Below are 121,896 nucleotides of genomic sequence, written 5' to 3'. Positions count from 1 at the left end.
CTGGTGAAAAATTTCAGGAGCTCTTTTTCAGGCGTGTTTTATGAGGTGGCAGGATACAGAGGAACACGTCTGATCACACCCTGCTCTCCCAGGCTCTGGTGTTTGGATTGGGGTGGGAAATGGGAGCCCTGGAGCCGTGTGGATGCTGCTGTTCCAGCTGTAAATCTCCCAGTGCTTGTCTCCATCCGATTGCTCTCATAATTCACACCCACAGCTGAACTGTCAGCACTTGGCTCCCTTCAGTGAGGAAGCTAAAATGGGGTTTATTGTTCCGTTTCTGAGGGTGAAGGGTCTGAGATGATGGTAAAAACCAGGTCGTGACAGGTTCCTTCTCACAGGAGGACATCAGATCCTGCAGTTTTTTATTGCAGAGATATATAAAGGAAGATATATAATAACTTATTATTATAGAAGGAAAATACAAACCTCAAGGTGCAAACCTCAATCCTTTTTTCCAGAAAATCATCTTTGTTTTCCAGAAGAGCTCCTGATTCAGGTAGGCATTAAACCATCCACTGTGGCCGCAGTGGGGGATGAGGGGGACGTGGCTCTGCCCAGCACCTCCTGTTTGCTCCCTGGCCAGACAAGAATGAACACTGGGAGTTATGAGGGATGAGGGACAAACGACTTGCCCACAGAGGAAAGGGAGGAGAAAGAACAGTATGAGTTCTTTGCTCACCCCCACTGTGTCGATCACTTATTAAATTACATCCATTGTGTGATCTGAAAGAGCTCCTCCTTTTATCTCGACAGCCATCAGGATGGAAACAATAATAAAACTCTGCTGACAGGTGCCACAAAGGCGACTTTGTTTTCAGAGCCCCTCTTCAGTTTCTGCTGGATTAGAGAGCAAACAAACCTGAGGAAGTTCTCGCTGGGCCAGTGCAGAGAGAGGAGGAGTGTGGTAAATGCTGGGGTTGGTTTTGGCTAACTGCTGGAGGACAAAAGGGGAGACTTAATAGCAGGTACTGGGTCTGCTCAGCCTGCAGGAGCCAGGAGCTGAGGCAGGGAGGGTGACTCAGAGGCTCGGTCTGTTCCAGCAGTGCTGCTCCAAGCTCCTGCGATTTATGAGGATTCAGACAAACCTCACCAGGGCAGGTCAGAGGCGATCACGGCACCGCCCCATCTCACCCCAGCGCTGCAGTGTCCCAATACAAAATGCAGTTTTGTGGATATTTTTGGGAGTGAAGAGGCTTTCGGAGGGCTGTGTGGGGGTCCTGTTTTGCTCACACTGACAAAGTGCCCATCGCTGCCAGTCAGGAGGTGAGTCAAGAGAGCAGAACAAGGTTCACCACGACTGACACCAGCTCTGCAAACACTCTCTGCACCTGTGCAGCATCACAGGGTGGTTTATCACAGTTTCTGACTCGGTACAAGACATTTTATAATGAGATTAGCAGGTGGCTCTATAAGAGCAAAGCCTCCCACCCGGCACCATGGAATTAATCCATAAAAAATAAAGGCAGGTTCTCTCCTTGGCAGCTTATAAGTATTCCAGGCACTGCAGTGTCACAGGCTTTATGACAGCTTTGAGCTTAAGGAATTAAAAAAAATTAAAAACATATATTCAGTAATTTAATTCTAATTAATTCATTATCCAAGAATCTCCTTTGGATTGCAGCTCATAGCCACAATATTTCTTTGGATTTCTTCCAGACTTTTTTCCCCCAAGCTTTGCTGCTTTATTTGTGGGTGGGTAAGGAGTGCATAGATACATTTGTGCTCCTTGGGTTGTATATTAAATATTCTTTAATATTTATATTCTATATAATAGTCTAATATTCTATACTATCCTAAAGTTCACCAATTTAATCCTGTATCATCCAGGAACAGCCTTTCATTAAGCAAGTTTCAGGATTTTATTGCTTTCCTGCTCATGGAATTTTTTTTAAAAGAGCATTAAAAAGTTCTCTCTCCTCTCTAGCACTGCCCTGGAGAACTGACCTTCCCACTGGGAGCAATCTTTCAGCAAGGAAACATTTGGGCACATCTTTTGTGCCCTTCAGGTTGGTTCTGCTGAGTGCACCTGCGGGGTCTCGGGGCAGGAACAGGCTGCCACAGGTAACCTCAGGCTGGCACTGTCTGCCAACATCTGTGTGAGTGGTTCATTTATTTAGGAGTCTATAAACATTAATTTATTCATTTTTTATTTAATTTATTTTTTTTAATTTATTAATTTATTTTAGGAGTGTATAAATGCTGCTCCCAGGAGCTCTCTGAGAGTCCCCTGGGTACTTTTAGCCCTCTCCTCTCACAGGGGCAAAGCTGATGGATGGAAGCACTGGAGAGCTTTATAATCCTGGAAACACTGCCCAGCAAGCCAATTCCCTACGCTGTGATGGAAAAGTTTATTGTCTGCACCAGGGCTGGACGGTGGAAAAGTGCCTTTTGGAGGGAGTGGGGTGGGTTTGTTTTATTGTTTTGGTTTTTTTTAATGCATTTATACGTCATACGTGGAGTGACGTGTGTGAGTCAGGAGGGAAATGATCCAGCTCTGCCCTGGAGCTGCTGCCAAATAAATGAGCAAGGTGGCAGTGTGGGGCTGCTCACCTGGGTGCCCGATGGTGCCAGGGAGGGGAGAAGGTGCGTGGGGCTCTTTAGCTCTGCTGTTCTGCTTTGCTGACTGCTGCCTCTCTTGTCTTGCGTGAGATGGAGTTAAAATACTCAGTTCGTTAAGAAAAAAAAAAAAAAAAAAAAAAAAAAAAAAAAAAAAAGAGCCTTCCCAGGGAGCTGATCTGGCTTTAGCAGGAGAGGAGCCCAGGAAAGCGGAGTGCAAGAAAACTCCTTTTTTGAGAACACTTTTGCCCTCTTTTTTTCTAATAGTCCTGGGTACATTCCTGCTGCTTTCTCATGTCTGGGGCTGGGGCTCTGGCCGGCTCAGAGGAGGGAGGGCAGTGTTAAATACCTGAATTCAGGCGTGGTCCCTCCCTTGCCCATATCCAGGTGTGCAGGTGGCCTCGGAGTCACCTCCTGGTTGATTTTAGTGGGGATGCAGTGGGAGAGGGGATCATCAGGCTGGATTGTCACCCTGTGCCCCTCCATAGCCACACATCAGCCAAGTGCCTGGGCCATCCTGTCGCTGTTCCTGGGTGAGGAGAGGAGATTTCCCCAGCGGGAGACAGACAATACCTCACGCTCCAAACAAAACCTGCCAGAAAACAATCTGCCTGATCCTAAATGGCAGCTAAAATGAGCCATAGGAATTATTCCCAGAGCTCCGTCTTCCCTAAATATCTGATCTCTGCCAGTATCAAAGGGGCTTCCAACCAAAGCACTGTGCCTCTGACAGCAATAAAAGACAGGCACCCACGGATAACTCTTCCCAATGGTTGTACAGCCAGGTAATCAATATATCACAACAGACACGTTGCTTTTTATTTGCTGTTTACACACCACTCAGGATCCTTGGATGTGGTGTTGACACCAGCACAAGGATACAGAAGCTGGGGGATCGATAGGAAACACTTCTTCAGGTGTATTGATTACCCAGAAAGGGATGGCCATAAATTTTTGTGTGTTCCCACTTGGTCTCTGAGCCTGTTAAAAGAAAAGAAATGACCTGCTTTCCCTCTTTATTTCTCTCTCCTGAGAGGTGGAAAAAACCCCCAAAAACAGCATGACAAGAGCTTGGGGATGCTGGGTCTCTTTTTACTTTTTAGAGAGTGGGCAAAATCTAATATATTTCTTTTTTCACCTCTTGTCCTCTTCTCCCATCTTGGGAGCAGAGGAAACAAGGATGACAGCTAAAAGGGAAAGAATGCCAAAACAGGAAAAAATCCCAAAACCCAACCCTGAAAAGACAACTCCTGACATCCTTCTATTAATCTAATGAGAATTTGGTTTAGCACTGAATTACTGAAAAAAGGAATTGGATTACTTTTCATTGGTATGGAGAGTGGGAGCCGTGTTCCCCAGGCTCTGTAGTGCCGGGATTTAACCTCATTCCTGCCAACACTGGAGACCTTCCCTTGGCACAACTTTTCCCACTCAAAATGCTGGCTGTGCTCAGCATCTTTTGGGATTCAGTGGGCAGGAAGGCCACCCCTCAAGGACACCCATCTCTGCTTCTCTCCTGAGTTACTGTAGGAGCTGGAATTGTCTCCATCAGCAGGACCCTCTCGTGTTTTGGGGAAGCTCCGTGAGAAGTGAAGGACGTGAGCAAAACGAGTGGAATATTCCAGCTTGATACCTGGAATTAAATGTAGTTATTGTAGCCAGTGTTGGGAGGCATGGGGATGGGGCTGGTGCTGGAAAAAATAACAGCCTGTAAGAAGTTAGTGAGCTCCAGGGCATCATCTCCTGGGAAGTGCAGATCCCTGAGCCGCAGGGAGCCACATCAGTCACTGCAGGATGATGGAAGGTCATCCCCTCCTCCAAATCCACCAAAACTAACCAAACAAAAAACTGGAGCTCAGACACAAAATACGCCTGCAAGTTCATGAGTTCATTTATGCCTGAAATTCTCTGTGTTCCCAGGCATTCCCTGGAATCATCTTTGCAGAGGGCAAATTTCCTTCTGGTAGCTTGGAAGACACACTTGGGAAAAAAGATTTCAAAATAATGTCATCATCAGTGCTGCCAGGGGTTTTTTTGCCTTTGTTTTGCTGGGTGTTCTTGAAGAACAGCCTTTTGCTGTAATGTTGTTTTATGGGTGCTTTTTTTTTGCTTTTTTTGCCTTTTTTTTCAAGTGATTTATGAACATCTCTGTCACCATTTCACCCCTTCTGAAAAAGCTTTGTTTTTGTGAAGAGGCTGCAGCATGTCAGAAGAAAGTGCAAATACCCACTTCAAGGCTCTAACAAGTTCTGTGCCACTAAGAGCCTTTGATTCCTGCATTTAATTATGTCAGATTGGATTAGAATAATCCCATCCCTCCTTGTTTCTCCAACTCAGTTTTCCATACTTATCTTGCACTTAATTAAAAGTGCCTCCTTCACTGCTGGGCTGGTAGGGAAATGATGGCTGGCACATGGGGGAGCTTTGCACTTGAGATCTTATTTTTAACCTGTCGCAATCTGCACCTATAGACATATATTTATCCCACTTTTCATTCTTGCCTTGCCTAAAGAAATACTCATCTCAAGTCCAAAAAAATGAAAGGTTACTTTGTGCATTTGCTGTTAAGCATTTGCAAGATATTGAGAGGAGTGAGGAGAGGAGAAGTTGAATACCATGCTAATTTCTAGCTAAATTTGGCTAAACTTTAGTTAATGTCTTGGCAGAGCTTTCCCCACCTCCCCTTTTTCTTTTAATAGTAGTGTTTGGATTGGACGATCTTAAAGGTCTCTTCCAATCCTAAGGATTCTCTGATTCCTTGATTTTATTGTAGCACTCAATGATTTTGGGATTTTTTTACCCACCAACAAGAAATGCTGCCAGGAGACCAAGCAAAGCAAACGTGCTTTTGGCATTATGTATGTGATTATTAAATTTTGAGTTGGCAGCTGCTTTGAGGCACAATGCCTGATTTTGAGGTCTGTGTCACTCATCTGCAACTTTTCTGGTACCTTTCAGCTCCAGCAGTTGAGAAAATTTGTTAGAATTTTCCAAGCACCTGCTCTTATTCCCAGCCCTAATCGCCTTAATTCAGCTTTGCTCCATTCAACAGAGCAAGTTTTCCTGTGTGGTCGGTGACTCCAGACCCTTGAGTCATCCTGGCTCTTTGGCATCAGCCAAAGGATTTTTGGGCATTATGCTTCTTATTCCTGAAGCGGCGATTTGGGATTTTTTGAGATTAACGCGGCTTTTTCCTTTGATCCCTCTTTTCACTTCAATCCCTATTTCCTTCTTCCTGCGGTGCTGGAAGTGCAGATCTGGGCAGAAACCTCCTGTGCCCTGGCTGTGCCCATGGCCATGTGCCTCGACTTCCCAGAGGCTCCTCCTAGGTTTTCCAGAGGCTCCTCCTAGGTTTTCCAGGGGCTCCTCCCAAGCATTTCCAGCCCACTGGTGGTGCTGGCTGGAATCTTTGCTCTGGCGGATAAAGGGAAAGTGGTTAAACTCTGTCACCGTAATAGGATTAGGCTTCTAAACCCTGAATGATTCCAGCTCCAGAGCAGCATTTGGAGATCAGATTTGGATTCCCACGGCTTTGGATTATTTTGGGAAGCTGGGGAGCGAGGGTGAGATTCACCGCGCTAATTGCGGCGAGGCGCGCACGGCGTGGGCCCCGTGCCCAGAAAGGGGGGGGCTTTGGCTCTCCAAAAAAAACACCCCTCTGTGAGCTGTCTGTGAGGTGGGTCAGCACCTCCAGGGTTGCCCCTGTCCATGGGAGATGGTGTGGTGGAGCCCAGGAGCTCCCACAGCAGTGGGAATTCCCAGTGAAGCCGTGCCAGGCTGGTTTGGCATCGAGCAGCTGAAAGCACTTCCAGAGCTCCTCCAGCATTTGGTAACAGCGTGTGTTTAAACCTGGTCATTGCTCCTGTGCTGCAGACCCTGCAGAAGTACCCCTTGAGGTGGGATATGTCATCCCTGTGCACTGAATTCCCTTGGATGAGGACTCACTCTTGGAGCTGCTGCTCCTACTCTCACTTGCTAAAATCATACATTGCAGTCGCCTCCTAAATTAGACACAAGCTTAACCCTCTGACAGAGTTCATGAAACCTGTGTGCTGGGAGGAGAGACTGGAATATGCTTTTTAATTTGGGAAATGCCAGAGTGTCAGGTCACTCAGCTGGATTCTGCCTGGCAATTCATAGGATCACGGATGGGTTTGGCCTGGAAGGGACCCTAAGGAGCATCTCACGGGCTGGGTTTTCCTGAGGTGGTTTGCTAGGAACCCTGACTTTCTTTTCCATAGCCAAAATTCTGTCTCAAAGAAGTGCTTTCTCCTTCAGGGATGTGTTCCTCATTTCCTATTCCCTGTTTTCAGCAATTTCTCCCTGCCTTTCTGGTCTCCTCTCCATCCACACATCTCTGAGTGCAGTGAAGGTTCTCAGCAGTGCAGCAGAGGTGGTGGCTGGGCCAGACTGGATCTCCAACTTTCCCCTCAGGTATCAGGAGACACTTTCCTGCAGTGCCCAGCCTTTGCTTTATGGGAAAACCCTCTGTAGTCTCAACATAAGGAACTGCAGAGTTTTCCTCTGCCCCTTTATTACACAGGAGGATGGCTGTCTGCCCCACAATTCAGCTCTTCCATTGGAAAAACAACAAAGCTGCAGAGGAATAAGTTATTGAGGCCATTAATCAACAGGTGGCAAATGGAAAAAGGCAGCCAAAATGAAAGGTAATTATCTGTGGGCAAAATAGAGTCGTTTTAAATGGGCACTAAGCTCTGTAATTGAAGGTGCAAGAGTGCAAAACTTAACACTGGAAGGAAACCAGAAAATGGATGTACTTAAGGTTGGGCACTTATGAAAGTAGTTCTATCGCACATTACCAAATTTTATAATGTCTTCATTGTGTCACTGTTAAGTGTCCAGAATTATTATTCTTTAATGTGTAAAATAAAAATGTGTTTAATGTGCCAGTATTAAATAGGTCCGTGGCAAAGTCAAGTCTGCGAGGAATATTTCTACTTGAGCACTCAGTATTTTGTCAAGTAATGTTTTATGAAAAAAACCCACACAGAGTGGGCTGCTGGTAAGTGCTTCACTTCCCTTCCCTCAGAGCTCAATTCTCCAGGGTGGTCTTTGTGAAGACACAAAATGAGTTTCTCATTTACAAAGGACTGTGGCTGGAAATAGCATGGGCAGGTCCATGTGCAAGTGTGTCAGCACCTGGCTGTGGAGGGAAAGGTGAGGAACTGTCCAGCCTGTGCCTTTCTGAGTTTCTGAGAGCTGGACTTTTCACACTGCCAGAGCTGTAAAAGCAGTGAAGTCTTTGTGGAAATTTTTTAAACGCAGCTGAGGTTTCCAAGAGGACACACAGTTCTCTTCCTTAGGGATTTCCCTACAAACAAGCATCCTAATTTACAATATTTTCCTGATTCCTGCCTCTGTTCCAAGCCCACTCAGGGACTCACCCTGCACAATTCATTCACCTCATTGCCTGATTAGTGGTTGGCTCCATTCCGTGAGCGTGCCAAGCCTTAAGTAAAAGCACTTGGGGTTTATGAAAATATGGAGCTATTTTGGAAAAAAACGGATCTGCAGCACTACTGGAACGGTGATTTAGGATCCACACTAAAACCTTCAGCTGCCAAGCAGGCTCCTGTGATAATAAAAATCCTCTGTTCTACAGATGTTTTGCACACCAGAGCCAAAATGCTGTCATGGGATGTCACCAGCATAAAACACGTCTGTCAAAATTTTATGTCCCGGCTTGTCCCACGTGGGAGGGGAAGAAAAATTGCTTGTCATGAGATGGGCCTCAGAAAGAATGTGATAACGTGGTCTGTGTTAAAGCCCTGACACAACACCTTCCCACAGCAATCCAGGCAAGCTTCCAAATGTTTCTTCTTCTGCCACTTTTCTAACATGGAGGGAAATAAAAGGGGTGGCTTCCTGAGTGTGTGTCTGACCTTTGGAGAAATGAGTTTTCGTGTTGTGCTGAGGTGCTTGTCCACTCTGATTGTCCTGGCTGCTCTGGATTGCCTCCCTGGACCTTCCTAAGCTTTCATCCCGAGGTATCTGATCATATCTTTTAAGAAGATTGAAGGGAATTAAGTCTCCAGGCTCAACTCTCCTTTTCCAAGCAGCTGACAATTTTTTAGTGCGTTCTGTGTGGCAGTTACTGGAAATAGCTGAAGTCTGCAGAGGGTGAGCCAGGATCCATAAAAATGTTCTTCCTACTTAGGATGACAATTTATAATTTAACTGCAGCTCCCAGCCTAATGATGGCAGATTTACAGGCTGTGCCATCCAGCTCTGCTGTGCTTTATGACCAAGGAGCTTCCCTGCATGGATTCTGGGCATTGGAACAGTGGGAAAACGGTGGGAATAATGCAGGAAAACCACATCAAAGAGATCCTGAGCACACTCCTAGAACACCTTGACTTAATTAAGTGGCATAACTTAAAAGTGATTGAAGCGTGTATGGTCTAGGTATGATCTAGGAAATGAAAGGTGAGGCTTCCTTGGGAGATCTGCAGTTTTCCTATCTGGAAGCAGGGAGCAGAAGTTACCAAGGAAGAAATTCAGTTGGGATTGAAATTTGCAGGTGGGTGAATAGATGAGGGTGATGAGAAGTAGCCCCAAAGAGTGTGGGTGACAAGGAGAGCACAAAGGGGAAGCAGACTACAGCACTTCCTTGTAGAAAGAGAGAAAACCCAAAATCTAAGACAGGAAACTTTCTTCTAAAATAAGAAGGTATCCAAAAGGTGATTTTGTGCCCTTTTTTTTTAAAATCAGATTGCTTATGAAATTTTAAACGCTTCACGTTGCAGAACAATTTCTCTTTGCTTACTTCGTGTGATTACACAAAGCTCTGCAGGAGGATGTGCTGCAGCTACAATGTCATTAAATAACATTTTCTGTTGGTGGGTTTATTCTCTCCTTCACCAGAATATTTAATTGTCACCGATGCTGATGGGAACTATGTGCCTTTGGAGGGAGTGCAGATTTAATATGGAGATGATCCCTCAGCCAAAGCAAACACAGTGAAACACACACACACACAGAGAATTAAAGAAAAACTGTAAATAGCTATCTGCCTCAGAACAAGTTCTGTAAAAACTCAACCCCTCAAACATCCAGCTCTCCCTTCCAGCTCAGCTCCTCCTCTGAAGGGAGTCTAAATTACCCAACAGGGGATGTGTGTTACAGATAAGTTCTGCAAGACAGCAGAACATCCACCAGACTCTGAGAAGCAGAAAGTACAAAGTCAGTTCAATGGCATGCAATTATCTCCCAAATTATAAACCACACTTCTCAACCCCCACAGCATTTTATGGAATTGCAACTTGGATTGAGAAATCCCATTCCACCTGCTGCTGACCTTCCCCTGTCTGAAAATAACCTCTGAGAAACCCCCCGGATGACTCTGTAACTACAGCCCATAAAACCCAGATGACCTTCTGCCACAGAGACAGATTTGTGTATTAATGTGTCACTTTCCCCTTCCCAAAGAAACAGGAGCTCTATAAAACTGGCCCGTGCCTGGTCAGAGGGAGCTGCAGCAGGACAAACACCTTTGCAAACCCAAAGTGGCAGGTATGGGTTCATTGGGATGTTTTGAATGTTCTTCTCCCCACCCAGCAGCTGCAGCTGACCGAAATGCAAATATCAATCTGGTTTCCTGGGAAGTCTTTAATTGCTCATCAGTGGAAATAGGAGTATAAATTATATGCAGAGTTCATTTCTGCCATTCTGTAAATCAGTTTCTGACTGGGGTTTGGATATTTACAGGCCTGACAAAGAGCTCCTCTCTCCTCTCCTCTTGGTAGAAAAAGCTCTTTACACAAACAGATCACCTCACAAGTTTGTTGGGTGCTTTCAGCTTTCCAGCTTCCAGGAGGGAATAGTCTGATTAATGAATTTTGTTGAAGTAGTAAATTTTTGAACGAACTCTGCTTATTGTTTTATTAAATAAGATTGAGGCAGGAAACTTGCCAGGGCCTGGAAAGCCTGATGGAAAGCCAGTTGATTTTTAGGGCTTACAAGTATAGGGGCCTACAAGTTTGTTTTGTTTGCTTGCTTTTGGTTTTTTTTTACCAGACTTAGACTCCTAAAATACTTTGAAAATTTTAGCTACCTTTGAAAATTTTGTCTACAAGCACCAGGCAGACCCAGAAGAAAAAGCCAAAACTTGTGGTGAGATATCTGTAATGTAATTTCTAATTTGCTCAATGACAGAAGCTCTTGGCAGGTGGAATTTGCTGTTCTGGAAGGTTTGTAGAAAGAATCCTTGACTCTGATATGATTTAACCTCATTCTGACACAGATCAGTAAAACAAATGAATATTTTATAATAAAAAATAGAAGCACTATGAGATATTAGAGAGGGAAAAAAATCTGTCTTGTACTTCTGAGTGCACATTTTGAGGGATTTGCAATAGCTGGAATCAGGGGCTTTTAAGATTCCCCAAACAGAGCAGAAGGAAATTATTTTTAATCAGGGCAGGACTTGCTTGGGGCTGCTGCATGTGCCTCTCCTGCGGGCTGCAGGGAGTCAGACTTTGGCAGGGCAGGGCCCAGAAATGTGAGTAACAAACACTGGAGGGTCAGACTTGCCTTAATCCTCGTGTCCTGCCTGGGAGGAGGAGGAGAAGGAGGAGGTCAGTGGCACTGCCAGGAAATCCCACATTTTTGGGGCTGCTGTGCTGAGGGTGGGTGGAAACCTTGGGGAGAGGCTGAGGCAAGAGGAGCTGGGAAGGTGCACGATGTGAAATGCATGGCAGGGGTTGTTGAAGAGCAGATTTTGCCTCAGGAATTGTGAAAGAAGGTTTAAGGAAAGCAGCAAAGCTCTGTCTGTAATACACCATCAGAAGTGTTTATTCTGCGGCAGTGAGAAGAACTGATAATCAGGTGTGTGCACATCAATTATTGAAAACAATTCCAGCAAATACAGCCCTTTACCTCCCTCATCCCCACCCCCCCCACCCCCCAAACAAAAATACTTTGAGTAATCAAAATTTATTTTGATTCCTTCTGCTTCAACACCAAGTATTTGTTCAACTGGGTTTGCTGTTGTCATGTAGGAGGGGAAAGAAAAATTTTTAAAAAAAGAGCTTGGGCAAGACAGTGAAGTTTTTCCTCAGCTCTATCAACAGGATGTCCTTTGTTCTGAAATACTGCAGAAATCATAGTAAGTCTTATAAAAGTTGTCTAGTCACTGGAGCACTGAACACTTCAGAATCTGTCTCTCTTGCAAATATTATTTCATTTTGGCAGCTTTTCTAGATAGGAGAGTGATGGAGGAATCGAGTCCATGGGCAGGTCCACACCTTTGCAGTCACACTAAAAGGATGAACTGGAAGCACAAAAAGAAATAAAGACAGTGTAAGCAGTGTTGCCTGACAGGGAAAGTCCTGCCCCATGAAGGCAGAGTTATGTAAAAGAAAACCCCAGACTTAGCCTCATTGAAGTCCAATAAAAGCAGCCAAGTGGTCACTGCTGATTTACGTACCTGTGCTGTACCTGTTTGACCCAGGTGTCACACACTCATATTCCTGTTAGAAACATCAATTTTAAGCCCATAATAGACATAATTTGTCATTGATGGGAACTAAATGAATGGCTGATGGCTCCTTTTTGGGTGGCCCAGCAGAGGGGAAATGAGCACCTCACGCCCCATCTGTTCTCAGCCCATTCTTCAGGGGATGAAACATCCCCCATCTCCCTGGCTCAAAATGGGGAGGGAAAGGAGGAAAAACTCAGCGCCTGCTTTTGTATTCAGGGCACATCCCCACTGCCTTATTATCACATCAGAGAGTCTGGACCCATCATCCCTTTCATTACACAACCGTTTCCTCCCCCAAGAATTTCTAATTCCGCCATTTTAATTTATTTTTGGGGACACTTGGCAGCCTGCTCCCCTATCAGAGAGGAAATTTGGTTTATTAGACAACATCTCGGAGCAGTTAATCCCACAACTTCATTTTAGACCTTGAGAGGTCAATGCATAATTTAGAGGGGTTTGGATTCCGTTCTGATTGCTTCTCGCTCAAAGACAACCTCAATTATACGAGCTCAGCTTTCTGGGGGCCAAAGCCCTGCTTTAATCATCACATCTGCTGCCACGGACCCTGACTCCTGTGTCTGGCCCACAGGATCACATCCTCAGCCTGCCCAGGCTCCTGGAATTTCCAGAGGAATGGGAGAAAACTGCAGCTGCAGCCCCCCTGCAGCAGTGTGCGAAACTCTAAATTACAGTGAAGGACAGCAATCCTGTGGCTTACAAACAGGAGAGAAGGACCAGCACAATCTTTCCCAGCCACAGTCCTCTTGCCATGAATAATTGTTTCATTTTCGCTGCCTTTGTTTTGCTGGGCTGTAAGAATCCCAACATTATGTGGGCAACGACATAAAAAGGCATAAAAGCAAAGGAGATCTTTTCCAGACAGTTCACAAAGGCTCCTCTGTCCCTCGGTGGTCCAGAGAAATGCTGTGCTGATGGCTCCTGTTACAAGGGGAGGGCATGAATCTTGGAAATACTGTTATTTCATCTTTATGACACATAAAGAAGTCAATTCAAATGTCAGTTTTCAATGGAACACGAGATCTCTTGGAAATGTGAGGCCCATTCAAACTTAAAAAAAATAACAGTGAGGTATAAAAATATCCGGTGTATTTTCAGGACATGGTGCCATTACAGAGCTGAAAGCTGGAGAGACAGACTTCTTTCTAAACAAAAAGAAGAGCAAGAAATAATTTTCTGGATTCTACAGTGTTTGTTTCATTTCCTTGAAAAGCCCCTGAAACCTATGTCATGTTTATTTAGCTTTTAATCAGGAGTTAGGCAGTCCTCTTTTAATTAAAGCTGAGCTGATTCAAGCGCTTTTTAACAGCTGTAATTCTATCAGAGAGTCCACCTAGATATTCTTCTCTGACCAAGCCTTACTTATCCAAAGCTCTCATTGCTCCAGTCACCTGGAGTGTTATCAGTGCTCTAAGATAAGGGAGTGTGAGTTTGTGTGGTACATACAAATACGTGTATTTCCCACTTCCAGATTTGAGGAATGACCTCCGCACAGGACAAGGAGGGAGTTTCTGCCCAGCCTTGCTGACCTTGCTCCTACAGATCTGAGAACCAAGCACAGGTCATGTCATATTTTTGGTAAATATATTTATTTACCTTTCATTTCCCTGTGGCCACAGAAAGCAGCTATTTAAAGCTAAGTGTGTGCCTGATCTAGAGATACACTACATGCAGATATGTATGTCACACAGGTATATGTGATATACAATGGCTGTGTTTGTCCTTTCAACTCCATAAAAGCCTATAGAAAGAGTTTGTGCTTCAGCAGACTGTAGTTTGTGTCCAAAACATTAAAAAGAAAAAAAAAAGGCCAATAAAGTTATTTTTCTGCAACAGCTTGCAGATGGAGACCCTAAATGACTCACCCAGTGTCTGAAGGTTTCAGAGCAACATCGCTGCTTTGCAGAAAGAGACTGTCAACATTAGGCTGCTGGCAGCGCACTGCTTGGAATTCAAAAGGATCTGAACACAAACGTGGGGAAAAGCCCAGCGGGTGACCAACCTCCCAGTCCAGCGAGAGCCGTTCCCATCCTCTGCCCGTGTCTTGACAGGCTGCGGTGTGTCCGTGCGGGGTCCATCCATCCTACACACATCCCTGGTCCTCCTGCATCCCGGGAACGCCGCGCCTTTTCCTGGCGACTGCTCCTGCCCGGGCACAGCCACAGCCGTCGGGTTCGCCTTGGAGGGAGTCTTTATTCCTTCTCTTGTGGTCTGTCGGGTTGTTTTTGGCTGGAAGAGCGGGGTCCGTGAGGTGCTGTCCTGCCGATGCCGAGTGAGCCGGAGGGGCGGGGGGTCTGCGGGGGCAGGAACGGGGCTGGCCGGGGCCCCGGCGGTGCTACCGGACCTTCTGCAGCTCCTGCCGCAGCCAGGAGGGCAGCGGCTGCCCCAGCCTGTGCAGCAGCTTGGACAGCTCCACGTTGTGCTCCCGGTAGTAGCTGGACAGGAACGCTCGGGACTGAGAGGGAGGAAAAGCAAAGCGAGGTGGGGTTAAAGGAAAGCCGCCCCACAGGGGGAAGCCAGCGCCCTCTCTTTCAAAGCTCCGGTTTCCGACTTTTAGAAACATCAACCCAGTGAAAATGTAGCAAAGAATTTAAAAAATCAATTTAAAAATCAGTATGTTTATTAAGGGCCAATATTAAAACCACTCCCATAAGTTTCTGGAGAGCCCTCACCTCTTGGTCCATTGGTGGGTATTTCCGACCTTTGCTTTTCCCCAGGCACTTTGTTTTCCCTCCTTCCAATAACTGGCACCAGAAGCCTTTCTGTGGGTCGAACCTGTAGAGGATCATTTTTTTTAAAAGACCTTGCTGCAGAAACACTTTCTGGCTACTGAGACACCAGTGTTAGCCCACAGTTATTGCTGCACACATCTCTCTAGATGACTGGAATTCTGAGGACGGAGTGGGAAACAGCTTTCCTCTCCTGTGTAAACTCTGGGGATTCATTTTGTCCCACAGATTTGCCTTGGAAGTGCCTAAAGGCAGGAAGTTTTTCATGCACTGGCTAATTTTTGTTCTGCTGGTCCAGCACACAGGGTGAAGGGCTGATCTGCGGGTCTCCTAAGGAAGCACTGGCTGGGGGCTGATGATTTCACCTGCCTGAGAAGTTGCCGCTCCCTATCTCTGCATCTAAATACCATTTTCGTTCCTGAGATGGCATTGTAGCATAAACACTGTCTTAGCAGCCTTATCTGAAACGTGCGATTTGATTGTGATGCCTGAAATGCAGAGATAGAAGAGGTCTAGATTAAGGCTTGCAAAGACGTGCTTGCCGAGGAACCAACAGCACGTGGCATTAAGTTTGGGATTTATTGCTGTGGGACTTGCAGCAGGCATAAAACATCCAGAGGCTGCACATTCCTGCTACTCAGCAGATGTTTGAGAAGGATGAAGGATAATTGGCCGGGACTCAGAGTTAATTAGGGACACACCACCTTCCTGCCCCTGCTCTGTCCCTACGACACGGATGCACCTGCAATTTGCTGCTCCACGGAAGGGAGCGGATTTCAGAAGAAGGGTGAACCTTCTGCATGGGTTTTTTCTTGCCCAGCCTATTAATGCAGGCCTGACCTTTGTTTCCTAAATTGTCTGTGTAGCTGTATCAATTAAAAACAAATAAATCATTGATTAAATGGGTATATTGATGATAGATTCATTTCTGCTTTGTCCTTTCCCATCTGCTCCTTGCATGCTGAAGTGCTTTAGCTGCCTTGCATTAATTTCCCAAGAGGAGCAGCCAATATCATGTGCTGGGTAAAAGGGAAACTGCAAAACTATGCCCCAAACAATATTTCTGCCTCAGAAGGAGCTTATTGAACATTCTGAAAAGGATGTGCAAATTTGGGCAGGGGAAAAGAGGGTGAGAGAATTTGGGCTGAATTCAACCCTCTGCGTTCAGAAATCACAGAACTCTCAGGGCTTCTGTGAATGTAATTGGGCACAGTGGAAGTATTTATTTAAAAATAGTGATAGCCCTAAGGCTAAAGCTACAGGGGAGCATTTTAGAGCTGTCAGCAGTAATCTTTGGAGGCCTGGTTTTCTTCCCTTCCCTGCAGAGTCAGCCTGGGGGGAAGGCAGGGTTTTGGGAAGGCAGTACCTGATGCCAGAGGCAGGGAATGCCTGCGAAGGCAGAGCCAAGCAATGCCACCATGGGGATCTTTCTCTTATTCCCTGACAGAATGTAGCAGCTCTCCAAGGGGGAACATTTTCCTAAGCACACTCCTCTCATCCTGTGTTTTCCTTGAGCCCTGCCTCTGTCCCCTCTTCTCCCTTCCCATGGCTCTGGATAGTGGCCTCCCTTCTGCCTGGGTTGATTTTACTCTCCTGCAAGACTTTCACATAATTACTCAGGGCGACAGAGTTGTTGCTCAGTGCTGTTCACAGGACTGGGTCCTTAGGCTGCTTCCTGGCACCTTTAAGAAGTGTGGTGTCCAGTTATTAGACAGCAATGACTAGGAACAATCCTATGCAATCTTCTCCCTTTTGACAAGCCCTAGCAGAAAGCAGCTATGTACATTAAAGCATTTTCCCCTTCTCTCCCAAGTCCATGCAGGCGTGTGTGCTTCCACAGCACATTTGCATTCTTGATGCCTCTGAACAGGGAGTGCAAAATTTTATGGATCTGTTTACAATCCATTTTCCTGTCCAAACCAGAATGAGAGGCCAAATTTCTTCATGCTGCGCGACTCCATTGACTTTAATTTAGTTCCAGAAAGGAAGATGTATGTCTGTGGGTGTGGATTTTAAAATCCCAGCAGAAGGCACTGCAGATGTGCAGTTGTGGATTGTTCAAACATCAATAGCTCAGCTCTGTGATCAGAATCCTCCTCCCCTCCATCCGCTTTGGAAACCAGTGACTTAAAAAAAATTGTGCTCTGAAATCCAAAATTCTTCCTCTAGAAAAAGGTTTTGGCAGAGCAACTTTCTTAAGCACTGAAGTTTTACTTTGAACCTGTGATATAAATAAGTTGAAGCCTCCCAGGAGAGGAAACATGAAATGGTAACTGTAAGCTGAGAGGAGCAGTGTGGGGCAGCTGGAAAGCCCATGGTTGTGTTTCCCTCAGGACCAGCCTGCAGGGAAGGTGAAGCAGAAGATTTTCAGCTTCCCCCTCCATGTGCTGGCTCCTGCTCTCTGCTTGCACAGGGACTTGGAAAAGCCTCCACTGCAGTGCCAGGATTCCCAGCCCACGGATATCCCAGGGCTGGGGCTGTAAGGAGATGATGCTCCTCACACAGATAGGCTCAGGTCAAAAGCTTCTTACAATTTTCTGCTGGACTAAGAGGGGAGAGGGGAATTCAGCCCACTCCCACCCCTGCAGGAGTCTCAGCCACACATGGAAATCCAGAGAGGAAAATAGGATTGGGGAACAAGTGCTTCTAACCCAACCTCTTCCATCAAGCTCCGGTCAGAATGGTGAAATATACTTCTGCCAAACTTTCCACACCTGACACTCCAGGATTCAGCTCCTGGAGACTGATAGAAGACAATCTCAAGCTTTTCAAAGTTATCATTGTCCTGATATGTTGTTTGTTCACAGTTAATAATCAAGAGATCCTGGTGGGAGGGGATGTACCCTGGGATCCCACAGGGCAGATAAGAAAGGGAATACACTCACGTTAGGGCTTCAGAGTAATTGTAATGAGGAGACACTCCCAGAAACTTCTGCACTTCATCCATCACAGTAGCAGGGTCACTTCTCAGCTGCTGTCCATCAATAATGAGCAACTGCAGGGGTAAATATGGCACTTATTTGGAAACAGGACTAAGCTTAACAAAATCATGGCATTATTTCACTTCTGTGACAACCTGGATTTAAATTAGCACGTGACTTTGTACATTGCTGAAAACATTCATACGGATAAACTCCTTTTTAGGTTTACTTTTTACTTTATTGAGTTGAATTTGCATAGGAGGGCACCTTGTAACTCTGTGTGGGCACCTTGTTCAAATGCAGGAGTTAAACCTCCCAAGCCAAACCTGAGTCTCAGAGAATTCTGACAAGAAGAGATAAGGACAAGATGTAAAATATTGTTGAGGTTTATGATGTGTCTGTCGGAAATCCTGAGGAGAGAAGGCAGCAGCTCCAGGTGAGGGCAGAGGAGGAGCCCAGGGAACAGGGCATGGGATGCTCAGCACCCTTTGCCTCCTCAGAGTTTGTCAGGACATCCCTGTCTCCTTTGGAGAAGTTGGGATGAGGTGGGCGAGGAGGAGACATGGCCTGTTTGCTCCCAGGGCAATACTGCCCTTGCTGCCAGCTCAGCAGCTCTGGGCAGGACTCCTTTTCCATTTATGAAAGAATAGAAAGGCCAGAGATGAAAGAAGGAAGTAAATGACTGAGATTTTCTCCTTCTCCTGGAAATGAGACTGACCTGCTTCTCCTCTTTGTAGCACAGCTGAGGCTGTATAAAAAGAAAAGTGAGGACTACAAGAAGGCAGACCTTCTAGTTCTTATTGTTGGGTTTTTTCCCCCAGGTCCCTGACAAGGTAGGCAACATTTAGCTCTGCCTCCTTGCAGCAAAATTCTGTCCCACCCAGAGCAGTCTCTGGGGATCCTTGTTCATTTGCTCACTCTTGATGATGCCTTGAGTTTGAGCTTTTGTGTTTTTCAGATTCTGTGCTGCCTAGGGGTGTAACTCTGAGCCTCATATTGTTAGTCAGCTCTTCACAGAGCAGGCAGACAAAACAAATCCTTTTCCAGCTTGAGACCAAGGGCAACTGCTACAACTTTCAGGCCTAAAAGTATAAACAACGGTGAACTGAAGAGAGAAAACAAGAAGGATGAGACTTCATAACCTGAAGCTGTAGTTGGACAATTAACCCCAATATGCAAATGGACCAAAACTTGTAAAAGTGTGAGACCTCGTGATCATTTGTCCATTTTGTGACCATTTTGGGTCCAGGGCCAGGCTCTTGTCCTGCCCAAGGTGTATCCTTTAAGGCCTTTTAATAAATACCTACTTTATTCTCTTAGCTCTGTCCAGTCTCTGTTCCAGGTCAGCCTTCTCAAGGCATCAATGAAGCAGCCTTTTCCAGCTTTGTCTTCCAATAGGTACAGATATGAACTGACATCTGATCATATCCTTGGATAGAGTGCCCATGCATGTACTTTGCAGTACTAAAAAGTTTGCTTTAGGTTATTTTATTATTATTACCTCAACAATGGAAATACTCTTTAGATCTATGCGTTTAGGTAAGTTTTTCATGGCAAAGGTTATAAAAGACAATTCAATAAAATATCTGAAGGAAGAGAGGGCAAAAGAAGGAATCTATGCTTCAGCCCTGAGAAAGGCCAATTCCATATCATGATCAGATAAATATGACGCTTTCTACGACAGGGAAATGAGTGGGAAGCAGGATGGAATTTCTCTTATAGAAAAAGCTCCGGCATTTTCTAAATGCATTTGCCAGACCTTCCCACAATGTCTCCCGTTGCAGCTGCAGCTCTCTGGGGCGGGTGAGACTGGGTGGGGCGGGTGTCGCCCTTACCTGGGAGGCGGGGAAGTGCGCCAGCCACCTGTGGATGTGCAGCGCGTACCAGCCGGGCGCCAGGCAGCGCTTCTGCAGCGCCCGCAGCTCCGGCGGCGCCCGGGGGCCGCCCGTGATCACCTCGTAGAAATTGAACCTCAGGGCGGCGGGATCCTCGTGGGAGCGCTGGTGCTGCGGGACACACGAAAAGGCGTTTCACAGGGATGCTGCAGATGAAGGCTGGAATCCTGCGGGAGATGCCGGGAGGGCTGTGCCGCCTCTGCCAGGCGGGAGAGGGATGGGGGCCAAGGAGGCCGGATGGGGACAGCATTCAGTCAACGCTCCCCTGGGGAGTCACTGTTTTGCTGCTTTGCCTTGGCAGCTGTAAAGGTGCCAAGGAAATGTTACACGGGTGCAAACTGCAGCCCCTGGCTGTGCCTTATTCCCTGCAATGATGTATTTCATGCTTATTCCAACATTATTAATCTGAGTCTATTTTAACACTGCATTAAGTGTTTCCTCTATGTGTATGCCTGTGCCGGATTTCACGAGCATGCTTATACATTTCTCTAAAAATAGAGTTGTTTAAAGGTGCAGATTTTGTTACAGAAGGGTGTGGGCTCAGTAAATGGCGAGGAAGAGCATCCTGGGGTTTCCTGGGGAAAACAACAGGCTTGCTTTTGTTTCCAAGGAGAGAAAAAAGCCAGTGTCTCCAGATACAGCTCTTTTTAACTCCTTGGAAACTTCAGGAGACACTGGGTCCATTTGTGCAGTGCTGCACACTGCTGAGCTTACACACTGGGGGAAGGGATGTGGGGCCACATTCTCAGCATCAAGACCACTGATTCCCTGGCTGGGCCAGGCTCCTTTTCCCTGGGTATCTCCCTGGGTGAGGAGCACTGTTCTCCCTCTCTGCCCTGTCAGCTGTAATTGAGATGAAACTGTTTGTTCCCAGCCGCTGGCAGCTCCGTGCTGGGGAGTTTCATCATTTCTGACACCAGTGTCACAGGTGCCAACTGCAAAAGCTGGCATCCAGCATCCTCCTGCTTCCACACGGTGCCAGTGCTGTGCAGTGACTCCTGTGTCATGCTCAAGGACACAGATTCCCACTGGTGCTGGCCACCATCCCCTGCCACCATCCCCACTGTGCATTCTCTGAGGAGAAGGATTCCGTACCTGGTACCAGGAATACGCGCGGTCGGACGGGTCGATGAGGATGGTGATGATCTTGGCCTTGGGGATGAGGGAAGCAGCTCTCCTGGGAGCTTCCTCAGAATGGAAATAGTTGGCACTTTTCTCAAAGAGGAGGTCGGTGGTGGTGTTGGAAGGAGTGGGGAAGAAATCCATGTACCTGGGAGAGGAAGACACTTGTCAGAATTAGCGGTAACACAAAAGGGTCGGGGCCTTGTGCTTCCCATTTCATGGTGGGTGAGAAGGTGAATTTTCAGACATAATTCTCAAGAAGCAAAATTGAATTTCTCAGCTCAGCCCAGACTGGAATAATGGGAATGCATCTTGGCTCTTAGGTGGTGCTGGTAATAGCTAAAGCCCTCATGAAGCCTGGTAATTGGGTTTTTCCTGTGATGGATGGGATTTTTGCTAATAATTTCAGCGTCAAAGGGATATCTTTCACCAGTTTGGAGTGAGTTCAGTTTTAGCTGCAGAAAAAAAATAGGAAAAGCTTCAAAATGTCAACATTGAATGTCAACATTTAAATGTCAAACTGTTTAATTTTAACATTGTTGAAGTACTTCATTTTGGAACTGACATATCTTTGCTTTTGGACGCTTTCAGAATGCACGATTTGAATTTTGGCTTTGAATAGTCTTTTCCATTTCAAATTGATTGGATGGATTCTCGTGAAGAGATAAATGGAACCTCACTTCATGAAAAGCCACTTTGGAAGGAACAGGGTGTAAGTCAGTGCAGCTACAGCTATGACAAGACAGAGATGTTATTCAGCATGAAGACAGAACTCATGACAGAGCTGCCTCTTGCATTCATTTGTGTGAAAACTCAGAGAATTCTAACTGTTATATCTAAACAAAATTAGGGGCTTGATTAAATGTCCCATCATTACCAATTAGATTCTCTTTCTATCTGATCATTCCAAGCATAACAAATTATTCCAGTAATTAAGGTGATGTCACATCCACTCCTGGAACTTTTCCACTGTGATTTTCCATGTATTAAGAATGAACACCTCGTTTTTGTCATTCCTCTTACCAGTCAACTCCCTTGTGGTAGTTGTTGCCATTGAAGAACTGAACTTCCTCAAAAGTTTTTGGACTGGGGAGATTGCTGATAATGGAAGGATGCATCAGAAGGAATAAATAAAGGGCTGTTGTTCCTGTGACAACAAAAAGAGATGCCATTAGGAAATATAAAAAAAAAAAAACAACAAAGCACCTTTGACTTTGTAACAACTTTTTAAAAGCTCTGCTTGTGCTTCTTACCTGTTTTCTGGGGTCCTATCACCAGGAATTTGGGCAGGTGGTTGCAAGTTTTGTCTCTGGACCAAATATCCCTGTGTCGTTTATCGTCACACGGGTTCTGAAGGAGAAAAGGTGGTTGTGGACATCGCACTGGGGGATCCAAAATCTCTGCAGGGTCTCAATGTTAGGCACTAATGCCAGAGCCCTGTGCTGAGTAGCAAAATCCCACAGTGTGTGTACAATGGTTTTGAATGACTTGAGAACTAGGTTCAGTCATTAGCAGAAAAGAAAAAGAAGGGAACAACAAGACTGAAACATTGATTTAATCACGTTTCCATTTGAGGTTAAAATGGAAACCTCTGAATAGCCTGGAGGCATTACTTTTTGAGCTGTCAGAATGGTTTCAGATGCATGGGGCTTAGTGCCAATTTTAATTTACGTGAGAATGCAAAAGGGAAGGACAAAATAGAAAAGTGGGATATTATTCATCTCCTTATCTTTCTACTACCTACGAATGCAAAATAAAAAGCTGTGAACAAAAGGCCCTGCAGAAGAGGCTGGGACTGGCTGCTCTTCAAAGCAGTTCTCATACAGATGCTGCTTTGGCATAGTGTTGACTGGTAACAGAGGATACACTTTGCTGGTGAATAAAATTAACAAAATATGATGGGGAAAATCATCGACTGATGGCAATTGCTGCAGCCCAGTGGAAATATTATAGATTTATAATAAACTTGTAGCTGGGTCAAAAACAATAGGGGAAATTTTCTGCTCCTTTTTGCCAGTGTAAGCCCTGAATAACTGCACAGCTTTCCTTGGTGGATTTATGCCTGCATAACCAAAAGCATGGGGTGGCTCATGGTATTCCAGTTAAGAGAAGAGGCAGGCATGTGTAACCATTAAATTACAGAGTTGAGATCACATTCCCATGCTTTAAAAAAGCTTTTTAGAGGAAGAGGTGCCTGTCCCAACGAGTGGATTGCAGCTGGAGGAGGAAGAGGAGGTGACTTTACCTGCCAGAGAGGGTCTGTCTGCTCGGGGAAGAGTTCGAAGTACTTCTGGGCCAGCTGCATGGGGGGCAGGGTCTGCAGCCTCAGGTTTGTGGAGCTCTTGACAAAGCTGGCAAGGTTGGCAAAGGTGTACAGGCCCAGGCGGTCGTTCCCATAGTTGGACAGGTGGGTCATGAAAATGCTGATCTGGGGGCAAGAGGAGCCTTTCAGGCATGGCACACCAAAAATCCAACGTGCTGCCTCCCCCCAGGGCTGCCTGGTTTGCTGGAAATGCATGGCTTTAAGTAGGGGAATTAATTCTGACACAGAAACACTCCCAGGCTTTGAGAATGATGGTATCTCAGCTAAGTATCTCTGTTTTTTTTTTTTTGTTTTTTTTTTTTTTTTCTTCTTAAAGCTGATAGAAGTTCTGTCTCTTTTTATCAGCTTTTACGCAGCCACTGTCTTGTAGATCTCATGACTTATTTCAGAAGGATAAAGAGAGTTTATAAGAATAATGTGACAAATGAATCTCCCAGCATTTTTTTTTTCCACGAGGTGATTAAACTCAGTTTTGTGGCTGGTTTACCTGTAGAATGTCATCATTTACTTTCATGGAGATGGCACCACTGAATGTTGTCACTTGGCTGTTTTAGTCAGTGCATTGGCCTGAGACAGGATGGACTGACAGATTTGATTACAGCTGCAGGTAGATTTGGGGACTGAAGCACTTCATTCTGAAGAAAATAGCAACCAACAGTGAGGACACCAGATTCCCAGGTAAAGGGTTTGCTTTGCAGAGATAGTTGTGTCCAAGTGAGCCTCACTTTGGGTGATTAGGAATGGGGAGGAGTTTATAAAGTCATGTGCAGGGAGTGTGGAAGAGGTTTCAGGAAAGCACATGCATCTTCCTCCTTTGAAAGCTGCTATAGGAGTCATATTTAAGTCAGTGACTTTTGATTTTTTTAATTCAAAATTAATTGGATTAATGCTGGAGGGCTGCTGGATGTGGTTGGAGCGGTGCCTTGCCCAACCCAGACATGGGGGATGGTGTTTAGGCAGTGCTCCTTTAGAGCCTGGAGTGTGGGTCAGGTATGCTGGAGATCTGCTGTAAAATCTGCTCTAAAATACCTCTGTGTGTGTCTCAGGAAGGCTTTTAGCAGTCAACTACCTGAAGAGAAAGCTTTCCTTCCAGTAGGATCCTGCTCTGTTGTCCAGGGCTTGTCCCTAGCACATCAAGGGGATAAGAAGCCACCAGCTTCCCACTCTCCCCCTCTTGCTGTGCCAGGGTGGTGCTCCTTTAACCATCAGCTCCCAGTGTTTGAAAAGGTGTCCATTAGTTTGTTAAATTATTAACAAGGCTTTTAGTACTCCTCCAAGGGGGGGACAGATGGAGCTTAAGAGAAAGTGTCCCTCATGGCCCTTGCACCATGGGTTTGCATTCTGCACACTTTATGACACAGAAGGTAATTTAATCTTCATTTTTATTCTGCTCTGGGCCTCAGCTAAGCAGAGATTGGAAACTGCACCAGTTGTTTTTTTCTGTGGATTGCTTTGGTGGATTCCAGTGCCTGTGTGTTTTATGACCCCAAGTATTTGACGTAAACAGAGTGAATCTTAAAATTACCCTGAACTTGGTGCTCTATGTACTACTCCAGAAACTTACGAGAGGTAATAAATGATCCTCTCCTCACCAAATAAACCCCCAGCCAACACAAACAGATCCTTGCTAGTTCAACTCCTGTAAATGTGAAAAGCTCTTCCTGCAAACTGTTTTAAACTGATGAAAAGGAAAACACAGGTAGGAAACGTTGATGGAGAATATCACCTCCTCTCTGGGGGGTTTGTTTGATGAGTGCTAAAAGATCTGCCAATGACATTTAATAGTAGTGCAGCAAATGAAGTATGCAAGTAAATCTGTGTGCTCTTTGTGCTTTGTTTACACTTGAAAATGGATGAGATTGTTTTTAATGTTAAAATGTACTTGCAGGAGATGAGTATTAGCTTATTCTAGGAGTTTCATTAGGCTGCAAACCAATTTAAAAGATCCAATTAATCACTCTTCATGGAGTCAAAATATCTTGGACATCTCTCTTGACTTCTTCTGCTCTGTTGGCCTTTTTGGAAGTGAAAAACCCCCAGACATGACGCATTATTCATGAGATTAAAGTGGGATTTAATTCTTTGCCACCTCCCTCCAAATCACTGGGCATGAAAGGTGATGGATTTGAACTGTTCATGTTTAGAGCATGGATGGTATCAGACTGTTTGTAAGCTAATGGCAGGATCCTCACACCATTTCACTCTGTGGTTTTTGCTTCTAGGGCTATTTCACATCACTTACATCTAGAATTTAGATCTACAGTGTTTTCTCTAATGGAATGTTTGTATATGCAGCCTTGTGTTATATAGAAAATTAAATGTACAGTAATAGTAGAGAGAAACAAAGGGCATTTTTTAAAAAACTGGAATATAAACCAGTGCCTTGAAACTGCTTTCTGTACTCAGAGTCCGTGCACTTGCTCTGGATGCACAGCCCTATTAATGCAGAATAAAGAGCTTTTTTCCTTCTTTAATTACCAAACTTTGCACAGCTTTAGCTAAAAGCACTTGTTTTTGGACAAAGATTAGCCACCTGCTCCTGGAGGGCCCAGCTGAAGTGTAACACAACCTCAAGGATGGGAATCCCATCTTGGGATATCTGAGACTCTCCCTATTCATCGATTGAGCACTTGCAATGAGAAAATCCATTAGTGAACTTAGGTATAAATGTGTTCCACCTCATCCTCTCAGCCATTCCATAATTAAATAGGATCAATGTTCCCTTTTAGGTCCTTTTTTCCTCCTGCTGCTGGTTTGGCCCTGGCCCACTGCTGGAAAGCCCAGGAGCCAGAGATGGGTGTCGTGGGAATTCCGCTGTTCTGAGAGGAAATTGATGCTTACTGTCTTTAGTGGCTTCTTTTCCTTGCCTTTTCGCCTCTTAATAAGATTATCCAGAAGAGAGGAATTAATACAAGGGGTGGTGTTCTGGCAGGAATGTGCATTTACTGCTGGGCTCCTCTCCCACTGAAATGAATTCTGCTCCTCTTTGCTTTTCCATCAGAATCGCCGAGCGCAGAGTCCCAGAATGGGAGCTGGATGGAGTCCCTTGGATTTGTGGCTGTGCAAATGGGATGGCAGGGCTGGGGAACTCGGACCTGCCAGCTTTCCATGTGCTAATCCCCGGCAGCTCTGTGCCAGGCTGGCCACGGCACTGCCTCGTTCGGTCTGGAGCGGCTCATCCCTCTCCCAGCCCAGCAGCAGCATCATCCAGCTCTGGATTCCAGGCTCGTCCCTCCTGAGCCAGAGCCCCGTTCCTTGATAATGAATCCCATAATGCAGCTGTTTGTGTGGCTAGGAGGAAGCTGAGAGGGAGATTTTTGTGTTGACAAAGCACTAATTTTAATAGTGACAAATGGTTTCTCTAGAATTCAGCACTAGTCATATTCATGGCCCTTCTGCTGCTGAGGCAAAAATCATTTATATGCCTGAAAATCTTTTTTTTAAAAAAACAAACTTTTACTCTCTTTCCACTCTGCACATCTGTTTATACTTTAATGTTCTTGACAGGATAATCAAATATTTTCCAAATATAATGTCTCTAAAGGAAGCAACAAAGTCCCTGTGTGGACAGAAACATTTTTGTGTCTGACTGAAGGGGAAACAAAACCATTGAATGGCATTTTATTTCCCGTGCCCATCTCCATTACTGTGTCTGCTTTCCACCTCGAGTGCTCCCAGGATGGGAGTGGAAGCTGCTGTCCATCAGTGGTGGGAAGTGGCCTGAGGACAGCTGTACAAATGCTGTAAAGCCTCTATGTTGTTTTAAAATTCCCTGTTGGAAGAGCAGAATTGTTTCTCATTTACCCAGGAACGCTTTCTACTTTTCCATTGTTTAGTTGGCAGGATTAAATGAATTCCTTAGTATTGACAGAACAATCCTGTGCCTTGTTCTTTTCCTTCTGAGAATACAGTTGCTAGGTTTGATATTCTATTTTTTTTTCCTATTATCTCTCCAAGTTTTGCTTCTAAAATAAAAGCTAACACAGCCACTGTTCCCCAGGTCATACACACACCCCACAGGTGCGTGGGGTCTTAGATGAAGAAAACTGGTTGGGAGGTTCTAATCCATTAGTTATATATATATATATATATTTATTTATATTTATATTTATATTTATATTCTTTTTCTCAAAGCCTGCAATGAGAAAAAAATTGGCGGTTTTTTAGGTTTTTTTACTCTTAGCACATGAGTTCAGAGGCTGTGCAAAAATAACTGCTGCTTTTGATGAATTTGTGCAATTGGTGCATGGCTGCGTGAGGGTGGAAAATGCGAATGGATGTTTTATGGCTGTTCATTTGTCACACTTGTGTAAGTGATCAGCATCACAGCTAATTGTGGCCAGAGCTGAATGAGTTCTGCCTGAATGCGCTGCTGCCACTCACATCTGTGGGCCCCAGAAGCTTTTGCAGAAGTTTACAGCAATTCAGTCCTCTTGTTATTTCCATTTTCTAGTGAAATTCATGATACAGGCATTTGTTTTCTTGCCATCTGTGTTTTCTCATTGAAAAGACTTCCTTAGACTAAAAACTCTCTCTAAAAAAAATAAATTAAAAATCTATTCAGTTCAGGCTTAAGAATAAACCTGAGTTCACATGGAGGAAATAAAGCAGATTGCAATGGTTTTTGGGTTCTGTTGGCTTGGGTCAGGCTGAACACGATGCAGAGCTACAGAGGACAAGGGACATCCAGGCAAAAAGAAGCCCAAATCGTGATGAGTTTGGATAAGTGCCCATAAATGACAGTTTGTCTGCCATTTCTCCTTAGAGACGTGGTAAATTAAGATCTGCTTCTAATTGGGATGAATTATGTCTTTAATCCTTGACAGGACACTCTGTAATCTCCAGGTAGAGGAAGGAAATGCAATCCTGGCATTCCCTGTGGAAATGGCTGCCCAGGATCCTGCAGAGCCCACCAAGCTACAGAACAAGTGTAAATCATTCTGTTTATTCTGAGCACTCCTATAAACACTAAGCAAGAGTTTTCACCAGGATATTTTCTTTTGAACTGCAAAGAAATGCCTGGCAAGTCAATATAGGTTGGAGATGCAGGAAATTCATCATTCGTTTTTATAACAGTTCTACTGTCATGTTGCTATCTTAGCAGTTTTCTGACTGCTCTGGGTTATAGAGTGTTCATAAATGATGATTAATTAATCCAGTTTGGTGGCCTAGTCTGAGCAAACAAACCTCAGAGTTAATTTAATTCTCCACTCTTGGTTTCAGAGAAAAAAAAAGCAGCATTTTCAGTTCACTAAAGGATATAATATTCTCAAATCAGCCACTTTCCAATTAATTTTGAATGGCGAACACAGCGAGGAAACTTTGTTCTTGTCCATTTGCTTCAATTAAGGATTCATTTTCAATAATCAGAGAGCTCTGAGTCAGCTTGTTTTCACCTGAAAGGCTTACTCTTGACACTTGAATAAATTATTGCCTGGTGTGTGCATGAAGGTAACAGATTCTTCCCCTCTTTCCCCAGTACCCCCCTTGTTGACACACAGTCGTTTACTGCTATTTCTGCCATCACCCAACTTGCTGGGAAGGAATTCTGGTGAAATATCAAAATGTGTGGGGTGGAGTAGCAGCTCTCCAAAAGCAGGAAAATGTCATGAAAGAAGGAAAGGAGATGTGCAATCCTTGAAATGTTTTCCTCATGCTCTTGGCTTTCAAGCTAATTAGTTTCTAAATATGCTGCTGAAGGCTTGAATTTCCATGGGATAATATTTCCCTGTAGTAGCTCTGTGCAGCCATGTGGGATGAGGGGGAAAAATAATGATTTACCAAGGGGGGAAAAAGATTCAAAAACGTGAGGAAGGTCAGGGTTGATTTAGTGTGTTTCTGACGATTGAGATAAGTTCTGATGTAACCTGTTAACACAACTCCCTTTTAATTTGGTAGAATGAACCTTTCCTTCTTGTCAGGATGGAGAGGGACCTGTCTGTCCCTGTGGGCTGCACCCTGATAACTGCAGCTTCACAGATACTGAGGTTTTTTAGTGGGGAGGTTGCTTGCCTGCTTCTTCCTGTCCCCAAAATGTGCTGTGCTCAGTTCACAGGGCCCTCAGCACAACTGTGCTGTGAATTACTTTTGGATTGCAGCACATTTCCTACCATGCCCAAGGTTATTTTTTTATTCTTTCTATAGCTGTGCCCAGAGAAACAAAGCAAATAAAAAGAAAAATATTATCATCGCTCAAGATGTTCCATAATAACATTCCCAAATCTCTTGTGGAAGGTATAAATTAACCCCTCTCTGCATTTACTTTTAATATTCCGAAGCAATAACGTGTGATTCTCCTCTGTCTCTGTGATGAGAAGAGAGCAAGGAACAAGAACAAAATCTTCCAAGTGTGGCACATGCGGGACGTGGAGGATGTAGATCTAACAGGCTGGAAATGAGCAATAACCCTTTAGTCACGGTGAGAGTTTAAAAATGGAAATGCCTTTAAGTGGCCTTCAGAATTAAAAGCGTCCCATGCCACTTGCCAGAGAGTTAGAATAATAATGTACATTATTATGGGCTGCCTGTAGCTTCTGCTGAAGGGAGTTCAAAGTTACCTTTCAATCACAGCTCTGATTTCGCTCTTGACAACCAAATTCCCACAAAAAAAAAAAAAAAAAAGCTAATCTCTCCTGAAATTCATCTGCCACGTTTCACCTCTGGTTAAAGCTTCTTAGGGGTGTTTGATTGAAGTGGGAAGAGAAGCCTGAAGAAGTGTTTAACTTCTCCCTTTTTTCTGCTGCTTTTCCATTTTTAACCTGATCTGTCAGCTGCAAATACGTGATACTTTGGTGGGCTGGTGGGCCAAATGTTGTGCCTGACTCTAAATCCTAATGTGCAGAGGCAGGTGTACATCTAGAGTAGGGAGGGTTATATTTATATAAAAATATGGAGAAAAATTACTTCTGCCCGTTTTTATGGTGGAACTATGGAAAGGAATCAGTGGGAGATGGAATAAAACCACCCTGTGAGAGGAAGGGGAAAGGAAGAGTCAGGCCAGGCAAACTCCTGTGTAACAAGGAGAGAAAGGAAGGGTGGTGCAGGAAAGGAGTGGTAGGATTCTGGGTTATCCAAAAGCTTTTCAAGGTGAACAGGTAATGGGAAAACGTGCATCACACTGGTAAATAAATCCAACCCACTTCCTGCTCAACCAGGCTAGTCATTGGATGTTGCTCCTTCTCCTCCAAGCCCCATGCACTGATTTTTGCTGTTCTGCTCAACTGAGGTGCCTTTTGTGCTGTCACTTGCTGGCTTAATAAAAAGCTCTCTGGTTTAAAGAGGTGTTTTTTTCAGGAGAAATTACTCTCTTCCCTGTTGTTTGTAGAGGTAATAATATTTAGGGCTTTATTTATTAGCTTATCTTGGCTGTTAAATGTTTATGACTTGTTTATGGCCTGTGGAGCAGGGGAGGAAAGGAGAGGAGCTATCAAACAGATAGTGGGAGACCTTGTGGATGCTGAAGAGGTGATAAATAGAACAGTTTGTAAAAGCATTAAACATGTCATGGCTTTTCCCAGGAGACTGAATGAAGGGCATTGGTCACAGAACCCACCTGGTCTTGTGCCTGACATTCGGATATTGAGAATCCTCCTGAAAATTTCAACTCCAATGGAGTTCTCTAACTTTTCCTGTGAGAAACTTTTTTTTTTTTCCTACTGAAAGGATTTCAGTTTTGGGCCCTGTATGTTACAAATAGGTTGCTTTTAATTCTGAATTTTCATGGCTTACATTTGGAAGCCAAGCAAGGAACTTGCTCTGTTCATCCCATTTGCTCTCTCCACCTCCTGCTCCGTGTTTGGTCATGCTGGGAGCCTTGGAAAATACCTTGGCACACACAGCTTCCGCACCAAACTCCCTTTCCAAAGAAAGAGCAGGCTGGTTTTACTGCTGGTTAACTTGTCTTTCTCTATGGAGTGTGGCAAAGCCAGAGGTGCCTGGAGAGTTGATGGGAAGATGTTTAAAAGGAAAGAATGTGGCACGGCACTGGTGAAGTAGACAATGAGGAAGAGAGATTTTAGGAACCTCTTCTGTGAGAAGAAAAGTTATTCTAGAGTCCAGTTAAGCTAAGCAAATAGTGAGAGGTAGGATTTTTAAAAGGCTGAAAATAAGTGAAATGTTGAACTCCTTGAAATGCCATAAGTTGTTTTTTTTTCTCATCTTATATAACCCAATGAAGCAAATGTTAAAAAAATATCTTTGAAAGCACCTCAAAGCACTGCAAAAAGTTGTAAAGAATTGAGAAGGTTTAGGAAGAGAAAGCATGACATGATGCTGTTCAAAATGGTTTTAAACAGGAAATAAATTTTTACAAGTTTCAGGCTGACTCTGCCTCTGCTGCTGGAGCTGTGGAATGCTGCACACCTGCAGAATACCTAAATATTTTTTCACAATGCTGTTCAGAACCAGAGAATTTCCTAACATATTTACCTAGCTGGGTAGTGTTATATTCCTATTAAGGACATGGTGTTTTTTCTTGTTTAATGCTTTTTGGTATTGCATTGTTGGCTTTGAAGATATGTCATGTGTAGAAATGTACTTCTTTGAGTAATAACATGTTTTCTTGGCTTACGATCTAACTACACTTAATAGAGATACTTATGCTGTCACAAGAATATTAGTCTTGTTTTATTTTGCTATCAAAATCAGATTGGGCACAAAACCAGTTTTGTAAAGCTTTTCTGCATTTTGGTTGGTTGAAGTTTTAGATGTCGTTTTTCTCCTCTTCCCTTCTTTCTAGTGAGTGTGGTGAGTTTGCTGCTCTCTTTTCACTGCTGCTGTGCAAGTGCTGATGCTACAGCTTTTGGGAGGTATGTCCTAATTAAGATTTAGCAACTAACTGGGTTTTGATGTTTGTCAAACTACATAGTAAATAACATCAAAGATAAAAATAACTTAACTCTGATTGAACAGCCAGCTTTGGTCTGGCAAGGGAGATAAGAAACTTTTAACTGAAATTTTTTTCTTCCTTGTATCAAATAGTAAAGCAAAAGTCCAAGAAGATAATATTTCCTTTTCTGCCCCAGACTGTATTTGTATTTCTTATTTGTACATACATCTGAAGCTCCCTGTTAGTGCCCCAAGCCTTCAAATGAAGGAAACCCTTCAGAGGGGAGCTGATTGATACCTTTGAAAGAGTATCACTATTTGGGTTTATTTCAAGCCCAGTCTGTTTGCTGAACCTTCTCCACTAAGTTTAATGAGCTTTGCTTTGAAGTGTTTATGCAAAGAGTAAGTACCCCAAACTGCAGACTTGAGCAGCCTGCTGCCTTAGCTGGATCCTGGAAAGGTCTGCCTGGGATTCTTGTAACCCTCATTAAAACTCAAAGGAAGATGGTTTGATTTCTGTCTGTCTTGGTGGAATTTATCCCTCCTCTGCCTACTACTAAATCATCTCTGCCAGACATGACTCATCTTTAGGATTCATAAATTAGAAAGTGCAAATATCTCTCTGAGCCACAGAGTATTCAGTAGAAGCCATTTAAAAAAAAAAAGTCCATCAGAAGATCGCCTCGACAATCTCTCTGCAAACTTTATTCCAATGCAGTGTCCCTTGGGCACTTTCGAATTTAACCATCTGTGTGGTATTGCTTCATGGAAGCACAAACATTTTTGGTATTTGAGCTTAACATGCTCTTGTAATACATTTGCTGAAATTGCTAGCCATGACCTGAGGAAGGGACAGAGTTTATAGAAAGTACTTGAAAAACTGTTTAATCAAAAGTTGATCATTGCAGGTTTTTTTTCACATGCCACCATCAATATCTACAGCACTCTCAAGTTATTGGGACATAGATTGGCTGAGGAATTTGGGTTGTTCTAAGCATTGCTCGTGGGGTAAGGAGCTCTAAATGCTCTGCTGCAGGCTACTGCACTGCCCAAATCTGAGAAAACCTTCACATGAGTGAGAAATGCACAGGTATTCATCCAAGCATGACAAAGCTCAGCGTGAATTCCCAGCTACACTTAAGGAAAGGATGGGAAGAAAAGCCAGCCTGAGGTAACTGCAAGTAATGGGGAGTCAGGATAAAGAAGAGGGATCTGTTTTATTCTCAAATGAGGCATCATGTGTATGGGATAGAAAAATTCCTGATAGAAATGTCCTGTTTCTTTAAGACCCCCAAATCTGACTTGGACACCACCTTACCCAGCCAAAATGTTCTCTCATAAACATCTAACTGTATAATACCAAAAAATCTATATTCAGGTGTCTAAATAAAAAGTGACCTGGATTTGAGAGTCAGCTCCACCTGAAGCTTCTTTAGCTCTGCAGAGGAGCCAATGAGTACTGCAGATGAAACTCACTGAAAATGAGGCCACCTGGCAAGACAAGGGACATTCATCTTGTGCCTGGTGCAGCTTATTTGGGTGGGAAGGGAAGGAGGGAGGACAATGTCAAGAAAAAATAATTGATATATGGGGGATTTGGGCTCTTTCCCTTCCTCCTTGCACTTCTAGGCTCCTCTCTTAAATGGCACCAGGCAGTTTTTTAGCAGCTCAAAACCTATTTTTAGGAGCCAGTGGTGGAGGAATGATATCAGGCCTGAGCCCTGGGGTTTCCATTGAGCTGTATGAGGAATGCCTGAGGAGCCAAGCTCATGTAAAAAGGGAAAAATTGAACAAGATGAGTTTTTTTCTACCCTCATGGGTTAGTTTCAGCCTCAGACAAGTCTCTCAGAGGGACCTGGCTTCAGGCTGGGAAACAATAAGGAGCTGGAATTAATGCATTTCCCAGGAAATCGTTGCATGTACAGTTGTAGCTGGAAACTGGCAGAAGACATTTTTCTCCTTTCTTCTAAAACCGCTTGTTTCCTCTGAGCAAGTGCTCCTGGTTTTTATTTCCTGACCTGATCTCCTTCCCTTCCTCCCTGTTAGTCAGCACACCCCAAAAATAGCAAAACGAGGTACCTACGGGATTCAGGAGAATGGTGAGGAAGAGTTCACCTCCTCGGATACTCTTGTCCAGCTCCTGAGGACCGCCAGGATATTCCTTGTAAAAAATAGTGTGAGTAAAAAGGCCACAGGTCTGTCGAGGGAGTACCTGGGAACAAAAGAACAGCAGCTTATAGGTATTGCAGCAGTGGCATAATCAACCTGGGGAAGGACTTTTGTTTCCCTTAATTCAATATTTTATATTTTTGAACTCAGTTAGAACAACAACCAAAACCTACGTTTAGTAGAGCATTTGGGTACATGTGTAAAAACACTGCTGATTTTGAGTCAATTCCAGTATTAATTGGACTCGGCAGGAATTTGGTTTCAAGACACTCCCTCTACCTTGTTTAGGGGATCACAATTTTGATTGGGTATGCACAGACAATAGTCAAATTACCTCATGGGGCTTTAAACCATCCCTTGGAATATTTGTCTGTTCACTTTAGCACACCCCATCTAGAGGTTTGCAGCTGGCTGGTAGGACAGGCCAAAGGACTTGAGAAGTTTTCCTGTCCTCTGTGCACTTTTCACTTTTTCTCTCCCCTCCTGCACAGGCTGTAAGAGTCAGGCAGGTGTCCCAGCCCTGGCTCTGGGAATTGCAGGAGCAGAGCTGCAACTTCAGCCTTGCAGAAGCGCTGGAGGAGATTACTTACACCTGTTCATCTTCCCAGGTGATGGGTTTCTAATCCTTTCATGCATAAAGATGAAGCAGAGCTGGGAACAGAGGTCTTAGGCAGCTTAATGATTTCACAGAGCCTAGCCATGGCTTGGTTGGTAGCTGATGGGACCACGAGCACATTTACTTTCTGAGGAATACTGAGTCCATGTGAGTTGGCTTTCTCCCTCTTTTAAACTCCCTAACAAACGCCTCCTTTTGTCACCTTTACACCTGCTCCAGCCCGGGGAATTGTACAGACACCAGGAATCTCGAGGCTCCATCCAATAACCCCAGCCCCCTTTTTGTCACCCCTGCGGTATTGCTATGAACATGGAAATGCAGTGTACCATGATGCCATTGTGGATGAAGCCCCGTCTGTACCGTGCAGGCTTCAGGTGCGGGTACTCTTCCGTGCTGGTGACGCGGATGTGCCACACCTTCTTCCAGGCCTCGTAGAGCTGCAGGTGCACTGGGTACACGCCCGAGTGGTGCGGGGCCACCGCGTAGCCCAGCCCCGTGGGGATGCCGTGCTCCTGCAGCCCACCACAGGAGGGACACAGTTAGGGACACACACAGGAAAAAAAACCTTCTCCAAGGAATTATTCAAAGCTTTTGTTCTGCACAAATGGTGTTGGAGAAGCTGCTCTGCGCCTGGACGGACTTGTACCTATGGTACGCAAGCTGGAAATGAGGGAGAGGCATAGCCTTGGTTTTCTGAAATTCTTTTCCCAAGGAATTTTCTGTAAACAGGAGAAATGTTTTTGCAAACCCTACCTGTATTATTCATTGCTTTCCCTAGGAGAGACTTCTTGATGTCCCTCTGGTCTGACCAATGTGGTTGAAGAGGTTTGTCTTTGTGTCACCAATTGAATTGGTGAAACATTCATACAGGAAATACCATTCCTGTGTAAAATAGTATAAAAGGGAGACATATTCAAAAAATAACAGTCGTTTTCAGCCTTCTGAATCTCAGAGTCTATGTTGTTGTGGTGTGAAACAGTGTCAGAGAGGTGGAGGGAACTGGAATTACAGTTCAATATGACAGTGAGAAGTAATCCTCCTGGATTATGTTTCATTGCTGCTGCATGGAATAGATTTGCCTCCTGTTCCTTTACATGTTACATGTATTTTAATATGCATCCTACCTGCTTGGTTCTTTTCCAAGGTAATCTAGTAAACCAAGGCTGCTTATTTACCAAGCTAGTAAACAGATGGGAAAAAAAATGTTGCAGTGACGTACGTGAGATTTTGTTCCCTAGTTCTGGCATTCCTTCCTAGTTTAATTAAATAAATATTCCACATATCTTCTGAACCTCCTTATTTTTTCCCATGGTATTAAGGTGGTAGCAAAAAATAGCTTGGACCACTTTTACATTTTATAAATATATTTTATACTTAGCTCCATTCCTATATGGAAATATGTGCATCTTTATGAATATAGTCTATAAATTATCTTGAAAATATCTTCTTCCAAAGACACAAATTCATCTTGCTCCCAGAAGGAGACTGGACACATCAGCTCTTTTCTACTCCTTTAAAACTGATGTCCAGGTGGAAATGGCTGAAATATGAGATGATTATTTTATGGGTGTTTTTGTCCTTCCTCTTGCCCACGTTATCCATTGATTACTTTAATTCCAGGAACAGCAGGTTCTGCTGGGCGTCCTCAAGTACTTAACAAAGAAAGGGTTTTGATTTATTGGCAAAAATTAAGTTAAATCGTAACTTAGGGAACACTCATTCCTACATCACATAATGCAACCACTTAAAATTATCCATTCCTTATAGTAAAGACCTCAGGTTACTGACTGATCTTGTAAAAGAGAAACCCAAACTCTCTATTTTGTAATTTACTGAGAACAAAATGTAATTTCAGTTTATTAATGTTTTACCTACTTGAGAGGCATGAGTCAGTTTAAGGGTGGAATGAGGGATAGCTCCATAATGAGAGATGGTAAATCACCCTGCTCTCTATTTTTGGTTGGTTTGGGTTTTTTTTTTTTGCCATGGACATGTCAAGAGGAAAAAGCTGTATCAAAAGATTTCTTTAAAGCTGGCCATTTATTACCCTGCCTGAGAGGTCTGTATGCTCAGACCTGAATATCCTGTTAACCTGAATATCCTGTCTCAGCTGGAGTGTACAAACCTTCACCAAATGTGGGGTGGGCAGTACACACAGACATATATGCAAGGCAAATGTTGATAATGGGGTTGCTAATGAGCACTGCTCTGGATGACCTGTCCCAGAGATGGGATCTGGATGAATATAAGTAAGATCCAGTTTATCTCCTGACTCTTTGATGTGGGGATCACCATGGCAACGGAACGCTGAGATGGTGATCTGCCATTCACAAATAAAATGAGGCAGCTTTTCAGGAGTTCTCAACACAGAAAACAAATCAGTCTATGAATAAAACCTGCCCACTATATAGTTCATCACACAAATACATCAGGCACCCAGATATCCAATATGGAGTTAGGAAGAAACAACGATCAAATGATTTTATTTTCTTTGGGCAGTTCTATTTGCAGTTTAGCTGGGAATATTAAATACTGGGTGTCCCCTTTTAGTGATTTTCTCTTTTGTTTTTCTTCTTTTCCTCTCATTTTGTAATTAAACTTATTTTGGGAGTGAAAGCTTACTTTGGGAGTGTTAAAGGAGGAGTATACTATTGTGTCAAGATATGAGAAATACCTGCACTGAGCCTTTTTTTCTTATATATTCTAAGGAATAATTTCCTGATTTTTTACATTCAAAATGTACATAGGTTTGTTTTTTTTTTCATTTCAAAACTTGTGCTTGTTTGTTTATTTTGGAATATAAGTATGATTTGCCATTGTCAAAGAAAATAAGAGGGCAAACTTTTAATTTAATATGTTTTGTCTACTGTAGATCTTTTCACACAGTCAATTAAGATGCAGGTGAGAAGGTTTTTATTAGATGAAAAAGCTAAATACAACCTCAGCTAAGTTTGCCCAACCTTCTGGCTTTGTCTGATAGCAGGTGATGCAGCAAATGAGTATTTCAGAAGAAAATAAGGTGAGGACAAGAATAAATCTCATCCTGCAGGATGATGTTATCCTATATTTACAGCCCATTCTTAGAGGCACTCTCCAGTGGGGATCTCTCCTTCCCCACATTAAGTATAGATATTAATAATGAGACAAATTAAGCTCTTTTCATCACATGTAGATGCTCTGCCTTGGCTATGTGGTCACTGGGCCCTCATATTGTTGGTATTTAATTGGTGTATTAAGAGCTGATGGTGTATTTGTGGTTTGAGCAGCTCAAGAGTTCCAGGCAGAGGAAGTGCTAATGTGCATCTGCAGATGGTTGCAAGCAGGAGGTGGGAGCCAAGGAGTGTTACTAGACAGGTTCTCAATTGATTTGTTTAGCTTTACATCTTCCTTACTTCTTCCTATCAGCCCACAGCTGCCTTGTACAGCCAGTGACAGTTCTTGCCTTGTCTCCTCTGTGCTTTGGGCTCTGTACTCACAAATGAGCACAGAAGATAATCACTGAGCAAACAAACCAAGGGATGAAATAAAGAGCTACAGGCTTTGGATTCCACTTGTTTTTGTCAGATAAGGATGTACAAAGGGGGAGAAGGAATATCTTGTTATTGATGGCAGGGAAAAGTTGGTTTGCTTTATTTTTGGAATATATGCTATCAGAGACTTCTGCTTAAGCAATTTTTTACCTCTCTATGTATCCGTTGCATTGCCTATAAACTAGGAGAATAATACTTGAAGAATTTTCAGTTTGTAAAATTTAATCCAAGGTTTTGTTCATTAATGTCTTTAAAAGATGTTTTGGGGTCCTCTGACAGAGAAAGAAACCCAAACCACAGAACAAGATCAACTCAAACTCAACTGATAATCAAAATAATTGTAATTTCCCATTTCCTTAGGCAGGCTCTGGAACACACCATCCATATTTACATAAATAGGATGACACTGGGATAGCAAAGCTTTGGGTATCCTGTGACTTACTTTACCACAGTTAAAATCCCTGTCTCTTGCTCGTCTGAGGCTGAGGATCTCATTTATGCTTGATGAGAGATTTGGCAGTGAGGACTTTGGGAATGGGGCCATGGATGGTGCAGCTGTGGGGCCCATCACTCAGGGATAAGGATTTGGCCAGGCATCCAACATCCCCTGCTGCCTGCCAGATCCAGAGCAATGAGACAATGACATTTATGCAAGATGTGAGGAAGTTTCTTCCTCTCACTATGTAGGCAGTGGAAATGATAAATATCTCAGTGACACAGAGAACAGTTTGGAGGGTGAAGGGAATCTCCTGGTCCACAAGCAATGTACGTCAAAGGGAATCCTTGAAGGCAGATGCACAGAGGTGTCCATATCTGCTCTGAAATCAAGGCAGTTAGATACCTAATTAGCAATTAGTCCTGTGTGTACAGAGCTGTTCAGATACCTGATTTCTATCTGTGTGTTGTGACAGAGCTGTTGGAAGCAGGCTGCAATTGTAAGCTCCCATTTTATAGAGCCTTGTTAGGAGGTGTGGATAAAGCCATGTGAAACAGAGCCAGGGCTTTTATCTACCAGCCAGAAGAGCCAAAAGGTCCTAATAAACAGAACTTTTATGTGTCATTTGGGATCTTCAGCAACCTTGAGTATTGTTCTTAGATATAATGATGTGCTCTCCCTTTCTGAACATCCTGTTACCTCCTCAGTCATGTTTAAAAAAAAGTGAACAAAGAAATAGCACATTAGGTGAAGAATTAATGTGATCACACTTCCCAATAATTACTGCAGCTTTCCTTGCAGAAGCTGACACAAAGTGTCACTTCTACGTGCAGCCAAAACAGGAGGTGGGGAGATATAGTCAAAAAATGAGAAATGCAAGAGAAAATGGCACCAGCACCAAGCTGTGTTCTCTTGAGTATAATATTAAATAAAGATAGTGGACAACAAACAAAATACGTGTAGCACCAAACACATTTTCTATGTGTTGTTCCAGATGTCTGATTTAAATTTGGATCCACATTGTGAAATCAAAGAATAACAGAAAGAGGTTTGCTTTAACTCGGCAGGCTTAGAGAAGTGCAGCTTCAGAATGGGGAGTTTCTTTCTCAAATAAGACATGATGCTGAGGATGAGAGAGCCAGGGAGGAATCCAACCCACTCTGAAGTCATGGCTGGGACCTCTCTGATAGCTATCAGGAAGGCTGTCATATTGGGAAGATAAATTTCTCTCACAGGAGAGAATTTCAGAGGAAGCCTTTTGAAAAGAAATGTTCTCATAAGTAAATCGTACAGCTCATATAGATTCAAGGTCAAGGGGTTGATACAACCCCTGTCCAAATGTTAGCAGGAAATAAAAGTGTAATAACAGCAGCTTTTCACTGACATCAGCTCCTTATTTATAGGCACCCTAAGGAGTCTCTACCCTTCAGGACATGGGCTTTATCGTTCTGGAGTTGAAGTTATAAACAGATTCCATTACCAGTTCTGTTTTCGGGCTGTGCTGTAGATTTTGCTCCCAAAGGTGGCTTGACCTGGATGACTTCATGCTTCCTGAAAATACTGGGCGAATTTCCCCATAGGTTTAAAGATGAAGGGACTGTCTATTTTTGAGATATGGGTTGTTTAAAGAATTACTCTTGCATTTAAAATCTCAGCTCTGTTTGGGTCTCTGGGCCAGGCTACACAAAAAAGGCACAAACAGGCTATGCCAGGAATGAGGCTGACAGGGAAGCAGAACTGGAGAAAGGAAAAGAAGTCATACTGCCAACCAGGAGATGGGAAGGGAGGAAAGTCTGGCATAATGAGTAAACAGTTAAGCCCTTTTAAATTAATTTTCTTTAAAGGTTGTTAGGAAAACATTTCTATAAACAAGGGAATAAATAACTTCCAACTGCTTGTTCAGGCATTTGCCTCTGCCTTTTTCCTGATGTGCCTTGGCTGGTGTGAGGGATGGGAGGAGGAAGGGGCTGGGAAGGACTGGGATTGCTGTTCCCAAAGCAGCTGAGAAAGCCCCACTGTGTCCCTCTGCTCCTGTGAGTGGCTCTGGCATTTCTGTGCCTCACCAAAGACCACACAGTGTCTTTCCCAAGTCTTTGTTGTGTGCAATAAGCCAACAGAATTGTCCTGAAAAGGCTGTAAATAGTACAAGCACTGTCAGGTCTGGGCAAGGGGGAGGATGGAAGTTCAGAGCACAAATGAGGAAGAGAGAAGCACCATGATCTATCAATATTAACAAGAGATTAGCCACATAAACAGCATTTTTCAAGCAGGTCATTAAAAAAAGGCACAGTGAAATCCAGCAGTTTCACTTGTTGGCTCTGTCAGCATCAAGATTTCTCCCAAACCATACACCAGGTTTAGGGCTCACTGCAGCTTCCTCCCTGCCTTACTGAGGATGTTTGCAGCAGACTTTAGGAAGCTGATAATCTGTGTACAAGCTGCTGCCTAAAGCTCAGAAGGTTTTAGATACCTAAAGCTAGTGTCTGCTGTGTTTTCACTGATTCTGATCCCTATGGTCCTGCCAGGATACTTGGGGCAGGGCTGCTCCCTCCCCAGAGAGACTGTGTCCATGGGAAAGGCTGAGACAAAACTCAGTTTGAGTCACAAACAGGCTGGGTTTGGGATGAGTTTCTTACCTCACTGCCTCTGTTTGCATACCTGAGTAAATACATAGGTATTGCATATTTATGTATTTATATTTATGGCATATAAGCATAAAACCAGTGTGGAAAGCATGGTCATGGTTGTGAAGGCATCCTAGTAAATCTCTTGGGAGCTCTTACTCACTATTGCAAACTCCTTGTTGAGGATCATCTGCTCCACCAGAGAGGACTCGTTATGGAAGAGGTGAGGCTGCATGTGACTCCACATGTGAGGAAACCACCAGAACTCATCCACTGATCTCAGCAGCAGGTCATCACCCTCATCCTCCTCCTCAGTCCCTGAAGAGGGGAGAAAGGGACAAAAAAGATACTAGAAAAGCAAAGAAGGCACATAATTGGTTTTTAAACACAGAAGAGTTTGCCAAAACCCCTGTTGTCCTTGGCCTATCTCACTGTGTTACCATTACATTTATAAACTATAGGAATATTAAATATAAAGAGTAGGACCTCTTTTTTTTTTATTTTTTAACATGTACGATCTTATAAACCACCCCCTCCCCATTTTCTCTATTTGTTATTTTTGATGCCACACTATCTTTTCATCCCTGTAACCCAGCAGCTTGGATTTATTGTGACCAAACAATGTCAGGAATATTAATGCTGTTTTCCAGGTCTTTTGAAAGCGGGACAAATAATGATGTTCGGTCACTATTAAGGAAAACGTTCAGTATATATCAGTTATTTTCCATTTTGTCCTGATAGTGATGTCACTGTTAAATACAAAATACTCTCCATAAAGACAATATATGAATAAAAATGAAATCTTATCAATTCTTCCCCTCTATCCTCCTTATAACGATCACTTTATTAGCTTTGGTTAATTGAAATCTGATAATTTCTGGTAAAGTGTGAAACAAGCTTTAAAATATAATCAGGTGCAAAGCACGAAGCTGTAATGGCAAAAGGCTTCCAAATATTTCTTAGGGTTCAGTATTCAATTTTGGCCAGGTTTAATCTCGAAGTAAACCCAATAAAAACTCCTGTGTTAGTGAAGGGTATCTGCTTCAGGCAGAAGTGAGGATCTGTGGCTGTAACAAAGAGAACCTTCCATTTGAGAAAGGACACAATGGTGCTCTCACCATCCGCAGGCAGGTCTGCCCTGCTTTTCCAGCCTGGAAAGGCAAAGTGACATTCCGAGAGCTTCACCCTCAAACTACCCAACAATATTAGTTTTTTAGCAGGTTTCCTTCATGTTCTTTGCCATTTGAATACTTTTATTTCACTTCAGTCTAAGGAATAATTGCCAAAATCAGTCTCCTGGTGCAAACACAGGAATCCTGTCTTCCTGCAGGCCCTTTAATGTTTTGCAAAACACACTGGAAGTAAATGCTCCACGGATGTCACTGTTTACTTGGCAGGAACATCCAGAGATGCCTGTTCAGTGTCTGCACTTCAGCTCTTGGCTTTTATTTTTCATTTCTGTGGTGGTTTTTGAAGAATGCCACTACACAGGGAGAGCAGTACTTTGAAACTTTCTCCCAGAGCCCAGAGTCACTGCATCCCTTTGCTCCCCTCTTTGCAGCACTCTGCAAGTTCTAAGGAAGCTGCTCCTGCTGATGGGAGTGCTGCTGGAAACAACCTTGGTTACTAGGGAATTCTAGACTGAAAAGAAAGGCCTGGTGCCTGCTCCCTCTGTGCCCTGCATTTTTGGAGTGACTGCTGGCTTGTTTTTTTTGGATGTGTGTTTCACCTACAGTCACTCAGGCATGGGCAAGGGAAGAAACTTAACACAGGCTTTCAAAATGGGGACAGAGCAGGGAGAAAACTGAGGTTTTGAGGCAACTGAGGATGCCTTTGATAAGCCAAAGTTATGGATGAAGAGGAAAAAAAGTGGCTATTTGAAATACATAAAGAGTTACAATCAAAGTAGATTTAGGTCAAAGTATAATTTAGTGCCTTTATTAACTTTTGAAGTAGAGTGTGGTTCTTGAAATAAATCCTACTTTTCCCCATTAATTTCTTTGTATGTTTAGATATACACCTAATAAAACTTTGTTTGTTTTGCTGTAACAAAATCCGAGCAAGATGTGAAGCATAATGCTTTCCATTTTAAAGAAGAATAACCCCATCCTGTAATGCCAGAGGTGAGGCAGAAAGGTTGGAAGTTTAACCTTAGGGGTGGCATTGCTCATGAGGTTAAATTTTCTTGCAAACCTTAGAAAAGAATGTTGTTTGATTTAAATAATTCTTAGTTAGTGTTATTTCCAAAAAAAAAAACCTCATTCAAAGTTTGAATGGAGCGTTTGGTGGGTGCTTATGTTTAAATATTTCTGCCCAACCCCTTATTCAGAGTATTGGAGGCTAAACAAGAGATCTTGAGGTTCTAATTTCTCGTACAATCAGCATCCTTTCTGTAACTTTCTTCATTTAAATGTGAAATGTGAAAAATGCATAAAACCTATGAACAGGATGAGCATGTGTCTGCTTTGAATGTAGTTTACACAGGTAGTAATTCAAAGTTTGTGCAAATTATTTAACCCCATATTTTAAAACTATAACTGTACTTAGAGATGTCTTTGGAGTTCAAAACTGAAGCAGAGTTGGAAGCTTCTACCAATAATCTTGTACATCTTCAAGGCAAATCCTAAGAATGACTTAATTTCAATTGCTGCAGCATGAACACGTGAGAAGTGTCTGTTAAAGCTGCAGAACTAACAGGGTCTGCTCTTTGGTTTTGTTAGTGGTGTTAATATGGTGCAGAGTTTACCTGCCTGATGTACTGCAATATCTGATTTGTCAGCAGCATCTTTCCATGAAAGTGTGTAACAGTTTAATCTGCCAACACATCCTCACACTCATCTCCCTCCTGTAGTTTTAAAATGATCCAAGCTTTGGTAAAGAGAACACAGTGGAAGGAAGTCAGTAAGGCAAGGCAGCTGTGGTGCACTAATAGAACATGTTGAGTATCTGATGGTAAAAGCCTCTGTGGGTCAGCAAGCCACATGTACAGTAATTAAAAAACACCTTTCCATGCTTTATTTATAATGAGTCAATAAAGGGTATATTGCGTGGAGAATACACTGAAACCTTTCCAGTCAGCTGAGATGACAAAGGGCCATCCCCACCCTCCATTAAAGACTTGGCTGCATCCAGGCTCCTTCATGGAGCCAAGGACATGCTGCTGCTTAGGAAGAGGTTCTGTGCTATTCTGCAGAGCCTTGAGAGCCTTAGGAAGATGGGCACACTCCTCTTTTCTCTTTTTACAGCAGCAGCAACAACTCTGAAATTGGTCAGCATTGTGTCAGAAAACCTGTGACAACGTGGAGGGTTTTGGGATGAAGGAAGGAAGGAGAAATAGTAGCAGGTCAGGAAGTGGGGTTTTCACAAAGGTGCATAGTCTCTGCCAGACACTGCCCACTATGTCACAGTATTAATTAAGTAAAACCATCTCCTCCTCCATCTCTGCCCCCCATGGATCACCATTCTCCCCAGTGGACACAGATGATTGATACTAGCTCTGCTCTGGAGATGGGCACACCTGAGCAGGCTCCTGCTTTAGAGCAGCTCAGAGCCTTGGGCTGCTTTGTTGGGTTCGCTCCATTGTACGTGTGTCCAGTTAATCACCAGAGGAACAACTGCACTGGCGAGTCAGCAGGAAGTGAGGAGAATGCTAGAGTTCTGTCTCCAGAGCTGCTCTCTGACCACAGCTCTGCCATTGCCTTGTTACATGACTCCAAGCAAGTAATTCCATCTCTGTCTGCCTCTCATTTTTCCCAGGCTCTCCAGCCTGTATCTTCAGTCCATGAGGTTTTCTGAGCAGCAGTCTCACAATGGGAAAACAGCCTGGACATAGTGACAGTGATAAAAATACATAATTTTGCCTTCTCTCTACTCATCTCTCACCTCCCTTCTCCCAGGGTGACCTGCCTTACTCCACAGCTGCCTCAGGGTCTAGGAAAGCAGGGGCTGCATCATTCCTAAATGCTTTTAAACTCATCCTCCCATCCTCTTGCTGCCTTCTCCCATGCTCCAGGTAACTTTCCCTGGCACCACTCAGTGAGTGTGGCTGAATGGGCTGACAGCTGAGCATTTTGGAGCTGGTCTCCAGAAGTGGGAAAAGGGTTATGGGATTTGGAAAGAAGGGACAGGAGGTTCTCCCTTGCAGGGAGTCTCTTCTTGCCTCAGCAGTACTAGGGAGCAGCACAGCTCAGTGGCACCAGAGGGAAGTCTGAGTGGAGGTGCAGCAAAGGGGAAGGCAAAAGAAAAGGAAAAGAAAAAAAATTTAAAAAGAGGGTATTGTGCTGTGGAGAAATGGAGCAAAAATGAGAAAGGAGTCACAAGGATGAGGAGATGTGGAAGTGCCTCGTCTTCCACAGAAGCACAGTGCAAGTGTGCAGCTTGTTTCTGCACTGAGTGTGGAAAGGGCAGGGTTTCAATACAAATTTCTTTTCATAATGTTTTCCTTTTATCATCCCTCCTGATTTGCAGATCACTGAGACAGATTACCTTCACAGGTACAACAAAATCTGGTGCATCCCCTTGAAACGCTTCTGCCTCCTCAGAGGTTCTGAGACATGATTTTCCCAATCTTTGATATTACATCATACCTATGACACTGGGAAAACCTTACTCTGTCTTCTGCGCTGGCCTGTCTCCTGTGGAATTAGAGAGATCTCTGCAACTGCTTTACCTCCTTTGTTACCCTAAGATTTACCACCACACATCTTTCAGGAAAACACCAAGGGCATCCTTGTGTACCTGAGCAGCTCATCCATAGTGTGGCTTTACCCTTTGTTCCACTGACATTATGGAACATTTCCCAGTGAGTCACTGGGTTATTTAGAAAAAGGAATGTTTACAGCTAGATTTAAATTTCTGTCACCTATTTAACTGCAGCTACCTGAGAGCATGAAGTTCCTTCTTACCTGTGTGGTAAAATTTTCCTGAAAATCCAAGGTTGAAGGTAAAATTTGCAACCTGAGTGCGCAGTAAATTTTGAGTCTCTAGTAAAGCCTGGAATAAATAAGAAATTAACAGGGATTTAGAAAAATTAATATTATTTTAGGCTCTTTTTTAAAAAATAAAACTATTACAGAGAGCTTTATTTGTTCCATGAGAGTTTGATAGGCTAGAAAAGGCAGTGAGAGTGCCTAAGAATCCAAAAAGGGTGATGGTTCTGTGCCAAGATTCGGATCCAGCTACTCAAGAGGCAGCAATATACTGGATCACTGGGTCACCCATGCTCTGGGTTATTAGTGAAGCTTGATAAAATGTGCTCAAAACCCCAAATCAAATTAGGAATGCTACTCATCATCCAGGCATGAAGGTGTTGGGATTTACTTACCTGCAGGACTGTTTTGGGCTATGCCTGAATAGCAAATTCAGGCTTAAGTGTGAATGAGCAAAGCTTCAGGTTTGAGCTATAGTAGAAGCAGTGTCCATGTCGTAAGTACATTTTTAATTTAATTAATTTTTATTTTTATTCTCTCCTCCAAGCTAAGATAAGCCCACTGGAATGAAATGGAAGGAAAGGGTGCTGCTTATAGAAGAAACAGGTAGTCTTGGCCACTTGTCCAGTTTTTGGTTTGGATATATTTCTAACTACTAGGGAAAGAGAGAAGTTGGTTAAGCCTGTGTGAGCTTTACTTTCTGTTTACAACTGGTAGTTAGCTCTGCACTGTTCCTACAGCTGGTGCTTGTGCACTGATCTGCTTTGGATCCCCAGCCCAGGGAATCTGGGTGTGCTGCATGTGAGATGGGGAGTGCATTTATCTCCCTGTTTGCCTTGCCAATGCTGAATAGGTTAAAAACTATGTTTTCATCAATTTGCTGTGTCTCCATTATGTGGCTCTTGAGAACCTTTCCTATTATCTATTAATAACACTTCTATTGATTGGACCTTCATGTTCTTGCAGAGTTCAAAGATAAAATGATTGCAGTAGCTTACACACACCCTCCAGCCCAGCTAATGTTGTCCTTCATTTGAAAAAAATATGTTCTGTATGGTCATAATATCAGGAAAATAGTTTTATGGTCTAATTTAAGCAGCAACCAGTGCTTGGGACCAGAAACCAAAAGTATCTTCAGTGCAGGATAAACAATGAAACCAGAGGTTGAAGCAGCTGAGGAGTGTGAGTGTAATAGAAGAGACTTCCAGGCAGGGTGCACCTGCTTTGTTATTTGAAATAGAAACATACATTAGGTGGCAAGGAAGATGTAAAACAGAGATAGCGTTTATCAGCTATGACAGTCACCAAGCAAATTCCTCTCCTTGCTAAAGGAAATAAAGTAATCTTGTGACAGTAAATCCTGTGCTTTAGCATTAAATATTAAAGTAGCTGCATGGTTTCCAGCCTATCTTGCCAGACATTTAGTGAGTTGATTATTTCAATCCTGTGACAATTTCATATGTGGGACTATATTTACATAATATATAACATTTATGTTCACATTTTAGTGAACATTTACTAAAATGTAAAACCTCAGAGATGAGCACCACTGTTAGCTGAGACACTGAGGAAAATCCCCAGCTGGTAAAAACTGGCACTAAATTGACACCATTAAAGTCAGAAGCATAGAATCTGAGTCATTATATTTTAGAACATAATTTTCCAAGCTATCTAGAGCATTTTAGATATGTTGGGAAAGACTGATGGGCTGAGCAAAATCAATTTAATTTTCCTTTGAGGGAAGAACATCTTGAGAAATTATCATCACTTAACACATAGTACAAGAAGGGGCACGCAACAAACATAATTTCATCACCTGGGCTCTTCTCTCCTGCTCCCCTCATATCTCAGTAAGATGACAGCGCTGCAGGATAGGCAGGAGCCTTCCAGCCCAGTAAGGTCTCATTAAAAACACAGAGCGAGGATTAAGATGTAAATCCTGGAACCTGCAGTGTGTCAAGAATTTTCCTCTGTCCAAAGGGCAAATCTGTCACTCAAACTGGATTTGGCTTGGTCCTAAAGACTTTTTTTTTTTTTTTGCCATTTCAATTTCCATAAATGCATATTAATTTATATAATATGCAGCTGAATTTTGTTGTCATGACCTCCCCTCTTTTTAACACTAAGAAGATAACGTCAGCTAAGCCAGTCCAAACTTATTTTGTCATTGCTTGTGTGTTTGGGGGAAGGGCAGTAATGTCTTCCACCACCTTAATATGAAAAAAAAATTTAGGTGATTAGGGTCTGCCTTCCCTATCTTCAGTGAAAGTGTGGAGAGGCTGCACATCCCTGGCGCCCAGTGCCAGAAACTTCCCTGGGATCTGCACAGGCTCCATCTGAGCCAGGAGGTATTTATTTGATTTGATTCTGGAGGTTCTGCAACATGGAGAAGGGCCATTGAATTTTAACAGCTGGAAAGCTCTTCCCTTTCCAAGGTCGGGTGCCACACAGCTATTCCCACTCTGTCTGCTGTCCCTGGCCCCATGGGTATCCCCCTTTCCCTGGGGGCTCAGTGGTCCCCACCCCAGCCGTGTCCTCATTGCATGCCTGTGGAAATACAACCAGCATTCCCTGTTGAACCCACATGTGGATATTTTTGGAAAGTTAAATAGATCATGCTTAATAATTATCACTTTGCAAGGAAAAGAACCATGGAGCACACTGCACACAGACAAACAGGCACGTCTCCATGCCAGACTAAGCAAAGACAGGGGCTTTTTTAAAGGTAATCTAAGCTGTTCTTTCAGACACAAACCCTTAATTGCCTGGAATCTCTTAAAACTCACGGATTTAGTTTTATTAATTGAATCTTTGCTATGTCAGTGAAGCTTCTCTCTGACACCCACAAGATACAATTTCTTCATTATATTGCATTCAGCAGCCTTTTACATTAATCCATATAATTACCTTTTGTAGATTTGAAGTTGCCGTGTCTTTATCCTTCATAATTGGTGCATCTATTAGGAAGAAGTTGATATTTTCCTGCTATGTCCTTGTTAATTATAACTCTATCCTTCATTTACATAATAAACTTTTTGGGGCGATTTCTGCAGGAACATTTCATGCCTAATAGGAAGCAATTTGCTTTCCTTCATTAAGTACATTAAAACTTCATGCCCCAGACATCATTGATTGTAAACATTTGATTCTGCTCAAATTTAATGCACCAAGGCATTTTGCTCTGCCATATTAGGTTTATTTATGTGCTGTGTTCTGGATTGTTAGCTGCTAATGAGACTTTGGCTCTTATTGCTCTAAGGCCTGAACAGTAACCTCATTTTAATGAGTTCATTATTTGCTGCCTTCTGAGTGGAAGACAACAAATTTTCCTTTTAATTAAAGGTCAAAACACCTCTGGCTGAGGGAAGTGTGGAGGTTATCAAATCCTTAGAGAAGGCAAATTAATGACTTTTCCTGATTTTGATGCCAAGCATGGGCTGGCCAGGCTGAGGTAGAAGGTGCCTCTCTGGGGAGCAAAACTCCAGATCTAAGTTAAGTGATAACAATGCTAAAATGTGGTACTGGATTTCTGAAGACATTGTTAAGGCAGAACGGAACCTGAAAGTCAACCAAAGTAATTAAAGAGGCTTTCCTCCTCACCCAGAGGTCTGTGTGGATCAATAGTGCTGCTGAAGCATGAGCCCTTCCTTGCACAAGCAGTGGTGTTTGGGGTGAGATGTCAGATGGATTGAGCCAACACGATGGAATCTCCTATTTCTGACTGGGGAAAGTGAGGCTAATATTGGGGGTCAGTACTGGGGCTATTTGTGGGGATATAGATGTATATGCAGCTGGGGGGTTGTGTGTATGTGCAAGTGCACAGACAGGGACCAGAGATCCCTGAAACTTCAGTTAAACCATAAAAGGATTCATTACGGGAATTGATGCACAGATCCTCGTCCTTTTTCTAGTATTCCATTAACCAAGATTGTTCCATGTGCCTTTCATTCTGCTCCCACAGCAGGTAACAGCATCAGGGACATGAGGGTTTCTTGGGAAAGAAAGGACCAGTGTCTGTGAGATCAGCTGGTGAAAACTTAAAATCTAGTTTTGGAGGAAAATCCTAAGAGTTGCTGAAACATAGATATTGTTTAGCTTGAAAACTGCAGCTGTCAGAATATCTTCATGACACCTCTAAACATTATTTCTGCAAAACAGAACCAAACTCCCGACACTTGGAGGTGCCTCAGGGACATTCCCAGAAACTGAGAGCATCAGGAAAAGCTCAGGAGGGACAAAAGATTTGCAGGACTTAACCTTTCCCCAGTGTGGAGCAGAAAACCTGGCATTTCATTAGGGCTCCTGTTCCTACATGTGACCTTCCAGAGGCAATGCAGTGAGTGGGAATTTTGGGGAACAGCAAAACCTCCAGATGTTGGAGATCCCTGTGTCTGTGGCAGCATCTGTGTGGTCATGGTGCTCAGGGTGCCCTGCCTCTGGGGCATTCCACAAGGGAGAGCTGCCCAAGGAAACACCATCCCAAGTTACTACAGAGCCTGGTGGTGAGGATACACAACGTGTAGGGCAGGTGAGAAAGTTCTTCACTCAGTCTGGAAAGAGACCAGGGGAAGGAGGGGAAGTTAGATATCCCTGCTCTGCAGTGTATCTGTAATTTGCTGTCATCTTGAGTTATGTTACTTGCACAGACTTGTTTGAGGAAGTGCTTCTGGCACGGGAGGATGTGCCAGTGCCTGGTGTCCCAGGGCTGCAGGGCCAAGGTTACACTGTCCCATCACCGCCTGAGGGATATGACTGAGAACCTGGTCAAAAATGGCCTCACTTGCCATGACTCAAAATCATTATTCATTTGGGAGCAGACCCTAGTGCTGGATAATGACTCCACTGCAGGTTTCTGCTCTTTCAGGTGTGTGTATATAAAATATGGATATGCTCACTATATAGACAATACTTTTTATTTATATATACTGTAGATAGAAAATATGTGCAAACATTTGCACATATATATAACTTTGACATTACCTCTGCTTTGAGCTAGGGCTTAGATTAGACGACCTCCAGAAACTCCTTCCAACCAAAATTGTTTTTCACTACCAGTTTTCACAGGCTCCTGTGGCACGTACTTGTTATTAATACCAAGAAGTCTTTTAATGCATTTATTCACTTTTGTCCCTAACATCTGTCCTTAATGCTTGTGCAGCTACACAGCCCTGACGTTCATTCCCAAGCTGTTCTGTGCAGCAATTTGCTGGTGGTCTGTAGAAAGTTGGAGGACTACCATATAATAGTTTTACTCTAAATTTTCTGCTGAAAATTTTTGGAAGGAAAAAGCAAAAAGCAAAGGGTACTTGCAGCAATGTTTCTTTGCACTGCAAGCAGCTGCTGTCAGGATGTGGTTTTTTTGATTGCCTCTCCCCATTCTTGCTCCCTCCCTGAAATCTATGCTAGGATAAAAAAAATCTGACTAAGCCTGCTGGAGTGTTAGCAATTTTCAAAGCCGGTGGAATTGGAATTGATAGGAATACCACAAAGCAGTTAAAATCATAGTAATGACTGTAAGGAAGGTGTGAAATAACTAGCCACTGCTATTTTCTGACAGGAAAGCTGTCAGTAAAAATGTGATGTCTAGCCTGACATTACTGATGGGGTCACTGCAACACAGGGATTCCAAGTTCCTTATTTTCAGCTCTCAGATTGGAGCATAAATTTCTGTCATAAGGGGGACAATCAACTCAGCTGTATCTGCACTTGTTAAAACTCAGCTTAGTGAGGAATTTATAAGCCCAGTGAAGCCGAGTTGATGGTTTCTGTGTGGTGAGGATTTTAGCCTACTTCCCACGCTTATGGCAGATAATAGCAGAGTGTAGGAATTAGGAAGAGTCCACATTGACTTACTGGCTAGAGTTTGAAAGCAATTTAGGGGTTGGAGTTAGTAAAATCTTTAATGGGATCTTGAAATCACTCATCGTATACCCTATGCCAAACCTGACTGGAATAGCAGGGACCGGATCAGAGGGAGGCTGCCAAACCTCAGACCCGGAGATACTTTTCACCCAATCCTTCCTACAGATGATGCCATTCCCAGTGCTGGGTGCAGAGCTCTGGGCACAGCCAGGGAGTTGAGAGGGTTTTGGCCCTGCCTTCCCGAGGGGTGGGGCTGCATTTCCTGGTGCCTTTGTTTCTGTGAAGCATCGTGCTAATCCATAGTGCCATATAAATAATTAACAGGGAGCTCTCGGCTGGGGCTGAGCACAGCCAGCTCTCCCTGCAGATCCATTCTTTACTGTAGAGCTATTACTTGAGTCTGTTCAGCACTTCCCTGGAGCTGGTTACCTTTGTGGGAGGTCTGACAGGATAGGTGGAATTCTTTGAGGCAAGAAAATGGTGATGACGTGCACTTATTTGTGCAGTATGTTTACTGCAAACAGAAAAAAATATTTTTCCTTCTTGAATGGAATATCGAATTTATATATTATCTATAATTTATATTCAGCCCTACTTTTGCTGCTGTTTTGTAACTCTGTGCTAAAGACAGAAAACTGCCAGGAGCCTACCTGCATTTAATTTGACCAGGAGGAGTGCATCTGTCCCAGGAGAGGTTCAGCCTGTTTCAGCTGAAGAAGATGAATGGGGTGATACTGCACCAAACTTGCTACTCTCTCCTGACTAAGTGGTGAATAACATCCCTGAGAACCCAGGAGGTGGCTTTTGAGTTAGTATTAGAAGAGGGATGATGCCAGTGTGACACAGATACCCCAGCAGTGAGAGCATCTTGACCAACTGCACAAGTGTGGGTGCACAGATACATAAAAATATCCATGGCAATTATCCATTCTCTCTTCTTGGAAAAGGAAATTCCTGGCCTTGTTAGAGCATCTAGCAGCAGAAAGTTCAAATGAAGAGCAAGGGGACAGTCTAAGAGGGCAAAAAGTATGAATAGAAAATCGAGAGCATGAATAAAGAGCAGGGTTTATTTTAAGCGGCGCCACACAGATGAGTTCAGCAATTGCTCCCCATTCTGGGGAAAATCAAAGGCATTGGGCCTGGCTGGGAGCATCCAGGGGAGCTGTGGGAGCAGGGAATGGCTGCAGTGCTTTCCTGCCAGCAGTGATAGGTGCTCTGTGTCAGCCTCACCCACTGAGAAGATTTACAGCCTATTTGGGAAAGCACTGAGGGTCTCCAGTATCAATCACTCCTGATCCTGAAGGGTTTTCTAGTAATACTAACCAAATCTGCTGACAAGTCCTGGAAGGGGAAAAGCCAGCATGTGCCCAAGCTGAGAACAGGGGGCAATTCCCTGCTGGCACAAGCCTGGGGCTGAACAGGATCCCTCCCTGCAGGGTCATGCAGCAGGGACAGGAGCTGCTGGCACTTTGAGTGGAGCACTGAAGGTGCTTGGAGATTATTTCTTATCACTTCTGACTTTTCAGAAGCTTAAGCATTTTCAGCAAAAGAAATCTCTCGAAGAAAGGCTCTTCAGGCAGGGGAATCAGGGGAAGGCAATCTGCCAGTGGAAGATCATTTGGATCACTGGTCCAGTTGTTGAAACAACATGATGGGGAATGCTTGTTCTAATTTCAGTGGCTCTGCTCCCTACGGCTGCAGTTCAGCCTGGGCAGCTGAACAACAGCCCCATGAAATAAAGAAGAGATGCTCTATTTCCCCACATCTGCATGAGGCAGGTGGGGTTTGTCTGTCCCCAATTCCACTGCAGAGCTAACAAGAAAGAGGCCCAAAAGGCAGGGACAGGACCCTCATGTCAACTCTGATCAATCACAAAAGTAATCTCTGAAATAAGTATTGAACAGCAAAACCATCTTGAGGCTTTACAGGGGGGGACCACATCAAGGTCTAAAATAATTTGTTAGTAAAAAATGCATGTTGAGCCATAGTGGTCCTGTTGCAGGAAACTCTGCTGGTGTCCCTCACTGTGCTGCATGTCACCCACATAACACCCAGACTGGTCATTAGTTAGCTCAGGTCATGTTTAGGCTATGCAAAAAAAAAAAAAAAAAAAAAAAAAAAAAAGGATCAAAGTCTCCCTCTCTTTGGCACAATACAAAGATAGGCTAAAAGACAAGTAACACGAACAACTGCATTTTGGTTGGGTTTGTATATCCTTTCTTTTTCTTGTGCCTTGGTGCTTCAGACATGCTTCCTTATGCAAAAACAACAACAACAACAACAACAACAACAACAACAACACAAACAAAAAAAACCAAACAAAAAACCAAAAAACAAACAAACAAAACAAACAAACAAAAAAACCCAAACAAAAAACCCAAACAAACAAAACCAAAACAAACAAACAAACAAAAAAAACCAAACAAAAAACCCAAACAAACAAAACCAAAACAAACAAACAAACAAAAAACCACCAAAAAAACCACAAAACAAACCCAAAAAACCTCCACAACCTGTTACAGGTGGGTACTCAGTTGCTATAAATTATTTAAAGGCTAGACTAATGGCAGCTACCTTATTTATCTTCTTTAATTTATAGACCTGGATCTACTAAGGTTTAATCAGAGTGGTTTTCTGTTCCTTTGCTGCCCTTGGAAATCATTCACTTGGATAACTTGTCACAAAAATAAAACTTCCTTCAAGTTCTCATCATGTACATTTATCTCAAGATTCTGAACACCTACCAGCAATCTCAAATTCCTGCTTTAAATTTACTGCTTTAAACCTAACTGATGTATATGCTTTGTCGTGGGGAAGTAAGGTTGGTTTTTTTTTCAGCACACATTCCATCATGAAGGAGAGATTGGAGCAGGTGATATATCCTGGACTGAGGTCTGTCCTTCAGGATTCAGACTGGGTGTGTGGCACCATGATGGATCTGTCTTGTGTCTTTAAGATGTGCCTCCATATGTTTGGGTTTTTTTCCCCTATGAGAGTCTGCCCATTGTCCACCCTCTCCATAAAAATCAGAAACCAGGCAAGTCTGGAGGACTGTTTTCCCAGTTATTGTGAAACCTTCACTTTGCAAAAAATCTTGATGAGTAAGGGTGTGCTTTAAAAACCACTAGGATTAAGTGTTGCTGTTTAATATTTTTGAGATGTTTGATACTTATCTGGCAGAGCTTAACTGCTTTGACCCTTTTTCCTTCTTTGTGATGCTGTCTTCCATTCTCCAGGGAGCTCGCTTCAGTGTTTTGATAACTAGAATTGGATGTTTTGGTGGAATGAAAAGGGAATTTCAAGGCAAATGTTCTTGCTTTACACTGCATCTTTTTCACCAGAGATCAGAGTGCCTCTGCCACCCCCTGCTCCTTCAGTTTCAGAGCAGAGGGAGCTAAAACCTTTATTGTCCTCCAGGACAGGTTTTAAAATCCCTCCATCCCAGAAAATCCTCCTGCTTACCACTGCTTTATCATCCTTCCCAGCATGAAGACAGCATAGTGAGCTGTCCAGAGGAGGCTGGAAGATCCAAAGCAAAATGGCAATGCCCATCTTACATTTCTACTCAGTTCTCTTGAATAGAAACATGAAAGGCCAGTATGTTGTCCAACAAAATCAGTTCAGATCACCAACTGAAGCTGGCATATTTGAAATCAACAGTATCAGAAGTTCCAGTAGATAACTTTTTTCATAAAACGAGGTAATTTCAGGTAAAATTGAGAACAAATCTCTTTAACAGTCACAGGAAATGTTTCAGGTTGAAAAGTATCACCATACCTTTCCCAAAAGTGGGAAAATTACAGAACTGAAGTACTGCTCTTCCTCAGATCACTCTGGAATAGAGACTGGCAAAAAACCCCAAGAAATTCAAGTGGTCCAATGTGATTGTGGAAAAGTGATGAAATCTTTCAGTCCTTTCAGTAACTTCCTAGGAAGGAAACTTCTGACAACAGGAAGTCTTTCTAACATGGCTTTTCCAGCTCAGCCTTGTGTAAGTGCCCACAGCAGGTCCCAAGCTCCCTGAGCAGACCCTAGAGGGATGGTGTGTCTTCCAAGAGTGATGCTGGCTGATGACAACAATAATCCAGTGGAAAAGCAGTGTTTGTGATCCTTTCCTAAGTCTCTTAACAGCTGAAACTCTTGGCTTTTCCCTGTTCTCACACATAAGAGAACACTGGTACTGAACCCTTGTGGTGAACAGGTCTCTAGCACTTGGGAGCAGGGCAGAGAGCTGATCTCACCAGCACATCCAGGACCTGCATTGCACTGTCTTAAAAAAATAAAAGCAGCACAGAAAGGTTGGGGGGGAAAGGTTCAGTTTTTGCTTAAAACAGATTCCTATTTCAGAGTCATTCACGTGCATTTTGGTGGCAGCCAGAAAAAGGCATTACTGAGGCAGTTAACTTTTAAATCTAGTTGCTTTTGATCTTAATCATTAAAGGCAGTACTTTTATCTCTAAATATTCCCATTGAAAACTGTAGCTACTTGCAGTGTAAAGTATAAATTCATGTAACACAGGATCATTAAACTGGGAAAAATATGTTCAGCAAACTATCAAGCTTTTAATTATAGTTGTTACATTAAATTTCCACTCATTTCTGAAGTGAGAGATTCTATTACTCTCACAGCTAAAGGGTAATGCCATAATTTTATTTTATATGGGAATAGCTGTTTAAAAATCACAAATACTGAATTGCTGTGACAGGCTCTGCTTGGGTAATGCTCTGCTAGCCAAGCAGGACTCTTTGACAAGGTGTACCAAACCCAAATCCTGGAAATACTTTGCAGCTGTAAGATGAGAGAGCTAAAAGCTGGGTGCTATTTTTCCATTGTGGAAAACCTTCCTTATTCCTCAAGCTCTTCTTTGGTCTGTGTCTTCCCCCTTCTTTGCCCCCTCTCTCCTCTGCTGGGGTTCAGCACACCCCCTTGGGTTATGCCACCAGTGAAATTAATACTTTAATATTAATTTAATTCATAAATACGGCACATTTCTGTCTGTGGAATATCAGCTGGCTTTGAGCAGGTTAAGAGCAGAAGCCTTTTAGAAGGCTGGTTTTAACCATGCTGCAGTGGGCTCTTTCCAGGCACAGGTTTCCTGCCCAAAATTCCCTCTGGTCTTTAACACTCACCTTGAAATATTTACAGCAGGGATGGGTAGCTTTTAGTTCCTGATAATATACTGGCAGCCTATTCCCAGGTTCAGCAGAAATAACAGTGAGAGCATAAGGGAAACCGTATTCCCTTTCCTAATAACAAATACAGCAGAATTACACTTTATAATACCACAGACATATTTGTTTATGATGCACATAAATCTTGGGATATGTTACTAGGAAGACACATGCAGAGCTTTTTTATTAAAGAATCCACATTCTGCAGCTGAACTTTATTTTTTTAAAATGTAATGCATTATTGTTAATATTGCTATTATTGTTAACCATGCAGAGCATAGCCTCAGCAGTTCACACTTCTGCCTGGAACTCCTAAATTAAAATTATTATATGGTATTTAATCTCTATTAACAATAGACTCCTATAGATTAATGCTTATTTATGCATGTATATTCAATTAATTCCCAAACATTTGCGCTAATTTGCTGAAAACCCTCCAGTAAACATTATTAGAAAGGAGGTCTTCAGTCTTGTAGCCCTCAGGGATTAAATGTTACTGGAAAATGGACAAAGCACTTTGATCTTCACCCCCTGGATCTCTCTCTCCCTTGTCCTGCTTTTCACCAGGTACAACCTGCTGCCCACGTGCTTTGCCCTCTTAAAACAATTGGGTTGCCACCAAAGAAGCATTTGTGCTATCAAGAATCAGTGACAACTTTAAGACCCAATATTTCATGAGGTTTGGGCAGGGCAGGCAAATACAGTCTCCTGTGAAGAATGTGAATTCCATCAGTTTTTATACCATTTTTTACTTGAATGGCTGATGTTTTGGGATGAAAAACACAGAGGTCCTAAAGCCCATGGCTTTAATTCAGTCTGATTCAATCCAGGCAGTTCAAGTGTAATATTGAGACAATTTTTAGGAATTGCTTCAGTGTTGGTATTTTAGATTTAACATGTAATGTAAAAGCTGCATTAATAATTCTGGCTTTTACGTGAAATGAAGAGGTAGTAAAAACCTGAAACATCCATTTCCTGGGATATTCTTGCATTAAAGAAGGCTCTCAGCAAAGTGTGAATTACTTGCATTTTTTAATTTCTGGAAGATCAGCAATTCCAAAGCTACATTTAATTATTATCTTTGGAATTTATTTTTTTTTAATATTCTGCGGACTGTCCCCTTTTCCTTTAGCCTGCCAGAGCAGATGAGCTGGCAGAACACAATTTTGTTTGAATCATATTCCAGTGAAGCATTCTGTGTTTCATAAATCAACATTTTGCCACAGGAAGCTGTTTCACTGGAGCAATCCAAGTTGATCAAGTAACAGGAATATAAACTTCATTTTCCTCTGCCTTGCCACTTTGCCATTTTGGAAGGATTTTCCACCCATTTAGTATAAGGATAAATGGCTGAACAAGTAGGATGGAAGGAAAATTAAAATCCTAACCTCTAACTCATTGGATTTTTTTCCCATACCTTGGTCAGAAAGTATTGGGAAGGTGGTATTATTTTTAACAGATTTAGTTTGTGTTTTTTTAAAAACCAAAGGCTAAAATGCCAATTAAATTATTACATCAATTTAAAAAATTAAACTTTGAGATAAGAGATTCAGCCTTTTCTAACCAGAAGTGTTAAAAATAGCAGAGATATGTCATGTGCTAGAGAAGCTGAGCATGTGCCACACCACAGATCCCACTTGTGTTTGGGTGCAGTCTGAATGAAAAATGTGAACAGCAGACTAAGAGAGTGCTGGCAATTAGCAGCAAGAACAAAAACACGGAAAAAGAGTAAGGCTTACAAACATTTAGAGAAATTGTCATGGCTTGGTAAAGGATATTTAAAATTTGTGCTTCTGAAGGAGAAAAAAATTACTTAATCTGTGGCTTTATTTCCTAAAGAAGGCAAACTCTGGGCTCTGAAAGGGGAAACTTTAGTTTCTCACAGAAGCTGTCAGGCTGGAACAACACCAGGCTGCCTTCTCTGTCAGCCTCAACTGAGAGCAAATACAGGAACTTCTTATTGCAGCTCCCCTCATCAATGATAAATGCTGCAGCTTGGGATCAGAACACTCCAGTGCAGGCAATGTGTTGCAGTAAATCAAATCCCACTGCCCAGAAAGCCCCAGGGTGTTTTAATTAATACACTGGTTTGCAGGAAATTGTTGTGAGTTTATCTTTTAATTTTCTTGTAAATTTTGAAAATTAAATTCTCAATGGAATTAAATAAAAATGGGTTTGTTTTGTTTTCTCTCTGACATTTCTGGACAAAAATTCTCAACTTTTATAAGATATTATCTATAAGATGCTGTGACTATTTAAGTTATAAGTTAATGTATTTAGCATTAGAAATTTTGCTGACACAAAATGACATATTTCCATTACTAAATAGTCTTCTATTAGAATTTCCCATGAAGCAAATAAATTCTTTAGTACTTTGTTTTCTTTTTCTGCCTGGATGGAAAGAAGATGGGTCAGGAGATGTAGAACATGGGGAATAAAAGCAGTAATTGAGGGGATCTCTCACCATATTCATAGAAAAGACACCGACCCTAAGATTTAATTTGTGTGAGGATATGTATATAGAGCTGTAGGAGTGGATGGATAGATGGATATGTCTAAGGATTTGAACCCTGACATACTCAAATATTTGGTTTTTACCAAATGACCACTGCAATGTGACAGAGATGTGGACAGAAAATGCCCAGTTAATTATTGCTAAATAATTTAAGTCTCAAATTTCTCCTCTTCTCTTGGACATTTTCTCTGTTTCTCACCTCTTTGTCCATCCCTCCCTGTACCCACCCTTTTCCTGAGCACTGCCACTTGCACATCATTTGAATAATGCCAACAGTGCTAAATTGAGCTTTTGCTCTAAGTGTTCCTCCTGCTCCCATTTGGATGACAAAGGCATATTTAAAGTCACTTAAGTAACGCTGCTCCTGAAGGAGCTGCATTATAGATGGGTTCCTGGAAATGTGTTTATTGCTGCTTCAAGTGCTTTTAAGGCAATAATTATGACTGCTCTTGCATTCTGCACTGCCTGGCCCTTCTACAAGGCTACTCCATCATTTCAGAGTGTTGTTTTCTGTCCAGGAAGCAACTGTTAGTGCTCCTTTTTAACTAATATACATTGTTTTAAAGCTCAGGTTAATGCAGATCTCTTGAGGGGTTGATATAAAGCAGATGTGGGTTTTTGGCTCCTATGGATTCCCTAAGTGAAGCTAAATTAAATAGAGTCCCACGTGTATCCTGGAAATATACTCTAGCTTGATACAACCTATGACTTCAGAATTATTTTGGAGAAAGGATTCAAGGAATAAGTACAAATCCAGGAAATCAGTGCAAGTGTAGAAGAGGAATGTGTCCCAAGTCAGCGGTGCTTGGTACAGGATGTGAGCACTGAAAATGTTAAATGAAATGGAAAACATGCCATTTCTAGATTTTCAAATGTATTGTGACTTTTTTTTCAAAATTAAGTTCTCCTGAGTTCTTAGAGATGGAAGGAAGGATGATTTCTCTCTCTTTTTTTTTTTTTTTTTTTTTTTTTTTTTTTTTTTTTTTTTTTCTTTCCCTTTTAATAATTAATTTGTTGCTTTGTGGGATATTATACTTTTTTCCTTGGGGAAAAAACGCCAAACATCTGAGATAATTCTGTGGTGCTTGTATGAAAAATACCAAATTGAACTCCCTGGAGTCATGTAACCCTAGAGAGCAAAAACCAGTGTGTTCTCTGGGACAGAAGAATACCAAGGGAGTTTTCAAACATTCAGGAAAATCGTTGTTTAATAAATTCAAGAGGTAGAAAATTTGAGCCACCAGAATCTGTTTTCTGCCAAGACTGTATAAAACACTGTCAAGACCACCTAACCTTGAGTGGGAGGCTGGCAGATGAGAGAACCCCAAGTCTATTATAATTCAGGGAGGGTACTGGGATAGACAGTCAAACCATCAGGCTACCAAGGAGAAGGATACAGGTTCTGCTGGTGGCAAGGGAATTGTGGTTTTTAACTACATTGGTACTGGAATTCTGAATGAAAGAACAGATGCCACTGAAACAAAAGAGGTATGAAACGTTTTGTCTGATGTGTCTTGACAAGGCACTTGAGCAGTATTCAACACTCAAATTATTACAGAAAGAGTTGGGTGCTTCAAGAGACCTGAACAAGGAAAATATTGAATGAACTGTCATCTCTGATGAAGCAGAATGGAGCAGGCACTCCCACTTTTAAATAATATTATTAAAGTTCTCATGTAATGCCTCTCAGCTGCTTTTTAAATTAATTTTTAAAGACTTTAACACCATCCAAAAGTGGGAGCTCCAGAACTCCGCTTCATTGTGTTCTTCACTGTCTCTCTCAATACTTTAAAGGGTGACAGAAGTGCCACCCAGCCTGCAGTGACTAATGCTTGGCTGTCTCCTCTGGGCTCCTGTGCTCACACATCTCCTGGGCTGGTCATGGGTGTGGTTACTTTACTGGCAGGGGCTTACTATTATTATTATTATTATTAGGGTATCAGGGTGACTGTTTTATCTCATGACTGACCATTCTGCCATGCCTGGTGATGTGGCCCAGACATTTCCAATAGCTTCACCTGAAAGTAGTTGTCCTTGCACAAAACTCAGGGAGAATCATATGCTGGAGAGATTGAGTGGTTGAGCTCAGCTCCCTGCTGTGCCAGTATTTTTTAATTTGAAATTGTCAGGAAAGATGCAACTCCAAGATGAATTCTTGTCTTTAAAACACTAAAATGAGCCAGAACTCACAGGCTTTAAGTGTTCCAGGCATTTTAATGATGGTGAAGGTCAAGGACAAAGTGGGGGCTGTGGCAGTGAGGAGGTGTCAGAGACTAATGCAATTCTTACTTCCACTGAAGGAAGTGGACTGGAGCTCAGAGGAGAAGGCAGACAGGCTGCAAGGAGAAGGAAGAGCTGCACTCAGCACTGGCACAGAGGCCATTCCCAAGCATGGCTCCATCATTTTACTGTAGCTCAGAAAGTCCAAGGATGCTCCTATCCCTACAGTGACCATTAGAAGGATTACACAGAGGGGAAATAGAGGTTTTAGAGAAGCGGGCTGTGGGATATGGTGGTGCTGGACAGGCAATTTCTCCTTGATAACCTTATCAGCTGGGAAAGTGGGGGAAGAGAACAAGTGATTCCTGAGTCCACCCAGAAGAAGATGTGTTGCAGTCTAAATTCTGCTGAGAGGAGAGTAGAAAGTGAAAGGCTAAAGCTTTTTGCTTCATTTGGAGTGTTTTTTTATTTGCTTTATTTATTAAAGAGTAAATGCCTTAGCTTGCACTGTGCTCTTGCAGGGCTTTTGAGTTAATAATAGGATGTGTATTTGTGAAAGGTGTTGGAAAAGCCTTTGTGGCTGCTTTGAGCTCTTCCTGGGTGAGTAAATATTGTACTAGCTCATACTATGGCAACAGAAAAAATAGAAATACTTGAGCAAGTTCTTACTCTTTGTTTGGGTAACGCAGCCCTCTTTGTGCTCCGTTAAAAGGAAACTTTAAAGGTGAAAGCTTTGTATTTTTTCTGTGTGGTTCTCACAGATACAGCATAAAAAAGACATTTCCAGGTTGTTTGGTTGTTTTTTTTTTGTTTTTGTTTTTTTTTTTTTTTTGTTTGTTTTTTTGTTTGTTTTTTTGTTTTTTTTTGTTTTTTTTTTTTTTTTTTGCCAAATCACTGATGCCAGTGATACTGAACTTGTGTGGCTGGGAGCCAGTATCACTTACAAGTACACAAATTCACTGTTTCTGCAGATTAACTGATGAATTCTTCTGCCTTCTAAAATCAAGCACTGAGATAATATATTGGCAGGCAGGAAAGGGAGAAATTCATTTGCAGGGGCTCACTAGGCTCAAAGTAGAACTCCACTCCAGCTGGAAAAACAGCTTTCTGTGACTCTGCTGAGTTCCTGCTAATTACTTAGCCAGACATGACCTTGCACAACTTCTTCAGCACCAAAGACTAGGAGAAGTTCTGTGGTAAACAGAGCCCATAATATCCCTGTTCCCTAATCTCTGTTTCTGTAGCTGATGCCACCCTTTATAAAAGTCTCTCTATCTCTATCTCTATCTCTATCTCTATCTCTATCTATCTATCTATCCCTGAGGCACCTAGTTGAGAAATGGCTTTGTGAGGGAATAAAAACATTTGGCTTGCAGGAAGTAATTAATTACACAGGCACAGGTTTACTTGTTTGATTACCATCACATGCCAATATTGTTATCAGAAGACTTGCTGTGTATTAAAGCATTCCCATGGGATTTGGGTGGGCATGGCACCTTTGGAGAGCCTGGCAGAGAATCCTCTGTGAGCAGCCTCAGCCACTGCTCCCAAGGGCAGGGCAATGCTTTGCCATTACTGAAATATTAACATCCTAAGCAGTTGTTATTTTTGCCTCTCGAGCAAAGCTGCTGTGCTTAACAGGAGTGAAGGCAGGTCGGCTGGTTCTTAATTGCCTCCTCCCCCCAGTGACTTGGGAGATTGTTCTCTAACCGGCTGTAATTATCCTCTCCTGTAAACTAACCAAGTGCACTCTGCTTTCGGTGTGATGTTCATTAGCAGGGTTCTGTTCTGTGGGTTAATGTATTCTGGGAATGTCCAGTCTGTAGGAACACACTGATTTGTGTAGCGAGTGTTTGTGAAATACCCTGAGGAACAGCTCTGTGCCAGGGAACTGATTCGAAATGAAATCCTTAATGCTGAGGACAGAGTATCTATGGATGCTCTCAAGCTGCAGGGTGGATTTATGTGTGAAACATTCACCTAAAAAGGGGAGATAAACTTTTTATTGTTCCCAGAAGAGAACTTGAGGGAAAGCTTGGTTCTGAGCCTGTGCCTGCAGAAGATTTCTCCCCGTCGTTAGCGGTTGTGGCATGATTTCTTGTGTGAGGTGAGGAGAGGATTTATCCTGCGAGTGGCACTTTTGGTGTTTTTTTGAGGAAAGTGGGCTTCTAATTTGGCACTGGAGAAGTGTGGGAAGAATGAAAGCTTCCCTTTGTACTGTGGCACAAACACAATGAATGAAAGAAGGCTCACCATGCGTTGCTTGAAAAATAATAAATTAAAAATGTCTGAATCCTAGCAGATGTTTTTCCTTGTTATTGTCTAGATACTCAGCAGGTATGGATTGGTTGGTTTTCAGATGGATAAATGTGTGCAGCGCATAAATATAATTCTGAATGCTTTTAACAGCATCCAGCTCCTCCTGCAGCCCCTGGAAGTGGAGTTTTCTGCTGAGCATGGCAGCATGGTTGCTGTGCCAAGCACAGCTGGAAACGTTTGCCTGGCAATGCTGTTGACTGCTGGATAGTAACGGAGGTGACTTGGGCTTTTTTCCTGCATAATGAGATGATTCCAGTGAGAACTCTGCTCTGAGTGTCTCTGTGTGGACACTCTGCTGGCAATGAGGGCTCTTTAACCACTGTGGAATAGTCACAGGCTTCCTTGGTGTGGAGCAACCCACGTCAGAAAGAGGCTCTCAAAAAGGCACAGGCGGGAAGCTATTGCTGAAAAACTTGTTTCACAATTGCCTTTTGAGTTAATTTCCTCTTGCGTATGAGCCCTTTCTCAGAGCATTTCCCCATGTATTTCCAGAGAGAGAGAGCACTTGATCACTGAGCTTGTGTGCAGTGCTCAGATGTCAAAGGCACCAGGCACTCCAAGTGCCTGGTGCTCAGAATCAGCCCTGATGAGCATTTATATGCCTGGTTTGGCTAATAGAATTACCCCAAGTGTTCTGATGTGCAAAATGGTTCCAATTGTATGTGAGACTACTGCTCTTGATGGGTATTTGGATACCTCAGTGGTCTGGATGAGGAAGCAAATGAACATAGAAAATTGTAGAAATGGAAATAAGGGTTTAGAAATTAAATAGGAATCTGCTTTTAAAAACAAAAGGCTTGCTTATTGTTCTTGAAAGCATTGGGTATTTATGGCAAAACCCCTCCAGAATAAAAGCTGGAGAATGTGATATTGCATGCTTAGGGATTCAATTAATCTCTGTCTACGATTCCCACATGTGGAAAATGACAAGAAATAACTGTCATGCTGTTGAGCTCTGTCTAATCTTTCAAGTTGCACACATCTTTGAAAATTACTCTGAACAAATTTAATGGTGTCCCTGGATGCTACAGATCAGGAATATAAGTGTAGAAGAGCCCCCAGTGAGTAGTCTGTGGGCCTTTCACTCTACCAGATGGTTATGCCACTTGCTCAAGTGCATGCTGTGCTTCCACCCTGTCACTGGTAGCTTTAAATGCTTACCTCCTAGTCTGGTAATGAAAATTATCCTGCTAACTCTTAGAAGTCACGTTGTGGCTATAACTTCTTCAGGCTCTTTTTTCCCCCCTTTTGCTCTTTTTTATTCTTTGTAAATTCAGTGATGGTGAGGTTTAAAAAGGCAACCATCTTGTTTTGTTCTGTCTACTTTACAATAATAGTGAGAAATAATACAGAGAAGATGTCTAGATGCTATTATATGTATTTATGTGCAACATACATGCCCCTACAGATACACATCTGTAAGTGCATCTCTGTATGTATGTGGGAAAAATGGCTTTTAATCTCAGGCTGTGGTTTATCTATCTGCTGGCTGCACTTGGGTACTTTCAGCCCTTACCAGGAAAAGGAGCTTCTCAGCTTTTCCAAGCTTTGTCTCTTCCTTAACACCCATTAAAGGACACACACTGGGATGTGCTGGGATGGTACCGCCAGTTCTTGCCTTACCTTCACATCGTTGACGTTCATCCTCGTCCCCTCCTTCCCAACAAAGATGTCATCTATGTCGACCAGGATATACCTCTCCAAGGACAGTGTGAGCTTCTTTCCTGATAGGAAAGAGATGGCGTCGATGAAGATGAGCTTGTGGAGCCAGAAGGTGAGGTTGTTCCCAAAGAGGACCCTCTGGATGCCGTCATGCAGACCCAGGTCCTGGATGACGGTGGCGTAGGGAGCGGCCCTGGGCAGTGTGGCAGGGGTGGGCCTGGAGGGCTGCAGCTGGGTCAGCAGCACAGGCTGGAAGGTGGAGTGGTTGAACTGGAACACGGTCCAGTCCTCCCCGGGCAGGGGGCCCTTCTCCACCCTGGGGGCTTTGGTGATGCGCAGCAGGGGCGACTGGGGGTTCACCGCGCAGTCTCTGAGGGCCACGTTGTTGTACAGCTGTAAGGGCAGCCCTTTCAGCCTGGTGCTTGGGGAGCTGTTCTCGTTGGCTTTATGAAAACCAATTATGCTAACACTGTATTCCACACAGTATTTTTCCAGAAGCTCTCTATTCCACGAGTCCATGGACACGTACTTTAAAATATTCTCGTATATAACAATGGTGTACTTCCCTCTCCCGTTGTCTGTGAGAGGGGGAATGTCCCCCTTGGCTGGTGCAATGACCATGTGGTACTGAAACTTGCTGGACTCGAGGATGGCTACGATGTCTTGCCCCAGCTGGGAGTACTGGCTTTCCACGAAGAGGAGCACAGTGGGATCAGTCCTAGAGGGATCGATTGGCTTAGGTGTTCTCAGCCCTGCAGACCTGTAGGGCAGTAGTTTGAGGTCCTCGCACTCTGCTTGTCCAGTGGTTTCCACGAGGGCCATTTCCTGCTTGTAGCCAGTGTAGAGGAAATAGGCAGAGATGACAATACTTGCCAAGCAGAAGGTGGCCAGGAGGATGACCAGCGTCCGGAAGCTTCTGCGGAGCTTCCCGATGAGATTCATCTTTTGCAGGGCTTCCAGCTCCTGCTGGACTTGCTGCTTTTCCAGGTGCTCTTCCTAGAGTGCCATAGGAGTGAGGAGCAGTGGAGGCTCTCCTTCCAAGATGTTCATGTGACCATTGCAGTGCATTTATGAAGTGTTTGGGGAGGCTGTAAAGCTGTCGGAGTGGGAAGTCAAAGGATCCGCACAGATAAACTGAAAGAGGTTTTCTCAGAACGCAGCAGCTGCCAATAATCAATGAGGAGGACTCTTAACATTATCTGCAACAAGAAGTAAAAGAGGAGTAAGTAAAAGAAAATCCATAAAACAATTAAAACTACACATTAATAAGGCCGGAGATTGATACTGGTAATCTGAGTAAAGAGGGAAGTTTCTGAGTAGTTCAAGGAGCATTCAGTGTCACTTGCTTTCTTGGTGCATTAAGAGAAGCTGCATTAAACAACTCCCCCGTGTTCTTAGGATACAGAAATGAACTCTGAACATAACTTTCTGAGGATGTGCATCTATTTATTGGCTTTTCTTATCTAAAATGCATTGTTGCTATTGCAAATGGGAACAACAGAACATTTTAGGGGCAAAATTAGGACGAAGTGAATCTTCGCTAAATATGGGACCATGTTCCTTGTCAAATTCAAACTACATAAGGGATAAATTCTGTGTTGGATTGGAAAACTAATGTGACCAAAGTGAAAGACACGACAGGAGCCTGAGGAAAGATTTGTGGGGCTTTCTCTCCAGTTTCCACTCTGCACTTGGGGCAATCAGTAAGTACTTCATGGTCCGGTTTACGAACTATAAAGATCCTGTGGGGATTTTCCAAGTGAACGAGCAGGCTGCTACAACTGCAGGGTGCAGCTGTGCACGGCTCTGCCTCCATCAGGGATCCATGGGAGGTGCTGTGCAGCAGGAAAAGTACCTCAAGGGAGCTGTTTTAGTGCTAGGTGGGCAAGCAGGTGTGTGTGCTGGTCCATGACACCTCTGGCTAAAGCCCTCACCCTCTGGTCTGTCTCCATATGGATTAAGTATGAGGTGCTGAAACCTCATTTCTCTGAAGCCCTTGTGCAATTCCTGGCAGTTCTGCTTAAATTAATGAAAAACTGCCATTGGTAACAGTAAGCCCTATGATTCAGAGGCAGCTAAAGCTGACTAAATAAATAGCCCATGCTGCTCTATGGATTTAAGTAGGAATTAACATCTTTCTGAATTATTTATATTGTTTGTCTATTGGAACAATGTGAGACAGTAAACAATGAATGATTTTGGAACTGGAGGGAAGAAATGCTTTTTCCAGGCAGATACTTATCAGTTGACGTGTCCTCCTCCATTAACTCCGATTACACTCTTGACTTGTGTTCTGAAAACTATTCATTAATCTTAAGGTTTGCACCTAAAACTGGGAAATGTTTGTAAGAAGCATTTAGAGAGCATGAGTTGTTTTCTGAGACCATTTGTGACTCTGGCAGGTTCAAGCTCTCATCTGATTCACCTTCCTCAGTTGGAAGCTTGCAAGGAGATTGATACCCCTGGATTGGGTTATTCCAGCAGCGACCCTGCTGTGCCACACAGCTGGCCAGGAGGAGAGCCAGGTAGGGACAGAAATAAAAAAACTTCTTTTCTTATGTGTGAGAGAAGAAATAAAAAAGAAATCACAGCTACCATTAGGAAATTGAAGTCATCCTGATAATCTTAAGAGCATTTGCCCTGCTTTGGTGCTTCCCTTGTTCTGCAATTGTCTGCTTGCTGGGATTTCACTTCTTATTAAACCTCCAGTTAAGATTTCCTTAAAGGATAACGCTGGATCAAGTGCAGCATCTCTGCGAGACTCTGCCGGAGTTCGGGTGACATTGATGAGTCACTCAGCCCGGCTCCGAGTGTTTATTTATCAGCTCAGGGCTCCTGCTCTCCGTGGGAGGGGCAGCCCCCAGGGCTGGGTCATGTGTCTCCCCTTTCAAAGAGCTGGTTCCTGTTCGGGCAACAAGAGACAGGCAGGTAACTTGGAAAAAAACCTTAAACTGTGCATCCTCGGGCTGTGCATCCTGGGCTCGCTTTGGGCACTAGAGGGCAATCGCTTCTTGCTTTTGCCAGGCGGCCCCTGCTCTCTCCTCGGCTCCCGGGCACGCTCCCGCCACAAGGCTTCCAAAAACCCCCAGGGCACGTAAAACACCTTCATTAGGAATGCTATGTTTAAAATTAAATAAAAGCCAGGTATTCTGCTTGAAGAAATGTGCCGCTAGATCACCCCGGATGCTTTGCAAATGTTTCAGCCTCCACCTGTAGCACGAGGGAATAGCTTGAGAGAAGACCTAAAATTGCATGGTTTTCCCTCAATGTTTGGCCCTGCTGGATCTCCTGGGTTCCTGTATTGCAAGCTGTCAAAACAATAAACTTCATAAATATTATAGCATGTGTTACTAAAATAGGAGAAGCCCCTGACTTTATACCAGTCAAAACAAAACTATGGTCTTCATTCCTAAGTACTTCCTCATCGAGATAAAATGCTAATAATCAGATTTAATGTTAGCTACTATCTGTTGTATGTGGATGTTATAATTAAGTGCAAGTACTCCCACTTATGGAGATGTATAATTACATAATTGATAAAGAATTTAAACTTGCATAAGGAAACCTGGTGTTGGAGCAGACCTTTTTTGGTCTGCACATTGTTTTTGAGCTGCTCTGTTGAACTGATTATACTGTTCAGTAAAAAAAAAAAAGAATGGTGTGAAGTAATTAAAGGTTATGAAAATAAATCAGCTATATTAGCCATTAGTGGTGCTTTCTCCAAGGCATAATTGGAAGTTAAGTGCCATTTGTGCCTTTGAAACTCTCCCCCTTAAAGTTCAATAGCTTTATATTCGCTCCAGAATTCAACTATCTTCAGAGAGCTCCTGTGCTAGATTAATTTGAAAAACATGAAAATAGGCCGTATTTCATAATTAGTGTTACTAATGGAGTTTCACTTTGGTAACTGATATTTGAGGTCCTGTGGTCACTGATGAGCATTCACAGGCTCTTCACGGGGGTAAAGCCATGGGCACATTTGGGCAAGGAGTCAAGGTTACCTTCATGCAGAGTTGGTCCTTCAGTAGATCTCGTCCATTCAGCTGATCCCCTCAGTGTGGGGCCTTTCCCCAGCAAGAGCAGAACGCTGCAGTACAACTGTGTCGTGATGTCAGAGACATCTGCAGGGACTTTAATTTTTCTTTAATTCAGGCAGCTGAAGAAAAATGGAGGTTTAAAAATTGCTGCCTCCTTGCTAAATAACACTTCCTGCTTGCCCGCAAAAACGCGTCTGATTGATGACTAAAGCGTACTGATTCTGAAGATGATTGATTGGGAGATTAGGACTTGACTATTTAAAACTGATACCATGACAGCGAGGAGAAACAGCCCCTTATTAATGCCATATGTTAACTGTGCATCAGGAATTAAAGCTGACTCCCCCATGGACCAATTCCCACGGGCACAGCTTCCCCCAGGGCTTGGTGCCTGAAAAAGCAGACTCGGTGTGTGGGCTGGGGGAGCTCCTCTTACCTCTCATCGTGGGTAGGCAAAGGATCTCTGAGCTGCTTGAGCTTATGGCAAGCAGAAACGTTGGTATTAAGCCATCAGCTGTGTGGGTTCACCCTGAGGATGGAGCTGATGGACTTGCCATCTGCAGCGGGCTCAGAGCGTGTCGGTGCTGACAGTGCTGAGCAGAGGAGCAGGGCTCTCCTTGTTCCACAACAGTGTGGCCATTCCTAATCTCCTGTCTGCACCAGAGTGCACTGCTGGGAGCAATTCACCTGGAGGCAGGCCAGAGCTTTCCCTGCCTTATTCTGCCATAAATCACAAGTCAGAATGTCTTTATTGTCTATATATAAAACTTCCCTTTAGGCTAAAAACCTAATGTAAAGCCTTTCCTCTTTCCTTTCTGAGCTTGTATGACTCCTGTCACTTAATAGCAGCCCAGTGAATCATGATGCCTGCCTTGCTGCTTCTTGCATGGGACTCCTCATTCATTACAGAAACAAGCAACCTGATTTGAGTGATAAATGACTCCTGGTGACCATTAGCAAAAAATTCAAGGTTTCTGTTCCCTGCAGAAGGAAAAAGGAACATTTTTCTTTTCTTTCTCTCAGAAAAGTTTCCAGGAGATTTTTTTGACTGGGCTCACAAAACTTACATCTTCTTTGAAAGTAACTTTTTTTTTTTTTTTCATACTTAACAAAGCTGCAACGTGTTTTGTGTTTGTAAATGTGGCTTTGCTTCAGAGGGGTGTTGGTACCAGATTCTCACAGCTCATCACAGGTATTAGAAAACTCTTTTTACCTAGGATATGGCCAGCTTCTCAGCTGAAAAAGGCTGTTGCAGACCTTCTCACTTCTATTTTATAATTTCTGAGCGGAGAGGCTGCTCAGTACTTTCACCTCTTTTGTTTCTTTTCAATGCATAATCATGTGTAAGCAAACCCCCCCAATTTTTCGGTATTTTCAGCCATTTGATCTAGTCTATAGTGCACATGTAATCTTGTGTGATTTCAGAAAGCTAAATGATGCCAGAGCATGAAGTCAATAATCAATGAATACAAAGCAAAGAGTTTGAAATACTTTAACTTGTGCACTTGATGAAAGCTGGCGTGATTTTAGCGTGAAACAATCCTTGGAAGGGAGCTGTTTGACCCTTATGACTTCTATTTCTCTTCGGCTTTAAACTTTTCCAGATGATTTCTGCAAGTGGTGAAAAGGCTCCCAGTGGCTGGGGAATGATTTGGAGATGAGTTTTGCTCCCATGGATATTCTCACACCTATGCACATGCACATCCTTTGGTTCCATGGCCCATGTGTGACATTTCATGTTGCTTAGCTCCTAGCAGAAATGTGGTTTAGGACTTAGCCAGACCACACTTCTGGTGAGTGTTGCCAGATGTTCAGCCTCACTGCTTCCTTCTTCTGACCCATTAACTTCCAACAGTCCCAGGGTCATTTAGACCACCCAGAAAATCCCATAAATATCCCATCTGGGATGTTTCAGTGAGGCTTCCTCCAAATGCCACAATTTATGGGGATCTCTAATGAGTCAGTACTTCTGAATGTAACTGTAATGCTGCATCAGAAATTTCTGACTCCTGCTTTCTCTGGAGTGTCAGGACTGGAAGCTCCTAGAAATCAGTAATTTAGATATAGTCTCAGGAGAGCCATGCATGAAGAGAGAATCTATCGATATATATATATATTTTGTTTCTTGACAGAGTGGCTCTAGTGATCATCACAACAGATAAGTGTTAGTGACCACACTCACCCTCTGAGCAGCTCCAGATATTGTGTGGTGATACCAAAATTATCACTATATATATATAATATTTTCACATCACCAGGCAAAACATCTTAACTCTGAGGCCAGACTTCAAATAAGTCAATGATAATTTTAGATGTACCTTCTCAATGCTGTTTCTAATAAATGTGCCCATCCAACATGAGTGATGGTATTGAGATCTACCACTTCTCACCAGTAACTCACCAAAAATTTAAAAAGCTAAATAAAGAGCATTAAAGGGTACAAGCCTGACTTTCCCAAGGTCACTCAGACACTGTGGCTGAGCTGGAAGCAACAGTCCCCTGCCCAATGCCCTTCAGCAGCTGTTTCCAACCCTCATGGCATGTGTAGGAAAGTACAAGGCTGAAAAGGTGGTGTTGAGAGATGGTCTGAAGGTCAAAGCCATGATGACAGAGCCAAAATGTCATGGAAGGGGAGTTTGGGCCTGTGATCACAGAGATGTGTGTGCCCTGCAGGAGTGAGTCCTTGCTTTGCTGTCCCAGTGGGATTAATGGAGAGTGCAGGTGAAATTACCAGGCTGTCAGTGCCCCAGCCCTGGTGAGTGAAGGTGGGGAATAAAAGCAGCCTTTGCACGGTGTTCTGAGGCAGCCAACAAAACATTCCCCCTGACTTGGTGCAACAAATCTCCTGCTCTCGCTTGGTTAATGGCTCTTCATCACTTTTCAATTCATAGTTTAATGCTTCAATGGAAGCCAATTTGAATTCATTTAACTCTTCAAATAAAACTTTTGTGAGATGCCGTATCAGATGTTTTATTACAGTCCATCTATTCTGGTACTGCTTTCCACTTTCATAAGGCTGTCAATTAGCTATCCAGTTCCAATAGAATGATTTGTGTTGTGAACTCAGCTGAGAGACAACATTCGTGCAATAGAATGGCTGCCTAACTAGGACTCCTTAAACTCAATCAATGCAGTAGCCAAACTGTACATGTTTGATGGGTGGACAAGCTAACCCATTTAAAAAAAAAAATTGCTAAAAACCTTTTTTATAGTTCTATTAGCAACCAAGTAACTGCAGATTTTCTGTATTGATTTTGAAAATTTACCAAGAACTACAGATTTGTGGATGATTACTAAAACTTTACTTTTTGGAAGTTTCTTAGACAAAAAAAAAAAAAAAAAGACATATAGTCCCAGGCTCTGGAACAGCCTGTCAGAAGCTAAACTATTTGGTCTTTATGCTTATTTTTTTAGTAGTTAATTCTTTCCCATGCTTTCTGTTGTCCTATTGCTTTTCTGGGAGCTAAAAATGTTTGCCACCATGTGAGATAATTAAAACGTGTCCACTCTTATTGCAATGCCAATATATTTCACTGAATAACATGTTTTGTGGTGTCTGTATCCTGTCACAGGGACTATTTGTGAGCAAGTCAGATGTGGTCACATCTGTGCTAGGAATTAAAAGGAGGCCACTGACTTATTTCAGAGGGACTACTGCTGTCACATAGTAAAGATCTATTGCTATTGGAGAGGAAGTCTATTGAAACCCAGATAACAAAGACTTTGTACTTAAATCTTTAGTACAGCACGTTTGCCACATGAAAGTTAAACAGAGGTTTAGCCCAAGTTTGCTCAAGCCTGGTTCCAGCCAGTCAGATGCAGTTTCCAAGCTCTGTATACATTAATTCTCATTATGATAGATTCCCTTTATTTATTCTTTCAGTAATTTCTGCTGGAGTCCCCTTTCCCCATCTTTGTCTTCACTGGCTGTAGGGTTTTGTTACCATTGAGAGGATTTGGTAGAAAAAGAGGGAGAAGAGGCAGAGTTTGGTCCCACCAATCTCTGCTCAGAGCAGATGTGTGGGCTGGAGCATCATCCATGCCACTAGTGCTGGTGACAACCTAGGAGGGCTGGGCAAGCACTGGCTTTCAAGCAAATTGAAGCAAGGAGAGTAAATGAAGCCAGGGTGACCTTCCATGTGTGCCTCCTCCTTTTTTTTTTTTTTTTGTGTGTGCTTCTTGGACTTCCAAACAGCTTCTAAAGGGGGAAATTCAGCCACTTCCACCTTACTCATAAATACCTGGATTTACCACTGCTTTTATTGCATGGCAGTTCAGGAGCAGGAACGATCTTCTGTCTCTTCCTAGTCTTAGTTCTAGACTAGGTTCTAGGCAGCCTTTCAAGAAAATTTCAATTCTTAGTACCAGTTCTTTACAGGCAAGATGAGCTTTTTGTGGGAACCACTTAAGGCTGCACATATGACTGTGGTCAGTAAAACTAATCTAGACAGAGAAATTTGGTCATGTAACAAAAATACTACAATATCCAAGAGACTTTCCCTTTAATGTGCTTAAGTATTGCAGGCAAGGCAGTCAGAGGAAGTTTTATGCAAGATTATTAACACAAATTCAAATTCTTACCTTGAAATGACTGAAGGGATACTGTTTGCCTATCAAGAGGAAAAATGCTTTATGATGAAAAGATAAGGCAGGGAGTGGAACCTTTGATTTCTGTCTCTGCCACCATCATATTTTGCCCTCTGGAGGCCACTGATTTTCTTCAGTATTTCATTTTTCCTGTCTTTGCTGAGGGAATACTAGTCTTTTCTACCTTTACATGGGCATTAGCTGTGAAATGCTTTATGACGATTCATGTTTGGTTCAGATGTGTATAACGTGGATATTGCAAAGTGTGTTTTTGGGAAAGCCAGCGCAAAATTCAGAATTTCATGTGTAGGCAAATGTGTTTCCTGTGGTTGCTTCCTTTTTCTTCTTTTTCTTTGTACCCTGGTTAAATTCCTTTGTGTTTATTCCTGCCCCTGCTTTATGGGGTTTCTCTGAGAGAAGCCACTTTGTCAGCCAAATGAAAGATCTCTTTAGAGATTTCTGGTGTGTCATCTGTGACCTATAGATACTGTTTTCCTCTTGGTTCAAAATATAAACAAATGTTTCCTTTCAAATGATCTATTCTTTGTTTTGTCTAGATAAAGTTCAATTTGGAAATGCCACTAGTAGGATAAGGGTCCTACTTGGGAATTCAAGGGATTTTTTTGTTGAGTCACGCTGAGCTCAGAGACTGGAACCAGAACTAATGCCATTAGAACTCTATGATGGAATAGAGAGGCTTTGATTAACCTCTTGCTTTCGTGAAAAATCTCTGTTTATTGAACTACTGAGGCATTCACTTATTGTTGAAGGGGGAAAGTGTTGAAGGGAATTTAAAAAAATAATAATAAAAAAAAATCCAAATGGTTGTCAGTCTTTCTGAACATACTGCCCCTGAATCAGGCTGGAATTGCCTTTACAATCCTGTCCTCTCCTGGGGGCTGAGCGCATAACTCTACTTGGTTTTCAGTGAGAATCTCCAGGATGTGTCGTGGATAAGAAAATCCAGCCAGGCTTTCTGGGTTATGGAAGGGGCTTACAAAATTATGTCTCACCACGTAGTATCTTGTAATCCATAAAGCTCAGTTTTAGGTAACATGTACACAGAGACTTTATTTCCTGCCTGAACACAAATATTTTTTTCATGGAAGAGAAAAAGCCTTTTAGGAGGTCCTTCAGTTAAAAATCTGACTATGCAGAATGATTGCCTGTGACTGATGCAGGTACATGGAATTTGCACCAAGGCTGATGGAGAGTTAGTCTGATGGGAACCTGTTTTGAGGCATGCATGGCTCACTTTGTTTTCCATGTGGAACATTGCATATCACGGAATTCTCTTTATCTTTAAATGTGACTGTTTTGAGGTACAAATAATAGTACCATGCCCTTCTGCAGGAAGGGCAGATTCTGATGCACAGTTCCACCCTAAACAGCAGGACTGTATGGGGGTAGAATAGTGAAGCCCTAAATAAAATTTCAAATACACTCTACAGAGTAGCAATGGATAAAAATGCCTTATAGGAATACCAGCTATTTAGGTGGATAGAGTACAGGTAGTCTAGCAAAATACCAAGGCAGAGGGCTCTGCTTTTTTTTTGGTTTAAATTAAAAAAACCCAAGAAGCTATGAGGGCTTTAAAATCAAATGTGGTCAATAAGTCTAATTTCTGTATTTTACCCAGAAGCCCAGAACCGTGCACTTTCCTCTCATTTTCAAAAATTTCTCTGTGAATTGCTGACCACCTGCCATCCCCTCTGGTGGTTTAGGGGGTGATCTATATCCCAGTGAGAGAGAATAAATTCAAGAATACCCTGAGGGTCTGGAACTTGAGCTCTGGCCTTCTCCTGGCACAATATGGTCCCATGGAAAAGGACAAGATGTTGGCTGAAACAGCCCCTGAAAGTAGAACACAGAGGAGGTGGGTGCATATTTCATGACAGACTGTTTTAACTTTCCAAACAGCCGCCTCTTTTACGGCCAGCAGCTACTATTAATTATTTATCAGAACACTTATTTATACACTAAAAGCTAAATGCAATCCTTTCAGTGGAGCCTGCCAGAGTGTGGGCTGAAATAAGTAGCTGTGGATAGTCCTTCAGGAGGGGAAGTTTCGTGCAGAGCTCTGCTCAGGGAAGAGCCTGTCCACATTATTCTCTCTGCTCTTTGTGCCTGGTAATGATATTTACATATGGGAGATGAAAACTCAGCCATTAGTAGGAGTCTGTAGCTGTAAGGGTGTCAGCCTGATCTCTCTTGGCCAGGCTAAGTAAGCCAAGGACAGTTCTTATGTCACCAGTATCCAAGGAAGAAGAGGGAATCCCTTCCTTTTTGCTTCCTTCCTCGTGGAGGAAGCCCACCCTGCCCTGGCTTCTACTTCTGTATTTGCTTTGGCTCTGTAAAACCCATCCTTGCAGCAGAGGAGGGAGGATTAATTTGCTCCCTTTGCCTCCACCTGGGGAGAGCAGTTGGGACCCCTCCTGTCGCCAGAGGGAAGGAAATAGGTTTAAATACTTCTCTGTTCCTTTCAGAATTGAGTTTAAGTGGCCATCCATGACTTCTGGTGCCAATGTGTTTTCCTCATCAAATACTGACATGGTTTCTACAGTGGTGTGCTGTTGCCATGTAATTCTGGTGGCATTGCTGTTTAGGTAAAATATTATTATTTTTCTATAGCAACTGTTAGTTTCAGTAGGAATTCTGATTTCATTGTAATTATTTGTGGCAGTAGTTGTAATAAATGTTTGGGATTGACATGCATGATTTTCATTTTCTTCCAGCAGCCAATGCTTTTAATCGCTCAGTTTTTCTAATTTAAATGTTGACACAGATGGAGAATTGATTCTGAATTTCTATCTAGCACTTTTCCAGGTGGCTTACCTTTGTGAGGGGCATTGCTTTTACATCTCAATAGGAGAAAGAGACTTGTTGCTGTGAGATGTCCATTCATCAGCCTAGCTCAAAATGGGAGACAGGACTCTTTGACATTCCACCCAATTTCCAACAGAGACTCTTTTCCCTAAGAGACCAGCCCTTCCACCTGCTCTAATGGTCCTCACCTGCATCCCAGGCTTGAGAACAAGGGATCTGATAAACTGCCCCCAACACTGTACTCCTTAACACTTGCACGTGGTTTCAACCCAGGCTCCCCTCACCTTGGAAAGCATGGAGAGCCCTTGGCTCACCCTAAGCTCCATGCCCTGCTCCTGAAATGACTCCCCAGGCTGGGCAAAGTGCAGCTCTCTGCACAATTCCAAGTTAACCTGTCCTTCAGCCATCCAGGCCACAGCTTTCAAAGCCTTGCTGCTCTTAGCCCAGAAGTTGCTTTGTTCAGAAAAGCCAATTTTGCGAGTATGGAAAGCAGTTTCTTGGATGCACCTATGGAGCTGCAGGAAGAGGGTTGGAATGAGATACTTTTTAAGATCTCTCCCAACCTAAACCATTCTTAGATTCTGTGATTATGGAAGCTGTGCAAGGCTAACACTTGGTGGAAGCAAACAGCAGTGTATACATGCAGCTGAAGCTCAGCCAGCCCTATGGTCACAGAGGCAATCAAAGCAAAATCAGAATGGCCTAAATCAGAATGATTTGGAACAGTAATGATACTTTTTTTTTTTTTTTTTTTTTTTTTTTTTTTTTTTTTGGTAGAAGTTCATTATTATGGTTTCCTTTACAGCTTGGGGAAAAGTGATGAATTTTCTAGAGACATAGAGTTAAATGCAATTTTTGTTTATCTAACTGAAAACTCATAGAACTCATAGGAACTCATCAGCATTTTTTGTGCTCAGTATTGCCATGGGTTTGCAATATATGGGCACATTTTCCTTAAAGTATCTCATTATACTGCTGGGATAATTCCTGTACTGCAACCTTAAAAAAACCCATCTTTACTATTAGCATATTTTTATTCTGCTCATAGTGAATATCATAGCTGAACTCTAGAGCAGCTCATGATTCCTGCATGGTGCTAAGTCTGATCATGGCCATTACAAAGAGTGATACAGCAGATATCACAGCCTCTAAACACCCATAAAGTTTTAATAAGACTTGCAGAACTTGATGGTGTGAGTTAACAGGGTATTTAGGCTGAAAAGAATTTATATGTGGGGGGGTGTGTGTGCATACAAGTGGTCAGTCACTGAAGCATTCTGCTCTGCTTAAATGTAACCCTTGGAATTTGATTTACTCTGATAAAATGCAAGTTAGAGGAGCATTTTCCCGGCCTTGCAGAAGAGAGTGGTGTCAACAAGACATTCAGATACTCCTGCTTTCAATTCTGAGGCTTTCAGACATTAGACATCTATTGTGAATCAAAAAAACCCAGCCGTGTTCTGGGGAAATGGCACAAAACCTAATAGACAGTCTTAAACTTCTGCACAGAGCAATGTCATTAGGAACATCTAACCCGATTGGGCAGATCATAGTAGCTGATTGCTAAGATGCAGAAGAAAACACAAAGCCAAGAATTTTCTTAGTTAAATGTGACTTGGCAGTTCACACTCCACTCCCAGCCCCTTCTCTAGGGCAGCATTTCCAAAATCGAGGCAGACAGTACAGCTTGGTGGAAGGGAAAAGGTGCATGGGGGGAGTGTACAGACAGAATGGGGCAAGCCAGGGAACACCTGCAAACGTTGCCAACTATTGAAACCTTATGAACAAGGAGATCCTGCTGTCCTTCCACAGGCTGAGCATTTATGGCAGGAGGATCGTGATTCAAACTACTGAAGTAATGGGGTGAAAATGAGTTACTTCTCTTTTTACCTTGTTTTCTGAGAACATTCAAAGCTAGCAAAGGTGGAGTAACCTGCTCTAGGGGCAGGCCAGATTCTGCAGCATCTATTCCCACAGAGGGAAAGAGGGAGGCTTCAAGCCATGTGAATGAGAGCTGCAGGAGTTAGTAAAAAACGACCTGGTAAATTCCCTGGGGAAAAGAGAACTTTGTGAGTGTGGGGTTTCATAGGTATGTGTGGTGACAGCAGTGCAGTGCTTGCAGGAAGAGATTTCTTCACCTCTAAGCATTTTCCTGTGAGTGCTCCTTCCCAGCAGCAGTGACTTGGAGCCCGTGTGCCAGCTGTAGGATAAAAACCCTGGGCTGCTGCTGGACTCTGTAGGATCTGAAGAGCCCACACTGATTCCTTCAGTTTACCTCTTACTACCTCTAACAACCTTTGCTTCCACTCTATACATGATCATGCTGTTTAAAAAAAACCAAAAAGTGTTGCTGACAGATGTTGTTTGCCATCAAACTGCTGGAAAAGAGCAGATCTGTAGGTTTTGGCTTCCTCACAGCACAGTTACTCTTACTTTAATGCATATTTAATGGATCTCCATAGAAAGCTTCTACCATGTCATTTTAGTACAGTAGTTCTGCTGAACTTTGCTGGATGGCAGCAAATAAAAGCAAAGGATATGGAGTAGACTAAAGAAGCAACTGTATCCTCTCTCCCCCTCACATAAGTTCCCATGCTCTCCCTTCTGTGGTCTTTCACATATTTAGGCAGGCAGCTGTTTTCCCTGGGAAACAACATCCCTTTACATCAGGGGCACTTGCATGCAAAATGTGGCAAAGACTATCTCAAACTTCCAAATAATCCTTGGAATGCCAGGCTCTAGGCAGCTTTCGGAGGCACTTACTGTGCACAGGTTCCAGGCAGATCATTTGACATGCTCTGGATATTTATACCTGCTCTGAGCATAGGCACTGTCTGTGTGCCTGAATAAATACATACACCCAGGAGGAGAGGTTGAGAAGCTGAACAATATCTTACCTAGAGAAGAATTTCTCTTCCTAGCGCGCAGCAGAGAGAGACATCTGCTATTCAAAGCTCTTCCCAGGGCTCCAGGTAAACTAGGGAGAGTTTTCAGTTGCCAGCAGGGAAGGCTCCGCTTGCTCCAGCCCCAGCCACTGAACTCTACCGGCACAGTCACATCTCATCTATACCCAGCCTGTCCTTTTCCAGAGCCAGCAGCCGGCTGGAACGATTCAAACCTCTGCTCGGCACAGCGTTCAAAATGCAGCTTCCTCCTCGGACACGGGGATTACGAGAACTCCGGACTGAGCCGAGGAGCGGCTGCCCGCGGTCCTGCCGTCTGTGCCGGAGTCAGCTCCGGTCTCCAGGAGTAGCGGGGCGGCTTCTCGGGGCTGTGATTGGCAGCAGTCGCCGATTCCTGCCGCTAATCAGCCCCGCAGACTTTCAAGGACTCGGAGCTGCTCTGATGTCATTCCGGCCGAGGGTGGGAGGGGGGGATGCTCGGCGGAGGCCAATTCGGAGATGGATGAGCCGCGTTCCTCTCCCGCCGCCCCGATGGATTCCGCGCTTCGCCAGGATTTGCATAATCTGTCATTGTGCGGCTGGACCACCTCCCTCCCCTCCCGCCCGCCCAAAATGCGGGAGGGGAGCGCCGCTTCCAGCGCTCCCGCTTTTTTTTACACCTGGAGTCTGCAGCGGAAAGCCTGGAGGAAAGGAAAAGTTGGAAGAATCATTTTTTCTGACAGAAGGATGCTTATGCCCCCAGTGCCTCCCCTCCCATCACCCCTCACCGTCTCCAGATGCTAAAAGAGGCTTAAAAAAATATCCCAGCACTGGAATACTTTTTGGTTCTTGCTCTTGTTAGGTCACCCTAAGATAAGATCACCTGGTGCAATAAAAGGTGGGTTTTAGTGCATGACCAAAATCAAGCAGGGGTTGCAAACCCAGCGAGTTGGCTACAAATGATCTCCCTGGCGCCAGCAAATATTCGGTGCTTGGAGGTGAAAAGTATTTTCTTGCTGTATGTGACACAAGTTCCACCTATTTGTTGCATAATTTCTTATTAAAATCCTTTATTTCATCCAGCTAGAGACGAAACCTGCCCCCACAGCCAAGAAACATGATTGCTATGTGACTTCAAATTATATTACAGAGGCAAAACTAAACACTTTCTATATTAAAAGAATTAGATTTTATTCCAATCTAATTTTCAATTTTTGTCAGCTTGACATCTTTCACTCCAAAACTGTTCTTTGTACAATACACCTTGGAATTAAAATTCAGCCAATTCTGTGCAGCAAATGTGAGGAGAAAATAGTGTTCAAGGAGACTGGGACAAACCCATTCTGAGATGATGAATGACGCTGTAAACTCAGATTTGAATCATAGGAGGGTCAGCTCAACCTTTCATGTTTCCAAAACAGTGTAAATAAATGGTGCTCCATGCAGTTCACCATTTACATCCTTCAGCTGGGACCTTCTACATGAAGAGCTGTTTGCTCTCTGTTAATATCCAAGTTTTAAAGATGGTAGGGATTCCGAACCGGGGACTAATGGATTCCTCCTGCCTAAATCAGAAACTGTGGGAAAATTAAAAGTCAAACTGTCTGAGTAATTTCCTGCAATTTCTAATGACAAAACACTTGCTGGGAGATCTTTAAAAAATTCTTTGCACCTATGGCCCAGCTCTGGATTTGGGATTTGTTTTCCAAAGGCTGCTGTGAAGGTTTGGTGTGGGGATCCCACTACAATTGGGTAGTGAGCAGGTGCCTCCTTGCATCCTGTGTGAACGTCAGAGCTGTGGTCAGGCTGTCAACTAAAACAGACAAATTGAGTTTAATTTGAGAGACTCTGTTCCCAACACAAGGAAATCTTCTGGTGCAGTTTGTCCAAAAACTGCCGGAGCTTCCTATTGCTAATCTGATGGTGTGAAAACAAAAAGCCCAGTTGTTTGTTGCTCTTTGAACTGCTCTCCTTGGCTCCTGGCTGCACTTGGAGCACTGGAGAGGCGTCTGTGAGGGGCAGGGTTTGGCTGTGGGACAGCTGTGCTGCTCCAGATGTGGTGGGAGCAGCTCTCTGCCCCTTGGAAGCCACCACCACCACAGATGTTCCTGGGTGGGCCAGCGGCCAAGTGGCTGCACAAACCATTGAGAGTGTGTTTTAATTCAGATGCTAAAGTCATCCTTTGAACTGAAATCTGTGGCTTAAGCCCGACCGTGCTGGGTGAATTCAGCAGGAAGGAGCAGGGCTGTGGATTCACACTGCCTCCGGAGCTGTTTGCTCTGCTGGTGATTCATTTTAAGGGCTGGATCAGGAGAATGACTGTGCCAGGGCCTGCCCTCATGAGAAACGTGTGAGAATCTGTTGGAAGAATTGCTCCAACTCTGTGTAACAGAAAGAGCACACTAACTCTTGGGAGAAAAGACAACAGTTTGAATTTTCACTTCCCTCTCCTTTGGGTACTAGGCAGATTTGAACTTTTCCAGCTGGGTCACAAATGCCCTCGAGTTACCTAGAATGTCCTTCTGATCATGATATAATTCTCAAGCTCTGCTTGAAGGAATAATAGACAAGAAAGAAAACAGGGCAGCAAGAAACAGATATTAAGCATAGATGGAGAGAAACAGGGAAATAAGATAAATTCTAGTAATAAAATACTGTACTAATGGGGCAGCACACTTATGCTGAAATCCTTGCCACAGGATATATGTTTTTCTTAACCTGCAGCACAGATTTTGCATTAGGTAGTGTACATTATTCTGTACCTGTTAATCCTCATGTGGTTTATTTCCTCCCTGCACAGGTGGGCAATCACAACAGCTTATTCTACTTATTTTGATAGCACAGAAATTATAGTTGAGACCTACCATTGCTTTGCCCAAAACTTTCTGAAAAACGTGACTTTCTGGTTTTGGATCTGTGAGTTTGATGGTGATTGGTTTTCTTGGGGTTTGGTGGGATTTTTTTTAGTGGTTGTTTGTTGTTGTGCCTTGTTGGTTTGGTGAAAGTAAGTGTTGATGTGTTCTGTCCAAATGCTGCAGCTTTTTAAAAATTTTTAAAAAATTAAAGTGTTCATCTTCACATCACCAGACGTGAAAAACACAATTCCTGCAGTTCTGTGGTTAGAAACACAGAATCCTAGAGCCATTTAGGTTGGAATAGACCTTTAAGATTATGGAGTAGAACTATTAACCCAGCACTGCCAAGTCTACCACTAAGTCATGTTCCTAAATTTGATATGGAATAAGCAATTTCTCTCAGAAATTAGTGTGCAAACTCATGATATCTCCCTGGTTCACTCTTCCAGACTATCTGCAACCTTTCACTGGAGGATCTGGATCAATGTTCTGTTGCTGCTATGTCAAATTTCTGTTGCTTGGCTGCTTCTTGTCTCCCCACCTGTTATTTCAGTGCTCTGATGACTTGAATAGGCACTACCTACTTCTCCTCACAAAAACCCTCTCACAGCACCAAATTGATACAGAACCTTTCAATACATAGAACCTTTTCTTTCAGCTAAAGACACATTTATGGCCTTTACCAAAAGAGAGATGGCTTTTGACACTGAAGTTCATAATAAGTTTAAGAGAACCAAAAAGTGACTGTCCCTGTGGCTTTTTCTGGAGCTGTGGAGACTCCTTGTGAACCTCCCTGTAATTAAACAGCAGTGTGTCTTATTAGACACACAGAGCAGTTCCTCAGATGGTGCAATTGTCCAAACATCCATTGATTTGAGAGGAACTATGACAACTTATAAGAGTTAGAGATTAGTCTTAATTCTCCAGCAGCAACTTCAGATATGCAGAACTTAATTACAGTCACATCAAAAGTGCAAGAAACATAAAGGCACACCAGAATGTGGTTTGGGTTTCTTTGAGCGTTCATATATTTCATTCAGAAAAGTCTATTTTGTTTTTTTGATGTCTCAATAAGTTGTTAAGCGTTTTTCATTTGAATATTTTGGCTCTAGATCTAAATGTGTTAAGAGATTTTGCAGAATCAGAAATGTTGGGATGCAATATGGATACACTTTGAACTTCATGCATTAGAACTCAGTTAAGTCATTGATGTCTTCTACTGGTAGTGCCTGCCTTGTTGTGGGTTATTCTTATTTCCCAAGTGCCAGGGGAGAATATGCTGCTAGTGGTCCACTTAAGTGTGAAGTGCTGATTTACAACATCAACAGCAAAAATGCTGCTCAGTCCTCAAGTAAAATTAAAGAATGTGAAGAATGGCTAGATTCCCTGACGGTTGACTTTCTCCAACTATACAATCTCTTTCCCAGCTTCCATTTTCCCCTCTTTATGTCTGAACACACTTGTACAGATGATAAAGCCAAATCAGTGCATACCAATTCTGTAATGACCTTTATCTTATCCTTTTATTCCTCTGGAAGATAACTTTGATATCCTACTGTGGCTTTGTTCCTTTATGTATTAGTTTCAGGGGGTGTGCTGATAGAAACTAATGTAGAAATATCTGTTAAACCAACACACATTCATTTATATCTAGCATTAGAGCTGCTCCATATATCTCTAATTACATTACTCTTTTATGTCTTAAGTGCTTACTCAACTATGAAAATATAAACTGCAGCGTTTTAAGTACTCTTATTGAGACACCATCAAAGAAAAAAACCAAACCAAAACAAAACAAAAAAAAGATTTTGTGCTTAATCCACAGCCTGATCTTTGTCACCACTTGCCATGTGACCCTGAGACAAGGGTTCATGATGTGTGAGAGAGATGGATGTCTTTGTGTATCCATAAAGCCTTTTGGGGTCTGTCCCATAACTTTCCTAACAGAATCCTTCCCAGGTTCTGCTCTGGCCTGAAGGAGCAGACAGCTCCTGGGAAGTCACAGAGGTAGGACAGGAGCTTGGAGAGAGAAGAGCTTTTGCCCAGGCCACACTTCAATGCAGCAGGAGACACTACAGCAGCAAGCAGATTTAAGCTGTTCTCAGCCCCCTTGTGATTTGCTGTTTGTACCTGTTACATGTGACACTGTGTAAGAGCTGCATCCCCTTCAGTCTGTTTTCATGATGACTCTTCTTGTGACCTCCCTGCTGATAAGCAAGTCAAGTCTAGTTTTGTAAATCCTTGCAAAAACAAGACTAAAAGCAGGTGCAGGTCCCATTCATCTGACTGGCTCTCCCAGAAAAGTTGTCTGCTGGCCCCCTGCAATGCAAATTGTTACAAATCCAGATCCAGGAATTTTGGTTGTGTCCCCATTTCCCCTTTCGGTGAAAGCATGGGGAATCTGTGTGACTCACAAGGGCTGTGCTTCATCAGAGACCATCATAGGGTTTCCCTGGCCCCCAGTAGTGCAGACACAAGTGTTGAGGGACTGATGTCAATGGTAACACATTTTGTACAGCACCTGCAAGGAGCTCCTCTCCTTGCAGGGCTGGGCTCTGCTATCCCCCACATGAACTTTAACACAGCCATTCACCAGCCAAGCCACCACCAAAATGCTGACAGGTGATTTCCATGGATTGGAACAATTATCTGTGTGTAATACCAGCATTCTGCTGTGTGTCTGAGCTGGAGCAGGGCTGCTAAGATGGGCAGGGCAATGGGGGCTTCTAATAAAGAGCAATGAAGGCCAGCTGCTGGCAAAGCAATTATCATAAAGAGTATCATCCATAAAATGGAGTGATGGCTTACAAATCTCAAACTCAAGCATTTCTTCTTTGATTATTAAAAAACAAAGGGGCTTGAACTTTCAGTTTGATGTATTAAGTGATTTTTTTTAAGAAATTTTGAGTTAGTCAAACTGGAATGATTCATAAAGTAGCTTAATTAGACCAGAGCTCCAGTGGGAGTCCCCTTTAACATGTCTACAGAGACTCTTTTTAATACTCTAATCCACTTCTGAATAAAAGGTGAGACCAGGAATGGTCGTTTCAAAGGAGGAACTACAAAGAAGATTTACCTTTCTCTTTTTGTTCTTCTGTCCTTGCAGTCTTGGTATCAAGCTCCCATTGCATTCTAAGGATGACTTTTTTTCTAGGTTAGCTAGCGCAAGCAGAGCTTTTTATATACCATAATTTAAAACTTAAAAAACCCTCAAAGTGAAAAATCCGTTACTAACGCGCTCCCAAACTGGTGTTCTAGAATTACTGTAATAAATGGATGCTGTTGTACAGTGTTTTGTTTCACCTTCTAGCAATTTCTAAAAGAATTTAGGTCACCCTATTATAATTTGTTTTCCGCTTTATCTGGTGTTATAGGAGGAGGCCTCATGCTAATGCTCCAGTAGGGTGGGAAATCCTGAAATGGGAAATGGAAGTGTGCCCTAAGGTCTATTTTTAGACTGATGTGACTAGGCTGTGCTTCAAAATAAAATTTAAAAAAACCCACACAGATCTGGGTTCAGCAAAAGGGAGGCTAAAGACTTGAAAATGCTGTAGTCTGACAAGGGGAATCAAGATCATGATGTTACGCTTACTTTGAACTGGCCTTCTTTAGAGATGTGAAATCTCTCTGCAACATCTGCTAGAACAAAGTTAATAAGCTAAAGAAATGCTTTTAATGTCTAACTGCTATTGATTCCCTTTTCTTGAGGTAGGAATTGCTTACAGACTTTCAGCACTAACCTTAAAATATCAGGATGGTAGCAGAAGGAATGGTTGGGCTTTTTGTTTTGAATATGCAATACAGTCCAATGTGAACAATGCCCAGTGATCATTGCTCTTCAATTGTCTTTTGACTGAGGTTTCTTTTTAAAATGTATTTTTCTCAGGGAAAGAAAACAAAGGTGACTTAATTAAAATGAGCAAAGAAAAGCATGGATGGAATAATTTAGAGAGCACTTTAAGTGAATAAGGACTTGATACCTTAACCATTGTACTTCCTTATCATGCTCATTCCTACTTTACTCCTGGAACTCATGTTCAGCAGGTTGCATTTGACAATTTCTGTAATGATATTCTGGACTTGCATCTTTGCTCTCTGAAGACTTTGGGGCACTTTAGAAATATTATTCCAAATGTTGCTTGCCTATTCATAGCAGTGATGTAGCTAGTGCGTTGTGTGCAGTTTAAGTTTTGTTTATTTGTTGTTTTTAAGCATGACAGAAATGCTGACACACTCGGAGAAGGGCTTCTGTGAACTGAAATTATCACATAAAAGCTAAATACCAGTAGTAGAGATATCTGTTACAATTTGAAGTGTAGGCTTGAAAGAAGTAAATTAAATGATGAGAGGATAGTAGGTTGATTTCTCCTGGTGCCATAAAGCTTTTATGTTAAAGAGAGGTGTTTCATGAAAGTAGATACTAGGCTAAAAAAAAAATTAATAGGACCAAAGAGCAACAGCATGTGCTTTTCTGTTGTAAATCTGTTACATCTTGGGCTCCCATAGAGGGCAATATTGTATAAAAGATAGTTTTAAGCCATGTATTAGGGGTCTGCCAATTCATCTGTGTTGATATACCTTGAGGAAAACTGCTGTTACAGTAAATTTGCTGGTGCATTTCCCTTCAGTCAGGCTGTGACTAATTCATGTAATAACATACGCCAAACCACATACCAGAGCCTCGTTAAACGTGAAGGAAATTAATTGTGGACATTACCTAATTGTAGGTTGTAGGGGGGAAAGGTCCCATTGTAGCTTACAATGTTCTGTTCAGTAGCTGTGTCACAGCAAGTGTGCCCTCCTTTAACACAGGTGCTTGAACAAACCCATGAGACAAAGGATCCAAGTTTGTGTTGTCTGTCCTGGAAACAGGGTTTATAGAGAGGTTTATCGGGGGTACACAAAATCCTCTGCATTTCTGATTGTACCCCGAGTTTCTTTCCTCTGGGACACATGGGAAAAGTTATCACAATGCTTTCCTTTACTTTTGTGCTTTTCTGGTTTTGTTGTGTTGTCAGCACAAGGTTCTGACTTCCATCTGTCTCACTCCCTTGGGTAGCTGGAGCACTGAAAGACCCATGTCCCTTGAAAACAAGTTCATATCCTAAATTTCTCTCCTAGACTTATTTACTGCCCAAAATCTCTCTGATGTTATCCTGCCTAAGTTGTGAAAGTACAGAGATGGTTAAATTCTTTTTATTAAATCTTTCTTCCAGTAGTTACAGTAATGACAAGCCCCACTGTAAATGTTGTACTCAACCCTGGAGCTTAGGCCGTGAGGCTGAAATCCGTGGCACTACTTGTTTCACTGACTCTCCCAACAGAAGGAATCCAGGGAGCCTTACAACAGTTTCTTGTTGATGACATATTGGAATTCTTCACAGAATAGGAAAGAAAAGTAACCACCAGGAACAGAAACCAGAGATATAAAAAGGAGTAGAAAAAAACACAACCTTTGTTCAGGACTTGACCATGGGCTATCAAATATTTTGGTGTGTGAGTGAGTTTGGGGTTTTTTCTTTCTTACTCTGAATTAAATTTTCTATCCAGCTTTTGTACCTGAAGCCAGGTCCCCTCCTGGGAGTCCAGATGCATCCCTAGGGGCTCTCCTGTTGCTGATGTGGAAGTCTGTGCTGGCAGCCAGTGCCTTCTCTCTGGAGCCATATGTCTCATTTTCGGCTCTCTGCTACTTTAGGAATCTGGAAAGAGTGGAAAAGAGTGGGTTGTGGCTGGCTGTACTAGTCAGGCTCCCAATATAGGTAGATTCAATGAACGAGAAGAATTACAGGAAACTCACAGTTAATGTAAGGGTCTGTGCTCTGTAAATGACAATTTTCAGCTCTTAACTAATGTGATATTTGGCAGAGTGGGTTTTTCTGCACTTCTGTGGAGTTCACGTCTCATTAATTTGCACATTCAGTGGTTATTTAAAAGTGAGTTAATGACACCTCATTGCATTTGTATCCATCAATCTGTATGATCCTTATTTAACATGGAGCACACAGTGAAGTGTTTCTCCACAACCATTTCTTGGATTTCAATGTTTTTATGTTCTCAATGGACATATTGTTTAACACTGGTTAAATATTTTAACATCTCCAGCTTCTATAAACACAGTAGGGAAAATAAACACTTCCCAACACACCTCTATATTGGTAAATACATGAATACAAACATTAGATCCAAAAGAACAGTTAAGAAAGGAGCTCTGATGAATTTATTTGGGGCTTTCTAAAATGATATGAACACTTGACATCTTTAATAACACACTTTTCAATAATCAATAACTATCCAACACAGCTGTTCTTTGTATTGCTGTTATTTTGCTGCTAATAAGTCATTGGAGTGACATTCCAATGCAAAATGTTTATGGAAAATGAAGACGAGTTGGTAGCATATATTGAAAACTGATGTAAGTCATAAATAGGAGTACTGATTATGGCAGTGGATCTGTCTTCCATCAAACAGGAATGAGGTGTGGAGTGAGGACATTAGTATGTTTTTCAGAGCTCTGCTCTGTATAACTACAGCCAATTTGCATAACCTCCCGGGTTTGGATAATCTCCCCATTACCTGGACGTAAGAATTTTAGGTTCCTTGTAAAGCTTCATAATTTGAGATGCTTTGCACACGTTGGTGAGAAGAATTACAACACCACTTCTAGAACTATTGAAATGCTGCCAACAGAATTATTGTTGGAAGAGGAAAAGTTAATGTTTGGGCTAGAAATGGAAAACTACATAGTAAAGTGCATCCTAGAAGTTCAGCCTTGCAAAAGATTGAGTGAAGTTGTAAGTTTTGAGATTTTTATGTCTGAGTGGTAGCAGCTTGCTGCTTCTCAGTTGTGGGGTTCTCTTCAAGAACTTCTCATTCTGACTTTTTGTCGAAAACTAGGTATGGAACAAGAGGAATTTAATATTTGCATGTAGGGTGTAAGAGTAGGGAATTATTTTCATTCTGCACAAGCCTGGAGGTGGAAGCTCATTTGAGGGCACTCCAGCAGCTCTCTATCCTGCCTTGTGGCCCTGCCACAACGGAGCCACCTGTCCTGGGGCTCTGCTGGCACAGGGGCTGTGGGTGTGTGAGCTCCCTGGGGGGCCCTGAGTACCCTTGGCCCCAGCTGGGGCTCTGCAGGCGGTGGGGAAATTGCGGGGTGAGAGCAGCAAGCTGTGGGCTCTTCAGCCTCTCACACTGCACCAGGGCTGGAAGCCCTCCAGGCCCCTCACAAGCAGAGCCATCATATTGACAGCCAGGTCTGCTCACTCATTTCCTGCCCTTTCATCCCAACCCTTGCCTTCCTACACACTGCAATGGGGCTGACAGGGATCCAGATTCTCTGGACATGCCTCTCGTGTTCCCATGTTGACGAGGATCACACACAACTGCAGAATCTGCAGTGGCATGTTTGGAAATAATTTTGTCTATTAGAGGCTGAGTTGTCTTCTGGTGTGTGTCTGTGAGGCTGGACTGCTCAGGAGAGAGAACAGGTGAAAGTACACTGACCAAAGATCTCTTGTCATTAACTGCAGTGTGGGGATAGTGAGATTCCAATTGCATAAGAATTATTTCATTTTGGGATAAATCAAAGCTGGAGGGTGTGCCTGGTGTGCCTTACCTCCCATGAGATCTTTGTCCCTTGCAGTTAATATATGAGCAGGAAAAATCACTCTCATTAAAAATATAATGGACAAGGCAAAAGGCTTCAAGACTAACAAAGATTCAAAATTAGAGTTTAAGTGTTCATTGATTTATCCACTGCTTTTCTGGCTATGTGCCTACACGGGCATGCAGATGTTACCAGCTGGAGATGCTATTTAAATCAGCATTTCACATCCACTGCTCCAGGCACCAAGATCTTCTCAAACAAAGATGCAAATCCAGGACCAGCCACCGGTTTAAACTCACTTCAGGTGAACAGGAAAAGTCACCAAGGTGCCAAAACACTGATGTCTTGGTCCCTCAGCTGTTCTGAAAGAGTTCACATTATTTTGCAGACAGGGCATATATAACCTCAAACCTGATTTTTTTAAATCACAGTGATGAATGTTTGGATTTATTTGATTTTCCTGAGTCAGCAGGAAAAAAATAGTTTTTTTCTTGTGCCCACTGTGGGAACCAATTCTGCTTCATACAAAAAAACACCTTTCTTCTGTTTCAAGGAAATGCTAATTCAATTTAAAAACTAAATTAATTGTTCACCATTCACAATCCAGTTTTCTGTTTGTCCATGACCAAAGAATATTCACATAAAACAGGTTAATTTAATTGTATTTCAGTAATGCCATGCAGCTTTCTGTACTGATAGAATGAAGCAAAGTCAGCTGAAATAGAAACAGGTGTTTCAAGCCCAGCAAGAAGATATGAATATGAAAGCTCTGCTATTAGAAAGCTAAAAGCTCATTTTCTCAGTGTTTAAACTCACTTTCTTGTTGGTTGCTATGCTACCATCTCTGCACCTACTTTATGGAGCTTTGAACTATAGCAAAAGAAGTCTTTTTGAAAATGACAGGCCTGAACTAAACTGAAATCCAATGTGAGACCATCCTGTAAAATTTTTCTAGTGGATAAAACTTTATATTTAGCAATATTTAAATTGGTTACTCTGAGGATTCAGCTAGCCTTTTCTTCAGAACCTACTGGACTTTTTTGGTTTTCCAACACTTTTTACTAAGTTTGATCTTTTGCTAAGCTTATACTACTGGTGCTAACACTACTTGTTTCAGGAAATATGCAAGTTGCAGCTACTGATAACAGCAATAGCTGTTATACTCTTTAATATAAATGGAAATGGATCAAACTCTCAGTAAAAATATATTTGCATAATGGGAAAAACCAGCCTGCATTCAGATGATCCATCACAAGACTGCTAGGCAAATGCTCTGGTGTTCAGGAGGCAGAAAGGTAATACCAGGTAAATGGTCTAAATATATTCAAAAGCTGTAATAAGCATATTGGTGAGAGAAGAAATATGGCAAAGAGAGAGCACCCTTTGGAAAACCAGAAAATGCAGTCAGCTGTGAGCATAAAATGGGATTTCTTTCAAGATCACATCTGCCTTAGCCCTTTTAGAGGAAACTGGAGGTACCATTAAACCAGAAGGAAGGAGGGTCACTTGTGGATGCTGAATTCCACCAAAAGGAAATGGTGGTAGATAACTTGGGTGCTGCAGCTGGAGAAGACCTAGAGGGAAAGGGGATGAAGCTCCTACTGACCACTAGCAGGTGGCTGGTCCTGGTTCAGCCAGGGAAGGAAGCATGGCATAGCTAAACCTCAGGTCCTAATGCAGGCAAGCAAGGAGAGCCTATTGTTTAAGGCTTGGGCAGCTAAATGCAGCAAACATGAGGCATTATTCTGCAGAGCATAATGGCAAAGAGATGGACAGTATCGCCTCATATGACTTATTCCACCTCCAGAGTGATTGTTTCCATGAAGTGGAAATATATAAAATTGCATATCAAGAGCTCCATCTCACTGCTCTGAAAGCACCTTGGAAGAATCATTCCTGGAGGAGGAATATTAGTCATGCAGCAAATCCCTGCTCGCTCTGCTTCCGCCTTTGCGCACCTGTGTGTGTACACACATGCTTGCACTTGGGATTGATAATTCCTCTTTATGGCTCTGAAAGGCTCCCGTGTGGTTCCTCAGTTTGGCTGTTTATCATATGGCTGTCACTTCTGTGCCTCCAAACTGAAGCAGAAAGGGAGGGATGTGCTTGTCTATAAATATCTTAACTGTAGTGACTGCAATGATGCTAAGGAATTATTGAGTATTTAAAAGATGTAATGGACTGAGACCAGAATAAAGGAAGTTCTTTTTATGCTTTAGGAGAAAAAGGCCTTCTTGAGGGAAGGTCAGTCTTACAATAACTTAGGTAGAGAAAGTTCACCGTGACTGTAGAGGAGATGATGTGAGTAGTTGATAAGGTACATGAGAAAATAGAGAGGTACAGTAAAATAAATAGTAAATTGTAAATAGTTTGTAGAAAATGTTAGTGCACTAATGAGCAGCCAGAGGGGAGAGCCTGGCATTCCTTCCCCATCCTTGAGCTGTTTAGGATTCTGCTCCAGTGACAGCAGCAGCTGTTAATCACCAGGGGAAGAGAGGCACAACAAGATGATCTAGGAGGCCCCTCTCAGCTTTAACATCCACAGGATTCATTCGGCTCCCTCTTGGCACAGGAGTGAACTCAACCTACTCTGATTTATATATCCAAAGTTTTTATTTTAATACCCTTGCATGGAGGGGAAAAATATTACAGCCTGACAGGAACTTTAAAAAGTTACTTGCCATGGGAAGAAGTGCATTCTTGCTGTTGTCACTGGGGATTGCTCATTTTCTGCCCACTGGCCACAAGTGCATTAAAGGCTCAGTAATGGTAACACCAGTAATAAATAATTATCGTAAGCTGCAATATGTGCTGTGCAAAGACTTTTAGCCATCATAAAGATTACTTTCTGTACTGTCAGATTTCTGTACTGTGGAATTACAAGGATTTATTTTACTGAAAAGAAAAAGCTGTCTGCTGATAAAATCACATATCAAAAATATGCGAAATGTTCCCTTTACGTTTGGCTAAGGCAGAGACTGCATTCTTCTTTGCATCCTAATTTGGAGACCCAAAAAGGTGTAGTGCTAATATCGAGTGTCTCAGTAGTCTGTTTTCCCTCTGTTCAGCCACACAGCGCCAACATCTAATTCTCCCATTCATGCAGTAAAAAGAGAAGGGGATGGCTGTTCTACAGGACCAGAGTGCAATCTCTGTAAGGCTGGTGTGCAGTCTTGGGTACTTGCTCCTTTCTGTAACATCAGGAAGGAATGGAAACCAGCCTCCTTTCCTACTAATATACTCAGTGAGCCCAATGCAGCAGAAAGGGAGGTGGAAAACAAGCAGTGCATCCCTCTACCTTTTCTTGAACAGCATGAAGTACTTGTTCTAACTCAGATTTCAGCAGTATAAACAGAGTGGACAATTTCCTTGCTCTTCTCTTTTTAAGAATACCATATCTGGGAAAAGCTGAGCTTTGGTCACCAGGGGAGACATCTCATCAGGTGTTCTAAATGATCACAGCTTTGTTGAGCACACTTTATGAAAAGGAGGGGTATGCTCTGAGGATTATGATCTCCCCACGCTTTCCTGGTTTTCCCTTAGGATGGTAAACAGCAATTATTTGTCCAGTGCAGACAGATGCATCCAAGGTGTTCAATTTCCACCAACTGCAAGGCAGCAGATGGGGATAAATGAGGTTTTTTTGTTGTTTTGGGGGTTTTTTTTCTGTTTATTTCTTGATTTTAGTCTTTGTCTTTCCCAGAAGAACTTTGTTTTGTACTTTGATTTACTCAGTGATACACAACACTTTAGGAACTTTATCTGTACAAAACAGACTGGAGTCTATCCCACTTTGCAACTTCAGTGTGCTTCTCTTCCCTTTTAAAACTCAGAAAAGTCAAGAAAGCACACAGTACAGAGTTTGCTAGGTGCTTGCACACTGACCTTTATATCTTATCTCTTCACTCACCCCTCTCTAGTTTTTAAACTCTCTACTGTCGAGTTGCTTTACTACATGTTCCTTTCAAGTTTATGCAGGTTGCTCAGACTTCTTTCCAAGCTTTCTATGGAAAAGCACAAGCAAATACACCTCAGTCTTAATTTCTTGCATTACTGACTAAACATTCCTACTTGAGGCTCTTTTAATTTTTGGCTTTCCCCCTGTTTTTTAACCCCAGGTTTTAGGGCTGCTGCATTTCAGGTTACCTGACTGCTTTCTGAACTCCCAGTCCCCATCTTTCAACCTCCTCCTCCTCCTCCTCTTCCAAAGCCCTTAATATTGATTAATTCAGGCAGGCGATCTCATGACACCTGTAGATAATTTACCCTGAGGTTTCTCTGGAAACAGGACTCCTATTTGTTTGGTGCTCTTGATGACAGCACCTTCCTGCCTGGAGCCATGTACAGGTAATTAATTAGCAGCAGCCTGCTGCCACAGGGAGGGATGCTGCTGTGCTGTGCTGAGGAGGCCACACACAAGCAAGCTCCTTCTCTGTCAGACCTGCTCCTCTCATTTCATGTTTAAGATTTGAGAAATTTAGGAGCTAATCAGGAGAAATTGTGAAACAACTGAACACAAATGAGGGATGAATAACACAGAGGCCAGGTCTGCATTACAAGAGGAAAAATAGAGACACTGTCAGCCTTTTCAGTGAGATACACATTCAAAGGCATGGCAGGTTCAGTGAGTTGCTTTTGAAATCTGTTAATTTTACAAGATTTTGAAAGTCTCATTTCCAAACTAATAAAGTTTCAAATGGAGTATCAACACTCCCATTCCACTGCCTTTCCTATGGATTTGGCTTTGAGACCATCAGCTTTTCACTCTCCATTAACTATTGTTAGGTACTTCAGCAGAGCTGTGAACACAAAATCTCTGACAAAGCAGCCATGCCACCAGCTAAAACATGAGTAGAGGCAGCTGCATTTTACATGATGCTACCACACTCCATTAAGTGGCAGCTGCCACTTCCAGGCCCATGGGAGAGCAGAGCTAAGGACTGCCACGCTCCCTCTGCAGAGGCAAATGTGGCTCTGCAGCAAATTTCCCTCTTGGAAATGCCATCATGCTCAAGAGCCCCTTGAGCCTTGGGAGTGTGTGTCACAGACAGGGCTGTATGCAAGTTTTGCAGCTACTTCCTCTCTTAATTCTGAGATTTACAGCCAAAAACCAAAGGGAGATGGGAACACAACACCAGGGTGGGAGCAACCAGCACCACCCTTTTCCCAGAAATGAGGAGCAGCCTGGGAACACCCCGTTGCTTCCTTCATTGCAGAGCGGCTGAGTGCTGCTGAGCCCCTGCTGCTGGAGCTGCTCTTGCCAGGGCTGGCAGAGCTGGCTCAGATGCCAGCACACACGACAGCTGAAGGCAGCCCACTCCCTCAGCCTGTGTGCAGGTCAGGAATCCTGCCAAAGTGTCCACAGCAATGTGAAGGAGGTAGTTGAAGGGAGCAGATATGACAGCTCATATGTACATGTTCCTTAACTATAGTCACTCTAAGTAGGTGTAAATTGCCTACATTTTAAGAACAACTTTCTTGTTTTCACTGACGTGCCAGTGAAGTTCTGGCAGTTTTTTTAAACATGATAATTTTGCATAAAAAGACAAAAAAGGGCCTTCAAGGGAGCATGTAAATCAAATGCAGTTTTAAAAATCCAGTTGGCCTTTATCACTCTTTTTCTTCTGTGCCACAGGGTGTGTCCTGAGATGGCCAAATTAACTGAGCTGCATCCTAGTAAAGGTAACCAGTGCCTGATTTAATCCATCCTAGACATTGTCACGACCCTTAATTTTATACCAAGTTCCTTGAGCCCAGTATCTTGTTTGCAAGTTCGAATTCAGATCTGAAATGAGCTTGTGCTTCTTTAAGGATTTTTCTTCTGCTCACTCCTCAAAGTCTTTCTTTGTCAGCCTGCCTTCAGCAGTGACATGTGTGACAAGGTTTTGACTTTTTATTCTTAGGTCCTACTTTATTTATTTCACAGAATGTGAAAGAATGCCAGGCCAGGCCTATACAGCCAGGAAAATCCTTCTGAATCTCTGGCTTTTGTTCCCATGTTTCTTTGTAATATCTTTAAGTCAATTAGACCGAAATTATCAAATGAAGTAAAAATCTTGTCCTCATTATAATGATCCCAGCAAGGAACAGCAAACAAAGAATGAAAAATCTCCAGCACTGTGGGAGCATCCTGCACAACCTGTAGTCTACCCTTTCATAAGTACAGAGGGAATGTGAAGTGCTAATGAGACACTGGACACAGAAAACAGATGCCAGCAGGGGAATTTTTTACCTGCATTATTCCAGTGGAGCTTTTGAAAATAATTATGCCTTTTTATACTCTTTCAATAGGTCCTCACGCCTACTGTATTACAATTGCACAATTCCAAGTATGAAATCACTAATTAAAATGTATTCACAGCAAGGTTATTTATTGAAATGAAATAGCTGTGGTAGACACAGAACACTGTTGAGACTAAATTAGCCTTTCACCTATCAATAAAGCACAATAAAGAGAGAGGAGGGGAAGAAAGAAAATAAAAATAAAGGATCTCTATGCCAAGTTATTCTGTTTTACTTGCATGTTTGAAGAGTGACGGGTGAGAGAAGTGTGGTTGATCGCCATCCAGAAAATTATTTAATGATATTTCACTTCTCCAGTAGCTAACAGGAGTCCTGTTCATACTGGAAATCTCAAAATGGAGGAAAAGTAGATGGAAAAATGGTAGAAACAGTGTTGAAAAACCATCAAGCAGAGAAGCTGCTGCTGCCCCAGACATGAGACAGAGCAGCCTCCAGTGAAAAAGGACAGCTCAGCTGGGTCCCTTCCCTGTCTGAGCAAAAGGTGCTCACAAGTGGCAAACAGCACTACAGACAAAGTGCAGGGAGTGCACTGCAGGTGAGATGAGTCTGTCCTTGGAGCTGTGGGATGTCATGTCCTGTGCCAGCCCTGCTTGAAAAGACTCTTCGACTTTTATTGTAGAAACCTGTCATGAAGATTGATGGGGAAAGCTTTTTGTCCCTCATCCTCCATCACCAAGTTCTTTTGTATTTGAACCATGTTAGTTCATCTTGTGAGATTATGAGCATTAGTCAAACCAGAGCCTTTAAAGCAACAATTGCAGAACAGTTATAGCAATTAAATTTGGAATTGTGAATGCATGCATCATGGCTCTGATTTTCTAAGGACTTGCATACAATCAAGAAGCAACCTATATTGAGAGCACCAAATGTTCCATCAAAATGTTCTTCATGTCAAATGTTGGTTGCTCATGAATAATCTGAAGCCAGGAAATGAAACATTTTATCCAAAAAATAAGACAGAATATTAAATATCTATCTAACTTTAAACTGAGCTGCTTGGTATCTCCTGCAAAGAGTGTGGAAATACTAGAGGTGCTGTGTTTTCTCAGTATGTGACTTGGCACAGCTTACACATGGAGTAAATCAGGGTTTGGTTTTTAGCTGATTTCTATGTTCTATAGGCTCTCCAAAGCCAGGCTTAGCATACAATATAACAGGGGGAAAAAAAATCCTTATAAAATTTGGAAGAGCTTCACATTTGGCATTCACCATGACAAACCTGAAGTTTTAAGGCAGTTGTGGTTTTGGCTCCTCAGCTTGGAGCATTTTCAAAGGAGCTGGTTTTCAAGAAATGAACACTCAGCACTTTGGAAAGGCTTCCACAACATCAATACTTCTGGGACTCAAACTCATCATTTGCTGCAGACAAAAAGGAGTTAGAACAGCAGTGGGGAAAATGCTGAGTGTCAGTAAGGAAGGCTGTACTTTGTTGTCAGGGTGTCTTTCATTTGGCTTAGCATCCTTAGGAAGCTTATCCCTGGATCAGTCAGCTGCAGTAAGGTCTGTTACTCTGCTCAGCCTGTAACTGTCCTTGCCCTAAAGGCAATTTATTCATCTATTTTCCCCAGAGAAACTGAGACTAAAGTACAACTCCTTTGGTGTAAGAGGACCTCCAGCTTTAATTCCAGCTGAGGACACAGCTCCAATTCATCAATGCTGTTATTTTGGCTGGACCAGTATTTTAAAGCACCTTTCGGCAGAGAGAGCTAGGTGGAAGGGGTTCCTGACAGCTCACAGCTCTAGCAACTAGGCGAATGCTAATCCAAACCTTCAGTGTTTTCTTGGACATTTTTTTTAAAATGTCTTTAAAGGACTTTAAAACCTTTTACAGCATTTTGCTCATGTGTTTTCTGGTGCCAGTGCCTCTCGTAATCAGTCTCTTCTGAATAGGTCCCTAAAAGTACATAAAAATTACCTTGGTCATACTCATAATCTGTTATAGGTAATGCACTAATTTTTGACCTTCCATTTCATCTTGTTATAGCTGATAAATTTTTGATGGTCACTATGAAATTGTTTTGGAGACTACAAAAGCATTTCAAGTAACAATAATGTTTTTAAAGTGCCCGTTACTGACTTTGGTGAGCGTGAACAAGGAGTCACTCTTTCTATAGTATATATTATTTTTTGCTTCTATTTTGCCAGGCACTCATAACAAAATGCCACTTTCCACCTCCAAATTTCATGTGAAACAAAGACTGAGATAAAATTCCTTGGATTACATGAGTGGCTGGCACATGGCACGTCACACTTTTGGACAGGCTTCTTCAAAAGAGAGTTGAAATCAAATAGGATCAGATGGGGTTGTGCTTTCTTCCCATCACATTTTTATATTTCCATTAACCAAATGCTAATAACCACGTGATCCAGCAGTCTCAGTCTGTGGTAGCAAATCAATGTATCTGAATACAAATACCTGTGTACATGAACAAAACTTCAGAGCAAGTGCTGAAAGACTACTTTTTTCCATCAGAATTTCTGAGCAGTAGCTGTGTTGTTCACAATGATTAAGATGTTTTGGTTACCTGTAATAATTTTTTTTTTTTTACTCTAGAAATTTTGGTCCTTAACAAAAGGCAAATTGTAGTCAGTGTCCTACATCTGTTCAGCCTTCTCGAGGCAATTGTGCTCCTGCCCAGCCATGCTGTGCTCTTATCAAACATCACCTGAAATGACAGCTGGAAAGCTGCTCCTGGAGAATTTGTATCCACACTTAGGGCTGCACACATCCATTTAGCAGGTAAATAGGCATTTCCAGGGATGCTTTAATACCCTATTATTCTGCAAAACCAGATACCACAGCACTTTTATGGGTGAAGCTCAGAGTGGCTCCTTAATTATTCTGCTAGATGCTTACATAAAATCCTGTAAACTTCAAGAAATATATATAATGTTCAATCATGTGGCAGTAATACTGGTGTACTGCTGACAGAAAAGGCTATTGGTACCCATCTGGGAATGTAATTTTCAGCTTATTTACTGGCACAGAGCAAACTATCTTCTCTTCATTTTCTCTCTCCTGTTTTTGTTTCTTTTTTATGGGTATTAGTTTGCTCTTTGGTGCTTGAACCCTTTTTCTGTGTCCGTCCTTCTACTGTTCTTGCTTTGAATATATTCTTAATTAGCCTTCTTAAATGTGCATTTATAGGTATGCCATAGCAGGTGGGGAGAACTGAGGGGAAAACAACACTAAAAGGGCATAGTTCTATTCAAAGGGAAGAAAAGAAAAAGTGAAACTTCAAATCTTCTCACTTTCCATTAGGTTTTACCATTGATTTCTGCATTAGCTCATTCATGGTGATCCTGAGTTTAAAGTAAAATGATGTTGTCCATTATAAGTAGGGAGCTTTAGACCTCAGTTCATCAAAACAAGTCTACTTAAAAGTTTCAAGCAAAGCATGTGCTAAATTCTGCATTCAGCCAGGATTTTAATAGACTTAAAGAATTTACACCTTGGTTTCAATCCTGTCATGGCTTTCCCTGGCCTGAATCAGAGTTTCTTGTCTTACAAAAAAAATGGAAGGAATCAGCAAACAAAACTATATGCAGCAATATATTCCTTTTGGAGCTGGTTTTGGAGTGTGTATATAATTGTGGTTAACAGTTGTGGCTATATCAGATGAATGAGATAACTGGGTTTGAGTTGAAGAATAAATGGCACTTGCAATGAAATAGAACAGAAGGAGTAACAGCCTACTGTGAAATGCAAAGAACAGACCCCAGATGTCTGTAGAAGGTAAATATTTGCTCCCTAAAGTCCAAAGAGGAGGGTCTGAATGTAACTGGGTACCTGTAGAAAAAGAAGAAATCCGATTCCATGGTGTTCTTTAAAAAGAGAATAAAGCAAAAGCAAGAACTTCTGAAGCTCACAAAACTCAAATGCATACACTTTTAAGACTCTAACTTATGTATTTTGTTTTTTCTCACTTGGAGAATGAATGATAAAGTCACTCCCTCACTGGTTCATGTCTGTGATTATTTTTGCCAAGGGGCACTTGACTGAAGCTATTGATCTCAGTGCCGAATTAACATGTTACACAAGGGTTAATGCAATTTTGTTATAATGGTTCCTGTTGCCTGTAGATTCATAAACAGGTCTGTTTCAGTAGAAGCTGTGACTATTTGCCAGAAGACAGTGCCCTACCCATATGGAAATGCCCCTTGAAATCAGTGTTGTGATGTTTGTGTTTTAGTTGTAATAATGGAAGAGGAGAAAAATGCAACCTGTGAGACCTTCTGAGTAAAATTAGAAAAAAGAATCACTCTGAAGCATGTGAATAGCTTGGAGAGAGAGAAAAAAAAATCTGCATTTCTGGAAGTGTGAGTATTGAGTTCAGTCTTACCTAGGAGCTCATAAACCTGGTGTATTTTTCCTTACAATGAGGCTGTAAGGCAGCCCAGAGACTGCACAGACATCAGGGAATTGAGCCCTCAGCTGAAATAATTGTCCTAAGCTCTCATGTCAATACAACAGGAAAATCCCAGAAAACCCTGTTGAAATTCACATATCCATTTCTAAACTTCACAGGACATGGAAAAGAGTGCAAAGGGCTGCAGTACCACTAAGGCATTCTAAACTTGTAAAATAAGGGAAAATAAATGCTGCTTAAAGAATACTAAAACACCACAGGATGTATCAAATTTTGATTTAGATTATGGGAATTTGCTCTGACAATACAAAAAAAAAAAAGCAGAAAGACAGAATTGAAAGAGAAAGTTTCTGTGGTTTACTGGCTAAATATGAACTCCAGTTAATTTTTAATTTTATATTTGGGACTGAAATATTCTGAACATTTCACTAAGTAAACCCTACAGGAATCCAGGTGGTGGCTGGATGTGATGAAAAATATAAAATTAGATGTCCAGAGTAGGCTGGTATGTGATGTCTCCCAGAAAGAAACATATTTAATGTGGGTGTTGACAGAGACACTAATACAATTGATGCTGCTAACTTACCTTCCAACAAAAGCAGAAAAATCACAAAAAGAAGCAAGCCTGCTGCTTTAACTCAGTTGAAAGAATGGATCTTATTTTCACCCAGATACTAAGGCTAAGAGGCAAAAAATAACGGATGTGTCTTATTTTATCTGTCTGGATCTAAAGCTGTTATTTAAACATTAAATTAAATATTACCTTCCACATGGGATGTTTGAGAAAGAAATCCTTGGTTATTTAGTCTCTGGCATAGAAACAAGGCACGGTGTGGAAAGTTTCCCCTCTTGTCTAGCTGCCAGTGTTGAGTTTCATTCACTTTAGAATCCCAGATGAGCCTTGGTTTAAAAATCACAAACAAGGCACAATAACAGAGTCATGCTGAGCTGGAAAGGATTATCATCTAGTACTTTCAGTGACAGTATAAGTCTATAGTAAGTTCTCATCTAACAGGTTCCATAATTTAGAGATCTGCAGCATTTAAGGTTATTGACACTGCCAGGAAGAAGGCTTTGACTGGCCAATATGGACTATTTAAACTGAAAACCTCAGTCCTTTGAAATCTGGAACTTTTTAGAGCAGCACTATCTTTGTTCATTTGGAGATAGGGCAATACACTAAAATTCTCTGGTGGTTTTCTTTTCAGTCAAAGAAACGATTCACAACCACTAAAATTAGATCAGGGCCTCAACTTCAAAAGCTGAATGCAGCCAGGACTGAGAAATAATATATCAAATTCTATAGTTTGTGGATTCTTTATGAGAGCAAATTTAAAGACAGAAGAGCACAAAGGAAGATCTCTTGCAAACCTGTGAACTTTAACTCTTCAGAAGGATTTAGAGATCATGTTTCTAGTCATGTTCATGCTGACAGTGCTGGGTGGAAGTAATGGAAGGCAGATCTGATTTCAGGTGACAAAAATTGCAGTGTTTAGAGAAGGTCAGATATTTTTTTGTCCTCCCTCATAATTTTATTTTTTTCAGTTCTTGACCAGAAAAAAACCACCACATCTCGTTGCAAACACCCAAATGCTTATAAGCCCTGAAGAGTACTAAAACAACTCCACCTCCCCTGAAACCTTTAACTCATTATGAATAGCATGCATCAAATTTTAAGGAAGTCTGATCTTTCCTAACATTTTAAGAGCACATTCAAAGTTCAACTGCAGGAACACAAACAGAAATTAGAGTGTGGGCTTACCTTGCATTAGATACTCCCTGTGTGAGAATTCTTCCTCAGGGGTAAATATGAGGTTGTATAGACCATCTTGGAGAACCTTATTGCCTGTGAGGTTGAAATTCTTATATTAAAGCAAATTCATAACATATTTATAAAACTTCTGTTAAAAGCAGAACTTAAACCAACATATTTCCAAAAGCTCTAATTATTTAATAATGAGAATTCATGAGAAAAAAAAACATTTGGCTTGTTGATTTTCTGCAGACATTTCTTTTCAGGAGCCCCTCTTGTGCAGTTTACATCCCTAAATAATTATCTGTGAGAAGTGCATGGACATGGGACAAGTTTGAACAAAGCACAGTATTTGTTGTCTTTGCAAAGCAGGGGGGTTGTTTGCTGGGTAAATCTGTGAGGTCATGCAATGCTCAAAATAAACTTTCCCTGCAGCATTAAATATAATTGTTATGTGGCTGATATAATATCCTAATCAACATCTTATCTTGGGTTTATAGAAGTGCTGTTTAAACAGGCAGCTTTAACCTTCATTGATTTCAAGGACTCTGTCATTATCCATTTTCCAGGGTGAGGTCTCTAATTACTGAGCATTCTGGTGCTTAATTTCATGTGATAGGCCTGAAACTCAGACATAAATGGTCTCACATCATTCTGAGGACAAAATCGTTTCTAGAGAAAACACATTTGAAGGAAATATCTACAGGTAATACCCAAAAACTTACATTTCACATAGCAAAATATAATTTATGCAAGCCTTGCCTACTATCAGGCCACAAAGAAGTTTCTTCTGTCTGGCTTTTTTGGCACTGTGCTAAGAAAGCTCCACCAAAGGAGGTGATTTTTTCACCCATTTAGCCAAATTTCTAAACACAAGGCACACTGCACTTGAACAGGGTGTTCATTATTCATTGACGTGGGGTTTTTTTGTGTCCTTGGCTATTTGCTTTGAAGAAAGCACGTGGGTTGTGATTCCAAAATACCATTTTTCTCTGTACCTGCTAATGTAAGCTTCTTACCTAGTCACAGAGTGAATATTTGGTGTTTTGCAACTGACATCAAACTTATTTCATACCTTTTTTTTTTTTTTTTTTTTTTTTTTTTTTTTTTTGGCAATATTTTGCTATTGTGTTTTAAGTATACAAGCTAAATGGCTTCCCCACTCAGGAAACTTTAGGCAGGGGCAGACATCCCTACAAGTGGGCTCTCAGTGAGGAGATGGGCAAAAAATAAGCCTTCATCTTATTGAAAACACATGCAAACTTGTATTTTTTTTTTCAAAACCAAGAAGATCTTCCAAACAGCTATGTGTTCCAAGTTCCATTCTGGAGCACATGCAGAGCCAGAAAAGCACTCTGTCCAAAGGGGGTTTATTAATCCCAGCCTGGGTAATTCCCCTCCATCAGTGCCATTTCACAGGCAGCCAGGTGCCAGGTTCTTAGCTCAGGCACTGCTCCTTACTCCCAAGCAGACATTTCCACCAGTGAAATGTAAAGCCAGGTGAACAACCTTCAGGGCTTTTTTTGTGGCAGTTATAAAACTCTCCTTTCCTTCATTACCCTCTGGCTTTGAGCAGCAGTGTTTGAAACAGCTGGTCAGCCTCAGCTTAAAGAGCCTTGGGGGCTGTTTATGTCATTGCTTTTCATCCTTACTATTCAGCAAGAGTACTCAGTTGCAAAACTGGGGAACCAGGTTATTACTAAGGTTCTGTTTTGACCTTTCTCCAAACGTCAGCTCTTAAGAAGCTGCACTTATGCCTGGCCCACTCCTCAGGTATCCTGTTAATGAAGGGTGTGTCACTGTCCCACCCCAGCACACACCGTGTGGCACTGCAGCATAAACAATCTGTTGTGCCATGGTCTAACAGGGGGCACAGAGAAAAAGGAGCACATAAGAGGACATGAAACAAATAGTTTTGACCCATGAATTATGCACTCAGTTGTGCATGAAGTTAACATAAAAAATAATGCAGTCTTACAGGGAAATGCTCTAATAGTGCATCAGGCTGAGAAATCTCCTTGCCTAGGAGAAATGTCTTCTTAAATGGACTTTGGTTTTGGAAGTCAGGCTTTATCTATGTATTCATCTGATATCTTTCTTAATTCCATCTTTATGAAGATGGTTTCATGGTATGCTGCAGTGTAATTGTGCATGTTTCTTAGAACTAGTGGAAATCCAATCTCTTGTATCACATATAAAAGAATCTCTGATTCCAGAAACAGCAGTTCAGTGTTCAGGAACTCCAGGAAGACATACCAACATTTTACCTGCTGATAAAAAATGTATTAGCTGGAAAAAGTCCACAGATATGACAGCTATGGATACATTGAACTGTCTAGATGAATCCACTTGGAATTCCTTTAGTAAGGACAATAATGCACCCTTTCTGACAAGAAAAATCCTTTGATACCAGTGGCTTTTTATCCTTTCCCTTTTGTTCTTGCATCGTAGAGAGAACAGAAACTATTCTTAGATGCCACGAAGAGTTGTGGTTCTGTTCCCTCCCAGCTATCAAGTGTTTCTTGGATTTTCTATTTTTTTTTTTCTATTAATGGTGCAGGGCACAGACTTTATGATCAAGATCAGATGTTTTGCTTCAGAGAGAGGGGGGAGGGGGGGGAGGGGGGGCTGTTATTTCCTGACAGCTAGCAGAGTTACTGCTCCAGCTTGAGGGGCTCAAAGAGAGACAGATTCATTCCTCTGCATCTGTCCCATGACATTCCAGGCATCTATACAGGGCCCTGCCACTCCTTACTGAAAAAAAAGCCTGCTGTAGGACTGGAAGTGTTGGGTCCTAAGAGCTCAATTTAACTTGTCTAGCAAATTATGTCATGCTAAGTGTGATAACAGTCCCCCAATGATGTCTAACCTGTGCCCACAAAGGACAGGAGTGCCAGCAGTGGGTCGGTGGGTGAGCTGTTCCTTTAGCCCAGATGTTAGGGGCTGGATGGTTTTAAAGTTACACAGGTGATTCCTGCTGAGCCTGGGGCAGGTGTGTGTGCAGGCAGCAGCTGCTCGCCCTCACACCCATCAGCACATGCAGCTGAAGAGTTTCTTTGCAGAGGTGCAGCCGATGTTACAGAAATGCAGGGCCTTTTCCTCCATCAGCAGGGAGAGTGGGAGGGCTGTGCATTAGCACAGCCTCGAGCATGGCTTGGATCTGCTATTAATCATCCATCTTTGCATAGAATGCTAACAAGGGCTCCGGCTCCTTTGTTTGGGCAGTGGGTCCCGGCATTAGCATGCAGAGCCCATGCGGGTTGTCTCGGGTTTCTAGACAGTGCAAGGTTACAGCAGAGCCGTGCCCGTGCTGTGTCTCTCAGTGCTATGAGCGGGAGCCAAGCGCTACTGGTGGCCGGCTGAGGGAGGAGTCCGGCACGGCCAGACACGAGAGAAACCCCCTGGAATCAGCCTGGCCAGTGCACACTCACCGGGGCTGTCACGGGTACAGGAGAGGGTGAGTTTAGTTGTGCTGAAGCTATTCCTTAAGGAAGTGCCACCTTCCCTTGGTGGAGCCTGGAGGAAATCTCCAGAGGGCTGAATTCACCCAATCCTTGGTAAAGCACACCTGCCCAAGGAAGAGGACACGTCACAGAACCTTCCCTCTCCTACATCCTTCATCTCTTTGCAGCACCTCAGTAACTCAATCACTCGTGCACAGAAAAAATGTTCAATTATTTTCATCTTCTGCTTGTAGGTTTTTAAAACCTTCCTTGTTCCCCATACTCTTAGAGTCAGGGTGGGAAAAATGACCAAATACTTTGCTCCAACTAGTTTCACTCCAAAATGATGATGCAAGTAACTGGGACAGAGAGGGGCTCCATGGGCAATGTAGTGCTTAGTGGTTCTGGCAGAATTATCGATGGACTGCAGAGCAGTTGGATGAGAGCTCTTTTTATTGACTCTGTGTTGTAATAAGGAGCCATAGATTCAGTAGTACATCCGCCTTTTTAAATTAGAAGACGCATTACTTCTGAGAATGTGTTATTCTGCATACATATGTATAGGGAGCGAGTCCTGGATCTGCATTTCAAGTCCGACTGAAGTGATTCCTGTGTATAATATTTTTAAGATACACATATCAGCATACACAAGACAGCTATTAAAGCACTGGGGGATGTTTTGGGAGGAGAGGCACGTAATTAATGTATTGCTGGTAAACACTTTGTCTCCTAATGCCATTTGTTCCATGCCTTTCATTTCCCATTGTGATTAAAACTAGGCGGGTGTTTAGCTACAGAAAGGCACAGCGCTAATGCTTAGCACTGTTTATCAAAACATGCATATGCATTTCTTTCCTGTAATGTGCCAGCCAGAGAGTGATCAGAGCTTAAATCCTCAGCTGCGGGCTCTGATTTTGATTAGTGGCACTTACACACTGTGGCAAAGACATTTCTTATTATATGATCTACATTTCAACTCCATTTGGCATAAAGGTAAAATCATTTTTTCCGTGCATAAAAACTAAATCAGATAAGAATTGATTGTTGGTTTAATGAAGTAAGATAGTGGATTTCTGACTAATGCATTGGAAACTACTTATATAATAGAGAGTTCTGCCATCATAAATCACTTTGTGGGGAATGCAACAATTTTTTATTGGAGGTCACCAGAGGTAGCAGCAAAATCAATTCAAATCAAATCACAGAGCTGCTGTATACATCAGGAGACTGCAAAGGAATTAATACACTTATGTATTTGCTCAGTGGGCATGCTAAATTAAATATTAACAGTTTGCATGAGGATGAAGATGTCCTGCATTACAACCAGTCCATGTGCTCTCATGGCAGGCAGTCCAGGCACCTGCTCAATATACACTGGAGGAGTTTACATTTAGAAAATCAGACTACAGACATCCTTCTGGCTGAAGAACACATGGATGGTGTTTTTCCACTGTACCAACCAGGAGCCAATTTTGAAAATGTGATGAATTGCTCTCACAGTTAAATCACTTCTTTCGGCAAGAAATGTTCAGCCCTGAACTTTTAAGCATTTTTTTCCCTGTTATCTAATTAATACCCACAGAGCAAAATTGCTGCAGTGGGTGTTGTTAAAGCCATTTCTGCTTTCTCTACAGCTCAAGTTCAGAGTCTGCTATCTCATAATCCTGGTTAATGAGCAAATTCTGAAATACAAGAATATTTTCCTTCTTTAGTGGAACCAGAACCTGGCACAAGGATAAGTTGCACGGAGGTGTAGAATGATTGCTCTTAAACTTCCTTTACTCAGAAAAAACAGGATCAGTTCTCTGAAACTGAAAAGTCAAACGTAGTTGCGAGGCAAAAGCTAAAAGAGCCTGTTTCTCCTGATATCCTTTTTTCCATTTGGGAAAAAATAAATGGACATTTGCTACTCTGCCCATCCATGAAAAGGGATCACCATGTGTGTTTAGCACAGACTTACACACTGGTGTGCTTGTGCTGCTGAAGATGGGTCAGTGGCTTCCAGCACATGTATTATCAAACCCTTAATTGCCAGTTCATATATCAGCAGTAGTGCAGACCTTCTAAACTATAGCCCTGTCTGACGGAAAAGGTCTCTGAGCAGGGATGGTTCTGAAGTGCCCTGTTCAAGGGAGAAGCTGCAAACTCAGTGACAGGAATAATTATAATGTCAAACAGATTAACAGTGAGTCAGTTCCTGGCCATACAACTACAGGATGTATTTAACGAGTCAATGATCTAAATTTAAAAGCACAAACTCCAGTCACGTGGACTGAATTCAAGTCTTTTCCTGGGCTTTGCAATTACAAAAATGTAATTAAAGAATGGAGTAGTTATTAGGGGAATTAAATCAGGGAGGAACTCAGACCACTTTTACTTTCTCTTATGAGTTAGGCTTCAAGTGGTGCACAAGGGACGTTGGGAACTGAATCTACTCTTTATTTACACCTGTGTGGCTCCATTTGGCCTTAAGCCTGAAATGCCATGGACAGAACAGAACCACTTTTCCCTGGGCTGTGGCCCCTTGAGCACAGTAACACAATAAAACGGGAAGAAGCTACATAAAATTAGATGAAGAAAGCCTTAAAGCAATTCCTCAGACCCATGGACTTGCATGAATTAAACAAAATCACTTTGAGGTGTGCTACATCCTTCCTTGCACTTCATATCACAGGGGAGACACGCTGCCATCTATTCCTTCCATAAATAGGCTGAGTCAAAGTGGATCAGGCTAATCTAAAGCCTTCCCAGATTTCTGTTAGGTGCTTGGTTAAAATGTAAATGAACTGTTTGTTTCAGAAGCTAAAATTTGATTATATCATTACATATTATGAATTATATATGCATGCACTTTATACAGTTTTAAATATAGGCATTAAGTATAGAGATACATATTATAAATTATATAGAGGCATACAAACAATGTTTCAACACTAATGGGTGATTAAAATGAAAAGATCCACATTTAACAATGGGTGAACTTTTCCCCCCAGTTATTGTTAAACCCTGTTATAAATGCAATGGCAAATATCGGATTAACAAAGAAACAATTTATTAATAACACGATACCAATCACCAATAAAAGAGAAAACCAAAAAATAGGATTTTAGCAACGCCGCGCCGGGTGGATGAGGGGTCTGCACACCAGGGTACAGGTCGCCCAAATCCACACCGAACGATTCTCAGTCCACCGTTTTATAGGATTTTTCTGCCCTGAGGCAGTACAGGTGTCCAGGGTGGGCCAAATAGTCCAAATTTCTTCTCGATGGCCTTCCCGGATTTGCCAAGTCGATTTGCCAAGTCCCGTTGATCCGTTCCGGGAAGGTCTTTTTCTTATGCCAGTTGTACCAGCCAGTCTTATGTTGATTCAGGTATGCATATCGTGCCAGGGCGTTGATGAATTCTGCTTCGCCGTTCAAGAAGGAATTCTCTTTGCATTGGAAAGGATGCGATTCTTATCGGGGCTGGCTAGCGTCTTTGTTTGGTCTGATGGTCCTTGTCCTGTTTTGCAACTGGAGCCGCGGAGACTGGGGATACAGATTTCTACCTACTAGACTTTACAGTTTATTAACATCATTCTATTATACATTTGATTATTATTTTATTCACGAATTTTTACACCAGATTTATCACAGTCCCCCACCTAATAATTCATCAAATTAAAAATTCGTATTTTTGTTTATCTTGACCTTAACTCCAATTAAGGTCACAGTCTTCCCAGTCCTCTTGTGAGGATTCATCACCTTGTTGGAGTTTCTGTACCTCTTCAAACCTCCTCAGAGCTGCCGCAGCTCTCCCATTCCCTTCACCCTCCTCTAGCTTCATTAGCTTGGACACTGTTTTACCTTGTGCAGCTTCTGGGTCTAGGGGAAGGGAGGCTATCTGCATCCGTTGGACGACTGAATGAATCAGTCGGATGAAACAGGGGATCAAACATGGGAGGAAAATAATGCCTGCAATTGAACAGGTTATGAAGAACACTAATTTCTTCCACCACTCTCCTTGCCCAAAGAGCTGATCCCATAATGAGGCTTGAAGAATTGAATTCCACTTTTGGACTGGTACATCAGCCACCTTTTTAATTTCTGCGGCTAGTCCTTTGATTGTTTCCCCGTAATCATCAATCTCGATGCAGCACTCTGACTCATTGAATCTGCCGCATACTCCTCCTTCCTCAGCCAGTAGATAATCAAGGGCGAGCCGATTTTGGTATACAAAAGCCCTCATTTGCGAATGTTGCTTGGCTAGAAGTTCTAAGGCATCCGAGGTGTGGTTTGAAACCACCTCTCCTACCGCCTGCAGCCGTATCAGCCTATTTAGGAGGTAAATGGGCGTTCGATATCCCCAACTACCATCGTTTGCCCGGGTATCTGGCCCATAATACTTAATGATTCTTTCCACGGGCCACTCCTCCTCCCCCCACTTTTGGTTGCCTCCGGCTACAGGTAGTTCTCGCCTTATTTCCCTTCTCTTCCGACTCAAAGTTTCAAAGAGAGGGGCCCCTAGCAAATTACTTTTGGATCGGGGTAAAGTAAAGAAAAAGGGTCTAATCATACCTAGGGTGCAGGACCCCTTCCATTTCCTGGGAAGTTCACTGTACGCCTTCCTCCCACATATCCAATATATTCCATCAGGCGCTTTCCAGCCAGCATTTGTCCTAGCTGGTTCATCCCAGTATTCTTTCAGGCCTACTAAGGCTTGGAACGGATTAGCCCTGGCATTCTTGTGCCAGCATAGTTCCATTGTCTCGAACCACTCACAATTCTTTTCTCGAATTTTGCTCCAATATCTGGAGGGTGGTTCAGGTTGCCAGATTCTTGATTTATCATTCGAATTTATCATTAGTGTGTTTATACATGGTGTATAACCTACTAAGTCGGTAAACTCCTTCCCTTCCCGGCTAATACATATAGTGCCAATTATTCTTTTCTCAAGAATCCATCCCTCCAGCCTTTTTATGGTTTTGGATATTTTTGAACCCTCCCATTTTAGGAGTTGTTCCGGGGCTAGTCCTTCTCCTTTCCAGGGCCACCTTTCAGCTGACTTCAATCCCCCACAGATCCAACAATTTGATAGTTCCAATTCAGTGGCTATTTCTTGCATCAACTCTATAAAGAGATTTTGGTTAGGAGCTGGAAATCCCCCATCACCGTATTGTTTTTCCAGTTGCTCATATTGTTCGCTGAGCATTTTCAGTCTCTCCTGTTCAATCCTCCTCTTTCTGGCCTCAGCTTCCTGTCTCCTTAATTCTAGAGTTACCTGTTTCATTATACTTTCAGGGTCCATCCCCTCCTCGTCTCTTGAGAAACAAAAGGTTTGGTCAAACTGTAAATATACACGATTATCACCCCGTTGTAATAGGTCAAAAACAATGGGTTCGTTGTTAAAGGAACCTTCTTCCTCATGTTTGAGATTCCTTCCCTCCCAATACAACTTTCCACCCATGGTGCATATTCTTAATTTTGCCTTATCATAGCACAGAGGATTTACCTTGAAATAGGCGAGGAAAGTAGATTGCCTTTTTCCTCCCACCCAAACAGTTTTATTACATTGACCACATGTTTGTACCAGGGGTGGAATCTTGAGTTCACGCTTTTGTCTAACATGTGTGTTTGTTTCAGCAGAGACTCTGAACTGTCCATCCTTAGAACTTGCCCCTGAGTGTTGGCATCGGACCCTCCCTTCCAATTCACAGAGATAAAATCGAGTGCCATTGGCCCAACAATTACCTAGCTGCTTACCCGGAGGGCAGTCCTTTATCGGTCCGGTTTCGGGGGCTGTTAAGCACCACTCACACTTCACGGAGGGATTCTCCCCTAGGGGCGCCTCTGGAAGGGCCTCCTTGGTCCAGCACATGGCTAGACTCAGGACAATCAGGATTCCCCACCGATATACCCCTCTGCCTTGCCCTTCGCCCATATGTAAACATATGGCGGGGTAAACCATTTTCTCAGCAGCAAGGGTATGCTTCAGGGGCACGTGTGGTCCTTATAGCAAACCTTCTTTTATAGGTTGCCCACCTAGATAACTTAATTGTGTCACCTCTGCACGGTACCTTGATGGTCCTCCGGCACTCAATTGCCAAGATCTCTGCTTTGGCGTCCAATTTTCCTCTTATCCCCTTTTTGTAAATTTGATACCACTCAGGAGAATCTAACTCCAAAAGTCTGGCCCAAGTGGCAAGTATTAAGAGACGGCTAGTGTTCTCCTGCTCCTCAGTCAAACAGTTAGTACAAAGACCCCTTGGTCGATTCCCTCCCCAACAATGGGTGACCCAAACTTGTTTACAATACACACATTCAAAATGAATAAAAGGGAAACATTCACAGTCTGGGGTGATACAACTTTTCTGACTTGTCATTTAGGTTGACGCCGAAGCTTGATTTTCAGTTCTTCTGGAGGGGTGGTGACCTTCCAATCCGAGGTTCTTGAGTCCTTGATCTTTTTCACCCTTGCTGAGTGAGTCCAGCCTTTCTCTGCAGTTCGGACTGCGGTGTCAGTGGTGAGCAGTACTAGGAATGGTCCTTCCCAATGCGGGGCGAGAGGAAGTTCCTTCCAAGTCCTGATTAGTACTTTGTCTCCCGGCTGAATCTGGTGAATTGCAAATCCAAGAGGGGCACTTTGGGGAATAAATCCACGCCTTCGGAGCTCCTGTAAATTTTTGTTTATAGTAATAAGATAAGGTTGTAACTGCACATCCTCGACTCGGGGATGTCCCACCGGCATTCCGTGCTTGTATGGCATTCCATACAACATTTCAAAGGGGAACAGCCTCGTCTCGGAGTGTGGCATGGTTCTCACGTTAAGCAGAGCAAGGGGGAGGCATTTCACCCAACACATTTTTGTCTCCAACATGAACTTTGCCAGTTGGGATTTCAAGGTTTGATTCATTCTCTCCACCTGTCCCGAACTTTGAGGATGCCAGGGGGTGTGATATTGCCATGTGATTCCCAAAGCCTCTGTTAATTGTTTTATGACTTTGATGTAAAATGTGTCCCTTGGTCCGAATCAATACAATCAACAATTCCATATCTAGGAACTATTTCCTCTAATAATACTTTGGAAACTGTTTGGGCCGTAGCTTTTGCCCTTGGATATGCCTCCACCCAATGTGTTAATTTGTCCACTATTACCAATAGGTATTTGTATCTCCCAACCTTTGGTAACTCGGTGAAATCCACTTGGATCCTTTCAAACGGTCTATATGAAAGGGGACGACCTCCCCAGGCCGTTTGCCTGGATCTCGATCGATTCACCTTCTGGCAAATCACACACCCCTGCACCTCTTGTTTAGCTAATTCAAAAATTCCCTTGCATCCGAAAAACCTCAAGAACTGATCTGCCAACGCCCGTGTTCCCCAGTGAGTCTGTTCATGCAGTCGTCTCAGGATTCCTCTGGCTGCGTTCTTTGGAACCAATTCCCTCCCATCGGGTAATTTCCATTTTCCCATCTCCAAGACCCCTCCCAGCTTTTTGAATCCCTCAATGTCCTTCTCGGAGGGGCATATTTGGACTTTGGGGTTCTCTTCCCCGATCACCTCGGGGATGCTCACCGTGAGCAGTGCTGCCCTCTTTGCCTCCTGATCAGCCAGGTTATTACCGCGGGTTTGGAATTGTAGTCCTGCCTGGTGTCCTTTCACATGGACTACCGCGATCTCTTTGGGTTCCCTAATTGCCTCCAAGATTTGCCTAATTATTTCCCCGTGGATCAGACTCTTTCCCTTCGTGTTTATCAATCCTCTCTCTTCCCATATTTTCCCAAATGTGTGAACCACCCCAAATGCGTAACGGGAATCTGTGAACACAGTCCCCCTTTTCCCTTTCAACCTTCTGAGAGCCCTTAGGAGTCCATAAAGCTCACAAGCCTGGGCCGACCATTCGGGTCTCAGGGGGCCTGATTCCACCACCTTTCCCGTTCCACCATCCACCACTGCATAACCCGACTTTCTCTTCCCTTCTACTACCTTTGCAGACCCATCCACAAACCATTTCTCTCCCCCCTCCAATTCCTGATCCTCCAAATCTGGCCTTACTTTGGTCTGAAGTTCCACGATCTCAGCACAATCATGCAACAATTTCTCGGAGGTGTCTCCAAACATGAATTGAGCAGGGTTCTGTGCAGAGGTGGTTTTTAACTCTAGACCGGGGGAGCTAATCAGGATGACCTCATATTTCAGAAGCCGAGAGTCAGTCAACCACTTCTCTGCCTTTTGTTGCAGAATACTTCTCACATCATGAGGAGTGTAAACCACCAAAGAGGCCCCGAAGGTAACTTTCCTCGCCTCCTCCATCAGCAGCACCACTGCTACTATTGCCTGTAAGCACGTAGGCCATCCCTGGCTCACAGGGTCCAGGATTTTTGATAGAAAACCTATGGGTTTTCTTTTTCCTGCCCATTCCTGAGTCAGGACTCCTTGTGCTGTTTGCTCACTAACATCTACAAACAACTGGAATTCTTTATTTACATCCGGGAGGGTCAGTACTGGAGCAGTCATGAGAACATCTTTTAATTTCTGAAAGTCTGATTCATCCTGATCAGTCCACTTTACTCTATCAGTGTTTAACCTCTCATAAAGAAATTTTACCTTCTCACTGAAGCCTTCAATCCATTGCCTACAATATCCCAGGAGCCCCAAATCTTGACGTATTTGTCTTTTAGTTTTCAGAGCAGGTAATGCTATAATTCCCGCCACCCTCTCAGGGTCCAATTTCTTTTTCCCTTGTGTTAGCCAATGACCCAAATACTTTACCTCGGGCTCCGTGAACTGCAGCTTGGATTTAGAAACTTTCAAACCCTTATCTCCAATGAAATTCAGCAAAGCCACAGTACATTCCCTCATGCTTTCCTCAGTAGGTCCAGCTATTAGCAGATCATCTACGTACTGCAAAAGTTTTGTCCGTTCCCTCGGGTTGAATTGAGTCAATAGTTGTTCCAAAGCCTGTCCAAACAGATTAGGGGATTCCACAAATCCTTGGGGAAGCACTGTCCATCTTAACTGTTGCTTCCTGTTGGTATCGGGGTCCTCCCACCGAAAAGCGAAGTAATCTCTACTTTTCTCATCTAAGGGGCAAGTCCAAAAAGCATCCTTTAGGTCAATCACACTATACCATACGTCCTCGGGTGCGAGTCGATTCAGCAAAGTATACGGATTGGCAACCACCGGAAATCTAGTCCTGGTTCAAGCATTCACTGCTCTTAAGTCCTGAACTAGTCTGTAACTTCCATCTGCCTTTCTCACAGCCAGTATGGGAGTATTATGGGGGGACATACATGGTTCTAGGGTTCCTCCCTTCAAGAGATCATCAATTACCTGTTTCAGCCCCTTTCTCCCTTCCAGGGGGATGGGATACTGTTTGACCTGTATAGGGTCCTCGGGGTTCTCAATTGCGATGTGAATGGGGTCAATTTCTGGTCTCCCCACCTCTCCTTTAGAGTGCCATACTTCCGGATTAATGTCTGCTTCATCTTTTTCGGTGAGCCTAAACATTTTTACCACCAGATTGGAACTTTTTACAATGATGCTAATTCCTAGGGCAATGATCATATCTCTCCCTAACAAATTGTAATCAGCTTCCTCTACTAACAACAAGTTTCCCAAACAGACTTTGTTTTCTGACTCAATTTCCATATTCTCTATCACCGGCACTCTAAAAGGGTCCCCTTTTGCACCAACCACCATAACTCTCTCCTCACTGACTATACAGCCCTTTGGTAAATGCTGTAAAGTGCTCCTTTCTGCCCCAGTATCTACCAGAAAAATTATCTCTTGTTGCTGGGGACCTACTTTCAATTTTACCAGGGGCTCGTTAGATGTTCTGGTCCCCAAGGTGAAGAGCCCCTGACACCCCTAATCCTCCTGGAAGATTTTCTCATCTTTCATTCTTTTCTTGCAATCCCTCTGAAGGTGTCCCACCTTCTTACAGTAGTAACACTCTGGCTGTTCCTTCCTTGTGACTGGGGTCGTCTAACGGGGGTCCTGGGGCTTTCGGGGTAAGGTTTTATATTTACCCGATGCCTGCTCCTGTCTCTGGACCTCTTTCACAGCTGCTACCAGAACCTTAGCCTGTACTTTTTGCTTTTCATCCTCCCTCCTCATGTACACCTTTTGTGCTTCCCTTAACAATTCTTGCAAACTCTTGTCTTGCCAACTATCTATCTTTTCCAATTTTCTCCGGATATCCTCGCAAGATTTAGCCACAAATTGTGTCTTGAACAACACCTCCCCTACAGGGGAGTTGGGGTCAGTCCCAGAATATATCTGCAGACTTCGCCTCAATCGCTCAATCCATTCGGCGGGGGATTCCTCTTTCCCTCGACATTCACCAAATACTTTACTGATATTCTGACCCCTTGGGACGGCTTCCCTAATACCTTGGATTATGATATTCCTCAGGTCTGTCATGCTCCTTCTCCCATCCTCTATCTGAGCGTTCCAACTTGGACTAGTGCTGGGCCACTTTTGATCACCGAGTGTCCCTTGTGGATTGCGCCTGTCCCAGTCTCTAATACCCGCCTGTTTTATCATCTCTCTCTCCTTGTTGTTAAACAAAGATCTTAGGATTGCCATAAGATCTTCATAGGTATAGATACTACTTCCTAAGAACTTATCCAACCTCTCTGCCACACCAAAAGGATCATCCAACAATCGTCCCATCTCCTTTTTAAAAGCTCTCACATCTCCTATATTGAGGGGAATATTCACAAACCCGATAACCCTGGGGGCCGTCGGAACTTACCTTAACGGAAGTAAACTGTGTCCCTCATTTTCACTCTCTCCCCATTCATCACCCATCATCCTAGCTTTCAAACAGGTTCTGCTAGCAGGGACTGGTGGCTGTGGGTTGTCTACCTTTTGTGGGCTGCAGGGGTGGAACCGCCGTTTGTGGGGCAGAGGGGATTCTCTCCTCCGCTCGGGCAGACCTTGGTTGTGGCGGAAAGGGTGAGTGTGGCTGTTCCCATCTTTGCGAAGACGGGATCTTGGAGGGGATTCCAGTGGTCATCACGTCCACAGACGGGGGTGCCGCCAACGGACCCAGTCCGGATGGAAGAGGAAGGAGAGGGGGTGGCAGCAGAGGGACCGCCAGCGGGGACAAGGGACGGGAAGCCAGTGTCGTTACGGACATAGGGCTTTCTATTTGGGATACTTGTGCCCCCATAGGTTGGTTTTGGGGGTCCAAGGGAGCCATAGGCACCACTTGATCCGGAGAGGGTGGTGAGTTCGGCCCATTGTAAGGGGGTGGGAGATGGTCTAGAGGTTCCCAGGGCTCGGTCCCAGTTCCGGGCCGCCCTTTCTGTCTTATCGGGAATAATCCTGCTCGGGTGTTCAGCCAGAGCCGAGCATATTCCTTCTCCTCAGGGTCTGAGGGGCTCTTGTTTTCTACATAGCGATTTAGTTCACTACATGTCCAATTTTCAAATGTTCCTAACACCGGCCACGTAAGGTGGCTCCTCAGCTCTTCACCACCCCCCACATCCATGCAATAGTACACCATCTTTTCTTTGGATTTCCCTTTCCTCTGGGGGCAATCTCCCCAATGTTCTAACATCCAACCCAGGGGACTATTTCGGGGAATTTTCATAGTTCCCTTTCCCTTACTGGAAGGGAGTTTTTCTGCTCTCTTTTTCTGGGATTTGCTCTTTCTCTGTCCCATGTTTTTACAAGTCTTTCTTACCAAATCTCCAAATTCTCTCCAAGTCGGCTTTCTGCCTGTGCGTTGTGTCTCTGGTTTTTCTCAGGGGACTGGGGCTTTTCCGATTACTCACCCCTCCAGCAAGCTGTGCCGAGGGGTCCCTGATCAGTACTCAATCTTTTCCTGGATTCTATCTGGACCCTTATTTTGGTCCGCTGGCAAAAAGGGTTTACCAATTCCCGAGCTCGACAGGACGATCCTTCCCCTTTTTGCCCACTCCGTGATCGGTCCCTGTGACTTTCCTAGTCCCAGTTTTGACGAGCAATATGAGAGAGTTCTCACACGAAATCGCTTCCTTCGCGGCCGACCGTTCCCCTCGCAGGAAGACAGAAATGCAACCTTGAAGTCCACACTCGCTTTGTGATCAGATCACATCTCACACACTCGCCCGATCACCCGCTCAACCAGAAGTACTTACAGCTCCTTTTCCTGCGTGGATGTCTTCGTGCACTTAGACGTTTTACGAGCAATATCAGCCGCGGCTTTTTGAAGGCCCTCTGCCTTCCTGAGCTCTCTTTGCCCCCGGATCCGTCCTTTCCCCTGTCCTTTTTGTGGTTTTCTCGTTCCTAAATTTGGTTTGGAGGTTCGGGTGGAGCAGCGGGGTCTCCCCATTTACTAGGCCGCCAAAATCAGCAGGAGTACCCTCCTGGATCGCAGGTCCCCGCAGCTTCCTCCGAATCCGAGTCCCGGCACCAAATCTGTTATAAATGCAATGGCAAATATCGGATTAACAAAGAAACAATTTATTAATAACACGATACCAATCACCAATAAAAGAGAAAACCAAAAAATAGGATATTAGCAGCGCCGCGCCGGGTGGATGAGGGGTCTGCACACCAGGGTACAGGTCACCCAAATCCACACCGAACGATTCTCAGTCCACCGTTTTATAGGATTTTTCTGCCCTGAGGCAGTACAGGTGTCCAGGATGGGCCAAATAATCCAAATTTCTTCTCGATGGCCTTCCTGGATTTGCCAAGTCCCGTTGATCCGTTCCGGGAAGGTCTTTTTCTTATGCCAATTGTACCAGCCAGTCTTATGTTGATTCAGGTATGCATATCGTGCCAGGGCGTTGATGAATTCTGCTTCGCCGTTCAAGAAGGAATTCTCTTTGCATTGGAAAGGATGCGATTCTTATCGGGGCTGGCTAGCGTCTTTGTTTGGTCTGATGGTCCTTGTCCTGTTTTGCAACTGGAGCCGCGGAGACTGGGGATACAGATTTCTACCTACTAGACTTTACAGTTTATTAACATCATTCTATTATACATTTGATTATTATTTTATTCACGAATTTTTACACCAGATTTATCACAACCCCTAAACTCCTGCTTTGCTTGCAAAATTTGGATTGCTCTGAAGTCTGGGAGAAAGCTGTGCTTAGAAACAGGCAGTTAAAAATCCTGTAACACAGGGAAAAAAGGCAGAGGCCTACTGGGAGATGACTAATGGAGTGTTTCCTTGCACATCTCAACACCCAGGGCAGCGGGGGCTGAAGTCTGACTGTGGTACATTGTACCAAGAAAAAGCGTATCCTTAATGCTGCAATTAACTTTGACTCCTGTGAAACATTCATAACCTGCAGCCTCCTGTATGGTGTTCTGCTGGAAAAGCCATGCCTGATGTCTTCTGCTGTAACACATTAAGCTTGATGTGACTGAGCTGGGTTCTGCAGAGTGGGTAGGCAGTGCTTCCTATGCTAAATTTACCTCTGACAGGGAGGTTGCTCAGAGTCCACCAATAGAGCTCATCATATGATGCATTATTCACAGTAATGGATTTATTCTTAATCCCATCAGCTGCATCGCCAGAGAAATAGGATGGACCTTGTGAGGGAAGTTTATCTTCAAGATGTTCACAAAAACTATCCTGGTAATTGCCATGAAAAACATGGATTGAAAGTTTGGTAAAGCTTTCCTTCAAAACTGGGCCTAATTTTTCTAATCTTCCCATGACATGTTTCTCTCAGGTTTATTTTGGCCTATGTAATCCCATTTAGCTTTTTCACTACTGATTTCCAAGGTGGAACTTCTGGAAACTGGTAATAATTTTGCTCATCTTCAACGTGCAAAGCACTGCAAAACAGAGAGTGCAAAATATACTAGGTTTAGCACTGGTGCAAAACCCTTCTAAATTCCCCAAACTTTTGCTGCATGAAGACTTTTTGGATTTTTGAGTGGGGTATCAATTCTTTTGCAATCAGCTGCTTTATTTAATTAGAGATTGCTCATACTTCCAGGTTACATGGGTGAGGTTACAGGTAGTAAGATTGAGTTGAACGTTATTACTAATGACCTCATGGTGTAACAGTCTAGGAAATACAATTTAAAATATCTAGCTGGGGTTTAATAAAACAGATTGCCTGTGATCTACAATTAGGATCTCAAGGATCTAGTGGCAGCCTGCCCACCACAGCAGGTAAGTCACAGAGACAGCACTCTGTGGAAAATAACCTGTAGGAGCAGCCGGCCAGGGCTGTGCAACTCCACACCAGGGACAGCCACAGCTGACAGCAAGGGGTCGGGGACGCAGCTCCCCCACCTCCATCTCCAGTCACCTCTGGCCTTTAATCGCTCTCTTTCCACAAATCTCTCACTGATCTGCCTCCTGCACCCTTGAGGGGAGGGGAGGAAAGCCGGGACCGCTGGGCCGGGGCGCCTGACGGCGGGAAATGGCAGGTGCCCGAGGCCTGGGGCGGGGGCCGAGCCAGGCATAGCTGCTGTGTAAATTCGTACTAGTTACTTGTGACAACCTCCAAGGTAAGAGATGGACACAAGGCGGCTTGGGGCAAGCAAGTATTAAAGTACCCCAGTCGGCTTCGCCACATCCTAGTGAACTCAGGCCTTTCAATGGGGGGGGGCGAGGCGCGAAGGCGGTGGGACCGAGGTCCTTGCTGTGGGGCACAGTCGAGGGTCGGGGCTCTCCCCAGCCGGGAAAGGGGAGATGATCAGAGGAAGGACAAGGATGGATGGGCTTTTTTTACAGTGCTGAAGGTCCGTGTGTTTGATTAGCCTGGTAGGTGAGTTTTGTCGGTGCTCAGGGAAGGAGGGTTGCTGTGGGGAGGCTGTGATGGCTCTGGAGCCTCTCCAGGGTGCTCTAGTGGGTACAGCCCTGTGAAACCACAGGGCAGGGGCTCTCAGGGCTGCCCTAGTGGTGGGGACAGGACTTCAGGGTCTCTTGGGGCTGTCTGGGCTGATCTGGTTTCTGTCTCCTTCCCCAGGAACTAAAAGAGAGCTTTTCAGCTTCATAGTGACATTTTGGTTCCCTCTTTCCCACTTTAACATGTCTTAATGGCAGAATAGCTGTGTCAGAAATGTGGCTGTGTGGACGAGGTGTTAAAATGTACGAGAGGATGCCATTAACTCACATATTTGAACAGGTTGGTTGGTTGGTTCTTCTCCCCAGTTAACACAGGCACTGGTGTATCTTCCAGCCATGGGGCAACCTGACATCTCTCCTCCAAAATATCTGTGCTCTCTGAGGTATGTGTGTTATGTGTCACTGTATGCGTTAAGTACATTTGAAAACAGCGACAGAAAGCATTATTGATGTCTTGATTTATTTGAAGTCTGCAGTACTATGTAAATTCTGGTATATATGT

The 121,896-nt window shown here is 42.9% G+C and overlaps 1 protein-coding gene across 1 annotated transcript; it reads right to left on the bottom strand.

Annotated features, from left to right (window-relative positions):
- Positions 1–14,411: 14,411 nt before the first annotated feature.
- NDST4 (N-deacetylase and N-sulfotransferase 4) lies at positions 14,412–66,887 on the bottom strand (the record flags this gene model as incomplete). Its single annotated transcript, XM_083862388.1, has 13 exons — positions 14,412–14,531; positions 14,749–14,851; positions 17,691–17,800; positions 19,562–19,732; positions 20,717–20,891; positions 21,767–21,890; positions 21,997–22,093; positions 22,989–23,171; positions 33,976–34,104; positions 35,004–35,189; positions 41,431–41,585; positions 46,172–46,259; positions 65,907–66,887. 13 exons carry the CDS (start codon positions 66,885–66,887, stop codon positions 14,412–14,414), a joined length of 2,622 nt encoding a protein of 873 aa, XP_083718514.1.
- Positions 66,888–121,896: the final 55,009 nt, after the last annotated feature.

Source organism: Zosterops lateralis, assembly GCF_965231275.1.
Source record: "Zosterops lateralis genome assembly, chromosome: 5".
Taxonomy (NCBI): domain Eukaryota; kingdom Metazoa; phylum Chordata; class Aves; order Passeriformes; family Zosteropidae; genus Zosterops; species Zosterops lateralis.
The sequence above is the reverse complement of the archived record's forward strand: the minus strand, read 5'-3'. Positions and strand labels throughout refer to the sequence as shown.